This window comes from Bombina bombina, chromosome 2 (genome assembly GCF_027579735.1).
Source record: "Bombina bombina isolate aBomBom1 chromosome 2, aBomBom1.pri, whole genome shotgun sequence".
NCBI lineage: Eukaryota > Metazoa > Chordata > Amphibia > Anura > Bombinatoridae > Bombina > Bombina bombina.
In genome coordinates this window covers 100,624,620-100,768,798 of record NC_069500.1, presented here as the reverse complement: position 1 = coordinate 100,768,798, position 144,179 = coordinate 100,624,620, and the positions used below count along the sequence as shown (strand labels likewise).

General features: G+C 36.7%; 1 protein-coding gene across 1 annotated transcript; it reads left to right on the top strand.

Moving 5' to 3' along the window:
* Positions 1-32,726: 32,726 nt before the first annotated feature.
* Positions 32,727-98,776, top strand: PRLR (prolactin receptor). The gene is made up of 9 exons (XM_053701201.1): positions 32,727-32,933; positions 59,002-59,122; positions 69,008-69,140; positions 69,782-69,951; positions 77,199-77,359; positions 83,003-83,144; positions 92,848-92,947; positions 94,996-95,065; positions 95,178-98,776. Exons 2-9 carry the CDS (start codon positions 59,050-59,052, stop codon positions 96,177-96,179), a joined length of 1,851 nt encoding a protein of 616 aa, XP_053557176.1. The 5' UTR covers positions 32,727-32,933; positions 59,002-59,049; the 3' UTR covers positions 96,180-98,776.
* Positions 98,777-144,179: the final 45,403 nt, after the last annotated feature.

Genomic DNA, 144,179 nt, shown 5'->3' with positions numbered 1-144,179 from the left:
TGAATTGTCCATAGGAAACGTTTTGTTTCCATGGAATGTAATGATTGCTGGTATAGTCAAGGTAACTATTGCAATCTACTGATTTAAAATGAGTAGTACTAATCAACTTACCATCTAAAAACCTGAGGTCCAAGTCCAAAAAAGATATAGTTTTGGAATCTAAAGTACTGGTAAAACTGAGGCCTCTATCATTACAATTTAAGTGGTCAACAAAATGATTGGCCGAGATAATATCACTTGATGTCACCCTTCCATTGTTGAGTGACATCCCGGGCAGTGGAAAGTCTTTTCGCCCTCTGCCTGTCTGTAGCTTTGTTGTCCCCAATGTCTGCTGCTTAGCCTTGATCTTATTAATCGCCATCCCTATGTCATTAAAGCCAGAATTGAAACCCTTCTTTTCTTCACCGAAAACATTTATTTTCAACTCTTTTGGCATGGTCAATAGTATTTTTTTTTATTCCAATTACTTTTTAGGTACTACTAGCTCTTTTTTTGGCATCCAGTTTGTCCTATTGCAAGAGGTTAGTGATGACCACAGCAGTAGTATCTATAATGTAATGTAATGCTCTAAATAACAATATTTTGGGGGGAATTTATATTCTATTGTAGACTGTCCCTTTAAACCCATTTTTTTCTTTCATAATTCAGATAGAGCAAACAATTTTTATTCTCACATCAGATGAACCAATGAGACAAGGAATATATGAGCAACAACCAATCAGCAGCTAGCTCCCAGTAGTGCACTGCTGTTCTTAAGCCTACATATGTATGCTTTTTTAACTAAGAATATCAAAAGAACAAAGGAAATTAGATATTAGAAGTACATTGAAAAGTTGTTTAAAATTGTATGCTCTGTCTTTTTTTTTTACATATTTATTTATGGCCAACAATGTGAACAATATATAATAATAAAGGCAAAAAAAAAAAAATGTTAGGCATGCATGATTTACTAGAGGTATACAGAGCATATACAAATAAACCAGATACTGATTTGGTTAAACTAAAGTGTTTGTCTCTCCCCTTTTTGCTGCACATTGTTGGGATTTTAGATATTACCATAAAACACAATCACCTAGATTTAGTGTCCTGCGGTAGCCATCAAAAGCAGCGTTAAGGGCTCCTAACGCTGCTTTTGGCCGCCCGCTGGTATTTAGAGTCAGCCAGGAAAGGGTCTAACGCTCACTTCCAAGCCGCGACTTTTCCATACCGCAGATCCCCTTACGCCAATTGCGTATCCTATCTTTTCAATGGGATCTTCCTAACGCCGGTATTTAGAGTCTTGGCTGAAGTGAGCAGTAGACCCTCTACCGACAAGACTCCAGACGCAGAAAAAAAGTCAGTAGTTAAGAGCTTTCTGGGCTAACACCGGTTCATAAAGCTCTTAACTACTGTGCTCTAAAGTACACTAGCACCCATAAACTACCTATGTACCCCTAAACCGAGGCCCCCCCACATCGCCGCCACTATAATACATTTTTTTAACCCCTAATCTGTCGACCGCACATCGCCGCCACCTACATTATACCTATGTACCCCTAATATGCTGCCCCTAACATCGCCGACACCTACATAATATTTATTAACCCCTAATCTGCCCCCCCAACGTCGCTCCTACCTTACCTACACTTATTAACCCCTAATCTGATAGGATTCTATCAGCCAATCGGAATTAAGGTAGGAAACATCTGATTAGCTGATTGAATCAGCCAATCAGATTCAAGTTCAATTGGATTGGCTGATCCAATCAACATGCGTAGCTAACGCACCCCTTTGGCCGCAAAACTCTAAATCTAGGTGAATAAAAGTAAAGAGAAAAAAAAAAAAAAAAAGAAGAGAGAGAATACCATACTAGTTTGCATTAATATTAGACAGCCACTTTAACTTATAATATCTCATCAATATATTTAAAAAATCCAAATAGTATTGCCTGTATCTGAAAAATACATAAGAACATTATAGTAGGCGGAGAGGAGATTAGCCTTAGAAATATAAGACACTTTCTTGATGCATTTACTATACTGGGATGTTAATCTTAGATATAAAATCGGACAAATATGCAGTAGTAGGTAGGAAACTTGTAATTATAATTAATGAGGAAGTCAGATAAAAACCCAGTTATACTTGCTTCATGAAAGTTTATTTTGGCCTAGACTGTCCCTTTAAGAATACTAGTAGGTCATCTGCAAATAACATTAGTACGGATTTGACTTGGCCCACAAAGATCCCCGTCAACTCCTTACGCAATAAGATTGCGAAAGGTTCTAGGGCTAGGTTGAACAGCAAGGGTGACAGGGGACAACCTTGCTAAAATAATATTATCTGTTAATTCATAATTAATCAAGAGATTGGATGATGCTTTGTTATACAGGGTTCTTATTAAGTTGAGAAAATGTCCATGGTAACCGAATGCTTCCAGCAAGGTAAAGAGGTGGTCCCAGTTTATAAGGTCAAATGCCATTTCAGCGTCCACGGACAAAATGGCTAGATCAGGTCTATTTAAGGATTTATTCTCATTTTTCCTATTCCAAAAATAGTCTAGGATAGTCAGAACCTTACGTATTGTTTTGGCTATATTTCTACCATTCATAAAACCTGATTGGTCCTTGTGGATTAGTGGATCTAGATGCTTCTTGAGTCTATCTGCAATAATGGACATCAGGAACTTATAATCATTGTTAAGGAGTGATATAGGCCTATAGCAGCCCACATTTTGGGGATCTTTATCTTTTTTGAGAATTAAAGTGATTGTGGAATTAGTAAAATAAAGTGAGTTAATCTCATTTTTAATGAAATATAGATTATAAAGATCCACTAGATTTACTGAGATTTTATCTTTAAAGATTTTATACATTTCGTCAGGAAGATGATCTGGACCTTGGGCTTTGTTGAGTTTACTTTTCTTTATCTGTTTCAATACCTCCTCTAGTGTAATGGGCCTATTTAATTCCGCTAAATTTTGTTGTGTGACTTTGGGAGTTTTGATTGTGTATATTCGCTACATCTTTAGGGTATATATTTTTAAAATGATGAAAAAATAAATCACTAATTTCTTTAGGGTCTGTAACTATCCTATCATTATGTTTCAGGGATTTAACAGCATTATTGCTAGATCTATTCTTGATTAAAAATGAAAGCTATTTAGTGGATTTCCCATAGCTGCTAGAGAACCTGGCCTTTTGCTTCAGATCCTCCTAAATAGTTTTGTTTTTTAAGAATAGGTCTCTTTCATGTCTCTTCTTATTATTATCATCCCGGGTCCTTTTATTTGGTGTTGCTAAATAGGCTATATAACGATTGCGCACTTGATTCACCAGCTGGATCTCTTTTTCCACTTTCACATGTACGCCAAGATTTACCCCCTGATATAGGCTTTGAAAGCTTCTAAAAATCTCTCAGGTTTTGGTTTATAATCACTATTCTTAGCTGAATAAAAGTTCCATTTATCAATTAGCCAGTTTGAGAATTGTACATTGTTTATCAGATGTATGGGAAAGAAGAATCTTGAGAATCTCGCACCAGCGTGAACATCCAGAGATAACTGAAGGGAGATAACCGCATGGTCGGAGATTGCAAAATCTTTTATATCTGGCCTTATATTTTGCCTTAATAAAATATCTGAAACCAGGAATAAATCTATCCGTGAGAAGGTATCATAAGTTTTGGACTCAAAGGAGTAGACTCGTTGATCAGGATTTTGTAAACGCCAGATGTCATAAAGGTTTAAATCTGACATAAACTGTTTAAGGATCTTAGAGGATCTGTTATTCACTCTAGAGTGGGCAGGAGAAAATCTATCTAGGTGTGGTGATGCAGTCAAATTGAGGTCTCCTGCGATCACAAGCTTCTTACTATTATACTTTATTAACTTAGTCCTTAGTTTCTCCCAAAAGACTCCATCAATTTTGTTTGGCCCATATAAGTTACATAATATAAACTCTGTATCCTGGATTCTAACTTCTAAAATAAAAAATCTAAGCAAAAATAATGATTTGTTCCAGCCACCAATAATTAAAAGACCTTTATTTCTTCATTAATTGGGGTCTTAGACAAACATACAACGTTTCAGACCTGCTATAGGTCCTTAGACATGACTAAGGACCTATAGCAGGTCTGAAACGTTGTATGTTTGTCTAAGACCCCAATTAATGAAGAAATAAAGGTCTTTTAATTATTGGTGGCTGGAACAAATCATTATTTTTGCTTGGAGTGCTTGCAGGATAAGGCAGATCCTGGGTTCCGTGCCCCACAAGCCACATATTCTTTGGTGCTGTTTTTCCATACTTTTCTTTAAAAATAAAAAATCTACCCAGAGGGTCAGCATCTTGGGTTAGAATATCATAGGAGATATTTTTATGGAAGAGGATCGCAACTCCTCTTCTGCCCACAATAAGGAGTAGAAACAACGCCCCCAACCGATTTTGATTTTAGTTTTGCAGTTTCTAATGGATTTAGATGCATCTCTTGTAAGAAGACTATGTGGGGGGGTGGAAGGTGTTAAGATATTTTAGGATCTTTTTCCTTTTAATAGGAGAAGCTAAAGGATCATGATAAAAAAAATTAGTTTATCAATATTCATATTCTAGTTTGATTAAAAAGAAATAGCTCAGTAGTTCTGTTTCCCATATATGAGGAGCAATTTGGGGCATAATCTCTGGGGAAAGGAGAGGAACGGCAATATGAGAGAGAGAGAGTAACAAAAAATAAAATATAGAAATAAAATAAAATGGGGGGACTGGGACGTCAGATAGGATTATTTGTATTATATGGAAGCTTTTATAGCTTTTGCATTGCTATTCATGTTTCATCTCTACGTAAAGCTCTAGTGCCTCTTTAGGGTTGTTTAGGGTTCTTGTCTGGCCATTCAATTCAGCCAAAATTTTGACTGGATATACTAGCCTGGCGTGATAGTTCGCTTTAATTAGCTTAGTACAGTAGGGAGACATTTCTCTTCTTTTAGCAGCAGTCTCAACAGAAAAGTCTTGAAATAACAAGATTTTATTTTGTTCAATTCTGCATTCTTTCAACTTGCGGTAATGGTTTAATATATTGATTTTATCCTGGAAATGTAAATATCTTATCATTACTGTTCTTTTCATGTTTTTAGAGTCCCGGTCCTGTCTAGCTGGACCAATCCTGTGTGCTGTTTTGACTGCTAAAGGGGGGTTGGAAGATAATGCTAGAATTTTGTAAGTTGGACTGTGGCAAAGGATAGAAGCTCCCTGATTTCTGCTGATTCTGGTAAGCCTACCACTTTTTTATGTTATTTCGCTTGATCTGTCTTCAAGGTCTTCTAGCCTAGACCGCAGTGCAACAATGTCATTAATGAAAAGAGAGAAGCGCTCAACCTGGGAACGAACAATAGCATATTAGTTTGTTCTATGGCTAGATACCACCCAAGAAGCAGCCTCTTTTTGCTCAACATGTGCCTTTCACAGAGAAGAACTTTCCTGAAGCATATCAGTCTGATCCTGACTTAACAGTACAGTCCAGCCCCGAAATACCAGGCAATCCCTCTCTGAACGAGAGAAACAGCAAAACCCCAGACGTACGTTTCGGATTATTGTGGACCTCGTCAGTGAGGTGCAGCCATATCCCCCTAGTCACACTGAGCAATGGGTCCACGTCTGGATTCCCGTATCAAACTTAGGGAGACTTCCCTAAGTGTCATAATTTGCATAAATAAAAAGAGAGAAGCGCTCAACCTGGGAACGAACAATAGTATATTAGCTTGTTCTATGGCTAGTTACCACCCAAGAAGCAGCCTCTTTTTGATCAACATGTGACTTTCACAGAGGAGAACTTTCCTGAAGCTTATCAGTCTGATCCTGACTTAACAGTACAGTCCAGCTCTGAAATACCAGGCAATCCCGCTGAATGAGAGAAACAGCAAAACCCCAGACGCACGTTTCGGATTATTGTGGGCCTCGTCAGTGAGGTGCAACCATATCCCTCTAGGCACACTGAGCAATGAGTCCACATCTGGATTCCCGCATCACACTTAGGGAGATTTCCCTAAGTGTCATAATGTTCCCTCTAGGCACACTGAGCAACGGGTCCACGTCTTATGGACGTTATGGATGTCATTACCCTGAGTAGTAATAGTACCACCTATTGTGTTTATCTGATCTTCCACATTGGATATTCTGGTCTCTGATTCTGCTATTCTACTGGCATATTGTCTGATTTCCCCTGTGAGACCTGCTATTTCAGATTTAATCCCCTCAAATTGGGGGGAAAGTAAATCAGAGATTTGTTGTAGAAACATTTTGTTTTCTGAACAGGCTGAGGGTCTTCAGAGAGGGCCATACTCACATATATATTTTTAGATTAAATTAAAAAAAAAATCTCAATTTCAGAGGCATTGCCGGTGATTTATGTGCCATAAATTTATCCATTCAATAAAACACTCAGAAAAAAACAAAAGGTGAAATCTCAAGTGAGTGAGAGTGTGAAAAAGAAAAGTGAGGAGAAGAAAAAGAAAAAAAGAAAGAGAAGAAGGGTCTAAACCCCTAATAAAGTAGGTAAATCAGTGCTAAGTGGTACAAGTGTGGTTGTGGGAAAAAAAGAGGGGTGAAAGTGTTGAGGAGAAGAACTCCCATGCGGGGGATTACTGCAAATGCTCCTGTAGAACAAGAATGTTTATGTTAGACAAAGAAGAAAAAATAAAAAAAAGATATTTATAGGGATGTGTACGTATATGGTATTTCTTAAGAGGCCCTTTTTAGGCACAACAATGGCCTGTGACTCTAAAGTATAAACAGCAGAGTATTTTTAACCAGGTTGCTCTTTGATCTTAACGGCAATGTTATAAGAGGAACAAATGTAACCACCTAACACACAAGCTCATAATGTTGGAAATTTATGTTACAGGGTAATCCTGAAAGAGGTAAAAAGTGAACAAGCATAGGGGTTCAAGATCCGGCTTGAATAACAAATAATTCTAGGATAACCATAGAAAAGCTACTTGCACCCCTGAGGTGATCAGAATGGGGTGGCACAGGTAACACAAAAAGTCACAACCAATTTTAAACCAACCAGAGCTGGAAATATACAGTTAAATAGGTATATAGGTATTAGATATAAACTCTGCTGGCCTTGTATTCACCTGCCATGATAAACCAATAAGGGTGAAGATTCAGTCTAAGGTACAAGTAGAATGAAGAAAAAGCCAACATCTATTGGGGCAGAAATCTTGCTGCCTTTCCTGGAGATATAAATTCTTTTGTTTCAGCTTTTATGCTTCAGCCTTTATATCCTTTCCCAAACCGTTGAATAGCCTGAATGTGGCTTCCCACAGAGAAAGACACTTTTAGCCTTATTGGGCTCTCATTGACAACAGTGGGTTTGGTACTTAGTAGAGTATTACTTGAATGGGGGCAAAGCAGTGAAAGCCTAAAAAAGCCAAGTAGCCAAAGCCAAGTAGTTTTGAATTGCACTCTTATTCAGGCAGTTATATGGATCATTCAGCATATAATCTGCTTTATGTCACCAGATGAGAGAAAAGGTATGGGAAATACTTGCTGATTATATGTGGCTTTAATGAGGCTGGAGTAGGCAATGGCTCTGACCCTTATACTCTGAATATGAATGTATTTGACAGTGTTCCTTAGTTGAGTATGTGAGCATACAGGCACAGTACAACAAGCCTACACACCAGTAGGCAGAAAAGGGAGGTATGGAAGGTACTTGTGATTTGTGTGGAGAATTTCTGGAACTGGGCTAAGTGGTGGCTGCGTTTCTCGTGCTCTAGACGTCAAAGTGTTTGGCGGCATTCCTGGATTGTGCCTATGACACAGCACTGATTGAGGAAAACTGGACCAGCTATGCTCCTCAGTTCACAGGGTCACCAGCATCTAGTTGTAGCTCCAAGGAGGTGCCTCACCGGATCCTCGTCGCCATCCCCTAATCCTCCTTTCCTTGGGGAGCCAAAACGAAGCGGTAGGTCTTAGATAGAAGAGTAAACACGCCTGGGCCAGATAGTGTGACAGACTTGTCCACCTTGAGCCCGGGCAACTGGGCTAAAGATCGTCTGATGGTTGGAGGTTCTAAATTGCAGGAACTTCTCGCCGACTGCGAGGAAAAGCTTCCAAACATGCCGACTCTTGGCGGCTAAGGAACAGCTGTGTGTTTGGGACGTTCAAAAGGGCGCTCTCTCACTAGCGACTCACCAGCACCAACTGTGCTAGCTCCACCCACCAGAACCTCAAAGACCTCTGTATGCTCTGCCTAATCGCAAAATAAAAATGTTGAGTTTCATGTCCATTTAAAATATTTGAGTACAATAGTGTCGTATGATTAAAATAAAAGGGTATATCTTTGATAAAAATGTGCATGCACGTTCAATTGTGGCCCTGTGGCGCATGCGCAAGTACATGTGTGCTCAAAGGAGATTATGAAAGAGAAACATTCAGAATCCCAGTTGTGATTGGCTAGTGAAAATTAGCCTCATGGTGGGTTTGGTAAAATATCAGATTTTCATGACAGATAGAGGCGAAACACAAGAAAAATGAGAGCTCAAGGTATTGGAAGAGGTACTGCTTGTAGGTTTGACTATAGGATACTTTATTGATTATATCTGACTTTACTATCCCTTTAACACCTATAACAAGAAAGCAAGATGTAAACTGGATCAATTTCTGTGTTATCTGATGTGATAACATATATTCAGAACTGTAAGTATATAGTTTCATGCCACATGAGGACAGAAAGGACCACTCCCCCATTGCCATATATGCTGCCAATCTGCTAGGACTTTTGCACAAAGCTTAAAACAAGACCATTCCAGTCTCAGGTATTAGAAAAAAAGGGCTACAAAGGGCTTTAACATATATTTACATATATTGATGTATTTAAATGTGGATATATTTATTTATTTATATGTGTATATACGCATTTTATGTATTTTACTGCATAAGTACTGTACATATTTCACATTCCAATGTTCTTCACTTACAGAACAATGTACTTTTTATTGTAAATATATATATATATATATATATATATATATATATATATACACCTGTATATCTATCCCTATAGATATATAGGTATAGATATGTATTTTAGATTAACAGTATCATACATATATGGATTGTTTCTTTTCTATGCCAGATGATTTCCTATGTTCCGGCTGAAGCTAGTCTTGGAGGAGTACGGTCAGTAAAAATCACGCACAGCGTCTGACGTCATCACAGGAGGACACGGGCAGGAGGCACGCTATGCACCACGAACGGAGATCGGAGCCGCGCTTGGTGGCGTCCCTGAGGAGATAGGGATACAGCCGATCCGGTGACTGGGCGAACGAAGGCTTCAAAAGACAAGAAATAACGGACTTTGTGAAGGTGAGGCCACTGTCTTTACAGCCGCATTTATACACTGTCCGTATTGCTGAATTGGTCCGAACTGCCTGAGTGAGTGTCGCCTAAAGTAGAACCAAAGTGGTGCTAGTGATGCATAAGTTCCCAGAATAGGTCCTAGCATAATTTCTGTGATAGAGGATATTAAGGCTTGGAGCCCTCAAGCAGAGGACTGTTCTATTGTCTAAGTTTGATCCTAAATTGTGTTATTTATTCCCTGCGTGGGATCAGCCTGATTATCCTGAGAACTTTTTCGCACCCCTAAGTTACTTGGTTTAAGGGATTGACTAGTGTCTCTTAGACCCAGGTACATACACATCGACAACATGAGTTTTTTCTCACAAGAATCGTTAACGGACATTGACAAGTGCAGACTTACACTAGAAGATACTTTCATTAGACAACATGAGACTCTTGATATCAGTGACATTTTTCTACAGATGGAGAAAGTCCTTAAGAAGGAATACCATATTTGGTGGGACAAGAGATCACTTGAAAAGTATTTATTGCTTGAACTGATACCCAGGGGACTCAGATTAAATAAATTTCCCACTTTTCAAGTGGATGACTATGAAATAGTGAATGAATGGAATGGGGCACTCACAGAATGCTCAAAGGTTTTGATGGGCATTATTATCAGAATTAAGGATAAACAGCTTATTAAAGTTAGAGAGGAATTGGAGGTCATACAATCACAGCTCAATGAGTACATTGAGCACCCTAATTATGATGACCTAGATAAAATGTTGAAAGAGAGTGTTGATTTGTTTAGAACAGAATTAGACAACTTCAAGCTTAGAAAGTTTCATCGTGATAATGAGGATTACATGAATAATAGGGTATATGATTGGCAGATTTCTAAAAGGAAGAACAGACCAAAGAAGAAAGGGTCTAACTATACTAATAAAATTAAAACTGCAAGCACAGATAAGAGAGTTACCTTTTCTGATTCTGATGCTAGTGACCTGGAATCTAATCTATATTCAGCTAGGAGTGGTTCAAGTGACCAGTCAGAAGAGGAAACAACTAGAGAGATAGTCAAACATAAATCTAAGACACAAAAAACAATAACTGAACAGGCTCAACCTAGGTTTGAGCCTATTTCCACTAGGAACAGCAGTCAGAGAGATACACCACAAGCAGAAACCACAGTGAGATGTAGGGAGTTTTTCAACAATCAGGATAGTGACTTTCCTGTACTCAATTTTCCTAACAAGTCATGTCTTAAACCACACAGTACTAGCCAGCACCCTTTAGGTCAGGTGGGGATGGAAACAGAGGGAGGAGGAGGAAGAGGCGCAGGAAGACCACAAAGGGGCAGAAGAGGAAGGGGCCGTTACAACAAATACAAAATATAAAAATTGTGAATCTCTCTGAAACCATACTCAGTGAGGATGAAATTTCTCTCCTGGGCATGGGTTTAGGGTTTGTCCCCAGTGTTCCCTTTGATCTCTTTGAAACAATTACGGATGTTAATCGTTTAGTGAGAGACCTCACATTAAAAAAGTTTTTTTTGAGCAGGGGGAACACTGGAGATGATCAAGCCCCTTCTCTATATACACAAGATATATACACAGGTATACCCCCTATTATGGACACAATTGATTTTACAGAAGCGTGTGATTTCCAGCTCCTACAGGATCTTTTCTTTGAGTCAGGTGATTACAATTCCTTTGTAAAGACTGAACACATTGGTTATAAACCACGTTCAGTTTTCTATCCTACCAAAGAAAGAGGCCCTTTCCTTGAGGCCTTTCACAAGTTGGTAGAGGATGATCTTATACTTTTGTCCAGATACCACAGAGCTGCCCCCCCGAATCTGACACATCAGCAGAAATTAGCTCTGGATTCTCTTAAAGAGAAAGATGGAATAGTCATCAGACAGGCAGATAAGGGGGGCAGCATTGTGGTACTTGACAAAGTTAAATATATTCAGGAGGCTGAAAGACAGATTCTTGATATTATTATTATTATTATCATTTATTTGTATAGCGCCGCCAAATTCCGTAGATACAACAGTATATCAAACTCTCTCTAGAGACCCCACCTCGACCTTTAAATTGCAGTTGTTGGATCTTTTAGATGATGGTTTGCAGGAGGGTCTCATAGATCAGGATACTTTCGAATACTTGAATGTTAAGACACCATCTATCCCAATTTTCCATCACCTCCCCAAGGTGCATAAATCCTTGGAGGAGGTGAGGGGAAGGCCCATTGTTTCAGGTATTGGGTCTTTATTTGAGAGAATTTCTTCTTGGGTCGAGTCCCTCCTGCAACCTCTAGTACTGCAATTGCCCTCTTACTTGAGGGATACCACCCATCTATTGAACAGTCTGGAACAGGTTGTTTGGGATACAGACTGTTCATGGATTACGGTGGATGTGGTGGGCCTTTATTCGTGTATTCCTCACGAATTCGGCCTAGAATCTATCAAGTTTTCTCTCAATATGTACAGTAACTATGATGAAAACTTAAAGGCATATATATTAAGAGTGCTACAATTTCTCCTAAGTCATAATTATTTTAAATTTGAAGACTGTTTTTTTCTCCAAAGACGTGGGACCGCGATGGGTGCCAAATTTGCCCCAGCCTATGCAAATCTTTTCATGGGCTGGTGGGAAAGGTCCCACGTCTTTGGAGAACTTAACACGTTTAGAAGCAAGATTAAATCATACAAGAGGTATATAGACGACTTGCTTTTCATGTGGACTGGGTCTAATGATGAGGCAGTGGCATTTCACACATATTTAAATTCAAATAGTGTGAATTTGCAATTCATGTTTGCTTGGGAGAAGTTGACTGTACCATATTTGGATGTCGTTCTAACTGGCGATATTATCAACCAAAAAGTGATAACATCCTTATATAGGAAGCCTATTACATCTAACACAATTTTGCACGCCAGATCCAGTCATCCAAGACACACTGGGTTTGGGGTGGCAAAAGGACAGATGATAAGACTAAAGAGGAATTGCTTCCTGGATTCAGATTTCCAGAAGGAAGCTAATATCCTCAAGACACAACTACTAGAAAGAGGCTATCACCCAAAAATTGTAAACAGGGCGTATGTGGAAGTTAATAGAATGGAGCGATCCAGTATGCTCCAAAAGAAAGGTAAAAACCACAGTGATACTTTTGATTTAAATAAACCTATCTTTACTACTACCTTTAGCCCGCAGTTTAGAGAAATATGTGATATTATAGCAAAACATTTCTCAGTGTTAACGGGTGATGAAGGTTTAAAGTGTTTTGTAGAGGAAGGCTGCAACTTTGTCCCCAAAAGAGGACGAACAATAGATAATATCCTAGCCCCAAGTATGCTAAGGAAACCAAGCACGAGTGGGAGCAGCTGGCTTCTAATAAAAGGACACTTTAAATGCAACTTTACGGCTTGCATTGCTTGTAGCCATACAAATGTGACTAATCGCTTTCAGTCTAAAGTCACACAAAGAGTGTTTCTTCTAACTGCACAAACTGTAGAACCACGTACATCATATATGTAGCAGAGTTCACAGAGTGCAACAAACAGTATGTGGGTTGTACGACCCGTGAAGTGAGATTCAGGATCAGAGAGCACCTAAACAACATTGAAAAGGATATAGATGTCTCTGATCTGGTTCATCACTTCATTACGGTTCACAATAAAGCAGTTAAAACATTTAAATGGCAAGTGATAGAACAAATAAGAAATACTCCGCGAGGGGGAGACAGAACTGCCAAACTTTTACACAGGGAGGCATTCTGGATCTTCACCCTGCGGACAAGACGTCCGCAGGGATTTAATGCAACAGGAGACATAATCAATCATTGGCAATTCTGAATAAGGGTGCAACAAAGTCACTATTCCTAATTCTTATCACGACTTAATAACAGGGTTTGGCCACAAGTCTAAGTAAATATCACTTTATATAGTATAGATTCTTATCCTCTTATACCATCATAGTTTAGGGTCAATTCAGTAACATATAGTAGTTTGTGATCACTAGGGAATGTAATATAAGATTGCCCAATATGAGAACAAGGGTTGATCCCAAGAGGCTTTAAATTGGGCAACATAATGAATTATAAGTGGCATTTAAGGATGATTACTTTCCCTGAGGTTTAAACTTATGATGTTAACAATGTGACAGAAGGGATTAAAATGTAAATATTTTGATGTGTTTATATATTCTATTGCTTGAGATAGACATTATTTAACATTAACTTTGTTTTCTTTAGCTAAGTAGTAATGAACACAATAAGCATTTTATCATTTAAAGGATAGGTTACTTTAACTAATGGACAGTTTGTAAATACCCAGTATAATCAAGTCACTAATGTTCTTTTGGTGTATGCACTTTTGACATGTCCGTAACAGCTTATATTCCCAGACACAGCTGATGACCCTTGTGAGTAATTTATTTGGCTATTTAAGGGTTAAGGCCGGATGTAACCGCATGGTCTATGATTAAGGCAATTTTCAAGCCAAAACGCGTAAGACCGGCTACGGCTTAATCTGGTGGACTAAACTATATTTTACAATTTTATGTGGATGTGGTGTTTTTGTACCTGGAGTTATATTAAAGAAGTTGTTGGTTTCAAGACGGTTCGCTGGATTGTTTCTTTTCTATGCCATATATATATATATATATATATATATATATATATATATATATATATATATATATATATACTGTATATATATATATATATATATATAAATATGTAATAATAAAAAGTACATTATTTTCTGCAATTAGGGTGAGTAAGATCCTGCTCACCAGGAAAGGGATTAGAAAAATTACAACTGTAATAGAAACTGTAAACCCCCCTAAAACTACCTATATACACTATTAACCCCCTAACTGCTGCCCCCCCACATCGCAAAGTAATATGCTAACATCTAAACCCCTTAACCTAATACCGCCTAATTTAACCCAAAATAAACTATCCCAAACTTTACCAAAAAAACATACCTTAAAAAAAAATTATCTGTCAAATTAAATAAAAACCTAATCTTACCTTTAAAATTAAAAAAACTAGCATTACCACAAAAAAAAACATATTACTAAAAATAAAAAAAAATAACATTGCTAGCATTGCCCTAAAGTGATTCAGCTCTTTTTCAAATTAAAAAAAACATTAACCCCTCTAACATTAACCTCCCCTCAAAATAAAAAACTAATCTACAAAGTGCCCTGAAAATGACATTTGGCTGGGCAGTGCCCCTAAATGGGCATTCAGCTATTTAAAAAAAAACCTAACCTAACACTAACCCCCAAGATGGTACTCACTGAAGATGTTGGTGGGGGGGTCCTCCTTCTTATCATGACCCCTGGCGTCGGCAGTGATGGTGGCGAGAAATCGGTCTCCATCTTCAGATGTTCCACAGGGTGGTCCTCTGCATGCAGTCCCCAGACGCACACTGGATTGTGAATGTGAGGTACCCCTTTTATTTGGGGTTACCCTTGCATTCCTATTGGCTGATTTGAATCTTTAAATCAGCCAATAGAACGAAAGCTTTCCTTTCATTCTATTGGCTGATTTGAATTTGAAGATTCAAATCAGCCAATAGGAGTAATTTTTAAAGGCAAGATTAGGTTTTTATTTAGTTTGACAGGTAAGTTTTTTTTGTTTTTGTTTTTTAAAGTAATTAGGATTTTTTTTTTGGTAAAGTTTGGGGTAGTTTATTTTGGGTTAAGTTAGAGGGCGTTAGGATAGGGGGTTTAGATGTTAGTGGATTACTTTGTTATGTGGGGTGGAGGTTTGGGGGTTAATTGTATAGTTTAGACATAGCAATGAGAGGGGATGGCGGCTTATGGGTTAATAGTATAGTTTAGACATTGCGATATAGAGGGATGGTGGTTTAAGGGTTAAGAGTATAGTTTAGACATTGCGATATAGAGGGATGGTGGTTTAAGGATTAATAGTATAGTTTAGACATTGCGATATAGAGGGATGGTGGTTTAGGGGTTAAGAGTATAGTTTAGACATTGCAATGTTGGGGAACAGCGGTTTAGGAGTTAATAATGTACATAGGTAGTTTGCAATGTGGGGGGATGTCAGTTTAAGGGTTAATAGTGTAGTGGGGACTGTGCTGTGGGCTATGTGGCAGTTTAGAGGTGATTAGACTAGGGGCTTATGGTGATTCGGGTTAGTGCGAAAGTAGGGTGTTAGGGTTTTTTAAACTTTTTTGCGCCATTGACTTCTATGGAGCAGTAGGTTATCGCTCTAGAGGTAATTCTTTTGCACAAGTCGGGTTAGCGTTAGAGCAATAATTTTTTACTTTCAACTTTTAATACCAGCACAACCCGACTTGCGCAAAAGGTTTACTGCTAGCGCAATTAGCACTCTAGCAAAATCACTAGTTAATGTGCCACTTTTTATCTAGCCCTTACTATTTTAAATTAGCAGTAAAAATGTACTTACATTTGCAAGCCCCCTGTACCATGTGACAACACAATATTCCACAGCACCATGTATTAATTTCAGAATCTTTTATTGAAGCATATCAACAGCACAAGTATGCAACGTTTCGGGATCACAGCATGATTAAGGGACTGTGATCCCGAAACGTTGCATACTTGTGCTATTGATATGCTTCAATAAAATATTCTGAAACGAATACATGGTGCTGTGGAATATTGTGTTGCTGAATAGTGAGCTGGAGGTCTCCAGCTTATCCACTTTGCACCATTCTCTAGGAGGATATTTCCCTATTGCCAGTCTGGGACTGTTTGATTTGTACCATGTGACAGCGATCGTCCAATTGCAGACTCATATACGTTTACACTGTGAACTCTTGCACTTGCTCAATGGTAGCTGGTGTCTCAAAAAGTGTGAATATAAAAAGACTGCACAATTTGATAATGGAAGTCTCTTAAAACTGCCTTATAGTGAAGGTTTGCAGGGTGCAGTCAAATGTAGGATAAGTAAGAGCCATGTTACAATGAAGGTTAGCAGTGAGTAGTCAGGTGTCAGGTAAGGGGAAGCCCTGTTACAATGAAGGTTTGCAGTGTGTATTCAGGTGTCAGGGAGCCATGTTACAGTGAAAGTTAGCAGTGAGATATCGGGTAAGGGGTAGCCATTATGCAATGAAGGTTAGCATTATGCAGTAAGGTGTCAGCTAAGGGGGGAGCCATGTTACAGTGAAGGTTATCAGTGAGTAGTCAGATGTCAGGTAAGTGGGAGCCATGTTACAGTGAAGGTTATCGGTGAGTAGTCATTTGTCAGGTAACAGGGAGTCATGTTACAGTGAAGGTTAGCAGTGTGTAGTTAGTTGTCAGGTAAGAAGAAACCATGTTACAGTGAAGGTTAGCAGTGAGTAGTCAGGTGTCAGATAAGAGGGAGCCATGTTACAGTGAAGGTTAGCAGTGTGTAGTCAGGTGTCAGGTAAGAGGGAGCCATGTTACAGTGAAGGTTATCAGTGTGTAGTCAGGTGTCAGGTAAGAGGGAGCCATGTTACAGTGAAGGTTAGCAGTGAGTAGTCAGGTGTCAGGTAAGAGGGAGCCATGTTACAGTGAAGGTTATCAGTGTGTAGTCAGGTGTCAGGTAAGAGGGAGCCATGTTACAGTGAAGGTTATCAGTGTGTAGTCAGGTGTCAGGTAAGAGGGAGCCATGTTACAGTGAAGGTTAGCAGTGAGTAGTCAGGTGTCAGGTAAGAGGGAGCCATGTTACAGTGAAGGTTAGCAGTGTGTAGTCAGGTGTCAGGTAAGAGGGAGCCATGTTACAGTGAAGGTTATCAGTGTGTAGTCAGGTGTCAGGTAAGAGGGAGCCATGTTACAGTGAAGGTTAGCAGTGAGTAGTCAGGTGTCAGGTAAGAGGGAGCCATGTTACAGTGAAGGTTAGCAGTGAGTAGTCAGGTGTCAGGTAAGAGGGAGCCATGTTACAGTGAAGGTTAGCAGTGTGTAGTCAGGTGTCAGGTAAGAGGGAGCCATGTTACAGTGAAGGTTAGCAGTGAGAAGTCAGGTGTCAGATAAGAGGGAGCCATGTTATAGTGAAGGTTAGCAGTGTGTAGTCAGGTGTCAGGTAAGAGGAAGCCATGATACAGAGAAGGTTAGCAGTGTGTAGTCAGGTGTCAGGTAAGAGGGAGTCATGTTACAATGAAGGTTATCAGTGAGTAGTCAGGTAAGAGGGAGCCATGTTACAGTGAAGGTAAGCAGTGTGTAGTCAGGTGTCAGGTAAGAGGGAGCCATTTTACAATGAAGGTTATCAGTGAGTAGTCAGGTGTCAGGTAAGAGGGAGTCATTTTACAGTGAAGGTTATCAGTGAGTAGTCAGGTAAGAGGGGGCCATGTTACAATGAAGGTTATCAGTGAGTAGTCAGGTAAGAGGGAGCCATGTTACAGTGAGGGTTAGCAGTGTGTAGTAAGCTGTCAGGTAAGAGGGAGCCATGTTAAAGTGAAGGTTAGCAGTGAGTAGTCGGGTAATAGGGGGAACAATCAGTAACACTAAGGGTGTGTTACTACTAGGGGGCGCACAGGACCTTATATGATTATTATGTAAATAGGCTAAGAGAGAAGAGAACAAGATATTACATATAATAACTATAATAAAATATACTATACGGAATAATGTAAACAAAAGTGAAACAATTCTTATAAATATGGGACTATGAGAAACATAGGATACAACACAAATAATAACAAATACAGTAATAAGAAATTCCTGAAAGGTTTTTATCTGGAAATGCTGTCGTCTTCTGCAATGTTATATAGATGGTAAATGTCCCAATTGGGGTGGGTATAGTCCCAAATGATGAATGTGATCAAATACCAGGATGATCAATGATCAGGAACACAGATGATGACTGGAGTCAGCTGCTTTGTCAGGGAAATCAGGATCTAAGAGCAAGTTTTCTCTGTGAAAAAAATCACAAAAAGACAAAGGCGCCTCCTAGTGTAATACAGTTGGTGAAAGAGATTTGATAGGTAATCAAAAAGGTACTCACAAGTGGAGCAGCACCCAATTGTGCTAAATCAAACAGACTGGGATCTCACAGTGTCCCAGCTCACTGACACTGCAAGGAAACTGGTTTCTCCAATGTCTTGCCGGACTGACAGAGCTCAGACTCTCACAAAGAGGTTTACATAAAACCAAATTTTATTAATAAAATAAAAATCTCAGTGTCTCATGACACTAGATATTAAAAGAACAAGCAACGCGTTTCTCAGACTGCTGTCAGTGAGTAGTCAGGTGTCAAGTAAGAGGGGGCCATGTTACAGTGAAGTTAAGCAGTGTGTAGTCAGGTGTTAAGTAAGAGGGGGCCATGTTACAGTGAAGGTTAGCAGTGAGTAGTCAGGTGTCAAGTAAGAGGAAGCCATGTTACAGTGAAGGTTAGCAGTGAGTAGTCAGGTGTCAAGTAAGAGGGAGCCATGTTACAGTGAAGTTAAGCAGTGTGTAGTCACGTGTCAAGTAAGAGGGGGCCATTTTACAGTGAAGGTTAGCAGTGAGTAGTCAGGTGTCAAGTAAGAGGGAGCCATGTTACAGTGAAGTTAAGCAGTGTGTAGTCACGTGTCAAGTAAGAGGGGGCCATTTTACAGTGAAGGTTAGCAGTGAGTAGTCAGGTGTCAAGTAAGAGGGAGCCATGTTACAGTGAAGTTAAGCAGTATGTAGTCAGGTGTCAAGTAAGAGGGGGCCATGTTACAGTGAAGGTTAGCAGTGAGTAGTCAGGTGTCAAGTAAGAGGGGGCCATGTTACAGTGAAGTTAAGCAGTGTGTAGTCACCTGTCAAGTAAGAGGGGGCCATTTTACAGTGAAGGTTAGCAGTGTATAGTCAGGTGTCAGGTAAGTGGGAGACGTGATATGTAATATATAATACCAGGGAGGGTAGAAGGCAAGGGGTGAGTAAAGAAAGCATCTCAATAGTGTTGCACAATTTGGAACATATTTAATTGCATCCATGTATATCCTTTATTTAATGTTGGCAACTAAGAATTGTCTTGCATGACTTCTCAGAGGGTTAACAAATTTAAAGCCAATGTCTATTTGGTTTGAGAGAATTCAACAACTGTGTTCCAATCAATCACAAATAAATAATGAAGTGTTTCACATGTTAAATACATAATTAAAAAAAAAATGAAATTAAAAAAGAAAAATCTGCCTTATACTTATGCCCCATCTTAGTGAAACATCCGTCACTCTGACTGTATTTTTTTTATTTATTTATTTAATGTGCAGTAAGGGGCTCTGCCGAACCAAAGACAAACGCCTGCTCCTTGAGTGACAGAGCTTGTATTATATAAACTGCAAACTTTACGGGTTTTTACAGCCTATTGACTGGCATAACAATAATAGCAATACTGTATGCTAAGAAAACCCTCAAACAAAAAAGATGCATGAATAAATAATAACAGTGCCCACATAGAATAATTGATTATTGTATAAACATTTTACACTTGAGCCCCCATGAAATATAGACTTTCAAAAAAGCTTCTTATAATCTTAGGGGTTAAATGTGTTCCTGCTTCAGTAGCTGCAGAAAATGAAACTGCCGGCAATTAAAACAGTGAATCGCTATTCCATACACATAGAGATCCACTGTTTACACTCCAGTGTCCTGACCGGTCTATGATTTTCTCTGTTTTAAAAGCGTTTTCATAGGTTATTTTCTTTGAAGATTGACTTACTCTTTATGTAAACCTAATGTTGATTGTCCCTTTAAACAGCCATTGACCTCTTGCAAACCTCTTTTGTGTTTTTGGGCTGTATTTCTTGACTGATCACATCCTTTTTGGCTTTTTATTAATATTATTATTATTGGTTATTCGTAGAGCGCTATAAACGTAGGCGGTATACAAGGTAGCAATTTTTGGGATCAAATGGCTACCTAGAGTCACACTGTTGCAGTCAGCTCTTGTGAAGGGGATCTGCAAGCAGTTGGGCTCTTAGGCTTACATTCTAAGGGGGTACATGGTGGATAGCAATGGAGGAGAGGAACTGGTATTAGGAGAGGTTAGTCTGGGTTGTATGCATCCCTGAACAAATTCAATTTTACCCAATTATACTCCAAATGTAATTTTATGCATTTGAAAAAGCACTACCTAAACACGTTAAAATAATATTTTTGTATAAAAAGATTTAAGGTTTTTTAATTTGATGTTTAAACTAAGTATATAGTTGGTCTGGGTATGTGGGCGCACTGGTTAATGAGGATGGTTCCCAGAGGTCTATTTGAGGTCAGTAACAATCTACATAGGCATAAGAACAAAATATGTTAAATTTTCAGCACAGGAACAGATGATTTAAAAAAAAAAAGTTAATACCCTTTTTGATGAAACAAATAAAAATAAACTTTAATGCACTTTTTGTGTGTATTAAGTTCATGAAACCCAAAATCTCAGATAGCATGATTAAAGGGAGACTGAACCCAATTTTTTTCTTTTTGTGATTCAGATAGAGCAGGCAATTTTAAGTAACTTTCTAATTTACTCCTATTATCAAATATTTTTCTTCATTCTCTTGGTATCTTTATTTGAAAAGAAAGAATTTAAGTTTAGATGCCGGCCCATTTTTGGTGAACAACCTGGGTTGTTCTTGCTGATTGGTGGATTAATCTAACCGACCAATAAACAAGTGGAGTCCAGGTTCTGGACCAAAAAATAGCTTAGATGCCTTGTTTTTCAAATAAAGATAGCAAGAGAAAGAAGACAGATTGATAATAGCAGTAAATTAGAAAGTTGCTTATAATTGCATGCTCTATCTGAATCACAAAAGAAAAAATTTGGGTTCAGTGTCCCTTTAAGGACATGTAGTCCGAAACGTTTCTGCTGTTTTTTGTGCTTCTGGCTGCAATAAAGATTTGGTGATTATTACCTTTTGGAGTGCTGCTATTTTTGAATGTTTGGATATTGATACAGGGTTGTGCAGTGCCCTGTTATAGCTTGCAACTAATATTACCACAGTGTATGCTGGTCTTTCTGCTTTTCTTTTCGTGTTTGCCTCTTTCCATTGGCTCGCCCAATGTTTTCAGCTAGCCCACAGTAGTGCATTGATGCTCCTTCAACAAAGAATACCAAAAGAATGAAGCAAATTTTAAAATAGAAGTGTATTTGAACGTTGTTAAAAACTCTATGCTCTATATAAATTACAAAAGTAAACAAATTGTGTTTTATGTCCCTTTCATTTTTACCCAATTGGCAAATTTAGGGCCACACAAGTGGGAGGCTACAAGTAAATTTGACTACAAATGGCCAAATGAAAAAAAATCGAGAAATCGGCACAAACCACAGTTACCGTATTAGTACCATATTTTGTGCAAAGCATGTAAGCTCACCTGTTATTATCAATTATACTTTTCAGCATGCAATGCCTTTAAATTCAGTTACACACTAAACTAATAATACTGTAAACTAACATGCAGACAATACAATATACGTTTATGAATGTAGTGAAGAGTTTGAATGTTTATAAATTGCAAATTATGATTTTATTGGTTAAAGGGACAGTATACACTCATTTTCATATAACTGCATGTAATAGACACTACTATAAAGAATAAGATGTTCAGATACTGATATAAAAATCCAGTATAAAACTGTTTAACCCCTTAACGACCGAGAACGTGCAGGGTACGTCCTCAAAAAAAAGGCAGTTAACGCCTGAGGACGTACCCTGCACGTCCTCGGTGTGGAAAGCAGCTGTATTATGCCCCTTCACTGCTGGGCATAATACACGTGTGGTGCGCAGTGGCATTTAGTGGCCTTCTAATTACCAAAAAGCAACGCCAAAGCCATATATGTCTGCTATTTCTGAACAAAGGGGATCCCAGAGAAGCATTTACAACCATTTATGCCATCATTGCACAAGCTGTTTGTAAATAATTTCAGTGAGAAACCAAAAGTTTGTGAAAAAATTTGTGAAAAAGTAAACGATTTTTTGTATTTGATTGCATTTGCCGATCAAATGGTGGCATGAAATATACCAAAATGGGCCTAGATCAATACTTTGGGATGTCTTCTAAAAAAAAATATTTACATGTCAATGGATATTCAGAGATTCCTGAAAGATATTAGTGTTCTAATGTAACTAGCGCTAGTTTTGAAAAAAAAATAGTTTGGAAATATCAAAGTGCTACTTGTATTTATTGCCCTATAACTTACAAAAAAAGCAAAGAAGATGTAAACATTGGGTATTTCTAAACTCAGGACAAAATTTAGAAACTTTTTAGCATGGGTGTTTTTTGGTGGTAGTAGATATGTAACAGATTTTGGGGGTCAAAGGAAAAGGTGTGTTTTTTTCCATTTTTCCTCATATTTTATAAAATTTTTTATAGTAAATTATAAGATATGATGAAAATAATGGTATCTTTAGAAAGTCCATTTAATGGCGAGAAAAACAGTATATAATATGTATGGGTACAGTAAATGAGTAAGAGGAAAATTACAGCTAAACACAAACACAGCAAAAATTTAAAAATAGCCTTGGTCCCAAACGGTCAGAAAATGGAAAAGTGCTGTGGTCATTAAAGGGTTAAAAACTTACTTAGAAGCTGTCAGTTTGGCTCTGTTGAAAAGGTAGCTGGAAAGCCCACTGCAAGTGGCAAGTGAAAGAACCTGCTTTTCAACACAGCAATAGTCGTTATCATAATTGAATTAACCAGCCGCTATATTTTACTTTCACTTTTTTTAGCGTACAATTTGTGGTCTGTGATCCCTTCTCTGTAAAACTACACTTTATTATTATTATCAGTTATTTTTAGAGCACCAACAAATTCCGCAGCGCTAATTATTATTTTTGCATCTAGGGGATTCTCCTGTTGTAATGTATACACAAAGTAAAGCAGGTATGTTTACCAAATCAAATGAATGCTCCATTGGACTGAGTGACTTAAAAAAATACAAGTACAAATTCCCAAATACGGAATTCTAAAATCCAAACGTATTCTGAAATCTACAGAACCCCGTCGGTGTCACTTAGAAAAAAAAGTAAATTACCACACTTTACTACATCGTAAGCACAACATATTAATGTACCCTTTCTCTCCCAAAGAATGTATCTACATTGTGCACACAAATGAACTATTTCGTACTCACGATGTAACTTTATAATATGGGTCCCACTCTCCTCCTTTGTTAGGCATGGTGTTGCGTCTTTTCTGGCACATTAATAGTGACTGCATGCTTTTACAGGCCTCATTGCCTTTCTGCTTGTGCTTTTTTGGGGGGATTAAGATTTACAGGAAAATGTATTTCTTGTTGCTATTAAACTTTTATGGCTGAGACTATAACGGAGAATATATTACATCATGAGCACGTATTACAGCGTAGGGACACCTCTCTGTAGAAATCCAAATTTTTGAATTAATATTTTTATAAAAATTAAAATGATTAAACATTACTATTTTCCCTGCCTATAAGTCACAATCTTCTCTGCCTGTGTCTTTTGGTTTGGTTTTTGTGTTCCAAAATGCAAATAATAGTCTATTTATTTAAACCAACAAATATTACGTTCTGATTACAGTACTGTACTACCTTTATAATGGTACTATGTATACAAAAGTATTAAATATGATATAAAACTACATTTAGCTTACAAGTAAAAGCTGTATTGTGACTTGTAAATATCGCCTAATGACATGTGATATGGTTTACACTCGGTTCCATCCCCTCTCCAAACTGTTCCATTTTATAGATGCAAATATTCAAAAATTCTAACTTTTTCTGGTCCCAAACAGTTTAGATAAAGGTTTTTTTGCCTTTACTAATTTGAGCTGCAATACAATGGTTTTCACACTGCATTTCTGAGGTACATATGCTGATGGGAAGCAGGTCTGTGTTACTGAAGGTCTCTCTATTTTATTATTTATTTATTGTTTATAGAGAATAAATTATTTAGTTACACATAAATTAGTTCTGTTTTTTGTTTTTGTTTTGTTTTTTCACTTGAAAGAAGTGTGGCTCTTTCTAATGTAATGTAAGGAAACCCATTGGAGGAAGTACGGTATTAAATTGATTTTGTGTTTAAAAGGAAGGTTTGAGGAGCTTTTGAAAATGTTACATTCCTGCTAGTTATTTATGCTTTGTCCCTACCCACCTTATAGATCTTTGGGAGTTTGTTTCAACACTGATTTTCATTACCTCTTTTTTTTTTTCTTTTTCTATATTTGGGCTTGAAGACACAAAACACATTTGTGCAATTTTTTTCTTTTCTGCAATCTAAATGAACATACTAGTCAGATGTGGAAATACTATGATTACTTTAACACATTCATTGCTGCAATTGTTTTTCAGTACCCCACTGCTTGCCTCTTTTGGGGGGAACCCAATCTGGACTTATTACTGGAGCAGATAAAGCTTATGAATGTCATTTGTTTTGTTAAACTTTAACTGTTTTGAAGTATATTATCTCACCACCTCTAAGGGACTAATTAGGAAGAGATATGTTGCAGGGTTAGTCTGCAGTGAGCACTTCTAATCCTCTGAATTGGAAATCCCAAAATGTTCTGAGTTAAATTACAGGAAAAAGAGGCAACATTATTAATAAAAGTATAATACACTGTTTAAGTGGGCATAACTAAAAAAACTAACATTACAATTTCAATGTTTTCATATCCCTTTACTATATTAAAGGGATAGTCAACACCAGAATTATTGTTGTTTAAAACGAAAGATAATCCCTGTATTACCCATTCCCCAGTTTTGCATATCCAACACAGTTATAATAATACACGTTTTACCTCTGTAATATCTTGTATCTAAGCCTCAGCAGACTGCCCCCTTATTTCAGTTCTTTTGACAGACTTGCAGTTTAGCCAATCAGTGCTCACTCCTAGGTCACTTTACGTGCATGAGCTCAATGTTATCTATATGAAACATGTGAACTAATGCCCTCTAGTGGTCAAAATGCATTCAGATTAGAGGCATTCTTCAAGGTCTAAGAAATTAGCATATGAACCTCCTAGGTTTAGCTTTCAACTAAGAATACCAAGAGAACAAAGCAAAATTGGTGATAAAAGTAAATTGGGAAGTTGTTTAAAATTGCATGCCCTATTTAAATCATGAAAGTTTTTTTTTACTTGACTGTCCCTTTAATTTAGTTTATGGCTTGACTTGATTTATTTTGTATAGCACCAAACAACTATTATTTGTAATTCACGTATTTTAGTTTCTTTTGACTTGTATATGTGGTTATTTAGTGTATATATGGTTATTTAGTGTATATGTGGTTATTTAGTGTGTATATGTTTATTTAGTGTATATATGGTTATTTAGTGTGTATGTGGTTATTTAGTGTGTATGTGGTTATTTAGTGTGTATATGGTTATTTAGTGTATATATGGTTATTTAGTGTGTATATGGTTATTTAGTGTATATATGGTTATTTAGTGTGTATATGGTTATTTAGTGTATATATGGTTATTTAATGTGTATGCGGTTATTTAGTGTGTATATGGTTATTTAGTGTATATATGGTTATTTAATGTGTATGCGGTTATTTAGTGTGTATATGGTTATTTAGTGTATATGTGGTTATTTAATGTGTATGCAGTTATTTAGTGTGTATATGGTTATTTAGTGTATATATGGTTATTTAGTGTGTATGCGGTTATTTAGTGTGCATATGGTTATTTAGTGTGTATGTGGTAATTTAGTGTGTATATGGTTATTTAGTGTGTATATGGTTATGTCATAAGTAACACCTAATACATTATTTTTAAAGCTTTGAAATGAAGACTTTAAATGCTAAACAACATTATAAACCTAATAAAATAATCACACAACACAGAATATATAATTAAACTAAGTTAAATGAAGAAAAACATTTGCTAAACAGCATTATAAACCTAATAAAATCACACAACACAGACTTCACTTGCATTTTTCTGCAAACAGTTCTTTCTATGCATTCCAATCTGAACTGATTTATAGACAGGAAGATCCTGTTCCTTTGAGATCTGCTCGATAGCTCAGGTCTGGTTAAACTGATTAATTTCAGCTTGCTTGGCTTTGCTGCAACACAAGCGGACAGCTCCACCTACTGGCTATTTTAATAAATGCACTGCTTCTCAATGTTTTTCAATAGGAGTCACATGACTGGAAAAAAAGGTTGTTATTCTGAAACGGTGTAAATTGAACCGATGTAAAATGAGGGCAACCTGTATATGGTTATTTAGTGTGTATATGGTTATTTAGTGTGTATGTGGTTATTTAGTGTGTATATGGTTATTTAGTGTGTATATGGTTATTTAGTGTGTATATGGTTATTTAGTGTGTATGTGGTTATTTAGTGTGTATATGGTTATTTAGTGTATATGTGGTTATTTAGTGTATATGTGGTTATTTAGTGTGTATGTGGTTATTTAATGTGTATGTGGTTATTTAGTGTATTTGTGGTTATTTAGTGTATATGTGGTTATTTAGTGTGTATGTGGTTATTTAGTGTATATATGGTTATTTAGTGTATATGTGGTTATTTAGTGTATATATGGTTATTTAGTGTGTGTATATATGGTTATTTAGTGTGTATGTGGTTATTTAGTGTGTATGTGGTTATTTAGTGTATATGTGGTTATTTAGTGTATATGTGGTTATTTAGTGTGTATGTGGTTATTTAGTGTATATATGGTTATTTAGTGTGTATGTGGTTATTTAGTGTGTATGCGGTTATTTAGTGTGTATATGGTTATTTAGTGTGTATGTGGTTATTTAGTGTGTATGTGGTTATTTAGTGTGTATATGGTTATTTAGTGTGTATATGGTTATTTAGTGTGTATGTGGTTATTTAGTGTATATATGGTTATTTAGTGTGTATGTGGTTATTTAGTGTATATATGGTTATTTAGTGTGTATGTGGTTATTTAGTGTGTATATGGTTATTTAGTGTGTATATGGTTATTTAGTGTATATGTGGTTATTTAGTGTGTATATGGTTATTTAGTGTGTATATGGTTATTTAGTGTGTATATGTGGTTATTTAGTGTATATGTGGTTATTTAGTGTATATGTGGTTATTTAGTGTGTATGTGGTTATTTAGTGTGTATATGGTTATTTAGTGTGTATGTGGTTATTTAGTGTGTATGTGGTTATTTAGTGTGTATATGGTTATTTAGTGTGTATGTGGTTATTTAGTGTGTATATGGTTATTTAGTGTGTATATGGTTATTTAGTGTGTATATGGTTATTTAGTGTGTATGTGGTTATTTAGTGTGTATGTGGTTATTTAGTGTGTATATGGTTATTTAGTGTGTATATGGTTATTTAGGGTATATATGGTTATTTAGTGTGTATATGGTTATTTAGTGTGTATGTGGTTATTTAGTGTGTATATGGTTATTTAGTGTGTATGTGGTTATTTAGTGTGTATATGGTTATTTAGTGTGTATGTGGTTATTTAGTGTATATATGGTTATTTAGTGTGTATATGGTTATTTAGTGTGTATGCGGTTATTTAGTGTGTATATGGTTATTTAGTGTGTATATGGATATTTAGTGTATATATGGTTATTTAGTATATAAGTGGTTATTTAGTGTATATGTGGTTATTTAGTGTGTATATGGTTATTTAGTGTATATATGGTTATTTAGTGTGTATATGGTTATTTAGTGTGTATATGGTTATTTAGTGTGTATGCGGTTATTTAGTGTGTATATGGTTATTTAGTGTATATATGGTTATTTAGTGTGTATGTGGTTATTTAGTGTGTATATGGTTATTTAGTGTATACTATATATGGTTATTTAGTGTGTATGCGGTTATTTAGTGTGTATGCGGTTATTTAGTGTGTATGCGGTTATTTAGTGTGTATGCGGTTATTTAGTGTGTATATGGTTATTTAGTGTGTATATGGTTATTTAGGGTATATATGGTTATTTAGTGTGTATATGGTTATTTAGTGTGTATGTGGTTATTTAGTGTGTATATGGTTATTTAGTGTATATATGGTTATTTAGTGTGTATATATGGTTATGTAGTGTGTATGTGGTTATTTAGTGTGTATATGGTTATTTAGTGTGTATGTGGTTATTTAGTGTATATATGGTTATTTAGTGTGTATATATGGTTATTTAGTGTATATATGGTTATTTAGTGTGTGTATATATGGTTATTTAGTGTGTATGTGGTTATTTAGTGTGTATGTGGTTATTTAGTGTATATATGGTTATTTAGTGTGTATATGGTTATTTAGTGTGTGTATATATGGTTATTTAGTGTGTATGTGGTTATTTAGTGTGTATGTGGTTATTTAGTGTATATGTGGTTATTTAGTGTGTATGTGGTTATTTAGTGTATATATGGTTATTTAGTGTGTATGTGGTTATTTAGTGTATATATGGTTATTTAGTGTGTATGTGGTTATTTAGTGTATATATGGTTATTTAGTGTGTATGTGGTTATTTAGTGTGTACAGGTAGCCCTCAGTTTACGCCGGGGTTAGGTTCCAGAAGGAATGGTTGTAAATCGAAACCGTTGTAAATTGAAACCCAGTTTATAATGTAAGTCAATGGGAAGTGAATGAGAGAGGTTCCAGGCCCCTCTCAAAATTGTCATAAGTAACACCTAATACATTATTTTTAAAGCTTTGAAATAAAGACTTTAAATGCTAAACAACATTATAAACCTAATAAAATAATCACACAACACAGAATATATAATTAAACTAAGTTAAATGAAGAAAAACATTTGCTAAACAGCATTATAAACCTAATAAAATCACACAACACAGACTTCACTTGCATTTTTCTGCAAACAGTTCTTTCTATGCATTCCAATCTGAACTGATTTATAGACAGGAAGATCCTGTTCCTTTGAGATCTGCTCGATAGCTCAGGTCTGGTTAAACTGATTAATTTCAGCTTGCTTGGCTTTGCTGCAACACAAGCGGACAGCTCCACCTACTGGCTATTTTAATAAATGCACTGCTTCTCAATGTTTTTCAATAGGAGTCACATGACTGGAAAAAAAAGGTTGTTATTCTGAAACGGTGTAAATTGAACCGATGTAAAATGAGGGCCACCTGTATATGGTTATTTAGTGTGTATATGGTTATTTAGTGTGTATGTGGTTATTTAGTGTGTATATGGTTATTTAGTGTGTATATGGTTATTTAGTGTGTATATGGTTATTTAGTGTGTATGTGGTTATTTAGTGTGTATATGGTTATTTAGTGTATATGTGGTTATTTAGTGTATATGTGGTTATTTGGTGTGTATGTGGTTATTTAATGTGTATGTGGTTATTTAGTGTATTTGTGGTTATTTAGTGTATATGTGGTTATTTAGTGTGTATGTGGTTATTTAGTGTATATATGGTTATTTAGTGTATATGTGGTTATTTAGTGTATATATGGTTATTTAGTGTGTGTATATATGGTTATTTAGTGTGTATGTGGTTATTTAGTGTGTATGTGGTTATTTAGTGTGTATGTGGTTATTTAGTGTGTATGTGGTTATTTAGTGTGTATATGGTTATTTAGTGTGTATATGGTTATTTAGTGTATATGTGGTTATTTAGTGTGTATATGGTTATTTAATGTGTATATGGTTATTTAGTGTGTATATGGATATTTAGTGTATATATGGTTATTTAGTATATAAGTGGTTATTTAGTGTATATGTGGTTATTTAGTGTGTATATGGTTATTTAGTGTATATATGGTTATTTAGTGTATATATGGTTATTTAGTGTATATGTGGTTATTTAGTGTGTATATGGTTATTTAGTGTGTATATGGTTATTTAGTGTATATTTGGTTATTTAGTGTGTATATGGTTATTTAGTGATATGGTTATTTAGTGTGTATATGGTTATTTAGTGTATATGTGGTTATTTAGTGTATATGTGGTTATTTAGTGTATATATGGTTATTTAGTGTATATGTGGTTATTTAGTGTATATGTGGTTATTTAGTGTGTATGTGGTTATTTAGTGTATATGTGGTTATTTAGTGTGTATGTGGTTATTTAGTGTGTATATGGTTATTTAGTGTGTATGTGGTTATTTAGTGTATATGTGGTTATTTAGTGATATGGTTATTTAGTGTATATATGGTTATTTAGTGTATATGTGGTTATTTAGTGTGTATGTGGTTATTTAGTGTATATGTGGTTATTTAGTGTATATATGGTTATTTAGTGTATATGTGGTTATTTAGTGTATATGTGGTTATTTAGTGTATATATGGTTATTTAGTGTATATGTGGTTATTTAGTGTATATGTGGTTATTTAGTGTGTATGTGGTTATTTAGTGTGTATGTGGTTATTTAGTGTATATATGGTTATTTAGTGTGTATGTGGTTATTTAGTGTATATATGGTTATTTAGTGTATATGTGGTTATTTAGTGTATATATGGTTATTTAGTGTATATGTGGTTATTTAGTGTATATGTGGTTATTTAGTGTATATATGGTTATTTAGTGTATATGTGGTTATTTAGTGTGTATGTGGTTATTTAGTGTATATGTGGTTATTTAGTGTATATGTGGTTATTTAGTGTATATGTGGTTATTTAGTGTATATATGGTTATTTAGTGTATATATGGTTATTTAGTGTATATGTGGTTATTTAGTGTGTATGTGGTTATTTAGTGTATATGTGGTTATTTAGTGTGTATATGGTTATTTAGTGTATATATGGTTATTTAGTGTATATGTGGTTATTTAGTGTGTATGTGGTTATTTAGTGTATATGTGGTTATTTAGTGTGTATGTGGTTATTTAGTGTATATGTGGTTATTTAGTGTATATGTGGTTATTTAGTGTGTATGTGGTTATTTAGTGTATATGTGGTTATTTAGTGTATATGTGGTTATTTAGTGTATATATGGTTATTTAGTGTGTATATGGTTATTTAGTGTATATGTGGTTATTTAGTGTATATATGGTTATTTAGTGTGTATATGGTTATTTAGTGTATATATGGTTATTTAGTGTGTATGTGGTTATTTAGTGTATATGTGGTTATTTAGTGTGTATATGGTTATTTAGTGTATATATGGTTATTTAGTGTGTATGTGGTTATTTAGTGTATATGTGGTTATTTAGTGTGTATGTGGTTATTTAGTGTATATGTGGTTATTTAGTGTGTATATGGTTATTTAGTGTATATATGGTTATTTAGTGTATATGTGGTTATTTAGTGTGTATGTGGTTATTTAGTGTATATGTGGTTATTTAGTGTGTATGTGGTTATTTAGTGTATATGTGGTTATTTAGTGTATATGTGGTTATTTAGTGTGTATGTGGTTATTTAGTGTATATGTGGTTATTTAGTGTATATGTGGTTATTTAGTGTATATATGGTTATTTAGTGTGTATATGGTTATTTAGTGTATATATGGTTATTTAGTGTATATATGGTTATTTAGTGTGTATATGGTTATTTAGTGTATATGTGGTTATTTAGTGTATATATGGTTATTTAGTGTGTATATGGTTATTTAGTGTATATATGGTTATTTAGTGTATATATGGTTATTTAGTGTATATATGGTTATTTAGTGTGTATGCGGTTATTTAGTGTATATATGGTTATTTAGTGTGTATATGGTTATTTAGTGTATATATGGTTATTTAGTGTGTATATGGTTATTTAGTGTATATATGGTTATTTAGTGTATATATGGTTATTTAGTGTGTATGCGGTTATTTAGTGTATATATGGTTATTTAGTGTGTATATGGTTATTTAGTGTATATATGATTTATTTAGTGTATATATGGTTATTTAGTGTGTATATGGTTATTTAGTGTATATATGGTTATTTAGTGTGTATATGGTTATTTAGTGTGTATATGGTTATTTAGTGTATATATGGTTATTTAGTGTGTATATGGTTATTTAGTGTATATATGGTTATTTAGTGTGTATATGGTTATTTAGTGTATATATGGTTATTTAGTGTATATATGGTTATTTAGTGTGTATATGGTTATTTAGTGTATATATGGTTATTTAGTGTGTATATGGTTATTTAGTGTATATATGGTTATTTAGTGTATATATGGTTATTTAGTGTATATATGGTTATTTAGTGTGTGTATATGGTTATTTAGTGTGTATATGGTTATTTAGTGTATATGTGGTTATTTAGTGATATGGTTATTTAGTGTGTATATGGTTATTTAGTGTATATATGGTTATTTAGTGTATATATGGTTATTTAGTGTGTATATGGTTATTTAGTGTATATGTGGTTATTTAGTGATATGGTTATTTAGTGTATATGTGGTTATTTAGTGATATGGTTATTTAGTGTATATATGGTTATTTAGTGTGTATGTGTTTATTTAGTTCCCACAAACTGAGCACCAGTTCTGCCTGATCCACCTTAAGAGCAGCCAGTGAGGTAGGCAGGCAGTAAGCAGGCTGGGCGTGGTCGGAGCAGGCTGTAAGCAGGCTGGGCGTGGTCGGAGCAGGCTGAAGCTGCTTCATGAGCCTTAGGATACAGAGCTGCTGTGACTGGGAGAAGCGAGGAGGCAGCTGGCTCTTGTTACAGACACTGGCTCTTCCATAGATCACAGTCACACGCAGTGCTGGAACTTGCTGACTGCGAATCAGTGCGCAGAGCGCAGCAATATGGGGATCATTATTAACCTGGATAAACCATGGGATTATTGCATTGCACGTAGGGGACGTTGTGTTCCGCAGTCCTGCACAGGTAATTTGTCTAAGCCCCCAGCTGTGCGTACTGCTCAGGGGCAGTTATACCCTGATTGATCACCTGAAACCACTTTATAGGATGGGGCACTGGTTCTGCTCTGGTTTTATTCTGATTATCCCCAAGCTTAAAGTGACTGCGTTTTCCCGATTATGGCCCCATCTTTTCCTATATGCTGAATGCTGATGATGTATAGTGGGCACTTTAAGGTTTGGCTTTCTATTCTGCCTTTCTGTCTAGCTATTCAAAGCTTAGCAGCACTTTCCCAAAGGAAGTCAAAGTGATTACATGAAATCCTTATCTGGTAATGGATCTAAAAAATATTTTGTCAACAAATATACATTCAATAAATAGAGTGATTTAGCCTATTCTAGGGAATTGCTAGGATTTAGCATCTAGAGAATTGCTAGGATATTGGCCTGATATTTTAATTAACATGTTATGGCTGAATGGTGCTTTGTTTTAATTGCTAAAAAAAATAATCATAAATTTACATTCAACTGCATAATTCAGCTTATTACTTATCCTGATTTTATTTGACCTTAAAGTCTTTGGTAGAAGAGTTTTATTTCTGACTCTGGATAAACTGCACGTACTGAGAGATATTTAATTAGCTGCTGTATATTTTAAGACTGATCTTACACTACTGCTGTAATGAGAGATGTTTTGAGTGAAATGACATTGCTTTTGTACATCATTTCTGCATTTGCTGTTACTTGGTTTAATTGCTTTATATACCCTACAGAAATGTATACATTTTGCACTTTCTTCAAATATATCTGTAATCTATAATACTGTAGTCTAATTATTTGTTGTTCTTGTTTATTTTTTGGCTCTAAACTTTTGAGGGCCATATATAATTTTCTCTAAGTCATCATATGTTAAGTTATTGTATTTTGTGTCTGTATAGTAGAGGGGGGTGTGTGCACCAAGCGAAACCATAACAAACTCACTGTTGATTTTTTTTTTTTTATCCCCCCCCCCCATGTAATATACTGAGCCATATAATGACAGGGATATATATATATATATATATATATTATTCCACATATCAGCTAGTTTATTTGAGATCTATCTTGAACCATATTGATTTGAAGTACTTTGTTTTGTTTTTAATTTTATTTAAATGATTTCATTAAACTACATTGTAATACATCCATATGAAATGTGCCCTATTTGCCTTGGGCACAACTCCTAATTATGTGATAGAAATCTCTATTTTGAGAACACAGTGGTACACCCTGTAATTATTTATTGGCACAATGTTCTCTACAAGTGGCGTAGATTTATTAATGTTTATGCCAATATCACTATGGAAAAATTAATGGTGGGGGGATCATTAATGAAGCTTATGTTCATTTCTATAATGAAAAAAATAAAAGCTTAAAAGATCTAAAATACTGAAGATTCTCATTACACATCTTCTGGACTGCAAAAAGTACAAAGTTAGGCTTGAAAACTGTCTGCATTATATCACATGTATGTACATTAAATGCTATTGTTGTATTATTTTGTATGATATTAAGTGACATTGTGACACTTGCCATCAATTCTTTTAGTGCATTTAACCATTTTCCCCTTCATCTCTTGGTTTTCCTAATACACTGATATTTTTATGATCCTTAAACCCGTTTCTTGTAACAAGTCTAGTAAAGCTGACATCTAAGAGGTTATTATTTACTGAAAGGGCAAAAGCCTGCATTAAGAAGGCAGTGTTTTCTTCAATGCGTGTTCTGTCAAAATAGAACTTTAAACTCCTAACCTAAGTGGCACAGAACTTTGGGAATTTAAAACTAGGATCAGCTGTTCCTTGTGGTATCTAGTCCGTTTGCCACTCCACTGGACATCCGAAGGGCACACACTCATGCTGGATAATGTTGCTGTTTTTAACTCTTATCTGCTTCTCTGTATTATTATAAGATCAGGTGGAAATGTATAGTTACTAGACCTGTCCACTAATTTATTTAACAGCTGGTGCTTTGCTTGATAGTACGGTGTCCAAATAAGCTGTATAAAACATGACCCACAGTTCAAGCATGCACTAATCACTAAGGCAGATTGAACATAGATTAAAAATTAACCTTTGTTTTTAAGAACCCAGCCAAATGAATAGGGAGAGTGGCATATTCTAACTTGATATCAGTAGTAGTGGTCTAGTTGTAGAATTTGTGTAAATCTGCATGATCTGTATTTTAGATATTTGCTTTTTGTCATAACTAGATGCTATTTAATAATAATACAAAGTGTTAAACCTGTTTTTCTGCTTCAATGTGTATGGCAAGTCAAATTGAGTTTTTTTAATATTTGTTTGCCTCCTATATGTATTATAGCATGGACTAGTACTTGTGACTTATTGTCAGGAATAAAAATATTTCTATATGTTATAAAGGTTCACCTTAGTTGTACTATTTTGGAGATCATATTTGCATTCAGCAAGTGTTTTGACTGACACAGTCATAAACTTATTTTCTGTATAATACGTTTCTTTGTCATATCTGTGGCTGCTAAATTACATGATGGATGGATAAAATATATATGTATATGTACACTGTAGTATATGTACACTGTATACTTTTCTATAAACTTTAGCATAATGTCCCAGTGAATTTTTTTTTTAAGTATTTAAATGTGTCCACACCACTTTTCTTAAATGGTTCTTTATCATAAAACTTCAAAATGTTTGCATGCTTCTATTTTTGTAACCTTTTAGTGTAAGAAAAGTGAATGGGTATATCTGGTAATACCTTTCCCCAGGTGGATTAATGGGGATTAAGAAAATAATCTTTCCAAAGTTTCAAGAGTAGTTGAACTTGTTTTCTATTTAATGTTGAGTATTGAATATATGTGGAATCACAGTGCCCTCTAGTGGTGTTATGTTACATACTACGCTTTTAAAATATAGGGAACAAGCGGGTTTTAAGTTATTGTTACATCTTGCATGAAAAGTTGCTAACATTTTTAACATATGGAACAGAACCTGCAATAATTTGACTATAAGAGGTGTCAAATTGTCTATTTATTATAGAAGGTATTTTAAAATCAGAACAGATATTTATTATTAAAACAGAAATCTGGGTGTTTATAATAAAAATACATTGTTTTTTATATATATATAAAAAATTTGAGTTATAATGGATCTAAATATAGTTTCTGTTTAAAATACATAATAATCTAAGGTTATTCATCATGAATTATAGATTAGTTTTTAATTATATAGCAAGATGCTTTGTTTGGTAAATTAATTCCATTAATGCGTTCAGAATGTCATGTTCTCCTAGAGGTTTATTTAAGTATTTTTTTCTATCTTGAAGATATTATCACATATTATTGGTATTGTATTTTTTAAAACTGCAAATTTGTGGCTGCAGACATAACGTGCCCCATCACAGCAAAAATGTTAAGTTGAGAAATTGACCTTTAAAGGGACATAATCATCAAAAAAATGTGTGGGTTTCAGATAGAGCATATTTAATTCTAATATAATTTGCTTAATTCTCTTGGCATCCTTTGTTGAAAGAGAACAATGCTCTACTGGGGCATAGCTCAACACATTGGGTGAGACAGTGACAAGCAGCTAGCTCACACTACTGCATTGCTTCTGTGCCTACCTTGGTTACGCTTTTCAACAATGGATTACGAGAACATAGCAAATTAGATAAGAGAAGTAAATTGGAAATTTATTAAATTGCATGTTCATTCTGAATCATGAAAGTGGAATTTTTGACTGTACTGTCCCTAATGCCATTGCTCCCCTGCAAATCTATGTACACAGGATCAACTATCATATCATACTAAGTTTCAAGAAACTAAATTAATAAGGTGGTTTGGAGTGGGATAAATCTGCACAAGGACCTAAGTGTGAGGAGGGACGGGCAAGTATTATAAAGGAAATATTATCTTATTGTTTTAGTTAAAACAATTTAAATTGTTGTTATTAAGGAAATTATTTTTCTCCTTCCAATAAAGTTCAGCTGAAAAGTTGATCAAATATGATCAACCTAATAAACTGATAATTGAATTCATTTCAATTATCTATCTATGTATAATGATATATAACCAAATCAGTAGTTATCTAATATAACTGGAAAAATCTGAAAATTTATTATTCTAGAAATAAAAATCATGATTTATATTGGTCTTACTGATTTGTGATTTAAATCAAATCCACCCTGACAGGAATACTATAATCAAAGAATGTGGCTTAAAGATATTTTTTATTGGGCGCACCATCCGGCTAAAACGCTAGCCAATATAAAAAGGGACAGTAAAGTCACCATTAAAGGGACAGTAAAGTCACCATTAAAGGGACAGTAAAGTCACCATTAAAAGGGACAGTAAAGTCACCATTAAAAGGGACAGTAAAGTCACCATTAAAAGGGACAGTAAAGTCACAATTTAAGCTTACATGGGTTGGATAGAGCATGAAATTTAAAACATTTTTACAGTCAACTTGTATTATCAGTTTTGCTTAGGTCTTTTGGTGTTCTTTGTTAAACAGTAAATCTAGGTGGGCTGATAGGAGCTTGCACGTGTCTTCTACCATCTGGCAACAGTGTTTGAAACTATGTATAACAGGGCTGTAAACATTATTGCAAACACTGCTAAAGATACGTGCACGCTCCTGAAATCCTATCAGCCGACCTAGTTTTACTCTTTAAGAGAACAAAGGAAATTTGATAACAGAAGTTGAACATTTGTTAAAAATTGCATGCTCTATCTGAATCCTGATGTTTCATATTACTTGACTGTCCCTTTTGAAATAAAATTAGCTTAATTTTTTTTATGTATGTAAATTTATTTAAAAGAAAAAAAAATGGTGAATGGAGAGGAACCCTTTACAGCTATTGGTTGACAGAACATGGGTATTTTTTTTTATACATCCATCAAAAATGAATCCCTGCTTTGCATAATCTGCACACAATAAATGTTCTGAAATCATTTAATGTTCTCAACATCTCCATTATTTTGCCGTCCAGGAGTACATTTCTTGAAAAATCTTGAGTGTTTTTCCTTATCTCCTTTTTTGCTCTGATCAGTTAAGGATAGTTATAAAAGAGCACATGCATATACCAAGCAGTCACTGTGTACCATGTAGGAATCTCATGGTTCTGAATTTCATGCAAAGCACTCTAGCCTTTGTTCCCATGTGTTGAGATACCTAGGTAGGCATCTGGAACGCTGCATGGCAGGAAATAGTGCGGCCATCTAGTGCTTTTGCAAAAGGATAATATTCTTGCAAAACTGCTACCATATAGTACTCCAGAAATTAACCGGCTTCTAAGCATATGTCGCTGCTTTTCAACTAAAGATACCAAGACAACGAATAAACATTCATAATAGAAGTGAATTAGAAAGTTGTTTAAAACTGCTTGCTCTATCGGAATTATGAAATAAAAACTTACTTTTTAATTATTGCCTATTAAAGGGGCATTACAGGTTTATATATATATATATATATATATATATATATATATATATATATAGATCATTTTATTATTGCATTACAGCATTTCTACATGTAGTTTTATGTCTCTTTAACGTGAAAAGCAATGCACATAAAATGTTTGAGGAAAATTAAAAACGCAATGAAAGCCTGCGACTGATAAACGTATAGCAAGATAAAATGTTTGACTTCTTTATGCTTTTAACAAGGCTGATACATTTAGCAAGCTGTGTTTAATGGTATACGCAGTTCTTATCATATACCAGTTTGACTTGCTTTATCTATCTTTTATTTTGTTTCCTATATTGGTTTGCTGCTCATTGAAAGGGCATATCTAAGTAGCCGATTTAGCATGGTCAGTTATATTTTTGTTAACCAAGGGAAAAGCATCCAGGGTAGCTAGCAAGTCTTCAAGTAGTTTATCATGTGAAGGCAAGTCAAGAACGTTTTCAGCTGGAATTTTACTAATGTGTGTTATGAACATTTCCAGGGCCCCTGGGCTCCACAAACACGTAGAATACCTATAGTGTTTATTATCTATCTATCATTATTGAATCCAGTCTTAATATCTGCACATAGATATTAAAGAGAACAGAAAAACAGGTGGTTTGCGGTCCTAAATTTTATATATATATATATATATATATATATATATATATATATATATATATATATATATATATATATATTATTATTATTATTATTATTATTATTATTATTATTATTATTATTATTTATATATAGCTTTTGGGCGACCTTGTTGGGAAACAATAGTTTTCCTGTCCAAAAGTGCACTGCAGTATAATATACACACTAAAAAGACGTTGGGTGGAAAAAAGAAAAATGCTTTTTAGCACATAAGTAATATATAATAAAACTTAACATTTTATTAATGCCTGTTAAGAAAGACAGCAAGATATCAGTGGAAAAAAACTGCTGCCACTGAAATATTTAAAAGCATTTTATTTATGTGTGACTGAGAAAACTAATCGCTATACTTCCACGCATGCATTTGTGTGAGGTATTCCAGAACAGAATTATGTAATCAATAAGGTACACTATACCCTTGTAACATTCTCTCTAATATACAAAAAAAAAAACAACAATGGTCGATAGGTGAAAAAAGGAAAAAAATGCTGTTTAGCACATAAGTAATATATAATAAAGCTTAATGTTTTATTAATGCTTGTTAAGGAAGACGGCAAGATATCAGTGGAAAAAACTACTGCCTCCGAAATAATTAAAAGCACATCTCTGCTGGATTAGTTTGGAGAATAGTTACATTTTCCCTTGAATATTATAGTATTCTGCGGAGTACCCGCTGTTGGCTAGGGGTGAGTTTGGGATTAATGCTGTGTAAGTGTATAAATAATTTAAAGAACAATATATACACAAATCCCTCCCAAGGTTTCCACCCCCCTCGCTGTTATTCCTTGTTGACAGACAAAACATATAACTTATCACGGGCGGAGAACTGATTAAAACCTAAAAGACCCCTTACTCCCTGTCTGTTTTTGTTTTGTCCGTGACAAGTTATATGGGATAACAGCGAAGGGGGTGGATACCTTGGGAGGGATTTCTTCCCTTAATTTGTTTGCAGAGTAATGATTTGTGTATATATCATTATTTAACCTATATCCAATATACCTACACTTGAGCATTAATCCCAAACTCACCCCTAGCCATCAGAGGTACTCCGCAGAATACTGTTATAGTCACAGGCTAAATTTAACTATTTATTCTCAAAAATAATCAGAGATGTGCTTTTAATTATTTCAGTGGCAGTAGTTTTTCCACTGATAATGTGCTGTCTTTCTTAACAAGCATTAATAAACGTTGTTTTATTATATATTACTTATGTGCTAAACAATTTTTTTTTTATTTATTTTTTTCACCTATCGACCATAGTTGTTTTTTTGTGTGTGTATATTAGAGAGAACGTTACAAGTGTATAGTGTACATGATTGATTACATAACTCTGGAATACCTCACACAAATGCATACGTGGAAGCATAGTGATTAGTTTTCTCAGTCATACATAAATAAGATCAATTGCTGGATCAAAAATGCAATTACAGGTGTGTGGGTAGCTTTTCAGGGAGTACTGATTTAAAAAGATTGTGTGTGTATATATGTATATGTATATGTATATGTGTATATGTGTGTGTGTGTGTATATATATATATATATATATATATATATATATATATATATATATATATATATATATATATTCTCTATCAGACATATTCTTGTTGCCAAAAAAGGCAATATTGTGCTTATTAACAAAGATTAAAGGGACAGTCAACACCAGAATTTTTGTTGTTTTAAAAAATAGATAATCCCTTAATTACCAATTCCCCAGTTTTGCATAACCAACATAGTTATAATTATACATGTTTTACCTCTATAATTACCTTGTATCTAAGCCCCCTTATTTCAGTTCTTTGGACAGATTTGCATTTTAGCCAATCAGAGCTGACTCTATGGTAAATTCACGTGCATGAGCTCAATGTTATCTATATGAAACACGTTAAATAATGCCCTCTAGTGGTGGAAAAACAATCAAAATGCATTTAGATTAAAGGTGGCCGTCAAGGTCTAAGAAATTAGCATATGAACCTCCTAGGTTTAGCTTTAAACTAAGAATACCAAGAAAACAAAGCAAAATTGGTGATAAAAGTAAATTGGAAACCTGTTTAAAGGGACACTAAACCCTCAAAAAAAAGTTGGCACTCGCAAAATTAATAAATATTATTGAATTTTGTATTATACATTTAAAATTTTACCGTTTAGTAGTAATCTTCTTCTGAAAATTGAACCTTTTCCAAACCCTCCACCGGGTATACATTTTCATAGCCCAATCCTGGTAGATAACCCAGGTTCGAATATGGCGGAACATTGCAGCAATCCGCATGCGCGAGCTTCTGCAGAGTCATCGTTTATGTCACTCACGGTGTATCTCTATACAAACCAGCAGACCCACTGTAACAGGGACGGGATATGCACATGCGCAAGTTTCACAATCAGTCTACGCATGCGCAGGGTGACGAAATCGTCACATAGTGATATGCAGAAAATCTGCAACAGATTGGAGATTTCTATTCATCTTGACCGGCCCATATTTGAGGGTTGGATTGGGTGACTTAATCGGAGAAAATAAAAAGTATATTTTAAAATGTAGAGAAGCTTCGTTAGAGTGTAAAAGTAGGTGATCTCTTTTATATTACTGATTGTTATATGAAATGTGTGGTTTGGTAGTGCACACAATAAAGTTTTGGAATCCTTTAAAATGACTTGCCCTATTTAAATCATGAAAGTTTTTTTTTTTGGACTTGACTGTCCCTTTAAACGAGGAACTACAGACTGTGTTTTTCAAGAGACATCCAACTAATGCCCATTGGGTCATCAGCATGCTAGAATAAAAAAATAAACAAAAGTGTAATTAAAGTAAACAAACAGTCAAGGACTGGATTTAATATATAATTATATAATTGATTGCTGTAGTCCAGTCACTATATCCTCATTCAGGATTCTTCTATATCTGGCGTTGGAATTTTCCACTGCCTTCTATCGGCTGTTGAGGTTAAAAAAATGACCACCTGCTTTATGCAGGGAGTCTTGTATTAGCTCTTGTTAGGTTATGTATCCATAGCATATGAATGCCAGTATAGAAGTAATAATAGGCAGTAGGAATATGCATTCAGCTACGAAAATATCCAGAGGGCACAAGCCGCTGCTTACGTCAACATTCATATCCTCACAAAATATCCGAATGTGCGTCCCTAATATGCAGCAGACCGCATCTAAAAATGATTGGACTTGTAATCGTCACTTCATGGATTAGCAGAACTATAAAGGCACAATTCTGGTTAACAGTGCCTGACAAATATGTTTAAAAATTAGGAGCCAGTAAGAATATTTAGGAGCCAGACAGTTGGATTTGTATATAGATATATGGAGAATAACCCAAAAAGTTAGTAGCCAAGGGTAAAATTTAATTTAGCCAATGGCTCCTGGGTTTGTCACGCCCTGTGTTAATCTATTTTGTCACATTTGTAGAGGGCCAGGACTGGACGGAGACCAAAAATAGGCCCGGGCATTTAAACACGGAGCAACCTCTGTAAGCTAAGTAGCCATTATAGACCAGATCTCCCGTCCTGCAGCCAGACAGTCAACTAAAAAAAAAAAGTATTGTTTTAAAAGATAATCCCTTTTAATAACCATTCCCCAGTGTTGCACAGAAAACACGGTTATATTAATATACTTCTTACCTTTTTTTATTACCTTGTTTCTAAGCATTTTCTGATGGCCCCCTGATCACATGACTTTATCTTTTGACTTGCATTTAAGCTATTTAGTGCTGTGTTGTTAGAATCCACGGGCGTCAGCACAATGTGATCTATATGGGTCACATGAACTATCTTGCCCTGATGTCAAAAGCAAATACAAAAGCATGTGATCATGGGGCTGTCTTTAGGGACTTAGAAACAGACAGAAATGTTGAGGTCTAAAGGTTATAAAGTATGTTAATATAACCATGTTGGTTGTGCAAAGATGGGGAATGGGTAATAAAGGTATTATCTATCTTTTTAAACAACAAATTTTGTATGGACTGTCCCTTTAAAAATAGGCAGATTGTAACAGCTATCCTAGTGTTGTTGCCCATATTGAGAGGGTGGGGCTTCTATATAGCAGCAAGGCCCACATAAGAGCCCGGCCCATTGTGCATTTGCTCTGTATGCCCTATGGCCGGTCCGGCTTGGCCAGAGCTGTACTTCTAGATCCCCTCCCATGCGATTGGGGTTAATGCATTTATTTGTTACATGCTCTCCACTTGGTGAGTTGTAAGCAAGAGGTTGCTTATCTTCCTAGGTCAAATTCCCCATTTAATTGGTGCTGAATGTGATTTGAGGATGCAAAATAAGTGCATTATCCCTTGGTGATCTCAGTAGATAAAACGTGATATAAAGATACTCTCACAACTTGCCATTTGTGTGAACAGAATTTTCAACCTTCTCATTAACAGCCACTTCATTGCTCCCCTCTGGTTAAGCTTCTTCCACCTCTGCATGAATGTTTGTTAGTTATTTAACCTTCTCATTGTTTGCGTTTAGGGCAATACAGGTTTAAAGGGACAGTCAACACCAGAATTTTTCTTCTTTAAAAAGAAAGATAATCCCTTTATTACCCATTCCCCAGTTTTGCATAACCAACACTGTTAAAGAAATACACTTTTTTTTTAAATGATTTTTGAGGGTTTTTCAAAATGACAACATAAAACCATGACATATACATATTACAAAACATAGCAGTGATTGTCTTAACAACAATATGACAGGAAAAGAAAACATAACATGAATGTCAAAATATATCTGAAATCCTCCTTTTATGTTTTTTATAGGATACTGTGAGTAGCTATTATTCCAGGCCATAGTGGTAAAAGACGCTCTAAAAGAGCATTGTAGCTACTAGATAGACCCAATTTATTATGAACTAATTCGTCATATAATTGAATATTTCTCATTGTTAAGGGCAGGGTCATAATATCAAGAGCAAAATAAAGAGCAAGAGGGAAATTAGGGAAATGTCAGCGGGTAAGCACCGCTTATACAAATAATTTTTCTATGTAATCATATTATTACGTACTTAAGATATTTGAGGAAAATGATAGGGATAGCAATGTAACTAGCTATGGCCAACAACAATGGGGGGGGGCGGAAGACCATAGAGATGTTAATTGACTGTCAATTATTTATTATAATATAAAACGTGGCGTGCAAGACTAAGCTATACGGTAGTTAAGTGTAAGTCGTAATGCGCATCAAGAAAGAGCAGGTATAGCTCCATCCTGGTTAGGATGAGGCCTATATTACATTATTAGAGCATTAATGCAGTATCTCCCCTCAGGGATAATGTCACCACTGGACAGAGACGGTTGAGGGATGGTGGATATGACCCGCTCACAGATACAGAGCGGGAAAGGAGGAGGGGAGATACAGTCGGTAGAGTGATGTCATGGGAACTAGTGGCTCTGTAAAACAGAAACCTGGGAATAGTATAGTAGTTAAAAAGTAAAAATATATAGGAGATAATAAACCTGTAAGTATGGGCCATACTATACGGTATTAGAGATACATGTTGGGTACAATTGTATATTTATCTTTTAACATCTGGGGTATACTATATATCTAGCAAAGATAAGTATAATGAATTCATACTAGATAATAGGAATATGTAGAGCATCCCCTTTCCATCATAGTAGCATGAGGTGTAGGTGTATAGTTGTAGTACAATAGGAGAATGTCTCTAGAAGTACAACTTAAATTGTGGTACGGAGGCACATTTCAAAGCCTATAAGCAGCTATAGTAGTCTATGAAATACCTATAACGATAGCAGATAATAGCACACATTGGGATCTTAGCGGTAAGGTTTCAAGGGAGGTAGGGCATTAAAGATGTATAGGCATAATTAAGACGCAATATAACATGCTCTATAATCATACGTTTATGAAGCTTCTAGGACCATTTTAAACATACTAACCAGTGCATTATATCACAGGCCCTGTTAGTATTATTTTACCTTTAATGTATGTTCTGGCTTAGAAAGGCTGGCTAGTAAAGTACAAAATCAGCGTCCCAATAACTACACACAGATAACATAGAACTATAGCAGATTGTCAGTTTAAAATGGATATATGCAAAAACTTATTTAGTAAGCTGATGGTACTATTGTAAGAAGGCGTAGAGTGAGATGCGAACCCACATATAGTGTGAGTACAAGGCAATAAACTAACCCTAGTAAAGAATACCTGCGTCTTACAGATTATATTAATGAGGGTTGAGTCGCTGCCGTAGGCACCTTTCCAGAGCCGTATTGTATACAGTTATTGATAGATTATGTATATCTGTTTTAGGATTGGCTTTGTGTCTAAGGATGTTATTATGAGATACTATATATTCAGTATTATTCATAAAGTGTAGAAAGCTGAGATAGACGCAGTATTTAAAAGCTGGACAACTAACACAATAGAAATGAGTCAATGTGCTTCAATGAGGTTATCTAACAGCTCATATTCAGTGCGTGCAAATTTTCTCATACCTAGTCTGAAGATTTATAGGCATAGTATATACACAGAGAGATACCCCTATAATAAAAGCATGCTGAGTAGAACATTACAAACGCACACTTTGATATGGCAGGTAAACCTAGATGGAGAAGATATTAGACTTTCAATCTATTCCTATAGTCACATTCAAGACAAGCAATATTAACATCGATATCTGGATCTCTATGTTATAACTGCTATCTTACATAATAGCTGCAGACCATTACCCTATGCATATCAAACTTCACATTGGTCATTTTAATCCTGTCGCAATTAAAATTATTCCGATAAGCTGTAGAATGACTAAAAGTTCAAGGTGTATATTAGTAATAAAATATATAGTGCCAGGTATAACAAATTGGGCACTCTCCTCAAACCTGCCAGCTTTCATTAGAATGCCCAGACATTGAATACCCAGCAATGGGTTCAGGCTGTAAAACCAAAGATATCAGCCTATGCCAGTTTTCATAAGAATCACTTTCAAACCTGATGATACTGCGAGGCATAACTTGGGCCCAGACCATTGTCGGATCTCCAGTCTCTGCAGGAACAGTTCCGACATTTCTGCTATTTTCGGCATAGAAGACTCTTCATAATAGCCGGTGAGCTCCCGCTGAGCTAGGATCAATCTATACCGGCTGAGAGCTGTATGAGCCAAGTGCGCCCGTCCCGGGAGAGAGTGATGCCGCCTTTGCCGCAGTAGCGCTGTGTTTAGTCTCATAGTAGCTGATCTATGCGGCATGGCTGGGGGATCAAGAGAGGTGTCGACCATCTCAGCAGCAGGTAACCTCCAGCCATAGTCAGGGCTGCGTGACTGTGCTCTTCCTCTCGCCTCATCCCAACCTCCTTGGGCTACTACTAGCCAGACGAGTCGGCCTCTGCTCTGTGTTATTGCACCCGATTGACAGCCACCGGGAGGACTCAATTTCACAGGTAAATCAGTGTACTGCGACTCCCAAGACTGAGCAGGACAGGAGTTTAGAATAGGTGACACGGCCGGAAAGCAGTCCATTGCATGAGGTAACAGCTCCTCCGAGGAGCCCACGTAACCAATCGGACCAATATTTGCTGAACAGAGCTCCGGGTCTGGAGGAGAGCAAGCTGATGAAGCAAACTCTGAGCGCAGAGAGGCTAGCAAGTCCTCCATTTTGCTGCAGTATGCTGCTTCAAATTTTTCCAGCGCCATTTTAATATCACTGTAAGATTCGTCCATTGTTAGCTGCGGTCTCCTTAGTAATGTGGTCAGGTAGTTGACCCGGTTTCTCCGGGAGGAGTAAAATGTTCTTTAATCCGATTCCAGTGGTTAGTAGTTATGTATCGTCCGTACAGATATACTTATGACAGTATATGTAGGCCTCTCACCGGCTGGCGAGACTGTTTCTTGAAATTAAATTTACAGAGCAAATCTTTTATTACTCTTAGTGACCCAATAAATAGCTTAGGATCTTTGTGTGCTAGAGGTGCAATTTATAGTAGAAATCTTTGAAATAACCCCTATTAATAGAGTTTAGCCGAGGGAGCTCTCATGATACACGTCTGTTAGCTTCGGCAGTTGGCTCCGCCCCCTCAGAAATACACTTTTTACTTTTGTAATTACCTTGTATCTAAGCCTCTGCAGACACCCTCCCCCTTGTTTTAGTTGTTTTGACAAACTTGCATTTTAGCCAATCGGTGCTCACTCCAGGGTAACTTCACTTGCATGAACTCAATGTTATCTATATGAAACACATGAACTAATGCCCTCTAGTGGTCAATATGCATTCAGATTAGAGGCATTCTTCAAGGTCTAAGAAATTACCATATGAACCTCCTAGGTTTAGCTTTCAACTTAGAATACCAAGAGAACAAAGCAAAATTGGTGATAAAAGTAAATTGGAAAGTTGTTTAAAATTACATTCCCTATTTAAATCAGGAGTTTTTTGGGGGGGCTTGATTGTCCCTTTAAATCATGGGATTGCTAGGGTTAATCACACATTCACTGATTTAACTAAGTTATTATCGAGACAGTAGTAAAAATTAAACAATCATGATTCAAATAGTGTGACATTTTAATTTACTTCTATTATCAATTTTGCTTTGTTCTTTGGTAACCTTTGTTGAAGAGTAAACCTAGGTAGGCTCAAGAGCAGCAATACTGTACTGGAAGCTAGATGGTGATTATATGCCTCATAGGGGCCGATTTATTATAATGTGAGCGGACATTATCCGCTGTAGCTGATCATGTCCGCTGCACATCGATAACTGCCGACAGCTATTGCACAAGCATTTCACTAGACCACTTAACTCCTGTTTCCGGAGCTTGATGAATCGTCCCCATAGGCTCATCCGATGTGCTCAGCTAGCTCCCAAATGTGAATTGCTAGAGAACTTTTATACATAGAATACTTAAGAATCAAAGCAAATGTAGAAGTAATTGGAATGTTATATAAAATTGCATGCTCTAAACTGACTCAAGTTTAAAGGGTCTGTTACATTGTTGTAGTAAATAAAAACACTAAGCAGTAGGTTATACTTAAAGGTACATGAAACACAAAATAAATTATTTTATGATTGATAGAACATGCAATTTGAATCAACTTTCCAATTTACTTCCATTATCAAATTGTATTCATTTTCTTGTTATCCTTTGTTAAAAAGCAGGAAGGTAAGTGCAGGAGTGTGCACGTGTCTGCAGCACTATTTGGCAGCAGTTTTGCAACAATGTTATGCAGCATTCATGATCCCATCGATTTGGACAATATCGCCAACACCACTTGCAGAAATACAGTCCCAAACCAGGAAAGGTCATCCCCCCACGTTTCACTGAAGGCCTCATTCTTCCATCTCTCTCCAACTCTTCTTCTCACATATTGTCGACAATTGGACCCACAAATGTCAATCTTTGTGAGCTTTAGCATATCTTAGCCGTTTCACCCTGTTCCCTCTCTGAAAAAGTGGATACTTGGCTGCTACCCTTCCACAAAGACAATTCCTGATCAAGCTTCTTCAGACTGTAGAAGGGTCAACTTGGCATCCTGATGAAGCTGCCAGGTCCTTGCTGGACTTCTTCCGTTCTCTCAAAGAAGAAACTCTGAGAAACTTCTCGTCAGATTTTAAAAGTTTTCTTGGCCTTACAGTTCTTTTTTTGTCCTTGACCTCTCCTGATTCTTCAAATTTCTTTATAACCGCTTGAATACCACATCTTGACTATCCAGTTTGTTTGCTCATTTCACTTTGAGAGTGGCCTTGCTAATGCAAAAGTATGATTTTATAGCTGTCAAATTCTGTGATCTTTGGCATTTTGAGTGGAATGATGTGATTGAATGTTGGTCTTATTAGCAAGCTTCCAATTTAATTAAACTCATACCATATGTGTATGTAATGTTCAAGCATGTCTTGCACAAACCTAATGTAATAGACCTTTTTCACAGCAGTCATTTTGACATGAAATAGGACAATTATAGGTGTTGGCATTGACATTAATTATGGTTCCATTTAGGTTTATGAGAACCAAGTTCCTGCTATTGCTAAAGTGTAAGGGGAGATCACACCTGCCACTTTAGCCTATATAAACAGTTTTTTCTGTTTGTTTGTTTCAGGTTTTTTGTGTTTTTTTAATACTGCATACAAATATTGTGTATTTTCTGGTTGTAGTCTAATAAAGAGACTGAGAAATAATTATATATGGTCATTATACCATTGCTAAAACAACAAATCTAACGGTGGCCTAAGACTTTTGCACAGTACTGTATATCACACAGCTGCTGTTTGCACACTTGAGATTGTATGTATATGTGTGTAATAAATAAATAAATATATATATATATATATATATATATATATATATATATATTACATACACACATATATACTGTACGTTGATTGTAGTAGCCGTGTTAGTCCAGAAATTTAGATATCAAAATAGTAATAGTATTGCATCATCTTTTAAATGTATAGTTAGTCCAATAAAAAAGTATCATTGCTCAATGCAATATTATTTATTATTATTATTATTATTATTATTATTATTATTATTATTATTATTATATTTAAGCAACACATTTTTAAATATTCATCTACATATTCTTCTTAGTCTAGTCTTTGCTTTGACTACATTATTATATCTAGCAGTTATTTTGTTTTTAGTGTCCCTTAAGTCTACTAAAAAAAATATAACGGGGAGATTAAAAGGTGTTTGTCATTGGTGCATCCTGATGGATGTTGTAGAGCAGGGCTAGGAAAATACCAAGAAACAATGAGGTATTTCTCCTAAAATTCTAGTTTTGGTTCCTATGTCATATAGATACATTTGGCAACCTCTGTTTTAGAGAAAAGATATCCATAAAGATCAAGTTTCAGATTTAACATTCCCCCCCCCCCCCCCCCCAAATTTGTTCTATTTGGAGACTATTATCTGGCAGTGGGGAGAGGCATGCTTGTCGCATCAAGTCATCCTACAAGTGTCACAACATTTTGTAACTTCTAAATTCTCTTTTTTTTTTTTGCTGACCTTTTATACGTATTGCTATGATATTGTTAATAAAAAAAATATATATATATATATATATATCTTATTTAATTTTTAATGGGATAGTCTACTCCAGAATGTTTGTTTAAAAAGATAGATAACCCATTCCCCAGTTCTGCATAACTAACACTGTTATATTAATATACGTTTTACCTCTGTAAGGCTCACTAGTTGGATTTAACAGATTTTCAATGCTCTTTAGCAGAGTGCCTAGCTGTATCCCAGACTGTGATGTCATCACTGGGCGGAGTTTGGCAGCCATTTCAAAGTGGCCAGAAACTGTTCATTTTAAAATAACTTATTTACTGTTCCTGGTGCATGATATAGAAAGGGCACAGGAGGCTATTTGCAGCTTAATCTAAGGTAAAACTTCAAGATGACTATGGTGTAGATAATCCCTTTAAGCCTCTGCAGACTTCCCCTTCAGTTATTTTTACAAACTTGCCTTTTAGCCCATCAGTGCTGACTCTGTTATTTATATGGCACACATGAACTAGCGCTGTCTAGCTGTTAAAAACTGTCAACATGCACTGAGATAAGAGGCGTCCTTCAAAGGCTTAGAAATTGATTTATGAGCCTACCTAGGTTTAGCTTTCAACAAAGAATACCAAGAGAACAAAGCAAATTTGATGATAAAAGTAAATTGGAAAGTTGTTTAAAATGACATGCCCTATCTGAATCATGAGTTACATTTTGACTAGACCGTCCCTTTTTAATATACTCCAAATTATTTTGTGAGATTATAATCCCTAAATCTCTCTGCAATCCAATAATTTTAAATACCTTTTTTTGCAAGTTGTCTTCTTGCAATTGAACTGCTTCTTGATTACAAAGTAAATTTTGGTGATTTATTGACCCATATCTACTATACGAGAACAATCTGCAAGGTGTGCGTTCATAAACATTAGTGGGTGATACCATAAAAAATATAAATCGAACTCTGTATAATAAACATTAGACTTTGGCAAACTTTGTTTGCAAATTGTATAGTCTATGCTTATTTTTTTTTTTTTTTTAAATGGTGTGTACTTTTTCTAATTTGTTTAAAGGAGCATTTCCGATACAAGATATATACTCAAATTTTCCTATATGTTGTATAATTGAATTCTCTATTAATTAGGACTAAATCCAGCACCATAAAAAGGTACTGATCAGTACACTACTTCCCCCTGCTGGTGCTATGTAGAACTGCTTTATAAAAAGCCAAATTAGGAACAGAGTAATTTGTGGAACCCATGTTGCCATATGGCGGAAGGATTTCAGATATCAGAGGTATAGGTATATTCTAATGCTATAGAAAAGTTTTAATGATTTATCTACAAAAATAGTCTATATAATTCTGAAGCACATAAAAGCTTTATAAGCTTTTCTAAAGCAGAAGAATATAACTCATTTGGAACACTTAGTTTGAGTGCATTGTGTTTTGGCTCTATAGAATTAAAAATTGTGATTAGCACCAGCTGTATTAAGTAATCTTTTACTTCATAGTATTTGTCATTTACATTTATTTCTAAAGTACAATCACATTGCACAGTGCTGCTTACATGAGTAAGGGTACCCAGTGATATGGATTTATTGTAAAAAGTATGGATACATAAAATAAACTACACAATACAAAATGAGAGCGCTGCTTACAATCTACAAATTCAAACGTATCATGATGTATTCGGCTATGCAATTATTTTGTGGTGTTCATAAATAAAATCTACTGTTGGAAATCATAAAATGGACCTGGAAGTCGATGTTAAACTTTCATGCTTTAAATAAAAGTTGATTTAAAAAAAAAAAAAAAAACTATTCTCGTTTGCTGAAACATTCCTTAAGAGCATACAGTGGTTTTACTTGAGACTCGTGAACGCTCTTGAACCTACTTCAATATGCTGTCATGGGAAGGAAATTATTTTTCAACAAAGGAGAACAAGGGGACAAGATACATTTAAAAAAAAGTTTTTATCGAATTCTTTGAAGGTATATTATAATACTTATATATTGTCTTCCTTTTCTGTAAAATACCTCTGATAGTGTACTTGGTTTTAATCATTGCCGCGAGGCTAGAATGTCTGCTTTATAAATATGGGTACATTTACCTGAGCCTGCAATATTCTATTTATTGAGTTGTTACAAAACTTACATCTGCGTCTAATTGGCCACAGCATATGAGATCAGGAATGTAGGATCCACCAAGTTTTCCAATAGGTCTTTACCTAAACTGCTCTTTACTTTCAAAACCTAACAGGAGCAAGCAGGAATCTGTAGACTTAAAGGGACATGAAAGCCAAAAATGTTCTTTCATGATTCAGATAGAGAATATAATTTTAAACCACTTTCCAATTTACTTCTATTATTTAATTTGCTTCCTTCTCTTGTTATCCTTTGCTGAGAGGTTTATCTTGGCAAGCTCAGGAGCAGCAAATCTCCTAGGTTCTAGCTGCTGTTTGGTGGCTGCAGATATATACCGCTTGTCATTGGCTCACCCATGTGTTTAGTCAGCAACCAGTAGTGCATTGCTGCTTCTTCAACAAATGATACCAAGAGAATTAAACAAATTATATAATAGAAGTAAATTAGAAAGTTGTTTAAAATTGTATTCTCTCTGAATCATGAAAGAAAATGTTTGTGTTTCATGTCCCTTTAAGCCTACATCTGATAATTTAGGGCTTGGTGAGAAGTCTGAAAATCAGCCCAATTTTAATTTAAAAAAAAAATTAAAAAAAATGTGTACAATGTTTCTTTAAATGGAGCCCAGTTTCTCATCTCGTCAGCCTTCAAACTGTCTCCTCAGGCTTCCAATTGGAAATTTAAATCCTTGCTATATCCTAATGTTTAAGTGATTCACATACCTTTTTTTTTTTTTTTTTTTCTACCTCTAAGGTTATTTAGCTCTTTCAAATGTACATGATTTACTATTTACACTGAATGTACCTGATATGGTCAAATATAAAAAAAAAAACCTGGGGATTAAGAAATTCCTTTGGCTTAAATATACGGTATATGTGCTCCTCAAGAATAGGACAAAAACAAACCCGGAAATCAAAGAAAGGAAAATTAATTTATGTTATGAATCACAAAAAAAGTGAAAGATGAACTCCTAGTATGAAAGTATAAATATATTCTCTCCAAAAGTGTTTTTATATTAAAATCCAAATATTCCCATCACACACAGACATTTTTTTTTCCTCAAAGTTCAGTATTTAACAGGATAGCCATAGTGTCTGTAAACCCATTGCAGATTTCCTTACATTTGTCCATGCGGTTTTGGGGAAGATAAGACAGCTATGCCAGCTCACCCTGACATTTCCTGAGGGGAAGGTCAGACTGTATCACTCAGAAAATAGTTTTATTAAAGTGTGTTGCTTCCACAGTCAGTGAAGGGACATAATTATGCAAAAGAAAAATGCTCTAATGTGTTAACATTTTATTATGGCACTATTGCCTGCGTATAACTGGTTAAGCACATTGTTAAATCCAGCTTCAGAGCTATAATGCACTATTGAGACCTTTCGTATTTATTATTATATTTTTGTTATTTTTTTTTTAAAAAACCTTATTTGCGTAATCTTTGTTTTCCATTAAAAAAAATACAATATTTTATTTATAGTGGAAAACTTTTTTTGCCATCATTATTCAACTGCTTGACAGTTTAGCATTTCCACCCCTGTGCTTAACTTTTTTTTTTTTTTTTTTTTTTTTTTTTTTTAATTTTGTTCACATTTTATAAGTATACTGTAATTGCAGACTATAAAATCTATGATAAATTACTCCTTTGTGTTTATTTTTGTATATAAAAGTCAATTGTAGCACATTTTTCTGTACATTCAAAATCTTCCTTTATATCAGTCTCTATATAAATTCCCAATACTTAGCAAGAACAGCTGGGAATGAACATTGTATTACTTAGCTCTCCTAATGTCTGTCATTTCTTCTGCTGGCAGTCTTTACACAGCTTTTCTATAGTATAGAAACTATACTTTTTCTATAGAAACTTTCAGTATAGCTAAGGATGTCAATATAAAAGTAAATTGGCTATTTTGTATGCTCCAGCAGGTAAAATGGATAATTTGGCTCCTAAGCTTACATTCTTGCTTTTTTCAAATAAAGATACCAAGAGAACAAGGATAATAGAAGTAAATTAGAGCATGTCATTTTCTATCTGAATCATGAAAGTTCTTAATTTTGACTTGACTATCCCTTTTAAATCTAAAAAAGTAAAACCCATTTTTTTTTTTTTTTTTTTTTTTTTTTAAAATTAAGGTAGAAAGCAAACCTACAACAAACGTACAGAAGTCTGAAAGATATGAACATAAAAATGCATTAGCCGTGAATGTAGGAACTCTGCTGAGTGCATGCATTAGAAAATATAGGCAAGCGGTCAAGGGTTGTCAGACAATACAGAAAGCTATTTTTATAGCAATAATATTAATGTTGTACAATCCCTAAAAGATATTTTTTTTTTCTCTCCGTAAGTTAGATATAACTAAGTACAGAAGTTCACATTAATTCTGAAAGAATCACAAGTATGTTAGTACAATACCGTTTAAGCCGTTCCGTTTCCATGAGTTCCGTTTGGCCCTGTCAAGGCGACACAGACCCAAGAGTGGCTTTCGATCTTGAAGTTTCCAGACTGATTGTATCAAACATAATAGAAAGGTGGGAATGTAAGAAAGGAAAGGGGAGAGGTAGCTAAAGAGGAAGGGAAGGGGGAGAGAAGACATATACATTATTCTCCTATTATATGTGAGCTTACTGGTTCGGTTATGTGTGGAGCCTAACGGTTAAAGGGACACTGAACCCATTTTTTTTCTTTCATGATTAAGATAGAGCATTAAATTTTAAGCAACTTTCTAATTTACTCGTATTATCAATTTTTCTTCAGTCTCTTGCTATCTTTATTTTAAAAGCAGGAATGTAAATCTTAGCAGCCAGTCCATTTTAGGTTCAGCACCATGGATAGTGCTTGCTTATTAGAGGCTCGCATTCCTGCTTTTTAAATAAAGATAGCAAGAGAACAAAGACAAATTGATAATAGGAGTAAATTAGAGCATGCAATTTCTGAATCCTGAAAGAACAAATTTGGGTTTAGTGTCCCTTTAAGGCTAAGCAGTGGACTGGGATATAACTGGCTGACTAGGCGAGTGTAGGGATTCTTCCTATAGGAACTTTACTTCTAGGAAAGTAATACATTTGTAAAGCTTTGTGTTCAAGTTCCTCAATGCTTAAAAGTTCTGTGACTCTATACTTCTACATAACTTTGGACGGTGTTGGTAGAGTCTTCCAATGGCGAGATATTCGAGACTTGGCTGTTTTTAGCCCCATTTATAACCAAATTAATCCTAAACCTACAGGGAAATTTTGGGATATCATTTCGGTGCTGGTTTTTAGGGTTAGAGAGAAGTTTTTGAATAATATGGAACGGAAATGAGTGGCTACAATTTGCCACAATATTTAAATTATGAATAATACATATTGCAATAATTTATATTAGCTTTAACCCACTACTTAGTGCTTTTTTATTACAACAATGAAACAGAATTTTTTAATATCCCTTTTTTTAAAGAGGGCCCTCTGGGATTCAAAACAAGGTGTCTTAGAGGTTTTTAGCACTTTTTAATGGCCTGCTCATATCCTAGAGACTCCTCATTTAGAGTTGTTTGAAAGTGCAGGCGATTGCCTTGGAAGTGGTGGGTAGAGGGGTGCTCACATGGCTTAAAGGAGCTGAGATTGAGAGGTTTGAATATTTACTACTCCATCCAGCTCCCTGCAGTAGCCCTGCATTTCCAGGTTTCACCAGCATCCATGGATTCCCTTGTCGCTGCCAATACCCTCAGCCACTTCGTTACTGGGCATGGGGGGTGGGCTCCTATAATCTGCTCTTAAATCATGGTCATCCCCAGGGATAGGCACAGACCAAGGCTGTGGCAGACATTTTCCAAAGTACAGACCTTAGTGAAGGACACCAAGGTACATTTAAAAACATCAAAAAACACTCTCTTTACAGAGAGGGTAGTGGATACATGGTGGAATAGCCATCCAGCAGAAGTGGTAGAGAACAGTGAAGGAGTTTAAAAAATGCATGGGATAGGCATAAGGCTATGCTAGGTATAAGATAAGGCCAGGAACTAATAAAAGTATTCAGATTTTTTTTCTTTTTCCTCTCTCCTATCCCTCCTCTTTCCTTTTCCCCCGTTTCCATCTCTTTGTCCCCTTCTCACTTGATTGCTAGACTTAGTTAAATGAATAGTTAAACAATGTTGTAAGGTTTATGTTAATTTTGTATACAGAAAATGTAATGTGGTATTTGGGTGATCATATGGACTATTTCTCTCACTTGCCAACGTATTATGGACTCATATTCCACATTTGGAAAGGGCCACACACTCAAAGTCTTCTAACTTTTGATAATTATGTTTATGTGAGACTCCTGTGCGAGCCTGTATCCACGATATGTATCTGTAATTGCCATGTTTTATATATGCTTGTGAACGCAAATAATAAAAAGAATTGGGAAAAAAAAAAAAGTATTCAGAAAATTGGGCAGACTAGATGGGCCGAATGGTTCCTATCTGCCAACACATTCTAGGTTTCTATAAGTCAGGAGAGCGGCACTTTGCTGTCAAATAGGCTTCTTGTTGGTTGCCCTTGGTCTAGTTCCACAAGTACAAATTAGTCATCTAATCAAACAAGTTTAAAATAACATTTATATAAAGACTGCTTGTGGTATACTAGTATAAAATATTTTAAAAATTCTAACCTTTCTCTGTGTGCAACTCCTAACCAAACTCACCCACCTTGATGTTAATTGTATGATTATCATGGTTTGTTATCTATTTGGTTAGGTAAGGTTTATCAGAGTAGGCGGCGGTCTTCTAGACACAGACACCAGCACCAGGCTGCCGCACAGATCAAGGAATCGGGACGGGTCACGGCTCACGGGTGGTTGACGCAGGCTGCACTGCAGGCAGCTTGCTTCTTCCCTCTCATTCATTTTCCCACTACTAGGCGGCGGCCCGTGGGTGCGGCGCCAACCCAGCAAAACGTGGTGCCGCCTGCGTCAAGGAGGAGTGAGGACCAGCATTCATCTGTCCTACTCCTCCCTCCTCACCGCAAAACAGGTGGCGGGCACTGCAAGGGCCAGTCACAGATACCAGTGTCCATGTACGGACACCTTGCCTATCACTGGTCATCCCCAATTAAGAAGTTACAATGGCATGCTTTAGAAAACGTTCCTTCTGAACCTTTTTATTCATACTAACACCCCAGCTGTAAGCACTGTTAAAAAGGATATTACAAGTAAAATAAAGAACTACTCTGTATAGCAAAAAGTGTTTTCGACCAACACCCCCTGCCATGTTTTTGCAAAGACATCTAAATAATGTATTAAACAGGGCTTGAAAAACATTTTTGAAATCTAAGAGGTAATGCAAAAATACAGAAGCTAGAAAATCTTTGGCTTCTATATCATAGGATCAGAGGCGGAACTACAATTGGCGCAGCAGGTTCAGTAGCCCATAGCAGCCAGTCTATGCATAGGCTTGTGTAGTATGAGTACAATCCTAATGCAGCAGCAAGTTTATTATTCCTATTGCTTGCTACTGAGTTACTTGGGGGGGCACCTTCTGTTGAGTAGGTCCACTACTGCATAGGATTATATATTTAGACCTACGTACACCACATATAACGTTTATATCCACAGGTGTCTCCCCACACTTTCTGACCTGTGACTGGATAAGTGGCACTATAAGTGCCTTCTCTCCCTCTTGTCTCGTATCCACAGAACCAATGGCAGGTACACATGCAGCTTTTTGCAATGCTGCTGCCACCATGCTGTTTAGTTGGTTTAGCAGCAGTGGTCTGGAGCTGCAAGTAGATTTCCAATTTTTTTTCTGAGCAGTATGGTCAGTGTACATGAGAAGTGCCATACTGTGTGCGCTGTACGTTGTTTGTGCTGTGAGGGTTCTCTTTAAAGGATCGTTAACCTTGCAGTAATTCTCATGCCTGCTATATAAAATATAGTTGTGCAGCGCATGAATACACCTGTTAACATTTCACAGAGCCTAGAAACCTTAGCAACTGATTTTTTTTTTTTTTTGAGCTGCTATTGACACTTTGAGTTAGGGGCTTGATTGGCTGATTCATCTGTTGCCTTTTCTGGAGGTGGCAGGAGGATTATGCCAGGCTTGCTTTTTAAAGGGACATAATTAAACCATAAACGTTTTAAGGTTTATTGTGTCCTTTAAAGAAACATAGAATACGTTTTTGTTGTTTTTTTTTTCTTTTGCGATTTAGACACGGCATTCAAATTTTATTTATTTTTAAGTTTTTCCAATTTATTTCTGTTATGAAATTTGCTTTGTTCTTATGGTATGCTGAAGAGCGTACCTAGGTAGGTAGCTTGCCGTTGTCTGGAGATTTAACCCCTTAAGGACCAGCGACGTACCCTGTATGTCGTTGGCCTTTTTTTGGGACTTGATTGTTTTATAGCGCGGTCTTGCCACCAGCGTTGAGACTGCTCTATTCCACAAAGCCTGCTGGAGGGAGTGCATTAATAGTGTGTTCTTGCTAGACTTGTGCTATTATGTCCTGAAAAAACCCTTAACGACCAGTGATATACAGGGTACATTGTGGTCATTAAGGGGTTAATAACGGCAAACACTGCAGCCTTCTAATGATCTTCCATATGTATAATACTGTTAAAAGTATTCTTGAAAAACCGCTGTCATATAATGCTCCAAACACCTGAGCCTACTTACCTGCATTTCAACAAAGGATACCAAAGTAAATTTGATAAGATAAATAAATTGAAAACCTTTTTAAATGCTGCCGAATCAAGAGGAGCTGTTTATTAAAAATATAATGCTTTACAGCTATAGAACCTTTTTTGTTTTGTTAAGCCTTGTTTACCCATCGGCATGCTGGGCCTTATAAACATCTTCTGACCAACTAGCATGTTGTGTTTGTGATAATGTAAACTGTCACTAATATCCTCAATATATCTTTATTTTTATTTTCTAGTGATCCCATAAACTCCACTTTGTATTGGAACTGAAATAGGCTTTCAGCATGCAGAAGAGACGTGCAACCGCATCACTTCCTTTCCTTTTATTGGTTATTTTCAATACAACGTTTTTGGATGGTAAGCGCAGCATACCTTACTCATTCATATGTGTTAGAATTTTCTCAATGTATAATATTAATTTATAAAATTTTTTTTTTTTTTTTTTTTTATTTTATTTTTTTAGTTCACTTACAAAAGTAGAGAAAGACCCCCAAGGTTTAGAGGGGGGACATAACACAAGCATGTTTTCATGATTAAGATAGAGCGTGCATTTTTAAACTGTACTCAGAAGGAAACTAATATCTAAGATGGAGGCCACCAGCAACATTTGGCTATTTTAGGAACTGGATTTCTTCTTGAGAAAGTTGAACACATTAAAGTGAAGGTCAATTTGGATGAATTATTGCCCGGTTTATAAAAAACCTATTAAAAACAAGGGCACTTTAATTCATCAAAATTTGCATTTCACTTCTTTTCTTCAAAAACTTAACTTTTTAATCCTGACAGCCGCTCCAGCGATTCCCCCGGCCGTCGGAAGCCTCTTCTTACGTCAGAAATGACAAATCTGACTTCCTCCAATCACGGCTTTCCCCCCAGGGGGGATCATAGCCTGATGCAACGTCATGATTGAAGAAAGCCAGATTCGTCATTTTGGACCCGCGAAGACGGCTTACGACGGGCGGAGGAAGTGCTGCAGTGGCTGTCAGGATTAATTTTTGAAGAAAATGAGTGAAATGTCAATTTTGATGAATTAAAGATCTGAATTTGCACAGATCATAGTTTTACATTTTCACGAAATAAATCTGTCTCCGATAACAGCCAAATGCTGCTGGCGGCCTCAATCTTTGGCATCAGTTTCCTTCTGAATGCACCTGCCCACAACTTTCCAATTTATTTCTATGAAATTTGCTTCATTCTCTGGTATCCTTTGTTGAATGAGCAACAAACACTATTGGGAGCTAGCTGAACACATTGGGTTAGCCAATGATAAGAGGCATAAATGTGCATCTACCAAACAGCCACTAGCTCCCAGTAGTGGATTGCTGCTCCTGAGCCTTCCTAGGCAATCAACAAAGGATATCAAACGAACAAAGCCCAATACCCCTTTAAAGAGGGGCATTGGGCTCTAAAATTATGTTTGTGTTTTTTTAAAACCTATATTATGACAAAGGATGATAAAGTCAGAAGCTTTTTAAGTGCTGACATTTGTTTGCTCGTTGCCAAAGGGTGAATGCTCCTTTCTCAAGCAGTGTGGGAGATGGCTTTTATTTAGAGAGACAGTAAACTTTCTTTTATAGTACTGTATAGTTACAACAGCACACGTGTGGGGAGGGGGGGTTTAAAATAATCTTTACTATTTTCCAACACAGTGAGTACCTGGATAGTTGTGTACTGCCCATTAGATGGAAACATTTTTTTAACTGACTATAGTTGATCACTTACACAGAGTGTTTATCAGAATTCCTGACCAAGAGACAATCCGTGTCCTGAAAGCTTTCAACTGTATCCACTATTGGTAAACTGTAAAATTGTTTTCCCTTAATGTATTTCCGCGGACTTGTTATACCAGTATAAAATGTATGATAAATTGCATTCAGGTTTATTTGTGTATATGAAATTGCTGTTTTTGTGCTTTGAAACCACAACCTATTACCATGGGTTGAGCTTGCAGGTAAAATTATATTTCATTATGTTATCACTCTGTGTACACACACACATGCTTCCTTATCTTATATCTGTTTGTAAACCAATGCCCAATACTTAGAACATGATCATGTCATTAGTTCTCTTCTACACCCCACCAGGAGTGTAATTTCTTCTGCTAGCTGTGTATACATAGCCTGCCAAAAGCTTTCAGTATAGGTGGGGATACCACAGGCTAAATCAGCTATTCCAAATGTTGAAATAAGGGTAAAGGAACTACTTGTAAACATTGTAATACACTCTAGCAGGTAAAATAGATCATTGGGAACTAATTAAAGGGGAGAACAATATTGGGGAAATGGTCTCTTTTTAAAGGCATCGCCTGTAAATCACTTTAGTTATTCTCTTTATAAAATGAATTTCTTTCTTTAAATACACTGACTAACAGGGTATTGCCCTTTTTCTGTCACTTTAAGTAAATACATGGGCGATGCAGCAAACCAGAACCTGTATAGCATGAAACAAGAAGCAAATTATGGGGATGATTTCCTCACTAAGAATCATTAAACACCTCTTGCTGTGTGGAAAAATAATGCTTGTCCCACGCTGCATAAAGAGGACAATATACAAAATCTATAACCGTCATTTAAAGGGAAATAAAAACCAACATTTATCTTCTGTGAATCAGAGCATATAATTTAAAAAAAAAAAAAGTTTCTAATTTAGTTCTATTATTAAATTTGCTTCATTCTCGTGGTATTCTTTGTTGAAGAGAAAACTAGGTAGGTAGCGTGCACATGGCAGGAAAAAGTGCTGCTATCTAGTGCTCTTGCAAATGTATAACATTCTTGCAAAGCTGTTGCCTTTATAGTGCTGCAGGCATGTACACGCTCCTTGGCTTACTTGATAATAGAAGTAGTTGACCTTGTATATAAGACAACTGCCCCTTATCTCTGTTCTTTTTACATTCTTGCATGTTAGCCAATCGGTTCTTGCATACCCACAGTAGAGAGCACAATGTCATCTATATGGCACGCATGAACAAGCACTGTCTGACTGTTGGGCAAGATTTAAAAAGCACTGAGATAAGGGCAAGCCTGCAGGGGCGTAGAAACAGGCAATCTTAAAGGTTATAAAATATTGTAATATAACAATGTTGGTTGTGCAAAGCTGGAGAATGGGTAGTAAAGGTGTTATCTATCTTTTTAAACCATAAAAAAGTAGACAGCAGTGTATTATGGACAAGGTTAACTATATTTACATCTGTGCCCCAACTCTTTAATTTCCCGTATATCTATATACAAATAAGCGTCTGTGATGCCAAAAAAGTCTGTCTCCTAAATATTTATATCTGGATCCTAAACTTTAAACAGATTTGCCAACCCCTATAGTGTAGGGGAATTGCAGAGATTTCCAAACTACAAAGATCTCGTATTCCATCTATAAATAATTTTTCAGAAAGAATGATTGTGACAACAAAACTGCCCCCGCCCCCCCCTGGACTAATGAAATAATTAGTTTAAACCTACTTCAGAGCTGATACTTTTTGATTCTCTGCTCATTTCATAATGCACTAAATACATTTGTTGTTTGGTATTTAAAGTGGGCCCCTGAATGTGGGACGCAGTTAAGTAGAAAGGGACCTTTCACCTGAGGAGGAAGAGGCCCTGGTTGGAGGGGAATTTCCCATTGCAATCAGTGAGTTGGCCAGAAACACAGCATGGATCATACCATTTTGACAATATATAGGGTCAAGTATGGCAATATTCCTCCATTACACCTTATGTAATTGTCGCCTTTTAACGGTGGAGTGTGCAGCAAAGTGATTCTTATAATGCCTGGGAGATGTTATGGGATAATAGATCTTCTTGTGTGTTGTCTCTTGAATCATCTACACCTGTGAAATTGTTTGTTTCTTGTTGTTGTTTTATTCTAAATGCAAAGTGTGATTTCAATTCGAGTTGAGACCTGCTGTGCCGAATGCTTCATATTCCAGATAATCACTGTACATTCTGTACAACGCACCAAAAGGACAAATTGTGTCTGTAGGCAGAGCTGATTGCAACCCAGAATTTATTTCATGTAGTAGTAATGCAAGTGGCTTCACATTTAGTTTAATATAAAATAAATTTGCAGCATCAAACACTCTCTGCTGATCTAGTACAGTGAAGGAGATGTTTAACAAAAAAAATGCAATACATATAAAAATTATCTTAAGCACAAAAGAAATGCACATTTCTAGGGATGGGATTTAAAGACATTAGTCAGTTTTTTGTTTTTTTTTGTTTTTTCCCTTTCCTAAGGTTCATGTTAACACTTAAAGGGACAATAACATAAAATGCTAGATTATGCACACAGTAAAACTGTTTTTGCAGTATAGTTGTAATTATTTATTTTCCACCATGTTCTGTGATTTAAGTCAGAAAATTGTGGTTTTTCTAGCCCTGGAAACTTTTATATATAAAAAAAAAAAAAAAAAAAAACGCGCTTCACAAGCCTAACCTTGCTACGTTCCTTTCCCTAATTTACTGTCTGTTTTGGCTTTGGCAGAAATAAGATAACAAAAACGTTATCACAAAAACATGGAAAGCCTTGTCTTCACCGGGCACAAGGCTGCTCCAAATAAGGAAAATGTGATTGGCTGAGGCTGTCACATGATGCAGGGTAAAGGAAAATAGAACTAACTTTGAAATTTGTCAGTCAGAATTTCAAATGAGTAACAGATGTGTTTCTAAGTGCTTTTGCATTGTATTTTTACTTTACATCTGTTGATTATACAATTTTACTGAATTTAATAGTCTTAAAAAAAGAGAGAGATTTAAACTAAAGGAACACAATGGGCAATATTTATTATGATGCCTTAATATTTATGAAGCTGCAGTTTAAACAGCTGCTTCTTAAACCTTCTTTGCCAAACTGAAGTTTCAGGGTCTTTATTTCAAAAATTATTTATCTATGTTGAGCTGAACCTTAAAGGGACAGTCTACACCAAAAAAAATCCCTTTTATTACCCATTCCCCAGTTTTGCACAACTTTTTACCTCCTGTGATTATCTTGTATCTAAGCCTCTGAAGACTGCCCCCTTATCTCTGTGCCATTTACAGACTTGAATTTTAGCTAATAAGTGCTGACTCATGAGTAACTCCACGGGGGTGATCAAAATTGTATCTTTAGAGCACACATGAATGAGCAGTGTCTTGCTGGGAAAAGTTATTTAACTGCAATAAGAGGTGGCTTGTAGTGGCTTAGAAACGGGCACAGGCAGAAATGTAGAGGTTTAAAGGTTATAAAGTATATTAATATAACAATGTTGGTTGGACAAAGCTGGGTAATGGGTAGTAAAGGCGTTATCTATCTTTTTAAACAATAAAAAATTTGCAGTAGACTGTCCCTTTTAAAATGACTGGCCACACAGAGTGGCAACCCAACCTCTAGCAACTAGCATGCTGTACTCAATGAGGGCCGCAGTAACTCATGAACTTTCATGTGCAGCCGGAACTGCTCACAACCGCCTTCCTTGTATGAGGTTTTTATATTAATACTCTGAGAATTCTATTGGTTTCATTTTATTTCCTTGCTTATATACTGCTTTACAAGGCTTACCCAGCCACAAACTTTTGCCTAATTGGCCTCAACAGAGGTCAACATATAAGGAACTACAAAATCGTGCAGTTTTGCTACAATTACAAACTGGGAACAAAGTTTGTCCACTCCAGTAAGTAACTCTGCATTGGCTAGTCATTATAAGGCAAGTGGTGATTGGTGTTTGGCTACTGGAAAAAAAACAATGGCGGCTAACGCATGTTTATGTATTCAGAAAGTTTTTACACTCAGGTATTATGTTATTTTATTATAAGAAGGCAGAAATCTCTTGTAATTACAAGGCTGTATATACTTTTAAAGGGACACTAAACCCAATTTTTTTTTATTTCAGGATTTAGATAGAGCATGCAGTTTTAAGCAACTTTCAAATTTACTCCCATTTATCAATTTTTCTTTGTTCTCTTTGACAAAGCAGGAAAAAAAGCTTTGGAGCCGGCCCATTTTAGGTTCAGCACCTGGGTTGCACTTGCTGATTGGATGGCTAAATGTAGCCACAAATCAGCAAGCGCTATGCAGGGTTTAGTATCCCCTTTTAAGTTGTAGTCAAAGTATAAAATTGATTTGCTGTTTTAGTCATGAGCCTTAAAGGGACATGAAACCCCAAAAAAAAATTTTCATGATTTAGAAAGAGCATACAATTATAAACAACTTTCTAATTTACTTCTATTATCTATTTTGCTTCATTCTCTTGATATTCTTTGCTGAAAAGCATATCTTGATATGCTTGGCAGCTGCTGATTGGTAGCTGCACATAGATGCCTCCTGTGATTGGTTCACTGTGTGCATTGCTATTTCTTCATTAAAGTATATCTAAAGAATAAAGCAAATTAGGTAAAATAAATAAATTGGAATGTTGTTTAAAATTATATTCTCTACCTTAATCATGAAAGAAAATGTTTGGGTATAGTGTCCCTTTAAAGGGATACTAAACCAAAAAAAAAAAAACTTTCATGATTCAGATAGAGCATGCAATTTTAAGCAACTTTCTAATTTATTCCTACTATCAATGTTTCTTCATTCTCTTGCTATCTTTATTTGAAAAAGAAGGCATCTAAGCTAAGGAGCCAGACAATTTTTAGTATAGAACCCTGGAAAACACTTGTTTATTGGTGGGTGCATTTAGCCACCAATCAGCAAGCACAACCATGGTTGTGAACCAAAAATGGGCCGGCTTCTAAACTTACATTCTTGCTTTTCAAGTAAAGATAGCAAGAGACTGAAGAAAAATTGATAATAGGAATAAATTAGAAAGTGGCTTACAATTGCATGCTCTATCTGAATCATGAAAGAAAATATTTGGATTCAGTGTCCCTTTTAAACGTTTTCAAACTCTGTATATTTTTGCTATGTAATTCTAAGTGCTCGTTAAGGCTAATTTTATGTACAGTGCTGCAGACAAGGTTACAATGATTTCAGTTAGTGATTGGCAAACAAAATATGGCTGTGCTTTTGTGAAAAAATCACTTAAAGGGACACTGAACCCAAATTTTTTTCTTTCGTGATTCAGATATAGCATGAAATTTTAAACAACTTTCTCATTTACTTCTATTATCAAATTTTCTTCATTCTCTTGGTATCTTTATTTGAAATGCAAGAATGTAAGTTTAGATGCCGGCCCATTTTTGGTGAACAACCTGGGTTATTCTTGCTGATGATTGGATATATTCATCCACCAATATAAAAGTGCTGTCCAGAGTTCTGAATCAATAAAAAAGCTTAAATGCCTTCTTTTTCAAATAAAGATAGCAAGAGAACGTAAAAAAATAATAGGAGTAGATTAGAAAGTTGCTTAAAAATGCATGCTCTATCTGTATCACAAAAGAAAAAATGTGGGTTCAGTGTCCCTTTTAAGTTTAAAAACATCTTTTCAACATAGTGCGTTTAAGGTGACGTTGTGAGTGAAATAAACTTATATCCTGCATGTTAAAAGGGTTGCAGTTTTTAGGCTATGGTTGTTTGACAGGTTTTATTTGATATTTATTCTAAATACTACAAAACAAATACAGCCTAAGGGAAAAACACACCTGCAAAACAGTGACCTTATATTAGACAAGAAATCAAGAATACAGATTATGTTAAAGGGACACTGTACTGTAATTTTGTTTTCCACTTGAATTCTTAAAGGGACAGTATACACTCATTTTCATATAACTGCATGTATTAGACACTACTATAAAGAATAAGATGCACAGATACTGATATAAAAATCCAGTATAAAACTGTTTAAAAACTTACTTAGAAGCTGTCAGTTTAGCTCTGTTGAAAAGACAGTTGGAAAGCCCACTGCAAGTGGGAAATAAGACACTCCCCCCCTCCCCCTTCTTTTGCATATGAAAAGACCCTTTACACAAACAGGAGCAAGCTGGAGTAGGAAGCTGACGGTATTCACATAAAACTTTGGGGCTTGGTTAGGAGTCTGAAAATCAGAGCAATGTTATTAAAAATAAGCAAAACTATACATTTATTTTTTTAAAAAAAAACTTTATGGGGTATATAAATAGATCATCTACAAAACATTTATGCAAAGAAAAAAATGAGTGTATAATGTCCCTTTTAAGGACCTTTTAGACCAACTGCATAGTATTAAATATATTAGAAACTGATCCTTTAGGTTAAGTAATAGCTGTTTTTGCTCATTAAAACCACCACCTGTAATGAAAATGTCAGTACCTGTTCATGTATATAGAGCAATAGGCATTTCATGCAGTCTCAGCCCATTTAAGTGCGTCAGTTCTTGAGGGGGGGAAAAGCAGCTACTTCAAATGGAAAAAAAATATTTATACATTTTAACTGCAATTTGGCTGTTTAAGTTGGGAAAGGCCTGTAGTGTAAACCCTATAAATTTGAACTACATTGAATTTGTTCTTTTTGAGTTAGAGATCTAAAACCAAACATTTTTCTTTCATGTTTTACATAGAGCATACAATTTAAAACAACTTTACAATTTATATGCATTATCTAATTTGCTTGGTTCTCTTCATATACTTGGTTGTAAAGCATAGCATACCTAGATATCCTTGAGGAGTAGCAATGCACTTCTGGGAGCTAGCTGCTGATTGGTGGCTGCACCTAGCCTCGTCATTGAAAAGTCGATCGTAATTGGAGACACTAAACTTACCAAAATATACACCAAAATATACACGCAATAGGTGGGCAGAGTTTGGCAGCCATTTTCGGCTCCTAACAATCTGATTATTTAAAATTTTCATGTACTTCTTACAAGCTTATAGATGTGGGACCAATTGCAGGGTGATTCTATTGTATGTAACAATAAGTAAAAAGACAAATATGTATTGGGTCTAGACTGTCCCTTTAAAGTGACAGTAATTCTTTGAGCAGATGCTGCATTCACAGTTACATATTTTTTTTTTAACCTGTATGTCAGATTTTCAAGTTATGTAGCTCTGAAGTTGTCAATTTTTACTGATGATGGCTTTGTATATTGGATTCAAATTCCAGACCAGCTTAGCTTGGACAGATAAGCCTGACCATGTGATATCAAAGATCAGCCTAGATATAAAGTACATTTATATACACTGGAAAGAGCCTGATGCATTTTTTTAAACTTCAAAAATCTCTTCTACATAGTTCTCAAAATGTCTACACTCCCTATTTTTGAAATATTGAAATTTGGGGGGGTTTTGTGTGTTTTTAGAAGATATTTTGCATAGAGAACTTGTTTAACAGATATCACCCGTGTCAATGATGCACCTAGATTCTCTGAATGTCTTTTATAAGCTGGAATTTGCTGAATGGCAGAATAATGTCAAGGTCGCCAGGGCTGACAGGGCCATAAAACTATAGAACCAGGAAACCATTCATCAAACTTCAAAAAAAGGTTTTCATTATTTGTGAAGCAGATTATATTGTAGAATTGTTATTCAGCTAATGAGCTAAACCATAAACTGTTCAACAGTCCTTTTCATACTGAGGAGGTAACTGTTGCAGAAACTGTGTTAATAAAAAATGTCTCTTTGTTGCATATTGCTTAGGATCTATATAGTAGTCAGTAGTAAAGATACAAAGTGCTACTTTACATTGTATTTTAGCAAGTATACAAATGCCTCCCAAGATCACTTTTTAAGGAACCCTAAAAAACAAAAACGCTAAATAGAACCGTGCGCTCAAAGCAGCTTAGACTGAGAATCGTATGCAGATGTACTGTTTAGTGTTCTCCCCAGTGCCCTTTTAGTGGGGGCTTCAATTGTATCTGGATATTCAGTTAAATCCGATACTTTTACGCTAAAATTAGCTAATATTACATTTATTTAATGTTTATTGCATAAATTATTATTAAATAAATTAATACTAAATGATGCAATTATTTTGTGCATTGGATACCAGAAAATATTATATTAAAGTATTACACTGCTGCCACCCAGCTACTGTAGAATGCTACCTGGCTGGCATAATTTTCTGTGGAGAACACTGTTGTTTAAATATTGAACAATATTGCAATGTATCACACCATGTTGTAACCTAGCAGGGTATCTTCACTGCTAAGGCCAATCAGGGACTGTTAAAATTAAGTTGCTAGAGCCTGCAACCAATGAATCTGTAGAACGTGAACATGGAAACAATTTAGTTGTGTTTTTTTTTTTTTGTTTTTTTGTTTTTTTTTAACTGCACATAATTGAATACAGGATTATATATTACAGCCTCAAAGTTATTAATATCGATTTAAATGCTGTCTGCTCTTTTACTGTCTTCCCACAGCACAATCGCCACCGGGTAAACCAGGAGAAATAAAATGCCGCTCTCATTCGAAAGAATCTTTTTATTGCAAGTGGAAGCCAGGTTCCAATGGAGGACTACCGACCAAACACAACCTGCTGTACACGAAGGAAACGTAAGTCCTTTATCAGCCTCTATATTTCTATATGCTCTAAAACATTACATTTAAATAACTGACCATGCTTCACACCCTATTGCTTCTCCCGCCATAGGTCTCTCCCTCTTCTCTCCCTATAAGATCTAATTATATGAAAACAAAATGTGAAAATATAGTATAACTCTGTACCCAAGTTAAAAGGATATGAAACCCAGATTTTTTTATTTTTTTATTTCATGATTCAGATAGAGCATGCAATATTAAGCAACTAATTTACTCCTATTATAATTTTATTTTTTCTACGTTCTCTTGGTATCTTTATCTGGAAAGGAGGAATGTAAAGCTTAGGAGCCATTCCAGGTGCTGAACAAAATGGTCTGGCTCCTAAGCTTACATTCCTGCTTTCCAAATAAAGATACCAAGAGAACCAATATATTGATAATAGGAGTAAATTAGAAAGTTGCTTAAAATTGCATGCTCTGTCTGAATCATGAATTAATATCCCTTTAAAACTTTTAGGACATTATGTTTCTTCATATGCAGAAAGGGGGGTGGGGTGGAGGTTGAAGTGTTTTTCCAGCTATACTTTAACTGTTCCCTGAAAGTTAATATTGAATACAATTAACTAACCTTCACTTGTCTCACTCATTTAACACCAGTGATACCACCGTTCATGAATGTCCGGACTACAGCACAGCAGGCCCGAACTCTTGTTTTTTTGCTAAAAATCATACGTCAATTTGGGTTTATTATCACTTTACGGTAAAGGCTACGAATGCTCTGGGCAGCAACGTGTCAGATGTGCACAGTGTGGATGTGGCTGAGATAGGTAAGAAGAATTGAATTCTAATTATATTTGAACAGTAATCCTAGTCTCTGTATTTCATGCTACACTTATGCTGTATGGCAGTGTTTCTCACCCATTTTGTTTCAAGTACCCCTGTAAGCTAACAATTGTTACCTATGCACCCCCAGATGCAATACACTATTATAATTACTCATATATGATAAAAAATGTAATTTGTACATATATCACATGATTTCACAAATTTCTATCAGATCTATTAGCCAAAGAAAAGATTTAGGCATTGGATATATCATCTATTTTTTTTCTGCTTTTGTGAATTTATTTTAAAATCCAATTTTACGAAATATAGATGCAGTAAATCATAGGAAATAGTTGCTCAGCAAAGATTAAAGTGCCACTGTACACTCAATTGTTCTTTGCATAGATGTTTTGTTTATGATCCATTTATATAGCCCATCTGAAAGTGTTTTTGTAAAAACATATAGAGTTGCTTATTTTTTAATAACATTGTGCTGATTTTCAGACTCCTAGCCAAGCCCCACAGTGTTAAATGTATACACGAGTTTGCAGACTCCTGCTCGCTCCTGTTTATCTGTCTCTTCATATGCAGAAAGGGGGGTGGGGTGGAGGTTGAAGTGTTTTTCCAGCCCCTTTCAGTTCCATGATTGTGAAGGTATTTCTTTTTAAAGATACGATGAGTCCACGGATATCACCCTTACTTGTGGGATATCGCCTCCTGGTCAGCAGGAGGAGGCAAAGAGCACCACAGCAGAGCTGTATATATAGCTCCTACCTTCCCTCCCACTCCAGTCATTCTCCTTGCCTGTGTTAGTGATAGGAAGAGGTAAAGTGAGGTGTTAGTTTAGATTCTTCAATCAAGAGTTTATTATTTTTAAAATAGTACAAGCGAGTGCTATTTTATTATAGGGTGTAGCCGTATTCCTTGTCAGCCTCTAGAGTAGAGCTACAGGTGGCTTTAAAGCAATGGGAACTGGTGGGACTTAACTTTCACTGCGCCTCCCATACTAGTGCTGCCCTAATGATGATGGTCTTAGCAGATATTAACTAAGGTCCTTTCTGTGTCCACAGAGCTGCAGGAGCGAAAAGACCTCTTGATCCTGTGAGACTTGTCATGCTGTCGCTCAGCATAGAGGTAAGTGCAGTCTTTTATTTTCTGGGCCACTTGCTATCTCAGAAATGACTGTACACTTCTAATCTGTTGGGGAACATGGGCTCTCTGGGTAGGGCTTTCCTGTATAACAGTGTGTGGGGTTCTCATGTGGCCATGTCAACCGACACGAGGACGTTACTTATCAGATGTTAGAGCTATACTTTATTAGGCCTAAAAGACTGATAAAATGACTGTGTTTATAACTGAGGGGCTTTCCTACAGGTTACTGTTTAGTGTACTTGGGGCAGATGCTGGGGGTATGTTGCCAGAGCCTTGCAATGAGACTCCGGTTTATGGCTCTGTGTTTTCTGTATTAACTGTCTGGCTTTTTTCGGACTGATTTCGGCTATGGCTGATGCGATGCCCACGATGGGCAGGGCTTACTTTGGTACGCTTGGGTTTCGTTGCCGCGCAGCATTCATTCATTTATTCATTTACGGAAGTCCCGCCTGCTTGTAGAGACGACCGCATGGTTGAGAGCTAAGCAAGTGGTCTTAGGCGTTGTGGGCTATGTTCCGGATTAGTGCTCAATTGTGGTCGGAGGACCTTGCGGGCAGGTAGGCGCCTCAGCAGAGCTGTTGAGGCGAGGTGCTGCTTGTGTTATTGTTGAATTCTCTTGGTGCTGATATCATTTAACTTTTTACAGTAACAAAGAAAAATTGTTAAACATTTTATTTTTTAAAGGCACAGTATCTTGTCAGGATCATATATACTGGCGAGTATTTAGTCTGTGCTGATATTTCTGTACTATTTGGCCATAAATTGGGAAACTATAATTTAAAGACCAAATTTTTTTTCTTGCTTTCTGTTGTCATGGATTCAGATGATATCCAGACATGTTCTATTCTATGTGTTTGGATGCCACTGTTGAACCTCCTGTTCCTTTTTGTCCCTCATGTATTGACCAAATTTTTTTTTGATCTTTGCCTAAGGCTGATGCTTCTCAAGAGTCTACAGATGAGATGCAGAGTATGCCGCAGCTTTCTCCACAAGCGTCACAGCCCTTAATGCCCGCTCAAGTGGTGCCATGTATTTCACCAGTTTCTGCAGCATTTACGTTAAAAGACATAGCTGCAGTGATGTCCTCTACACTTTCTGATGCGTTATCTACTTTTCCCATATCGCACGGCAAGCGTACAAGAAAGGACAACTATGTAGTCAATACAGCCTCTGATACTATGATGGTGATTGCGGAAGTATCCTCCCGGGGTTCTGAGTTGGAGAGTACAGAGGTCCTATCCAAAGGTGAACTTTCTGAATCGGGGAGTTCTTTGCCCCTGACTGATTCTGAAGTGGTTTCTTTCAGGTTTAAGCTTGAGCACCTCCATTTATTACTGAGGGAGGTGTTGGTTACTCTGGATGATTGTGACTAAATAGTGGTTCCTCCAGAGAAATTGAGTAAGTTGGACAGATACTTGGAAGTTCCTTCTTATTCAGATGTCTTTCCAGTTCCAAAGAGGACTTCAGAGATTATTGCGAAAGAATGGGAGAGACCAGGTATTCCCTTCTCTCCTTCTCAATTTTTTTAAAAAAAAAAAATGTACCCTATAGCCGATGCTATTAGAGATTCTTGGCAGACGGTCCCTAAAGTAGATTGAGTTGTTTCTACTCTGGCCAAGCGTACTACTGTTCCTATCGAGGATAGTTGTGCTTTCAAGGACCCTATGGATAAGAAGTTAGAGGGTCTCCTTAAGAAAATTTACGTTCACCAGAGATTCCTATTGCAACCAGCAGCTTGCATTGTTACAGTCACCAGTGCGGCCGCTTATTGGTTTGATGCTCTGGAAGAATCTCTTAAGACTGAAACTCCTTTGGAAGAGATACAGGATCGGATTAAAGCTCTTAAATTAGCTAATTTGTTTATTATGGATGCTTCTCTGCAGATTACTAAATTGGCGGTTAAGAGTTCAGGCTTTGCTATCTTAGCATGCAGCGCTTTATGGTTAAAGTTTTGGTCTGCGGATGTGTCATCCAAGTCTAAGCTTTTGGCTATTCCTTACAAGGGGAAGATCCTGTTCAGGCCTGACTTGAAGGAAATTATTTCCGACATATCCAAGAAACCTGCTGCTGCTTCCAATTTAGCATGAAGGGTCGACTCCCGATCCGGGACTGGATCTAGTAGGGGGCAGACTTTCTCTCTTCATGTTCAGGATCCCTGGACACTAGAAATTGTGTCTCGGGGATATCAGTTGGAGTTCAGAAATTCTTCCCCCAGAGGAAGGTTTCTTCTTTCTCTATTATCTGCAGACCAGATAAAGAGAGGCATTCTTACGTTGTGTAATATGTCCCATTCCAATACAGGGACAGGGGTTTTATTCAAATCTGTTTGTAGTTCACAAAAAGGAGGGAACGTTTCGACCTATTTTGGACCTCAAAAGTCTGAACACGTTTCTCAGAGTTCCATCCTTCGAGATGGAAACTATTTGTACCATTCTTCCATTGATCCAGGAGGGTCAATTTATGACTACCGTGGATCTAAAGGTTGCATATATTCATGTTCCTATCCACAGAGATCATCACAAGTTCCTGAGGTTTGCTTTTCTGGACAAACATTTTCAGTTTGTGGCTCTTCCTTTCGGTCTAACTACGGCACCCAGAATTTTCACATAGGTTCTGGGGTCTCTGCTGGCAGTTTTAAGACCGTGGGACATTGCGGTGGCGCCATATCTGGATGATATTCTGATCCAGGCGTCATCTTATCAGCTAGCAAAGTCTCATACTGACATTGTCCTATCCTTCCTGAGGACTCACGGGTGGAAGGTAAATCTGGGAAAGAGTTAGCTAATTCCGCAGACAAGGGTGCCCTTCTTGGGAACTCTAATCAACTCTCTATCCATGAAAATTTTTCTGAAAGAGGTCAGAAGGTTAAAGATCATGGATACATGTCGAACCCTTCAGTCCAATCCTCAGCCGTCAGTGGCTCAGTGCATTGAGGTAATTGAATTGATGGTAGCGGCAATGGACATCATTCCGTTGGCTTGGTTTTATCTCAGGCCTCTGCAACTGAGCATGCTCAGACAGTGGAATGGAGATTATACAGATTTATCTCCTCGAATAAATCTAGATCAGGAGACAAGGGACTCTCTTCTATGGTGGTTGTCGCTGGATCATCTATCCCAAGGGACATACTTCCGCAGACCCTCATGGGTGATAGTGACAACGGATGCCAGCCTGATAGGATGGGGAGCAGTCTGGAAGTCCCTGAGGGCTCAGGGTGTATGGACTCAGAGTCTCTCCTTCCCATCAATATCCTAGAGTTGAGAGCAATATTCAATGCGCTTCGGGCTTGGCCTCAGTTGGCTTCGGCCCAATTCATCAGATTCCAGTCGGACAACATAATTGACTAATTGACGGTAGCTTACATCAATCATCGGGAGGAACAAGGAGTTCCTTAGCGATGACAGAAGTAGCCAAGATAATACAGTGGGCGGAGTCTCACTCTTGCCATCTGTCAGCGATCCACATCCCAGGGGTAGAAAACTGGGAAGCAGATTTTCTGAGCAGACATATTTTTCATCCGGGAGAGTGGGAACTTCATCCAGAGGTATTTTCCAACCTGATTCTCAGATGGGGCAGGCCGGAGTTGGATCTCATGGCATCTCGTCAGAATGCCAAGCTTCTGAGATATGGGTCCAGGGATCCCCGGGCCGAGCTGATAGATGCCTGGCAGTGCCTTGGTCTTTCAGCCTAGCTTATGTATTCCCTCCGTTTGCTCTCCTTCCCCGAGTGATTGCTCGAATCAAACAGGAGAGGGCATCGGTTATTCTCATCGCACCTGCGTGGCCTCGCAGGATTTGGTATGCCGATCTGGTGAACATGTCATCTCAACCACCATGGAAGCTCCCATTGAGGAAAGACCTTCCCATTCAGGGTCCCTTCCATCATCCGAAACTAGTTTCTGACTGCTTGGAGATTGAACGCTTAATTTTATCTAAGCAAGGGTTTTCTGATTCGGTCATAGCTACATTGATCCAGGCACGTAAGCTTGTTACTAGGAAAATTAACCACAAGATATGGCGTAAATATCTTTATTGTTGTGAATTTAAGGGCTACTCATGGAGTAGGTTTAGGATTCCCAGGATTTTGTCTTTTCTCCAAGAAGGATTGGAGAAGTGGTTGTCTGCAAGCTCTTTAAAAGGACAGATTTCTGCTTTATCTATATTGTTACACAAGCATCTGGCAGATGTCCCAGATGTACAATCTTTTTGTCAGGCCTGTATTTCGTCCAATTGCTCCTCCTTGGAGTATGAATTTAGTTCTTAGAATTCTTCAAGGGGTTCCTTTTGAACCTATGCATTCCATAGATATTAAGTTATTATCTTGGAAAGTTTTTTTATTTTTGGTTGCTATTTCTTCTGCTCGAAGAATATCTGAGCTTTCGGCATTGCAATGTGATTCTCCTTATCTTATTTTCCATTTGGATAAGGTGGTGTTATGAACCTTTCTTCCTAAGGTTGTTTCGAATAAGAATATTAATCACGAAATTGTTGTTCCTTCCTTGTGTCCTAATCCTTCTAAGAAGGAGAGTCTGTTACATAATTTGGACGTGGTCCGTGCTTTGAAGTTCTACTTACAGACGACTAAGGATTTTTGTCAGTCGTCTTCCTTGTTTGTTGTTTTTCTGGGAAACGTAGGGGTCAGAAAGCTACGGCTATGTCTCCTTTTTTTTTTTTTTCATCCGTTTTGCGTTTTGAGTATCATCCGTTTTGCATATGTGACTGCTGGACAGCAGCCTCCTGAACGAATTATGGCTCATTCCACTAAGGCTGTGACTTCCTCATGGGCATTCAAAAATTATGCTTCGGTTGAACAGATTTGCAAGGTTGCAACTTGGTCGTCTCTTCACACTTTTTCAAAATTTTACAAATTTGATACCTTTGCTTCATCTGAAGCTGTTTTTGGGAGGAAGGTTCTTCAAACAGTGGTGCCTTCCGTTTAGGTTCCCTGTCTTGTCCCTCCCTTTTCATCCGTGTACTATAGCTTTGGTATTGTATCCCACAAGTAAGGATGAAATCCGTGGACTCATCGTATCTTTAAAAAGAAAAGGAAATTCATTCTTACCTGATAAATTTGTTTCTTTTTAGATACGATGAGTCCACGGCCCACCCTGTTTTATGAGACAGGTCTTTGTTTTTGTTAAACTTTAGTCACCTCTGCACCTTGGCTTTTCCTTTCTCTTCCTAACTTCGGTCTAATGACTGGAGTGGGAGCGAAGGGAGGAGCTATATATACAGCTCTGCTGTGGTGCTCTTTGCCTCCTCCTGCTGACCAGGAGGCGATATCCCGCAAGTATGGATGAAATCTGTGGATTCATTGTATCTAAAAAGAAACACATTTATCAGGTAAGAATAAATTTCCTTTTTTGTACATAGCAGTTTAATCATTTATGCAGTGGTGGAGCCAAATAACCCTAAAATACTTTTAAGCATAATGTCCCTTTTATGGATTTGTATTTAGGTGAAGGTTCAACAAAATGGTGGTGGAAATTAACACTTGGAATAGTAGTTACTATGTTTAGTACTTTATAGGTTAAATTCCAGCTTGTCATCCTGGTACAAAAAAAGTGTTTTCTGAAACCTAACCCAGCTGGAGCTAGTGACATTTCTATAGGCATTAGATATACTCTAAGCACATGTCACGAGGTCACTAAAATCATACAGCATCTGTTAGACACAGAAAGATTTATGCCTTGGAATATCATTGCATGCTTTGTGTAAGAATTATCCAATATGATTAATTAGTTGTAATTTAATGCTTTTGTTAACCCACCTTGAATTATTGCGAATTTAGAATTGTTTTACCCAAATTATAGAGATTTTTATTTTTTTTATTTTATTTTTTTATAAATTGGACATAACATTTTGTTTAAGATTATTACATTTGCTTTCCATACTAAGCTCTATGTTTATAAATTACTCTGGAGCTAATGTTGATGTTTAAAATTCAAGTCCTGTATAATTACGCATAAACTTGCAGGCAGTAAGGTAAAACTATATTGCATACATAATAATATTGTACATTTTGTCAGCAAATTAATACTTAGTATTTTCTTTTTTTTGTCATCACCATTTAAAAAAAATTTTTTTTAAATCTATAGTTGAACCTTTCCCACCTATGAATGTGTCACTCTCTCTCGATGTAAACAAATCGAGTGTTATAGTAACATGGCTTCCACCTGCAATGGCCGATGTCAAGAGCGGTTGGTTAACATTAAAATACGTTGTACGAATAAAAGAAGAGAAAGAGCAGACATGGGAGGTATGTGAGGTCTTCCGAACCATTTTAACACTGTTTAATTATTTATTTCCTCTTGCTGGATGTCTTTTTATAGTAAGACGTTTTAAAGAAATACCCTTTACAATATTGACTATGGAGTCTTTCAAATGGAAAATACTATTCTACCCCTCTTTCGATATCTGCTAATTCTATCTTAGGCATTCTTATCCATATATTGTTTCCATACAGTAGATCTAGACTCGGAGAGCACTATTAAAGGATAATTCTACCAACACTGACCTTAGGAGAGACTCATGTTAGTGAAGGCGATGCATAATATTTCAGATGATCCTTCCTCATTGGTTAGTTCCCTTGTTTTCCTTTTTGGTGTCAACAATTTCTTCTAAAAAAAAATCATCCATTTTCTGTTTGCTCCAGGTATGAGTGGGGTCCCAACTGCAAGAAAAAGCATATCCATATTAATAGTATCTGTTTACAGTCTGTATCTGCACACGGTCATTTATTAGGAGGAATAAGTGATCTTTTGCTTTTTTGTTGTAATAATGGCCCTTGTAATTTTATTTATTTTTTTTTTTTTTTTATTCTGAATCCTTACTCTAAGTTACAGTGTTCAGGTTTTATCAGCTTTTTATTCATTCATTGGCAAACACATGTTTTGCCTGCTTATAAGGCTTTGTATTTTCAAAAGACTCGGTGAGTCCTGCAAATAAGCATCAGTATTCTTAACCACACTCTGAAGATGTGAGTCAATGTAGATGGCTATGTTGGTAAGTACAGACCCCCGGGCAGATAAAATAGGCCTGCCCGGTGGGTTCACCAAGGTCTTATGGACCTTTGGGAGAAGGTATAATGTGGGCACAACCGGATAGTCAGTGGTGAGAAATGCATATTCCTTTTCACTCAAATGGCCAGTGAAAAGGAATATGCATTTCTCACCACTGACTATCCGATTGTGCCCACATTATACCTTCTCCCACCGAGTCTTTTGAAAATCCTGAAAGATTACTCTGATCTTCGACATGATGACATCCTGGTCACCATGGATGTTGACAGCCTCTACACGGTGATTCCCCACGCGGGTGGGGTGGAGGCTGTCAGGTCCATGGTGACAGGTAATGTTAATTACCTTTGACCACCTATTGAATTCCTTTGCACATTGTTATCATTTTGTCTGGACAAAAATTACTTTAAGTTTGAGGAAAGTTATTATTTACAGATTTCAGGGACTGCCATGGGTTCGAATGTGGCACCCACTTACGCTAATATCTTTATGGCATGGTATGAGCGTGAACTCATGAAGCCTTTTGAGAACCCCAAGGTGAAATACTATACACGCTACATTGAGGACGTGTTTCTCATCTGGAGGGGTAGTGAAGCATCCCTGCGTGAGTGGGTGTCACATTTGAACCTCATGGAGTCTCCTATACGTTTCAAGCTTGAATATGATTTAAGTTGCGTAGATTTTCTTGATTTGAATGTGTTCAAGGTGGATGAATCAGGCAAGTTGCGGTTCGGTACATCCTTGTACACTAAACCCACGGACCGCTACTCCTTATTAGATGCCAGAAGCTTCCACCCTGCACACCAAAAACAAGGTGTCATCACTTCCCAGCTCACCAGAGTCTTGAGAAACAACAGTGAGCTATCATTACGGACCACTCGGTTGGAGGAAATGGGCAAGAAATTGAGTAACAGAGGGTATGCCAGAACTGAAATTATTAAGACACAAGAGAGGCTGTGTATGGATGGCCATAAAGAACAGAGCAAAGCCAAACGCGAACAGCTTAACCTGATTACCACCTACACACCTGGTAATGAAAAGTTGACAGGAGCAGTGCGTAAACACTGGCCGGTCATGGAGACTGATCCAACACTACCTTTTCGGAACATGCCACCTCCGAGATTGGTCTATCGCAGAGCCAAAAACCTCAGGGACCACCTAGTAAAATCGGATCCTGTTAAACACTACCATAAGGAATCCTGGCTTAAAACCTCCAAAATGGGTTGTTTTCCTTGTGGCAATTGCACCACATGCAATAGCATGAATCGGGGTAATTCGTTTCAGCACCCACATTCAAACAAGAGGTACAAGATAAACCATCGCTTGAGTTGCATGAGTAACTATGTAATATACATATTGATTTGCCCTTGTTCCAGTGTATATGTGGATAAGACGATCACCCCCTTCCGTGATAGGATGGCAAACCACCGGTGTGCAATTCGTGCTGCATTGAAGTCCGGCGAATCAGATCAGCCAGTGGCACGCCACTGCGTGGCTTTGAAACACTCCTTGTCAAGTATTAGGTCCATGTTAATTGACCACGTTCCCCCCATGCCAAGAGGGGGTGATAGGGCCAATAGACTGCTCCAGCTTGAAAGCAGATGGATTCACAAGTTGGACACGTTGGTCCCTAAAGGCCTCAACACCTCACTGGACTTTAGCCCATTCTATTAATACCACACTGAAGAGTCATTGCCCTGGACATACCTAAATGATAGCTCACTATTCACTAATAAAGTTTCTATCTTTACCCCAGGGTGGCATGATGCTACAATATATATGCAATTGTTCATATATTTATATGATTATGTTTCTTAATACATCTACTAATGTCTTGCACCAGGGGTTACAAATTTAATAGTGACAAAATTAATAGTGATAGTTTTCGCTTGTCTTCATCTGTATTATGTATGTAATGGCAAGGTGCTATGTTTTTCTTGTGCTGATACCTTTTACTGTCTATTCTGGCACTTTGTGCCTATTCTCTAAGGATGGCCCATTGATTGGCCTCCTTTTTTTTTTTTTTAGTTTGACAGTTTTTCGCATATAGAAATCACACATTAGATCTAATCATCTATCAGATTATGTTCCAATATGCCATTTAATAATATGTTTCTAACATTATCAATGGTTTTGTCTATAACCGCTATGTCCAAACATTAAACACGCTATACACATTGTGGATTGTTTTGGTTGCTGTTAGCAACAATTATACACAGACGTCCCTGATAGTGATTTGTATGCGTGATTAAGTCACTCCCCACTCTGACGCGTGTGGCTATCCGACGTCGCTATGGCAAAGCCGTGCCATGCGTCATCACGCTAGGCACGTAGCGTGCGTACGTGACGTCATTGCCATGGATGGGAAGACGCGAGTGGCGGCATGGCGGTAATAGCTTGCTCACATCTTTAAAAGGGGTATGTTTTTAATTGTGTGTCATATTAATTTTAAGTGTGCTGCATATTCTTTTGGTTACATGCTGACATTTGACAAAGGCACATACTGGTGCCGAAACGTTATGTCATTTTAATGATTTCTAAATAAAATTGTTATATTTTACTAAGACCAGTGAGTGCCTGCATTCTGTGGACGTTTTGGATTATTTACAGCAGAGCACCGTGGCACTTAACAAGTGGTGAGATTGTGCTTTCCCTATAAGGAGATATATATATATATATATATATATATATATATATATATATATATATATATATATATATATATATATATATATATATATATATATATATATATATATATATATATATATATATATATATATATATATATATATATATATATATATATATATATATATATATATATATATATATATATATATATATGATCAGACTGATATACTTCAGGAAAGTTTTCTTCTGTGAAAAGCACACTGGTCTAAGAGGCTGCTTCCGGGTGGTAAATCGCCATAGAACAAGCCACTGAGCTGTTGTTCGTTCCTGGTAGAGCGCTTCTCTCTTTGTATGCAAATATATATATATTTATTACATATATACACACACACACACACACATATACACATACACACACACAATGTGTCTTTGTGGTTTGTGTTTTGAACAAGTCTATTCACGTTTGGCAAATTCTGATACCCTAGAGATTAATGGTCCAATCTCTCCTCTTTACTGACATCTTTAAATCTAGTGAAAACTACTGCAAAATGGGGGGGGGGGGACTGAATGATTACGGAAGACTTTACCACAAGTGAAAAATCTGCACAAACAATTGCCCAGGATTTTTATGAAATAAAGTATCATGTTCTAATAGTTTGTCTTCCCAACTTTGACATATACTGCTTTTCTCAGTAAATGCTTGTTGTGTGTGTTTGTATGTATGTATGTATGTATGTATGTATATATATATATATATATATATATATATATATATATATATATATATATATATATATATAATGTGAAGAAAGGAGTCTTGTCTCAGATGTTCAGGCATAATCTCTGTCAGCCTTCAAACATTTTCTGTGCTGTATTGGCAGATAGTCTCTTATGTGTAAAATAGAGGGGGGTGCATTTTGTTTAGATTTTGTTGTTTTGGATATTCCCTATCTAGTATAGGGAATTAGGTATTTAGCAGAGCTTTTTGCATATGGTTGTGTTGTCTAGATTAGCTTACACTAGAATTTGCATTGGTCCTGAGCTAGTTAACAGTAAAATATAATTTAAAGAACCAGCAAATACAGTAGATTTGCATAATCAACAAATGCATGAAAAAACAATGCAATAGCACTTTCTGAAATTAAAATTAATACTAGATTTTTTTTTCTGACAAATTTCAAAATGTCTATCTACACTCATGTATTGAATCCCAATTCCCCCTGTATTTGTTTAAATTTTGTCTGGTGTCTCATTGTACTGTCTTTTTATCTTTGTTACCCATGGACAGTGCTGCAGAATCTGGCGCTTTATAAATAAAGAATAATAATGTGACAGCCATCAGCCAATCACAAATGCATATACGTATATTCTGTGAATCCTTGCCACATACTCAGTAGGAGTTGGTGACTCCAAAAAGTGTAAATATAAAAATACTGTGCACATTTTGTAAATGGAACTAAATTGGAAAGTTATTTAAAATTGCATGACATAAGTGTCCCTTTAAGAAGAATTAGAATTAATTGGCTATAAAAGAAATTAGAAAAGGCATATCTTTCAAGTGGACTAGTAATTTTTTATTTTTTGTTTGTTTTGTAAATTGCATCCCTGTAAAAAACATAATCATTACCCCAATAAAGGTACAAAACCCTTTATCCAAACTGCTTGGTTTGGATTTTGGAACATTTGTATATTTACATCTGTAAAATGGGACATCTTGAAGACGGGATTAGCGCCAAGTTCAAACAACAATATTTTATGTAATTTAGGCAATATTCACATCATAATACAGCTTGTACATGCAATCTAAATGTAGTTTTATATAAATAAATATATAGTTCCATCAGAAAGAAAGATAGTGATGTAAATAGTAATCATTGTTTTAATAAAAAAAATACATTACTAGCATTTGCATTTTAGAACACACAAACCAAACTATAAGGCGTAGGTAGAGAAGAATGTGACTTGAAAATGGTAATTTTATTTTTAAAAAATTGATGAAAAAGTGGATTTCTGAATAATTATGGATTTAGAGATTTGTAACTGTAAAACCCTTTAGTACACAAATTGAGTAAAATCAATTTAAGAATAACATTAACCAAATATATAGTTGAGTTAGAAACCCAAGAAGAGTTAGAAACTTGCAGTTTGAAAATCCAATTAAATTTTTTGGGGTAAGAAAAGTATGGGGTGTTTTTGTTTTGTTTTCCTGATATAAACCATTATTACAAATCCTGTACCTCCTACTTTAGGACTATCCAGTTGAAGGCAAAACCACACTGACATTGTTTAGCTTACAACGTGGGGGAAACTATGCCGTCCAGGTTCGATGCAGGCCAGATCATAATGGATTCTGGAGTGATTGGACACCTGAAAGTTACATCCAAATTCCTGGTATGTAGATTTTTACCATTATTTTTCTTTCATGTAATTGGCAAGGGTCCATGAGCTAGTGAAAAAAAAAAAAGCAAAGAACATGTAAACGTTGGGCATTTCTAAACTCAGGACAAAATTTAGAAACTATTTAGCATGGGTGTTTATGGTGGTTGTAGATGTGTAAGAGATTTTGGGGGTCAAAGTTAGAAAAACATAATTTATGTAAGAATTTACCTGATAAATTCATTTTTCATATTGGTAAGAGCCCATGAGCTAGTGACGTATGGGATATACAATCCTACCAGGAGGGGGCAAAGTTTCCCAAACCTCAAAATGCCTATAAATACACCCCTCACCACACCCACAATTCAGTTTTACAAACTTTGCCTCCTATGGAGGTGGTGAAGTAAGTTTGTGCTAAGATTTCTACGTTGATATGCGCTTCTCAGCATTGTTGAAGCCCGATTCCTCTCAGAGTACAGCGAATGTCAGAGGGACGTGAAGGGAGTATCACTTATTTGAATACAATGATTTCCCTAACGGGGGTCTATTTCATAGGTTCTCTGTTATCGGTTGTAGTGATTCATCTCCTACCTCCCTTTTCAGATCGACGATATACTCTCAATTTACCATTACCTCCACTAATAACTATTTTAGTACTGGTTTGGCTATCTGCTATATGTGGATGGGTGTCTTTTGGTAAGTATGTTTTTATTTTCTTAAGACACCTCAGCTATGGTTTGGCACTTTATGCATTTATATAAAGATCTAAATATATGTATTGTACTTATATTTGCCATGAGTCGGGTTCATGTATTTCCTTCTGCAGATTGTCAGTTTCATATTTGGGGAATATAAACATCTTTTAAATATGAAATTTATTTCTTACCTGGGGTTTAGTCTTTTTTTTTTCAATTGACTACTTCTTACAAATTGCGGGCGGTATTAGGCCCGCGGGTGCGACAAATGCTAAACTTTATTGCGTCATTTTTGACGCGAAAAAGTATGTCTGACGCAAGTTTGGCACTTCCGGCGTCATACTTGACGCCGAGACCTTTCACTCTGTTGCGTCATTAGTGACGCGAGTGTGTCATTTACGGTTATTTTTTTGGCGCCAAAAAAGTTTAGTTACGTTGTGCGTCATACTTGGCGCCAAACTTTTTTATTATTTCAATACCCCATTGATGTTTGCCTCATCAGAGGGCTATGCTATTTGCATGTTTTCCCATTCCTGAAACTGTCATATAAGGAAATAATTTTGTTTTATATGTTGTTTTTTATCTTACATTTTGCAAGATGTCTCAACATGATCCTGCCTCAGAAGCTTCTACTGGAACATTGCTGCCTGACATCGGTTCAACCAAAGCTAAGTGCATTTGTTGTAAAATTGTAGAAATTATCTCACCGAATGTCATTTGTAATAGTTATCATGATAAAACTTTTACATGCAGATAGTGTATCCATTAGTAATAGTACATTGCCAGTTGCAGTTCCTTCAACTTCTAATGTGCATGATATACCTGTAAATTTTAAAGAATTTGTTTCTGATTCTATTCTGAAGGCTTTGTCTGCATTTCCACCTTTAAATAAACGTAAAAGGTCTTTTAAAACTTCTCATTTAGTTTATGAAATTTCAGATGACCAACATCATAATAATTTATCCTCTTCTAATGAGGATCTATCTGATTCAGAAGATCCTTCCTCAGACATTGACACTAACAAATCTACTTATTTATTTAAAATTGAGTATATGTGTTCTTTATTAAAAGAAGTGTTAATTACTTTGGATATTGAGGTAACCAGTCCTCTTGACGTTCAGTCTAATTAACGTTTAAATGCTGTTTTTAAACCTCCTGTGGTTTTTCCAGGGGTTTTTCCTATTCCTAAGGATATTTCTGATATGATTTCTAAAGGAATGGAATAAGCCAGGTACTTCTTTTATTCCTTCTTCAAGGTTTAAAAAATTGTATCCTTTAGCAGAAAAATCTATAGAGTTTTGGGAAAAGATCCCCAAAGTTGAAGGGGCTATTTATACTCTTTTTAAACATACCACTATTCCTATGGGAGATAGTACGTCCTTTAAGGATCCTATAGATAGGAAGCTTGAATCTTACCTAAGGAAGGCCTATTTATATTCAGGTCATCTTCTTAGACCTGCAATTTCTTTGGCTGATGTTGCGGCTGCATCAACTTTCTGGTTGTAGAATTTAGCGCAACAGGAATTGGATTCTGACTTATCTAGCATTATTCGCTTACTGCAATATGCTAATCATTTTATTTATGATGCTATTTTTGATATTATCAAAATTGATGTTAGATCCATGTCTTTAGCTATTTTAGCTAGAAGAGCTTTGTGGCTTAAATCCTGGAATGCTGATATGACATCTAATTCTAGATTACTATCTCTTTCTTTCCAAGGTAATAATTTATTTGGGTCCCAGTTGGATTCTATTATTTCAACTGTTACTGGGGGAAAGGGAGTTTTCCTGCCTCAGGATAAAAAAACCTAAGGGTAAATCTAAGGCTTCTAACTGTTTTCGTTCCTTTCGTCGGGGGAAGGATTGAATTTTTTTTGTTCTTTATTCTAAGGAATCTGCCTCCAATTGGAAGCCTTCCTCAAATTGGAATAAATCCAAGCCTTTCAGAAAACCAAAGTCAGCCCCTAAGTCCGCATGAAGGTGCGGCCCTCATTCCAGCTCAGCTGGTAGGGGCAGATTAAGGTTTTTAAAGGATATTTGGATAAAATCTGTTCAAAATCAATGGATTCAGAGCATTGTCTCTCAAGGGTATCGAATAGGATTCAGAGTAAGACCTCCTGTGAGAAGATTTTTTTTTCTTTCACGTATCTCAGTAAATCCAGTAAAAGCTCAGGCTTTCCTGAAGTGTGTTTCAGACCTGGAGTCTTCAGGGGTAATCATGCCAGTTCCTCTTCTGAAACAAGGTTTGGGGTTTTATTCAAATCTATTCATTGTCCCAAAGAAGGAAAATTTATTCAGACCAGTTCTGGATCTGAAAATTTTGAATAGTTATGTAAGAGTACCAACTTTCAAGATGGTGACTATAAGGACTATTCTGCCTTTTGTTCAGCAAGGACATTATATGTCCACAATAGACTTGAAGGATGCATACCTTCATATTCCGATTCATAGAACATTTTCAGTTTCTGAGATTCTTTTTTCTAGACAAGCATTACCAATTTGTTGCTCTTCCATTTGGCCTAGAAACAGCTCCAAGAATCTTTTCAAAGGTTCTGGGTGCCCTACTCTCTGTAATCAGAGAACAGGGTATTGCAGCGTTTCCTTATTTGGACGATATCTTGGTACTAGCTCAGTCTTTACGTTCTGCAGAATCTCACACAAATCAACTAGTGTTGTTTCTTCGGAAACATGGTTGGAGGATCAATTTACCAAAGAGTTTCTTGATTCCTCAGACAAGATCCAGATAGATTGTGTCCATGACTCTGTCTCTAACAGACAAGAGACATTTAAAATTGGTTGCAGCCTGCCGGCACCTTCAGTCTGTCATTCCCTTCAGTGGCTATTTGCATGGAAGTTTTAGGTCTCATGACTGCAGCATCGGACGCGATCCCCTTTGCTCATTTTCACATGAGACCTCTTCAGCTTTGTTTGCTGAATCAATGGTGCAGGGATTATACAAAGATATCACAATTAATATCCTTAAATCCCAATGTACGACACTCTCTGACATGGTGGATAGATCACCATCGTTTAGTTCAAGGGGCTTCTTTTGTTCGGCCAACCTGGACTGTGATCACAATAGATGAGTCTCTCAGGTTGGGGAGCTGTTTGGGGATCTCTGACAGCACAAGGGGTTTGGAAATCTCAAGAGGGAGATTACCAATAAATATTTTAGAACTCAGTGCAATTCTCAGAGCTCTTCAGTTTTGGCCTTTGTTAAAGAGAGAACCGTTCATTTTTTTCAGACAGACAATATCACAACAGTGGCATATGTCAATCATCAGGGTGAAACTCACAGTCCCCAAGCTATGAAAGAAGTATCTTGAATACTTGGCGGAATCCAGCTCCTGTCTAATCTCTGCGGTGCATATCCCAGGTGTAGACAATTGGGAAGCGGATTATCTCAGCCGCCAGACTTTACATCCAGGGGAGTGGTCTCTCCATCCAGATGTGTTTTCTCAGATTGTTCAGATGTGGGGTCTTCCAGAGATAGATCTCATGGCCTCTCATCTAAACAAGAAACTTCCCAGATACCTGTCCAGGTCCAGGGATGTTCAGGCGGAAGCAGTGGATACACTGACACTTCCTTGGTGTTATCATCCTGCTTATATCTTCCCGCCTCTAGTTCTCCTTCCAAGAGTGATCTCCAAAATCATCATGGAACAGTCTTTTGTGTTGCTGGTGGCTCCAGCATGGCCACACAGGTTTTGGTATGCAGATCTGGTTCGGATGTCCAGTTGCCCGCCTTGGCCACTTCCGTTACGGCCGGACCTAATATGTCAAGGTCCGTTTTTCCATCAGGATCTCAAATCATTAAATTTTAAGGTATGGAAATTGAACGCTTAGTTCTAAGTCAGAGGTTTCTCTGACTCAATGATTAATACTATGTTACAAGCTCGTAAATCTGTCTCTAGAAAGATTTATTATAGAGTTTGGAAGACTTACATTTCATGGTGTTCTTCTCATAAATTCTCCTGGCATTCTTTTAGAATTCCTAGAATTTTACAGTTCCTTCACGTTGGTTTGGATAAGGGTTTGTCTGCAAGTTCCTTGAAAGGTCAAATCTTCGCTCTTTCTGTTTTATTTCACAGAAATATTGCTATACTTTCTGATATTCACTGTTTTGTACAGGCTTTAGTTCATATTAAGCCTGTCATTAAATCAATTTCTCCTCCTTGGAGTCTTAATTTGGTTCTGAAGGCTTTACAGGCTCCTCCATTTGAGCCTATGCATTCTTTAGACATTAAACTACTTTCTTGGAAAGTGTTGTTCCTTTTGGCTATCTCTTCTGCTAGAAGAGTTTCTGAGCTATCTGCTCTTTCTTGTGAGTCTCCTTTTCTGATTTTTCATCAGGATAAGGCAGTTATGCGGACTTCTTTTCAATTTTTACCTAAGGTTGTGAATTCTAACAACATTAGTAGAGAAATTGTTGTCCCTTCCTTATGTCCTAATCTTAAGAATTCTTTGGAGAGATCCTTACATTCTTTGGATGTGGTAAGAGCTTTGAAATATTATGTAGAAGCTACAAAATATTTCAGGAAGACTTCCAGTCTATTTGTTTTATTTTCTGGTCCTAGAAAAGGTCAGAAGGCTTCTGCTATTTTCTTGGCTTCTTGGTTGAAACTTTTGATTCATCAAGCTTATTTGGAGTCAGGTCAGGCCCCGCCTCAAAGAATTACAGCTCATTCTACTAGATCAGTCTCCACTTCGTGGGCCTTTAAGAATGAAGCTTCAGTTGATCAGATTTGCAAAGCGGCGACTTGGTCCTCTTTGCATACATTTACTAAATTCTACCGTTTTGATGTATTTGCTTCTTCGGAAACAGTTTTTGGTAGAAAAGTTCTTCAGGCAGCTGTTTCAGTTTGATTCTTCTGCTTTGATTTAAGTTTTTTTTTTTTTTTTTTTCTTTCAAAAATGAAAATAAACTTATTTTTTTGGGTTGTGGATTAATTTTTCAGCGAAATATTTCTGTTTTTATTTTTATTCCCTCCCCCTCTAGTGACTCTTGAGTGAAAGACTCCACATCTTGGGTATTGATGTCCCATATGTCACTAGCTCATGGTCTCTTGCCAATTACATGAAAGAAAACATAATTTATGTAAGATCCTACCTGATAAATTCATTTCTTTCATATTGGCAAGAGTCCATGAGGCCCACCCTTTTTATGGTGGTTATGATTTTTTGTATAAAGCACAATTATTTCCAAATTTCCTTTGTGGGGTTTTTTTTTTTTTTTTTTTTTTTTTTTATTTTATTTTATTTATCACCAATACAAGGTACATTCGTAAAACAAATATCCGTAACACACCACGCAGGGTGTGTTAGGGGATTACAAAATTGATAAAGCATGAGAAAGAAATGTAACAATATACATTCCCAGATACATGAAAATGTAATAAACACGTTTATAGTAAGAAATGCAAGGAACGTCTTCGGATTTGAGTGTCATCTAGGTTATATGCATATGCACCTCAATGTTGGGGTTTTGTTATTTTATGAACTAATACAACTAAACACCTATAAACCTAAAAACAAAACTAAAATTAACAGAGAACAAAGGAAGAAAAAATAAAGAGAGAAAAGAACAAGCAAACAAAAAAAAAAAAGGCATGTCTTAAAGAAAATAAGAGGCTGAAAGGTATGTATAGTGGTAGACTAATTCACTGGCCACTCTAGAACATCCCCAATATTGTTAACAAGATAGTCCAAAATGATCAATAAACAGTCAGGGACCGCCAGTTTACCATATCAGCTAGTACACCCACTATCAAATGTTGGCCCCAAATGCAAATCACTCAGCCAGCAATGATATAAAATAAATGGGCTGGAAGTGTACATTGAAGCCAGATTGCGACATTAGAAGCATTTCTGCCACACCGCTTTATGCAATACGGTAGTATTCCACAGAAGTGGGAAGACGTGACAGCCGCAGTTTAAAATAATATGGCGTATGATAGGCTAGTCTAGTAGTTAGTTTTTAGAGGTTATAAACAATTAAGTGGTATAATGTAAGTGTATGCATTATATTAGATGGACTTCGCTTACTATTTTGAGTCTGTAAAAAGACACAAACAAGCAGGAAACAGCATGACAGAAAACCCAAGACAACGATAAACAGTATAGCATGATAGCATGCCATAGGGGATAAATATCGATCCCAATTGGGAGAAGACAAGATTGCTTTCTGATAGCCTATATTAAAATTAGAATTTACCACTAACTAAGTAAAAATACTGGGAGTAGATTAACGGTCAGGTAGGAGTGGGATATGATATTAAGAAGGTGTTAGGTGCTTGTGTAATTCACCTTGGTTAAGAGTGCTGGCAGACTACTTGTAGGTTATATTGCCTAAAATGTGAGATCCTCTGCTGCACCGAGCATACACTTTACATTTATACAGTCATCCCAGATTAAATTATAAGAATAGTAATCAACTGCAATCTGCTGGCATTTAGAGTGAAAGGTACATAAAGAAAGAAATTTAAGTAAGTTACAATGAAACATTTATACACACCGTATTCAATCCTTGAGCATAATGAGTGGTAGATTTAGAATTAAAGTTTTACGACGTAAATTATTTGTGCACTAACTAAAACTTCAGCTGCCTTAAAAATGACAACACAAGCTGTCATAATGCACAAGGGCTCCCAGAAATAATATAGGAGTACTGAGTGAAATGTCCGCTTCTATACAAGATGGCGTGTATCAAGGCGATTCAAAGATCAAATATGTTCTGTTTCATACAGATTACTAGTCCGGTGTACCCACAGTGCCAGTATCAAAGTCCACCAGAGACAAAAGAAGTGTCCTTTAGAGCAGAAAGATCAATAGCGATCGATAACACAAGTGAGTTATAATTCAGCCAACCCCAGTAGGTAGACGCATCTCATTCAATTGTAAAGGCACATCCTCCGTTTTCATACCGGTTCTCCCCCCTTCAAATAAGCCAGCAGTGAATGTCGTGATAAATAAAACAAAGCAGTGATCATGGGTATTCTTAGTGTGGTTTGTAGGGCTGCAGATGTAATAGGCAATACCTCCCTTACTGCTCAATCCATCTAGGTTACACGCCAGAGAGGGTGAGGAGGACAACAGCAAGTCCCATTGTGATTTGCAGTGTGGATCTGCAGCAGATTTCAGCGTCTGCAGATGTAAGGGAATCGTGGCTGTCATTGGCATCTCAGTCGCTGCTTTCAGTTGCGTGAAGGTTAGGTCTGGTAGACCGCTCGCTGCCTCATATGTATAGGATGCAGGGATGCTAGTTGTAGTATACCAGATATGACCCGGGTGATTTGACGTGTTTCTCTCCAGCAAGGGGGGGGGGGGGGGATTTCCGATATTCTCATTGCTGCACAGAGACTCATACAGGAGGATAGAAGTAGATCTAGCCTGGGCATGAAAAAGGCTTTTATTTCAGCCAATACTTGCATGGTTGCATCCGATTTACCAGAAGTGAGAGTGTCCATTGTACATGTACCCCACGTGGCGGTAGAATGCTTGTCACTGCGTTAAATATCCTTTTCTACTTTAATTTGCTTCTCGGCGGCCAAGGGGTGGTATGCCTCGATCCAAGATAGTTCCCGGGCACAAGATATTGCCAAGGGATGTAAGGATGGCTACGTGTAAGGTCACTTCTTCCACAAGCTATGCAGAGCTCCAAGAATCTGTGGCCATCTTCAAACGCCGCCCACCGGAAGTCCAAATTTCCTTTGTTGATGCTTTCTACTACTTTCTTTATCACCCCACTGCCTGGCTATTCGTTAAACTGGATTGTGGGTGTGGTGAGGGGTGTATTTATAGGCATTTTGAGGTTTGGGAAACTTTGCCCCTCCTGGTAGGATTGTATATCCCATACGTCACTAGCTCATGGACTCTTGCCAATATGAAAGAAATGAATTTATCAGGTAAGTTCTTACATAAATTATGTTTTTTAAGCAAATATAACTCTCTAGACATAGGAATTATCTTGTTGAATCATTTGCTACAATCCAATGATAAACTATTATTGAAAAAAATGGCTCTAGCTCCAAAGATTTACAAATAATTTTGGATGTGTTAACTTTACCATAGGATCCTGTTTGCTTTTACTTATCTGCTCACCTAATTGTGTTAATGTGAAGAAAAAAAAAATTAGTAAATCTAAAATGAATTTGGTATATAAGCATTCCCCATGACTAACACTGTTACATTGCCCCGCAAAAAAAATAATTCCTATCCACTTTGGTAAATCTCACTTTTTTGTCTATTAAAGGTAACTATAATTTTAACAGGCTGTCCTAAAATTAAAATATTGTATAAAAGCATGCACTTGATAAATAACAAAAACAAGATTTATGCTTAAGATCTGTTTATTCCTTTCCTGTACAGTCGGGACATAAATTTCCCAGAAGCCTCCTATCTATCTTTCTTTTCTTTTCTCGTCTCTTTTTTATTTTCTTTCTTTCCTCCCTCCCACCCTCTAGGACATTTTAGAAAGCTCATGGAACAACCTAGGTTAGATTCAAATTTAAAGGGTCTGCTAGGGGGGGGGGGGTACCATTGGTCAAAACTGTGGTCTAATATTAAAAGGACACTTTGTTTGTTTTTTTTGTTTTTTTTATTCTGTGCATAAAAAGCCATTTCAAAATATTCAGACTTATTCTGAGCAATCTTGAAATCTCACACAGGGTGGACCTTTATAGTATGAAAAAAAACTTTTCTTTTTTTGTTTTGTTGGCAAAATATCATATTCATGGTCTTATTTTGCTATGGGCAGTTAGTGACAGATTGAGTGTGTGCTCTGAGCTTACCAATCACTGTGTATAATGTTATATTAGTATAAATATGTGTTTAGTGTATCCAAGTTATCACTATTTTTTTTTAACTTTTTACAACACTTTTTTTCAATTCTTTTTAATTCCATTTTGTCAAAGTAGTATGTGAATGCCTTGATATTTTCACTATTAAGACTTTTGTTATTTAATAAAATATTTTATATTACATTACTTGTAAAAACATGTCATGAATTTTTTTTTTTTTTTCAGGTGTGAACAGCAAACAGCTGACCTTGTGGGTATCTGTAGGTGTAGTATCGTTCATCCTTTGTTTGACGGTAATCTGGACAATTGCAATAAAAGGATGCAGGTAATGTCTTAAAGGTGTAATCATCTTTTGTTGTGTCGCAAAGTTACAGAAACTCTGGGGGGTATTTTTACTTTCAAAACATGAGGGGGAAAAACTAGCGCAGTAGATAACTATGCAAAATTCATAATGAAAAGACAATACTATAATATATATATATATATATATATATATATATATATATATATATATATATATATATATATTCTCTCACACACACACACACACACACACACGTTTTAAAAAAAAAAAAAAAAAAAAAAAAAAAAAAAACAGGTGCATTTTCCCAAATCTGGAATTCCAAAACCCAAACTTATTCTGAAATCCAACACACTGCAGATATAAGCCAAACAGTGGAAAGTCTCAGTAATTCAGTAATTTGAAGTATTCCGGAATCCAAACAAAAAGCCAAATTCCATTCTATGGTTAATCCTTTAGCACGTTAGAATGTAAGCTAAAAATATTGTATTTTTTATTTCATAGCCTATAACTGTCTTTAACTTGTTGTTGTGAAATTTGTGGTTTGTAAACTGAAGTAGATGTTCAGATGAGATAGGAAGTTTACACGCACCTTTTATAATCAGATTGGACGTTTATATGCATCACATTACGTACTTTTCGACTGATATAATGTTTACATTCCTACACTGTTCAAGGGATATGTAATTCAACATACATCCTGTAACTGATATTACCTGGAAGATTCTTCTTAATATCATATGTTTCTCCAGTAAGTTGATCTAAAATAATGTAGTGCAGCTTAGGGATTGGGGCCACAAGTAAACATAAAAACATAGATTTTGACGGCAAATAAGAGCCATTGGCCCAGCAAGCCGGCCTAATATTTCCTGAAAGTATCAACTTATCTAGTTGGTAGGATAGTCCTATGCTTATCCCAGGCATTCTTAAAGTCCTCCACTGTGTTTATTACCTTCTCTTGTGGTAGTTTATTCCGTGAATCACTCACCTTTCCTGAATATACTAAACTTCAGCTTGAGATCATGACCCATTGTCTGCTTCTCCCACCGCCATACACTTCCGCCTCTTGATTTGCAATATGGAGGTGTTTACTTCAATGTAAATGTTTCATTCTTTTCGCTCTTTTACGTGTATCGTAATTAGAAACATTTCCATGTCTGACTAAACTCTTTTTTTTTTTTTTTTTTTTTTTTTTTTTTTTTTTTGGTGCTAAACAATTTTAATGTTGTATGAGAAATGTTCCTTAACGGTTTGCTATTTGCCTCCCAGATGAAAATGTACATCTATTCTATAACCAATGCAATATTTTTATATTTTTTTATATGTAACATTTGCGAATAAGATTTAATAATGCTACAGAGAATTGAGGAGTCTGCCAAATCCTCTTTTCAACAGAATTACTATGCTAAGTTTTAGGTCTCTTAATACTGTTCAAAACAAATTGGAAAAGATTTCATTAAGCTAATGACCACTAGATAAAAAAAAAAGATTTGGTCCCTTTAAAATATAAATGTCTAGTGGGGCTGAATTAGTTTCTATGGTTTGTCATAAGACACCATTATCTCAAATATGTTCTATTTCTTGAGCACTACTAGAAAAGTATGTTACTTTTTATTTTTTGCTGTTCAAAAATATGTTTAAAATGTGTACTTAATGTTGTAAATTAATACAGATGATCAATTTAGAGCACATATCGCTATTGTTTAGTAAAACAAGAGTTATATAAAATAAATATAGCCTTGTGGATTTAGTACTAAAAGACTAAAAAGAGAAAAAAACTTTTGTCACGGACGCCATATCACATTCAGCTTGCAGTCGTCCGATTCCTTTTCAGGAAAGGATATGTAACAATTAGATAGAAAAGCCAAAGCATATAAGCAAGTTTAGCAACAGGATAGACAATACTCATTGCCTGATTTAGATTTTGGTCTAATTTTTTTTTTTTTTTTTAAAGTTAAATGGAACCTACTTGGGTCTTTGAGCAAAGTGGGTATTAAAAAAAACCCCAGGATTTGTGTTTTTTTTGTTTTTTATATTTTTTTCTTATATTTATATATTTTTTCTTCCTGTAGCTTGATGTCCTGTCTTTTGCCACCAGTCCCTGGGCCCAAGATTATGGGATTTGATACCAAGCTTCTTGAGGTATTTTTTTCTTGTTTTAATGTGCTTAAATTTTGTGGGGACAGTGGGTTAGCTCTCGTTTGCATATATATTTAGTTTCGGTGTTAAAGTACTTTTATTGTTTATCTAACAGAGTGGGAAAACTGCAGATTTCTTAAGTGCTCTTGATTGCCATGGCTTTCCACCAACTTCTGACTGTGAAGAGCTGCTAGTGGAATTCCTAGAAGTGGATGACAGCAAGGAGCATCTGATTGCAAGCCAGGAGGATGACCAAAAACGCACTAAAGCCTCCCCTGCTGATACAGACAATGATTCTGGAAGAGGGAGCTGTGACAGCCCTTTTGCCTTTTCTGAAGGCATTAAGGATCTTAGAAACCCCCTCCCAAGTTTTGAAAGTGCAGACAACAACGTTCATGAACACACTTTAAGAAACAGCACATGGCCTTCTCAGAATGTTGCCTCAGAAGGGTCATTTTCAAATTTCAATGATAATAAGTCGTATGTCTGGCCTGATGGGTCAGTGTTTGGAAATGAGTCACAACTGTCCTACAACAATATTACAGATGTTTGTAAGCAGATTGTTGGAGCACCGAATCTTAACTTTGGTGCGTTTTTAATGCCATCTGTAGAAAGGAATCAGCCAAGATACTTTAAAACAATAGAAACAATTGAAGAAGAAAAACTAAGTAAGGAAAATGATCTAGAATACTTGAGCTCCAAAGGTATTGAGCAAGACACCATGCACTTATTATCTAATGAAAAGGCACCTTTTAAATCTGCTAGAACAATGGATTATGTTGAAGTCCATAAGGTCAACCAAAACAATGCACTAGCACTCATACCAAAACACAAAGACCACAACGTCCGAACTGACCAATATTCTGCTATTCCAAACAAGGAATACACAAAAGTAGAGCGAGTGGAGGCAAATAATGTTTTAGTGTTAATGCAGGACATGGTAATTCAGGCCAATCAATTAAGCAATGAACAATCAAAGGACTACTGTAAATCTCTCCAACCATGCCAAGCTGAAAAGCACAAGGGCATCTCCATGCCAGCTCGAAATGAAGGCAAGATTCAGGGGGGAGGAATGGGTTATATGGATCCATCCAGCTTTTTACCTTCATTTAGTTAAATGACTATTTTCATATTTGCTTCTTTAAGTAACTTCATAAAGTAAACTAAGTGCAATGAATGCTAGGATTCCTAGCTTAACAGATTAATATAATTATTGTTCTTTATTTTGCTCAAAAATGTTATATGCTTATCTTCAATCAGTTTCACATATTTAAGATCACAACGCAGAACAAATTATTTAACTTTTTTTTTTTTTTCTCTCACTGGCTTTATATACAGTACTTGTGTAATTTTTAACTTTCAAAGCAAAAACAGACTTGTTCTTTTAGATAAAGGGATCTTGTAGTTTCTTAGACAAGGAAGAAGAAATATGTTTATTTACTTTATTGAATCAGTTTTCATACAACTGGTTGATTACTTAAAATGTGCAATCAAAATAGCATGAGCAGTGCAGGTGTTCATTCCTATAGAGTTGTCTAACTGTTCTCCTCTGGGGCCCACAAACCTCTATTTCCTTATATATATTTTCTTGAATATTAAATAACAAGCTGATCACTTTCAGTCGTTTTAAATAAACAGAAATGTTATACAATCCTGCCTTGTAGAGGGCCCTTCCACTGTAGTTTGACGACTCAGCTAGGTTAAACCTAGTTTTTGGACCTTAGAATGTGAATAATGTAACAGACATAGTGTTGCATCATACACTAAATGGAAAAACAATATATTTTCACGGTTGGTTTTCCAGTTCCTAATAGTTGATAAAGCCATATAAAAAAAAGTCAAGTTCATTTCAGGATTTTGAATGTTTTTTTACATTTTTGTTCCCTACAAAAACGAAGAACAGTTGCTGAATAAAAAGACTACTTTGTACGTTTGCATGTATACATAACCTGGACGTTACCATAAGTTAGGATTTTGTGAAAATACATACAATTCTGGATAATTTGGATTCCAGTTGTTGCATGTGCAAATGAATAACATAAATATGAATATCATACAGGTTTGCATGTGATTGCTTGAGAGAACAGATGTACACTAGTTGAAAATATTGTGACATGTTCCCTCTATTTTAGGAACCTATCAAAAATCTTAAAATTTAAATGCAAACATTTTGGGAGTTATGAAAAAGTATATTTTTGTGATTTAGTAGAGATTAGTCCCCTTTTTTAAAAAAAAATATAAATGTAATTACGGTTATAAGAGTAATTTATAGTTCACAAATGTATTACAAATTTAAGAATTTACAGATAAGCACTTGCTTATGGTTTCAGGTTATTGCAATTTCAGATATTTTGTTGCCAAATTCTTGAATTTACCATTTTAAAGCCTCCAACCTTTTTGAGTATTTTATGGTTTTGGGAGCTTTTTTCCATTTTCCTTAGTTTGCCCAAAACTGTGTTGTCTGAAAAACTCCTTTTGATCTGCCTTACCCATCTATCCTGATTTCCCTTCACAGTCCTGTTTTGTTGATAAAATTACTATTTTTAGAGGTATTGTATTTACAAGATGTTTCTATATATGAATCTGTAAAATGTATGAAAGAGTGTAAAAAAATAATAATGTATAAGTATATACTTTAATGGTTAACTTAAAAAATACACTTTAAATAGACTGTACATACCCATGTGTGCAGTAAAATACTTAAGTCACATTTGTTTTTCTCAGTTAACTTTATCTGTTTGGTATATGGATTATTCCACCAACTTAAACGATTATTCATTTTGATTTGAAAAAAGTGTCTACATAAAAAAAAAAAAAAATCCATCCATAATCTCTACAAAGAGAGGAATAATGAGAAGTGGAGTGCAAGTTTGCAAACTGCTGTATAAAGAAATTGAGATCACTCATCCTAAATTAGGAGAGAATCTGGCTCTACGCCATATGCATGCAGTGTATGGTGATTGAACAGCTGTGCGCTGCTAAGATTCTTACCAAGCTGATATTTTACCTGACAGTTTATATTTATGTAGATAATATAAATTAAATACAAAAATAAAGTTCTGACATACCTCCTAAAATTTTAAAGGGATGTTAAACAGTAAATACATGCTAGAAACAATTATGTATTCTAAGCAAAGATTAGTCTAAGAATATGTAGTTTGAATTTTTACAATTATATTGGTTTTAATATTGAAAGGCTTAAGTTCTATTAAGTAATGGGTGCTGCCATGTTTTGTACTAGTTTTCTATTTATTTCTGCTGGTGCAAACAAAGCTGTGTGGAATCCGTTCTTTTATTACCTTCTTTTCGATCTGTCCCTAATAGTTTTCAGCAGGGAAAACTGATAAGGGGCAACTTAAGTTCAAACATGGCGATGTCCATTACGTTATAGAAACTCAAACTTTAGAAAACCAACAAAGTTTTGAAGTCTAAGTGCAAAATCACATGGGTTAGGGACACTGTGTGGAACAGTAAGCACTGTTCCAGCCAGTAGTTAAGAAGGTCGGACCTGAAACCAAGGTGGAACTGGGGGATAAAAATCGTTGTTTGGAAATGTTGCTCAGGATTCAATAAACACCTGATATATAGCTTAAAACAATGTTTGTTGAAATTGTGTTAACAGTAATCATGCTGACTTGCAGTGATTGGTTTGTTTCTAAAGGGATATTCAACTCAAAATATAAGCCTTAGTATAATAAAGTATTGCCATAAGCATTCTGTATTCTGCTGTAAGATTTCTGAATACTGTACTTGCTTCACTTCCATCAGAGAGGCTGGAGTGATTCCATTTTACTTAGGTATGATGACCCTGCAACATTCTGCATGGCAATTTAAATATTTCACTAATTGGCTAAAGCGAAGGAAACCAGGAACATTGTCTACCACTCTTTTCATGGGTATAATCCTGAGCTGATCTTGATTTTCATAACTGTGCAAGAAATAGTTTTAAACAATTTTGACATATATATTTTATTTACAGATCTTTTTAATGCTTAATTGCATTTACATAATATACATATAAATGAATTTCATGTCCCTTTAAAAAAATGGCACTATATTAGAAGTACACAGACGCATTGAGTCAGTTTTTTTTTTATTAGTTTTTTTTATTTTTTATTCTTGTTTGGAAAAGTCAGATATAGTAATGGTTGATACATTTTTATGTTGGTAAAAGTGTCCACTAAAATGAATAGTGTTTTCATATCTTGGCAGTTGGTAAGGGGCACATGTTTTGGTAAAAAAGAATTGTTTTCTGCATTAAAGTTCTTGGGGGGGGGGGATTCAAATATAATATTCAGATGTTGCTTTTGAATACCTTATGTTGCGTAGACTATTTTGAATTTACCTATTCAGTGGATTAATTTACGCTTATTCATAAAAGTAATAAGAAAATGTGACTTTTTAGGTAGAAAACATTAAATATATATTTATGTGTGTTAAAAAAAAAAAATATATATATATATATATATATATATATATATATATATATATATATATATATATATATATATATATATATATATATAATAAAGTACATTAAATGTGTATAGATTCTATTTCATAAAATATATAAATTATAGAGTATATCTGTTTCCCCGTTTATGTATTATAGAAGTGAACACTTACTTTATTCTGGCAATATGATAAAGCTTGTTATATATATTAAAGGGGAACATAAATTTGGATATATTTCCGTGAATTTTTTTTTCGTTTTGTTTTTAAATATTGAAAGTAGTTATGTAAAATCTATTTTTTTTTTTTTTTTTTTTTTTTTTTTACCCTATTAATGTTGCCATCTTATTTGCAAATTAGAACATTAAAAATACTCCTAATTTTTAAACACTGCCAGATACCTTTATAAAATATTGCCTTACTGTACATAAAATAATCCCAACTTATATAGTGAAGAAAATATCTTTATTAAAAAAGTATTTTTCTATAAGTCTTTTTCTATCATCCTCCAATCAGGGTTCTTAATTGTTTACCAGGATTAATGACTCCATACGGCTAAAGCAGATATTGTAGTCTCATCAGCTTCAGGGAAATATTGTGAATGTAACACTTTATTTTTAATTAAAGTGCATTTAAAAGAATTATATTCTCGTGTTGTAACACAAATAGCATGTAAAAAAAAAAAAAATGTTCAGACACTACATACATTTTACAGCAATGACACTGCTCACTAATATAGAATTTTTTTTATTTATTTTTTGTGAGGTGATAGATGTCACCAATCAAAATGAAATCTCTTAAAGGTTTGAAAACACTCAAACTATCGTCACTTTATCAATACTTTGCTGGAATTAAATATGATGCTAATTATATCCAAAATAAATGTAGAAATGAACACTTGTCACCGGTATTCTTTCTCTCTAGGGAATTTTAGTTAAAGGGATAGTATAGTCAGAATTAAACTTTCATGATTCAGACAGAGCATACAATTTTAAGCAACTTTCTAATTTACTCCTAGTATCAATAATTTCTTCGTTCTTTTTGTATCTATTTTAAAAAGCTAAAATATAAGCTTAGAAGCCGGCCCATTTTTAAATCGGCACCTGGGTAGCCCTTGCTGATTGGTGTCTTAATGTAGCCATCCAATTAGCAAGCGCTACCCAGGTGCTAAACAAAATATGCACTCCTGAACTTACTTTCCAGCTTTTTTAAATAAAGATACCAAGAGAACAAAGAAAAAATGATAGGTGTAAATCAAAAAGTTGCTTTAAATTGCATGCTCTCTCTGAATTATAAAAGTTTATTTTTGACTAGACTATCCCTTTAACTAACAAATTTGGATCTTATTCCAGTTGCAAAATTAACCAGAGATAGCTGCTGCTATTACTGGAATAGGGTCTGGCCATTAGTGTAAACTGTTGCTGAACAAGGTCGTCTGGTTTTTTGTTTTTTTTCTCCCCTTAGGGTTTTCCATATATGAATAATATTTTAAGTCTGAATGGACATAAATGTTTTGTAATACATCTAAAATTAGTGTATTTTAAAAGTTGCTAAATATATAGAGTTCTTAAAGGGACAGTCTAGGCCAAAATAAACTTTCATGATTCAGATAGGGCATGTAATTTTAAACAATTTCCCAATTTACTTTTATCACCAATTTTGCTTTGTTCTCTTGGTATTCTTAGTTGAAAGCTTAACCTAGGAGGTTCATATGCCACCTCTCTTCAAAATGCATTTTAACAGTTTTCCACCACTAAAGGGTGTTAGTTCATGTGCTTCATATAGATAACACTGTGCTTGTGCACGTGAAGTTATCTGGGAGCAGTTACTGATTGGCTAAACTGTAAGTCGGTCAAAAGAACTGAAATAAAGGGGCAGTTTGCAGAGGCTTAGATACAAGGTAATCAGAGAGATAAAAAGTATATTAATATAATTGTGTTGGTTATGCAAAACTGGGGAATGGGTAATCAAGGGATTATCTATCTTTTAAAACAATAACTATTCTGGTGTAGACTGTCCCTTTAATATGTGCTCTTTAGCACATAGAGTTTAGCTCTCTATCCTGATAAGTTTCATCTTATGCAGTCAATCAGAAAGCAGAACAGTTGTGTACTATGCATTGTGTTCTATTTGCAAAAAATATATATATATTTTAATTTTTTTTATTTTGCCTACAAAATATACTGCATTCTTTGTGCTCTGAGATTAACATTGGGGAATGCAGAAGTTGCCTCAAAGCTTAATAATATATATATTTGCTCCCCCATACCATTTAAATGGGCATCATAGTGTAACAATAAAACGCTGTATTTTTAATTCGGATTCTCAGTGTAGCACTTTTTCATCTGCAGGTATGCTGATTTGGAGCTGGGTGCTTCATTTTAACTATGTATTTTACCTCTTTCCAAGGGTTAACACGTAATAAAAATGTATATTTTTAAGTAAAACTATGCTTGATCAAAATATAATTTATCAACTATTTGTTGTTTTAGATTTAGACAGATCAATTATCCTTAAAGGATCATGAGTCAACTTTTCAATGTAGTTCTGTTTTCCAATTTACTTTCTCTGTAGCCTTTTGTTGAACAACATTCTTATGTAGTCCTGGGCAATGAACGCACGGTTGAGAGCTAGCTGATGATTGGTGGCTACCCGTATAAGCCTCTTTTCATTGGCTCGTCAGATATATTCAGCTGTGTCCCAATAGTGTATTGCTGCTCTGGAGCTGAATTTTTAACTATGTTTTACCACTTTGCTGGGGTTTAACACACAGTTGTAGGAAAGCTATAGTCCAATAATGTTGGCGCCACAGAGTGGGGTTTGAATACTTTTACTCAATACTGCTGATAATCACTGTGCACTCATTTTCTCTTGCCAGCAACATTTGCCTCATATTAGTTGTATTTTAACAATATATTGAAAAATATAATATATGAATTTAAATATATATTCTATATAACTCATTTTGAACTAATAAAATATTTAGCAATATTTATTTAAGTGGCTTGTTAAACATGGAGAATTAAGACAAGAGACTCTTCCTTAATTATATAACTTAAAAATCTATTTGTCTATAAAAGTTTTCAAATGGGGATTTTCTGTTGAAAATTATTAGATTTGCTTATCCCACATGCACGGTGAGAGGGGAAAAAGCTAACTCCAAATGCTGAAAATTTCTTTAAAGGGATAGTATAGTCAAAATTAAACTTTCATAATTCAGATAGAGTATGCAAATCTAAGAAACTTTCTAATTTACTTCTATTATCAAATTTTCTTTGTTCTCTTGGTATCTTTATTTGAATGTAAAGCTTAGGAGCCGGCCCATTTTTGGTTCAGCACCTGGGTTTATTGGATTTATCCATCCAATTAGCAAGCTTCCCAGGTGCTGAACCAAAAATGGGCCGGCTACTAAGCTTATGTTCTAGCTTTTTAAAATAAAGGTACCAAGAGAACGAAGAAAAATTGATAATAGGAGTAAATTAGAAAGTTGCTTAAAATTGCATGCTCTATCTGAATCGTGAAAGTTTATTTTTGACTAAACTGTCCCTTTAAATAACTATTTGATTTGTAGTATTTTGAAAACCTTGGTTACAAAATTAGCTTTTTGGCCTCCCTAGGAAGCATGGCACAAGCACAATTACTCTACACAATAGCAAGAGGTGTTTAATGGGGTGTCTTATTAGTGATATTTTCCCGTCACCATGTGTTTTGTCAACATCACCAGCAGTGAAAGGGTTTTGTAAAATGTTTCCAGAAAGATTCCACTGCCCATGGACTGAAAGTGCAACTGGAGTCATTCTCCTATAGCGACACTTATTTGTGTTGCCATATGACAGTGTCCTCTGTAATTTTTGGATCATGGCCAATTTTAACCTCTTAAGGACATATGACGGAATGTTTCCGTCATAAAACAATTGAACAAACAGAAAGCTGTGTCCTTAAAGGGTTAAACAAGTGTATCTTAGGGACAGTTTTTTGGTAACACTTATTAACCCCTTAATTATTGAATGGGACAAGGCATCATTTCATATGGTAAATTTACTATTGAGCTTTTTTTTTTTTGCTTTTTTTCAAACCAGAATGCCATTAAAATGTGCTTTCTTGTTGGAAACTTTGGGTTTTAAAATGTTACCAGTTGTTATAAGATTTTTCGTGAGGATCCGAATGTGTAAGTAAGGAGCCGCTCATTCCCCTTGGATATTTTCATAGCAGGATTAATTCCTGTAAAATATCCCCACTCTAAGATCTGTGCAAATCCAGATCTTAGAGTAGGGATCTTTTACAGGAATCATTTTGGCTACTAAAATATCCGAAGGGAATGTGTGGCTCATTACTTCCACATTCAAATCATCACCAAGGATCCAAATGCACACATCTAGTTGTAATATATCATTTTAATTATAAATGTGGTGGGGGTTTGTTTTTGTGGGGTTTTTTTTTGTTTTGTTGTTTTATTTGGACCAATGTTTGTAGATTCATTTTAAACCCACAATTTATTAACTTTAATACGTAAAATAAAAAATCTACCAATTAAAAATGTAAAATACTCTAAGCATGTTGCTATTTAGTATTTTATGTTACCAGGTTCTGTCGTTTTACAGCAGGGAAAGTGTAAATAAAGGTTATGACTGCAGGGACACATTAAATGTCGTCATAAGAGAGCAATGTGATTGGTCAGGTTTTATGAGCGAGTAGCTAATTAAAAGCCTTGCTTTGTCCAATTCATTGCAAAAATATTTTATTTTTCAGAAAACTTTACTTGCCAAAATATTATTCACTACAAAGAATAGTTGGATATGGATTTATTTGTTATATACAAATGTGCCTATTAATACAATTTTAATTTTGTTTGTTTTTTTGAGCTGTTGTATCAATACGCATATTCAATGTTTTTTTTTGTTGTTTTTTTATGGGGGGGGGGGCAAATCTTTTTTTTTTTTTTTTTTTTTTGCCAGTAATCCATATCCGGTGTTGACCAAAGAAAAACGCTAATCACTGTTTTTGTGAAATCATGTCCAATAATGTGCATGAAGGTTTTTGAACTTTTGTTAACGTTATGTGAGATGTCAATGGGCGAACAAGCTCCAGTTTGGCCATTTTTACTGTGATTTAAATGTTTTTTTTTTTTTTTTAAATATAATAAAACGTATTAAATAAAACGTTTTTTTTCATCACTGCCTCTGTCTCTCGAATATTTGTTATAAGTTGTTTGGATTTTTTCATGATTTTTGAATGTTTGTGTTGTGCTATAGACAATATATTTGGTGTATGGGGGGCACGTGGGAATCATTGTTACAATTTGAGGATATAATAAACTCAGAGGAATATCCCATTTGACATGTTCTATTCAGTTAACATTGCTCCAATTGGAGCATATCTAATATTTTGAAAATTACATTCATTTTTTGGATATACGCAAAAGAATATTCTTTTGACAGATCTTTATGTAAAATCTACGGATGGAAATATTTTGAAATTTGATAGTTTTTTTCATTCAGAAAATGAGTTCACGTTTATACTTAAACAATTGCTACCTACTAGTAGGATAGTGCATAAGAAAGAGAGGCATCCACAAATATTAAAAGAGATGGGTATGAAATTTCTGGATAAAGTTTACCTTGGTAATCAGATTAATAAAGCTATCAATGAGGTATTTCAAAATATTGATAGGGTAATTTTCTCTACTAAACATAACCATAAAAGTAGAGATTTCTTCTAGCTCAATACAATCCAGGTATTGAAGTGTTTTATGTGGCTGCACATATATGCCTTTTGTCATTGGCTTACTGATGTGTTCAGTTAGCCCCTGGTAGTGCATTGCTCCTCCAACAAAGGATACAAAGAGAAAGAAGCAAAGTAAATTTGAAAGTTGTTAAAAAAATTTGTTTTATCTGATTAATTAAAGAAAAATCTGGGGTTTCGGGTCACATTAAAATGAAATCCCCATAAAATGCTTAATTTGGCATGAGGAAAACAAATGCATATTAAACTTCCCTGTTTGCTATAACTTCCATTTACAAATGTTATACTTTTTCAACTCTCCATGCCTTGGTCAGGGTGAAGTTTATATATATATATATATATATATATATATCTTTTTAATAAAATAGCCCCCCTCCCCCATGTGGCTTCAAAGATGGCGATACCCAGTGCATCATGGGGCTTCTGGGGGTATCTCTAGCCTGCCTCATCATATGGGGCAGGCTGGGGTCATCCAATCTGAGCTTGCTCTATAATTTAATTTATAATAATAAAATATCCCATTTGTCTGATCATGTCAATATTAGTAAATATTGACACTGATCAGTGTGGATCTCCCTCCCTCTCCTCACTTGCATTTTTGTTGGAGAGAAAGATTTATTTAGTTTTATTAGTTTAAAAATTGAAAGACCCAAAGGCTCTCTTCAGAGCCCTTAAACCTTAGCTTGCCAGTGATCACTATAAATCACTGGTTCTTGCACAAAAGCACTTTTTTACTCTCTGCATTTTTTTAGGGGTACTTTTTTAGTAATTTTTTGTGACACCCAAAGGCACTTTTCAGAGCCATTTAGTTAATTTAAATTTAAAATTTGTGGGGGGAAATTTTAGTAAAAAAAATTTCTTTGTGACAGATAAAATAATAAATCATGTCACAGAGAACATATACTGCTGAGGAGGCATATGCCATCCTTGCGTCAATCAGACGCCTCTATGTCGGACTCAGACCCCAATTTTGACCCTGCCATATGCTCAGATACAGTCTCAACTGATAGTGATGTATCTGTGGCTGCTAGCCCCCCTGTCAGAAGGAGACGTATTGCTCCAGCTGCCATTGCTGCTGAAGGGTGGGTAATGCCTCATCTCCAGAGGCCAGATACCCCACCCTTCACAGCAAATCCTGGCATCAATGTGGATGTGGCAGGATTTAGACCCCAGCGGTTTATGGAGGTGTTTCTGGGCGATGATGTATTGGGGAACATTGTCGCCCAAACTAATTTATATGCCCATCAGTTCCATGCTGCAAAGTCTGACAGTTTTTTGGCAAAGCAGCAATGGGCCCCGTCGATGTGCCAGAGTTGAAAAAAATCTTGGCATTGACTATGCTGATGGGCATCATAAAGAAACCCTCCATCCGCTCCTACTGGAGCAGTAGCCCCATTTGCTCTACCCCCATTTTCTCCCAAAGTATGTAGCATCCCCAGTTTGATAGGCTGTATAAAATCTGCCCACTGATTACCCACTTTGCTGCCAGGTTTGCAGAGGAACAAAGGTTACCACTTGTATTTAGATAATTTTTATACAAGTGTCCTTTTGTTCAAGCTACTGTACTGCTTTGATACAGTAGCTTGCGGTACAATTAAAAAAAACCGTGCAGGTTTCCCAGGACAACTTGAACGCACCCAGCTACAAAGGGGGGAGACCACAGCTCTGCGCCAAGAGGAGCTGTTGGCACTTAAGTGCAGAGACAAGAAGGATGTGTACCTTCTTACCACCATCCACAATGAGAGGACTGTGGAGGTCTCTGTACTTGGCAGAGCTGAGAGCATAAGGAAGCCAGTGTGCATCAAGGCTTATAACCGGCATATCGGTGGGGTTGATCTGGCAGATCAGCTGCTGCAGCCCTACCTAATTATGTGGAGGACAAGGGCCTGGTACAAAAAGGTTGCAATTTGCTTAATGCAGATTGCAACCCACAACTCTTTTTTTTGTTGTTCAAAAAAGCAAACCCCAGAATGAAACTGACATTTTTTTACAGTTTCAAATCCAGATCATTTCAGGGATTTTGTACCAAGAAGCACATGCTCCCCGGGCGATGATGGGATAGAGCAGAGTTGGGGCTACTCATTTTATTTTTAAAATACCCCCCTCCTTCCGCAAAGCAGAAACCTAGAAAAAATGCAGAGTCTGTACCAAGAAGGGGCAGAGAAGGGACACCAGCTTTTACTGTCCTGATTGCCCAGGACAGCCTGGACTCTGCATTGAGGACTATACAGTCTTGATTTGAGGCATAGTACTGCAGTGTTGGAATTCTATTTTGGTATATTAGAATTGAATGATTCAGCCCAGCAAGGCTTAAACTTTATAGTGTTAGGACTAGTCTATCTTGGGACACCTTGTAAGTGGTGACTGGCTGAGCAAATTATGGCCATATTGTGCAACTAAGATCCCAATTTTATTTAAAAATGTAAAAAAAAAAATTAGCAGGCAAGTTTTTGCTGCATTTAGAATATGTGGTCTTATTTGGATGTGCGCCACTACTGTTGTTTGTCTTGTATTTACTGGTCATTTTGGCAGCACTCCCACAATATGTGTGCTAATATATTGAATGTTTTTGATAGGTGTGCTTAACCAAACCCCCGTGTTGCATTTCTTATAGTCAAGGGAGACTGACCAAATCCCTTTGGTTAATGCACCCCACCCTGCTCAGGTGTGATCCAGACAATGCAATTGAGTTATATATATAAAGCCAGGGAGTCTCATTCTATACAGTCTTGATTTGAGGCATAGTACTGCAGTGTTGGCATTATATTTTGGTATATTAGAATTGAATGATTCAGCTCAGCAAGGCTTACATTCTATAGTGTTAGGACCAGTCTATCTTGGGACACCTTGTAAGTAGTGACTGGCTGAGCAAAATATGGCCATATTGTGTGACTAAAATCCCAATTTTATGGGGAGCGGAGCCTAGCCACGGACTTAGATGGCTGCACAGTATTAGAGCTCTGTAGTCCCTGTTGTTTTCAATCTAAAATTAGCGTTTTCCCAATGTTCTAAAAAGATCGCAGAAGCTTCATTCAGGAGCTGGAAGAGCTGGGGGACAACAATAACGAAATCTTTTTAGCAACGGACCACATAATCGGCACGTAATTGTGCCAGAAGTAGAGAGCCCATTCTGAGGCGGTAAGATAAGAGCGGGGAACTAACAGACACACAGACTTACAAGCAGGAGCAGGCATATACATTACACCACCGGATGCCTGGATGTGTGGTCAGCGGCCTCCCACGGTCTCGCACACGCTAAACACTGAGCACTAACATCAGATTGCGCGGGCCGTGTATAGGCCGCAATTAAGTTTCCGGACTGAGGCCTGTGAGATCAGAGCTGGGAGTGAGCAGGCGAGCAGACTTACAAACAGGTATATAAACTATACCACCGGGCGCCTAGACCTGTAGCCAGCAACTTCTCACGGCTGCATACGCGTTAACTGCTGAGACTTAATATTGAATTGTATGGGCTGCGTATAGGCCACGACCATGTGACCAGACTGAGGCCTGTAATATGTATAAAGCAGAGGCACGGGTCACATCAAACCTAAAGAGGCAATAGGAGCAGGGATAACATCTTGCTCGGACTGGGGGCTGAATAGCGCATTTAAACTAACATTAGCAAGGTAAAAATCAGAGAGAGCAGGCAGCACACTGAAAAAGACAGAACAAACAAGTTAAAAGCCAGTGCATTTAACAAACAACATCCCCACCTTGATAAGCAGTCTAGGGGTGTGAGAGAGACATCAAGGAAGAGAGCTGTATTAAACTGGCCACACTTCACTGCTAAAAGAAAGTACCAAGCATTACTTATTGAACTCCATCATAACAGCCATACAACTTTTATCGCACAGCGTGCGGTTCGCGGCTCATGGTTAGAGCGCTGATAATTACAACATGCTCCCCAATAGATTTAGTGTCAACACAGGCTGAACAGGGGGAGACGGTAATATATGGAAAAAGAAGCTGCTGTAGATGATGGCTACTAAGAGAAATGCTAAACCGCTCTGAAACACACATACTACAGCTTTGGAGAGCTACTTAATCCCAGCAGAACCAGTCATGCCTACAACAGATAATACCCGCAGTTTGCCTGCACAAACAACCTCAGCACAGGTACATGGTACCGGACCACATATCCTGACTCAAAGCTATTTAACAAGAGAAGACATAAAACATCTATCCTCAAAGGAGGACATCAAGGAGGCTATGCAAGATTTCAAGACCATGTTTGGGGAGCTGAAAAGAGACATCATGGTCATGGACCGTCGTGTCACCCAAATAGAGGAAAGACAAGAAACCCTTAGCTCTGACCTACAACACCAAACCAGCCACATGCAGGCTCAGGAGGGCACAGTCCAAACACTTATGGACCGCATAGAAGATTTAGAGAACAGGAGTAGGAGGAACAATCTTCGGCTGCGGGGCATCACTTAGGCAGTTGACCCTCCTGCACTACAAAAATATATACAAGACTTTATCAAACACCTTTAAAATGATGACACTGCTCCGGACACACTGATAGAAAGAGCTCATAGGGCCCTATGCCCCAAGCCACCAAGCAGAGCACCACCCAGAGATATAATAATGAAGTTGCTGTCCTTTAAAGACAAGGAAGAAATTCTGTGACTTGTCAGAACACAGCACCCACTGGAGTTTAGGGGCTCTGAAATACAAGTATACTCAGACTTATGTCCCACGACATTGCAGAAACGGAGAGACTTAAGATATGTCACAGCAGTGCTGAAGGAGAAAAGACTACCCTACAGGTGGGGGTTCCCCACTTGTTTGATTGTCACAAAGAACAACACCTCACATGTTTTGAAGTCTATTGAAGATCTCCCCAACTTCAATCAAGCACTGGGCATCAACATACGCCCACCACAGGGCACAAATGAGATCCCACGGGACCCTCATGGACGAAATCCAGAAGTAAACCAACAGCCCCCTGCCTGATGGGACATAAATAAGAAATGACTGTGTGTGCAGGTTTTTCCATTAAAGGAGACATACTGTCCAATCCCAAAGGATCCTTCTTTGGGGTTCTGAATAACTTTACAGGTCGTATATTAGTAAAGAATCAGATGTTTAAGTACCAAAAACTGTCACTGATTTATATACATTTTGCATGCCATGTTTTACCATTGAATATGATCATCTTGAGAAATATCAGTATTGTTTACAATGGTTGTGTTTTAGCTTTTTAAAGTTGTGCCCTGGATGTGTATCTGTTGACAGATGTTGAGCCTAGATGTTTATCTTAGAGACTGACAACACACTAGAGACTACAAGCCAACAGATGACATAAGTATTTAATTCCAAACCAGCCCCCTCCCCATACACAGAAGTATTTATCACTGACACAAATTCTGAATGATATTCCGGGGGGCACACACAGGGACAGACATAAAGCACTCCTCATGATAATATTCACAAGGATTAGCATAATACAATCACTACACTCAAATCTAGGTAGACCAACACACACCTAGTATATAACTGACTTATCTGATGGGATGGGGGCATGGCACCATAGGAAGAAACACACTATTAAGTAACAGATACAGAATCTCACTCAAACAAATGTATAAGACATCGACCTGGAACGACCACTGCACACCAAGTATAAAAGATTTAGTTAAGAAAAAAGTTTCTATTTGGAAAACGTTGATTTAATAAGAATATGTTAAAAGTTTATACAAAGATTGAAAACACGGGGACAACTACCCCTATTTTGTATTAGTAGTTGTTAATTACTGTATTTATATAGAATCTACTGTTCTGGATTTCTTGCATTGTAACTCTGCACAATAGAACAGTGGATAAGAAAAGTGGAAAAAAGAAAAGGAAAAAGATTCAATCATCTCTTTAGAGGAGTTTTGATCTCATCTTCTACTACTGATCTTCACTTCCTTCTACCTCTCTAATTCTCTTCCCGCTTTCCCCTGACTTTCACTCTCTCCATCTCACTTTTATTTCTTTTCTCCCCCAACCCCCCCCCTTTTTTTTTTTCTCCCTCCCTACATATACATAAATACCCCCCCCCCCCTCACTGAGGAGCTAAACTATCGTGGCACACAAACAGAAACAACATAGAGCTCACCCAATAGAGCTTATATCAATAAATGTCAAAGGACTAAATAGCCCCAATAAACGATCAATAGCGCAAAGAGATTTACAGAGAATGGGTGGGGACATCATCTTCCTGCAAGAAACTCACTTCGCAATAGCACATGAGCCAAAATGACATAGTCATCATTACCCAAACGCATTCTTTGCCTCAGGACCTACAAAAAAAAACGGGGTGGGGATCATCATGCACGCAAAAATACCTTTTCAGATATTACAAATCTACAAAGACCCAGACGGTAGATATTTGGTGATGACTGGCTCACTATACGGCAGGCCCATCACACTTGCGAACATTTATTGCCATAATCACTCACAGCACCTTTTCCTTTCAAAAGTCATCCGCAAAATACTAGAAATGTGGGTGGGAATACTGTACCTGGGAGGGGACTTTAATGCATCCTTTGACCCTTCTTTGGATACATCCAATGGTGTCTCCAGCGCCCCCCATAGGATTCTTAAACGCATGACGACCCTGTTGACGGAACTAGCGTTACATGATATATGGCGCACACACCACCCGAAGGTTAAAAATTATACTTTTTACTCCCACCCACACAGAAAATATTCCAGGATTGGTTATCTGTTCAGAGACACCACAGGCCTCACAATAACAAAAAGCAGTAACATTAACACGATCACATGGTCGGACCATGCACCTGTCAGCTGCTCTATCCTGTGGCCCAATATTCCAATCACACCTTTTGTATGGCGATTAGACGTCACACTATTAGAAGACCCAGTTTTCAAAGCTGACATTCATAGAGCAATAACAGAATACTTTCAGCTTAATGCAGATGACACTATTGACAATACTATTTGGGAAGTGCCACATGAGAGATTAATGCACAAAATTAGGAGACTGGGAATAGCTGAAAATGTTAGTTTGTGGATAAATAACTGGATAAAAGATAGGGAGCAACGAGTAGTAGTAAATGGATCATACTCAGATTGGACAAAGGTAATCAGTGGAGTACCCCAGGGATCAGTGCTAGGCCCTATTCTTTTTAATATTTTTATAAATGACTTGGAGCTAGGATTAAATAGCGACATCTCTATTTTTGCAGATGATACCAAGTTAAGTAAGGTTATTAGGTCAGAGCAGCATGAACTTTTGTTACAAAGGGACCTGCAAAAATTAGAAGTATGGGCAGGTAAATGGAAAATGAGATTTAATATGGGAAAATGCAAGGTTCTACATTTTGGAAGTAAAAATAAGCAGGCAACGTATTATTTAAATGGGACAAGACTTAGCCAACACAGGAGGAAAGGGATTTGGGGGTAGTAATAGATAACAAGCTAAAGATGGGTGCACAATGCAGGGCAGCAGCTTCAAAGGCTAATAAGATACTAGCATGTATTAAAAGAGGCATTGACTCAAGGGAGGAAAGCATAATTCTGTCACTATATAAAGCCCTGGTAAGACCTCACCTTGAGTATTGAGTACAGTTCTGGGGACCAATCGCAAAAAAAGATATTGCAGAACTAGAAATAGTCCAGAGAAGGGCCACAAAGCTAATAAGGGGATTGGAGAATTTAACCTATGAGGAGAGGCTAGCCAAACTTGGTCTGTTTTCTTTAGAAAAAAGGGGCTTAAGAGGTGACATGATTACTTTATATAAATATATTCAAGGCCCATATACAGAGATGGCAGAAGCTCTGTTTATTCCAAGAAAATTGTTTGTGACCAGAGGTCACAATTTAAGGTTGGAGGAAAGGAGATTTAATCTCCTGCAACGGAAACGTTTTTTCACTGTAAGAGCAATAAAAGTGTGGAACTCATTACCAAAGGAGGTAGTGAATGCCAATATCCTAGATACATTTAAAAATTATTTGAATACATTTCTGTCTATAAACAAAATTCATGGATATGATTGCTAGTTTTAAATGAGTCACCTTTTAGTGGGATTATTTAAGATTAACTGGAGCTTTTTGTATATATTTTAGATTTGTATAGGTTGAACTCGATGGACTTCGGTCTTTATTCAACCTCATCTACTATGTTACATAAATGCACAATTAGGGGCCTCCTGATTAAGAGGAGATCTGACCTGAATAAAACTAAAAGAGAACATTACCGGGTGTTGTTGTCTCGGGTGGCGCAGGCGGAACAAAATCATAAGTCACAACCAAACGATGAGGCTAAAGCAAAAATATTAGCTGAGACTAGAGAGAATCTTCTACAGTACTTACAAGAAGAATATCAAAAAAAGGCGTTGATGCTGAGACAACTTTATTTCGAACATGGGGATAAAGCGGGAAAACTTCTAGCCAGGGCGATCGCAAGGAAGAAACTGAAGGCGTACGTACATCACATAATAGATAGAGAGGGGGGGTGAGAGCGATGGCAGAGTCAATTGCTGACACTTTCAGAGCGTACTATGAATCTCTATATAACATACCAAACAATTTTCGAGAAGGTGAGGAGCACCCACAACCGTCACAGGATGACGAAATTATATCAGATTACCTTGGGGAAACTGAGCTCACCAGGCTCACAGATCAAAAAAGGGAATCACTGGATGCCCCAATTGCGATTGGGGAAATCAAAAAAGCAATTAAGGACCTCCCGTTGGGGAAAAGCCCTGGGCCTGATGGCTTAAATATTATAAGTTATACGCGGATATACTAGCCCCCACACTGATAAATCTATTTAACACTTATCCCAATCTCCCAAACTTCCAAATTCTAAACGCAGGACAAACCCAAAAACTTCAGGCCTATATCCCTCTTGAATTTGGATGTTAAGATTCTCGCCAAAGTGTTAGCTAACAGAATGAATAAACTGCTCCCTAGCCTGGTCTCAACCGACCAGGAAGGCTTTATCACGCGAGGCTAGGGATAACACTCTGAAGGTCTTGCAAATGATCACATACGCTCAAATACATGATGCCCCTCTCTCCCTGGTCACAACAGATGCTGAAAAAGCATTTGACCGGGTGCAGTGATCATTTATGCGACTTACATTACAGAAATTCGGCTTTGGAACTAAATTTATAAACATGGTTATGTCCCTCTATTCCACCCCAAATGCAAGAATTAGGGTAAATGGTACGCTGTCTAGCTCTTTCAATATCAAAAACGGCACCAGATAGGGCTGCCCCTTCTCGCCGCTCTTATTTGCGCTCACGATCGAAGTGTTCGCAAGTAAAATTAGGAGCAACCCACTTATTAGGGGGTTTCAAATAGGCGGTAAAGAACATAAACTTCAATGTACGCCAACGACGTCTTAATGACTATAACAGACTCGCCTAACTCATTAAAAGAAGCCTTGGCAGAGTTCTCGGCATTTGGAAAGGTTTCAAACTTTTTACTTAACCCACAGAAATCGGAGGTTCTGATTATCAATGAACAACCCGATCTAGTCAGCACAGTTAAGGGCAACTGCCCGGTCAAATTAGCACAACATTCCATAAAATATTTGGGGATAAAAATGACCCCCAACATAAACGAAACAATAGATTTAAATTATAAAAATATCAGGGACGAGATCCTAAAAGATTTAGCTAACTGGAAAAACAAGACCATCTCATGGATGGGACGAATCGGGGTGGTTAAGATGAATATCTTGCCGAGAGTATTATATGTGATGCAAACCATACCGGTTTCACCGGAAACACAGTATGTACAGCAAATCCAGAAAGCAATAGAAGCCTATATATGGAATGGCCTAAAACCTAGGATCAGAAAACACACCACCTACATGCCCAGAGACAGAGGTGGACTGGGGGCACCTCTGCTGAGGAAATATCAGAGAGCCATCTCCTTACAAAGGCTGGTGGAGTGGAGTCAGAATGTTCGAAACAAGGCCTGGGTACAAATTGATAACGACATCCTGGAGCGCGGAAATGTGGGGGCTCTGGCTTGGATCTCCGCTAAAAACCGTCCGGCCGATATCGCACAGTACCCCATAATACTAGAGGTATTTAAGGAATGGGACAAACTAATTAACAAAGATTCACATTTATCCTCCCTCTATTCACCGAATACCCCAATTCGGGAAAATCCAGATTTAGGTATGGAATATAAGGCACATGTCACAGGAGAATTCTATACTCTAGCAGAAACCTCAATAACCAACATTTTGCAGCAGGGCAAGCTCAAAACACAAGTCGAGCTGTCCGAGTGGGCACCTGAGATTTTCTCATCCTGGTTCAGGGTAGCTCAGATACAACACTACATTAATACACACAAAGAAAAACCTGCTTTGACCAGACTTAGAACACTTTTTGAGATTCTTTGCACAATGACGCAGACCCCGACCCATCTAATATCACAATTACACAAGGCTTTAATGACAAAGGGAGGTACTACCCTTCCGACTTACACTGTAACATGGCAAGCCGAACTCGATCAGGAAATAGAACTAAAGGACTGGATTAAGATTTTTGAGAAAGCCAAAAGGGCTTCAGTATCAATGAAAATACAAGAAACACATTACAAATTGCTAAGCAGATGGTACATGACACCCCAACGACTACATAAAATTTACCCACATGTAAATGGGGGGTGCTGGAGGAACTGTGGAGAGGAGGGAACACTTTTACACATTTGGTGGGCTTTCCCTCATATACAGCCTTATTGGGAGAAGGTGCTGGGAGAAATGAGCAAAAAACTAGGGATCATAATTCCACCAAAACCTTCTTATCTGATCTACCACGACCTACCCAAAGTCGTGGGGGAAGATAAATATCTACTCCTCTTGCTGATGCTAAATGGAGCGAAGGGATTAATACCCGTTCACTGGAAAAAAGTTCAGGCCCCAACCTTACAGGACTGGAAGGCCAGGGTAGGGGAATTACTTAGACTAGAGAGATACCACTATCTTAAAATGGGCAAACTAGCCACGCATAAAATGATGACATTGATCTGGACGGGTAAGGGGCTATAATACAATCGAACACACCAGAATATAGCAAAACAAAAAAACAAAGCACAAACTGAATTTAGTCCCACTCTTCTGGGAAGCAGCCACCCCCTCAACTCCACCCCCCCCCCCCCAAAAAGAGGGAAAGAGAGAGAAAATATATTTATTTATTTTTTACCTCCTCCCTTTCCTCACCTACACTCTCCTTACTGTTCTTTATTCTTTACAACACTTTTTGCTCTTGCTATCTTACCCTACATTTGTTTAATGAGTAGGGTAGTAACATCAGGAATCATACTAACCTCGGCGGTATGCGAGGAGAAAAAAAAAAAGCCAATTTTTTTTAAAGTACAAAGGCACTCAAGACCCTCATGTTAAGTTCCAAAGTTTATGTTTGTTTATTGATACGAAGTATATAGCATTGCGAGCAGCTTGGCTCGCCGAGACAAGCTCAAGTAAAATGAATCGACCACAAGCAATGTATACAGCGAAGAGGAAAAGACTCTATAGTGATAGGAATTAATAGGAAAGCAACTCTAAAGGTTTCAGAAGTTCTACTATACGCAATTTATTGTAAACATTGAAATGATTGACTACTTGAACTGTGAAATGTATTAATGGATAACATTGCTTTTATTTCTCTTCAATAAAGCTTGTTTGAAAACTTAAAAAAAAAAAAAAATCCCAATTTTATTTAAAAATTTTAAAGTAAAAAGTTTTTTTGGCAGGCAAGTTTTTGCTGCATTTATAATATGTGGTCTTATTTGGATGTGCGCCAATACTGTTGTTATTGTATTTACTGGTAATTTTGGCAGCACTCCCACAATATGTGCGTTAATATATTGAATGTTTTTGATAGGTGTGCTTAACCAAACCCCCATGTTGCAACACTGGTAAATTTAAAAAAAAATGACATTTGCTTTTGTGTCTTTTTTTGGGGGGGGAGGTTGCTTATGTTTATTGTTACTAAGTGAGTTTGTTTTTTACTGTTACTGTGCCAGAGTGTTACATTTCACTGTTCTATTTTTTATAAGTTCTAAAATTGGTGCTGTATTTTACCAAAACCCCTGCATGGAGGGCATGGGTGTACTCTGGGGGTCTTGCAGAAAACAACCTGGAGTGTTTTCTTGCAATAACTTACAACAAGCTCACCTAAATCATAGTCTAAAAGCAATGTGTGTGTAAAAATGTAAATTGAAAAATTACCACCATACAATTTCTCCAATTATCTTAGCTAAAATGGTTGCATCAAAGGCATCAAAGCACTCCATATACAATACCTTGTGGTGTCAACGTTTCAAATATATAGACTTTCATGGCAATAAATAAAACTGGGGTATGCAATAGGCCCCAAACTAAAGATAGGCCTATCAGAAGAAATACTCTCACTTTCAACTCAATTTACAAGTCATACAATAGTAACTGAACCTTCCTGGCAAACCTATGCATGGGGGGCATGGGTGTATTCAGGGGGTCTTACAGAAAACAACCTGGAGTGTTTTCTTGCAATAACTTACAACAAGCTCTCCTAAATCATAGTCAAAAAGCAATGTGTGTGTAAAACTGAAAATGGAAAAATTATCCCCATACACTTTCTCCAATTTTTTTTTCTAAAACGGTTGCATCAAAGGCATCAAAACACTCCATATAAAATACCTTGGGGTGTCAACTTTTCAAATATATGCACATTCATGGCAAGCAAATAAATTAGCGTATGTAAAAAGGCCCCTAAAAAGACGATAGGCAAAGAAGATATGTTAAATGTGAAAAAAAATCACAAACACCTCAGACATTTGGCATTGCACCCCCGAAACAAGCCAATAAACCTATGTATATGTGGTATCACTGTACTCAGGAGATGTTGGTGAACACATATCAAGGTTTTCTTTGGCAGTAATACATAACATGAGCTGACAATCCATGCCTAACGTACAATATGTGAAAAATAACACAAAAAATGACTGCCCAATAGTTTGCAAAGACTGCTGGTTGAATTAGTGCATGGAAAGTGTTAAAATATCATCATTTCAAATACCATAGGGTGTCTACTTTTCAAACATATATAGTTTGATGGGGGTAAATTACATTGACCGGCATGGGATGTGAACATTCCAAGATGAAAAACTGGAATGCGCCCCCTAAAAATAAGGCCTTTTAGCCTCCAGAGATATGTTGTTGAACACACATTGATATGTTTTTTGGCACATAACACAAACTTAAAAAATAACACAAATAAATGAATATCCAAAAGTTTGACAAAGACTGGTGGTTGAATTAGTGCATGGAAAGTGTTAAAATACCAGCATATACCCTATGCTGTCTTCTTTTCAAAAATATATGGTTTGATGGGGGTAAATTACATTGGCCAGCTTCAGAAATGTCCCAAATAGGACATGGGTGCATGATGACAGATTTTAAAATTCCAAGTCGAAAAACTTAAATGCGCCCCCTAAAAATAAGGCCTTTTAGCCCCCAGAGAACCCGACACACCTATACATGGGTGGTATCACTGTACTCAGGAGATGTTGTTGAACACATATTAAGGTGTTTTTTTTTGCAGTAACACTTAACAGGAACTGAGAATCCATGCCTAAAGTACAACTTGTGTGAAAAATAACACACAAAAATTACTACCCAAAAGTTTGACAAAAACTGGTGGTTGAATTAGTGCATGGAAAGTGTTAAAATACCAGCATTTCAAATACCCTATGGTGTCTTATTTTCAAAAATATATTTTTTGTTGGGTGTAAATTACATTGGCCAGCTTCAGAAATGTCCCAAGTAGGACAGGGGTGCATGATGACAGCTGTGAAAATTCCAAGTTGAAAAACTGGAATGCGCCTCCTAAAATTAAGGCCTTTTAGCCCCCATAGAACCCGACACACCTATACATAGGTGGTATCACTGTACTCAGGAGATGTTGTTGAATACATATTGAGGTGTTTTTTGGCAGTTACATATAACAGGAATTGAGAATACATCCTAAAGTACAATGTGTGTGAAAAATAACACAAAAAAATTACTACCCAAAAGTTTGACAAAGACTGGTGGTTGAATAAGTGCATGGAAAAGTGTTAAAATACCAGCTTTTAAAATACCTTGGGGTGTCTACTTTTCAAAAATATATGGTTTGATGGGGGTAAATTACATTGGCCGGATTTAGAAATGTCCCAAATAGGACATGGGTGCATGATGACAGATGTTAAAATTCCAAGTTGGAAAACTGGAAATGCGTCCCCTAAAAATAAGGCCTTTTAGCCACCAGAGAACCCAACACACCTATACATGGGTGGTATCACTGTACTCAGGAAATGTTGTTGAACACATATTGAGGTGTTTTTTTGGCAGTAACACATAACAGGAACTGATAATCCATGCCCAAAGTACGTGTGTGAAAAACAACACACAAAAAATGACTATTCAGAAGTTTGACAAAGACTGGTGGTTGAATTAGTGCATGGAAAGTGTTAAAATACCAGCCTTTCAAATACCCTAGGGTGTCTACTTTTCAAAAATATATGGTTTGATGGGGGTAAATTACATTGGCCGGCTTTAGAAATGTCCCAAATAGGACATGGGTGCATGATGACAGATGTTAAAATTCCAAGTTGGAAAACTGGAATGTGTCCCCTAAAAATAAGGCCTTTTAGCCCCCAGAGAACCCAACACACCTATACATGGTTGGTATCACTGTACTCAGGAGATGTTGTTGAACACATATTGAGGTGTTTTTTTGGCAGTAACACGTAACAAGAACTGAGAATCCATGCCTAAATTACAATGTGTGTGAAAAATAACACCAAAAAATTACTACCCAAAAGTTTTACAAAGACTGGTGGTTAAATTAGTGCATGGAAAGTGTTAAAATACCAGCTTTTCAAATACCCTAGGGTGTCTACATTTCAAAAATATATGGTTTGATGCGGCTAAATTACATTGGCCGGGTTCAGAAATGTCCCAAATAGGACATGGGTGCATGATGACAGATATGAAAATTCCAAGTTTGAAAACTGGAATGCGTCCCCTAAAAATATGGCCTTTTAGCCCCCAGAGAACCCAACACACCTACACATGGGTGGTATCACTGTACTCAGGAGATGCTGCTGAAGACATATTGGGGTGTTATTTAGCAGTAATCGTAATGTTCTCAGTAAATATATTCTTAAATTACTATTTTGTCAAAAAATCACCACTTTTTGTTCTTCTTCTTCACACTTTGGCATAGATTGGTGGTAAAATGGTTGCATGAAAAGAGTCAAAATATCCCATGTTTAATACCTTAGGTTGTCTTTTAAAAAATATATACATGTGAAGGGTTATTCAGGGATTCCTGACAGATATCAGTGTTACAATGTAACTATTGCTAATTTTGAAAAAAATGGTTTGGAAATAGTAAAGTGCTACTTGTACTTATTGCCCTATAACTTGCAAAAAAAGCAAAGAACATGTAAACATTGGGCATTTCTAAACTCAGGACAAAATTTAGAAACTATTTAGCATTGGTGTTTTATGGTGGTTGTAGATGTGTAAGAGATTTTGGGGGTCAAAGTTAGAAAAACATAATTTATGTAAGAATTTACCTGATAAATTCATTTCTTTCATATTGGCAAGAGTCCATGAGCTAGTGACGTATGGGATATACAATCCTACCAGGAGGGGCAAAGTTTCCCAAACCTCAAAATGCCTATAAATACACCCCTCATCACACCCACAATTCAGTTTAACGAATAGCCAAGTAGTGGGGTGATAAAGAAAGGAGTAAAAAGCATCAACAAAGGAATTTGGAAAAATTGTGCTTTATACAAAAAAATCATAACCACCATAAAAAGGGTGGGCCTCATGGACTCTTGCCAATATGAAAGAAATTAATTTATCAGGTAAATTCTTACATAAATTGTTTTCTTTCATGTAATTGGCAAGAGTCCATGAGCTAGTCACGTATGGGATATCAATACCCAAGATGTGGAACTCCACTCAAGAGTCACTAGAGAGGGAGGGATAAAAATAAACAGCCATTTTCCGCTGAAAAAATAATCCACAACCCAAAATATAAGTTTATTCTTAAAATGACAAGAAAAATTTAAAACATCAGCAGAAGAATCAAACTGAAACAGCTGCCTGAAGAACTCTTCTACCAAAAACTGCTTCTGAAAAAGCAAATACATCAAAAGGGTAGAATTTAGTAAATGTATGTAAAGAAGACCAAGTTGCCACTTTGCAAATTTTATCAACTGAAGCTTCATTTTTAAAAGTCCATGAAGTGGAGACTGATCTAGTAGAATGAGCTGTAATTCTCTGAGGCGGAGCCCAACCCGACTCCAATAAGCTTGAAGAATCAAAAGCTTTAACCAAGAAGCCAAGGAAATAGCAGAAGCCTTCTGACCTTTCTTAGGACCAGAAAAAAATAACAAATAGACTAGAAGTCTTCCTGAAATCTTAGTAGCTTCAATATAATATTTCAAAGCTCTCACCACATCCAAAGAATGCAAGGATCTTTCCAAAGAATTCTTAGGATTAGGACACAAGGAAGGGACAACAATTTCTCTACTAATGTTGTTGGAATTCACAACCTTGGGAAAAAAATGAAATGAAATCACAAGAAAGAGCAGATAGCTCAGAAACTCTTCTAGCAGAAGAGATGGCCAAAAGGAACAACACTTTCCAAGAAAGTAGTTTAAAGGGACAGTCTACACCAGAATTTTTATTGTTTTAAAAGATAGATAATCCCTTTATTACCCATTCCCCAGTTTTGCATAACCAACACAGTTATAATAATATACTTTTAACCTCTGTGATTTTCTTGTATCTAAGCCTCTGCAAACTGCCCCTTTATTTCAGTTCTTTTGACAGACTTGCAGTTTAGCCAATCAGTGCCTGCTCCCAGATAACTTCACGTGCACGAGCACAGTGTTATCTATATGAAATACGTGACCTAACACCCTCTAGTGGTGAAAAACTGTTAAAATGCATTCTGAAAAGAGGTGGCCTTCAAGGTCTAAGAAATTATCATATGAACCTCCTAGGTTAAAGGGATACTAACCCCACATTTTTTCTTTCATGATTCAGATAGAGCATTCAATTTTAAGCAACTTTCCAATTTACTCCTATTATCAATTTTTCTTTGTTCTCATGTTATCTTGATTTGAAAAAGCAGTAATAAAAGGTTAGGAGCCGGCCCATTTTTAGTCCAGCACCTTGGTAGAGCTTGCTGATTGGTTTGCTACATTTAGTCACAAATCAGCAAGTGCTACCCAGGTGCTGAACAAAAAATGGTCTGGCTCTAAAGCTTACAAAACTGCTTTTTCAAATCAAGATAACATGAGAACAAAGAAAAATTGATAATAGGAGTAAATTAGAAAGGTGCTTAAAATCTCATGCTCTATCTGAATCATGAAAGAAATAAAAAATGGGTTTAGTATCCCTTTAAGCTTCAAACTAAGTATACCAAGAGAACAAAGCAAAATTGGTGATAAAAGTAAATTGGAAAATTGTTTAAAATTACATGCTCTATCTGAATCATGAAAGTGTATTTTGGCCTAGACTGTCCCTTTAATGTCCAAAGAATGCATAGGCTCAAATGAAGGAGCCTGTAAAGCCATCAAAACCAAATTAAAACTCCAAAGAGGAGAGATTGATTTAATGACAGGCTTAATACAAACTAAAGCCTGTACAAAACAGTGAATATCAGGAAGTTTAGCAACCTTTCTGTGAAATAAAACAGAAAGAGCAAAGATTTGTCCCTTCAAGGAACTTGCAGACAAAACCTTATCCAAACCATACTGAAGAAACTGTAAAATTCTAGGAATTCTAAAAGAATGCCAAGAGAATTTATGAAAAGAACACCATAAAATGTAAGTCTTCCAAACTGGATAATAAATCTTCCTAGAGACAGATTTATGAGCCTGTAACATAGTATTAATCACTGAGTCAGAGAAACCTTTATGACTTAGCACTAAGCGATCAATTTCCATACCTTCAAATTTAATTATTTGAGATCCTGATGGAAAACGGACCTTGAGACAGTAGGTCCGGCCTTAACAGAAGTGGCCAAGGTTAGCAACTGGACATCCGAACAAGATCTGCATACCAAAACCTGTGAGGCCATGCTGGAGCCACCAGCAACACAAACAATTGTTCCATGATGATTTTGGAGATCACTCTTGGAAGAAGAACTAGAGGCAGGAAAATATAAGCAGGTTGATAACACCAAGGAAGTGTCAGCACACCCACTGCTTCCGCTTGAAAATCCCTGGACCTGAACAGGCACCTGGGAAGTCTCTTGTTTAGATGAGAGGCCATCAGATCTAACTCTGGAAGACCCCATATCTGAACAATCTGAGAAAACACATCTGGATGGAGGGACCACTCCCCTGGATGTAAAGTCTGACGGCTGAGATAATCCGCCTCCCAATGTCTACACCTGGGATATGCACCACAGAAATTAGACAGGAGCTGGATTCCGCCCAAGCAAGTATCCAAGATACTTCTTTCATAGCTTGTGGACTGTGAGTCCCACCCTGCTGATTGACAAATGCCACTGTTTGTGATATTGTCTGTCTGAAAACAAATGAACAGTTCTCTCTTCAACAGAGGCCAAAACTGAAGAGCTGAGAATTGCACAGAGTTCTAAAATATTGATTGGTAATCTCGCCTCTTGAGATTTCCAAACCCCTTGTGCTGTCAAAGATCCCCAAACAGCTCCCCAACCTGAAAGACTTGCATCTGTAGTGATCACAGTCCAGGTTGGCCGAACAAAAGAAGCCCCTTGAACTAAACGCTGGTGATTTAACCACCACGTCAGAGAGTGTCAAACATTGGGATTTAAGGATATTAATTGTAATATATTTGTATAATCCCTGCACCATGGATTCAGCAAACAAAGCTGGAGTGGTCTCATGTGAAAACGAGCAAAGGGAATCACGTCCGATGCTGCAGTCATGAGACCTAAAATTTCTATGCACATAGCCACTGAAGGGAATGACTGAGACTGAAGGTGCCGACAGGCTGCAACCAATTTCAAACGTCTCTTGTCTGTTAGAGTCATGGACACTGAATCTATCTGGAAACCTAAAAAAGGTGACCCTTGTCTGAGGAATCAAGAAACTTTTTGGTAAATTGATCCTCCAACCATGTTTCGAAGAAACAACACTATTTGATTCGTGTGAGATTCTGCAGAACATAAAGACTGAGCTAGTACCAAGATATCGTCCAAATAAGGAAACACCGCAATACCCTGCTCTCTGGTTTCCATAAAGCAGGGCACCTAGAAACTTTAAAAAGATTCTTTGAGCGGTTGCTAGTCCAAAAGGAAGAGCAACAAATTGGTAATACTTGTCTAGAAAAGAGAATCTCAGGAACTGATAATAACCTGAATGAATCGGAATATGAAGGTATACATCCTGCAAGTCCATTGTGGACATAAAATGTCCTTGCTGAACAAAAGGCAGAATAGTCCTTATAGTCACCATTTGAAAGTTGGTACTCTTACATAACGATTCAAAATTTTCAGATCCAGAATTGGTCTGAATGAAATTTTCTTCTTTGGGACAATGAATAGATTTGAATAAAACCCCAGACCCTGTCCCTGAAAAGGAACTGGCATGACTACCCCTGAAACTCCAGGTCTGAAACACACTTCAGGAAAGCCTGAGCTTTAACTGGATTTGCTGGGATACGTGAGAGGAGAAAAAAAAAAATCTTCTCACAGGAGGACTTACTCAGAATCCTATTCGCTCCTGAGAGACAATACTCTGAAACCATTGATTTTGGACAGGATTTATCCAAACATCCTTGAAAAAAACCTTAATCTGCCCCCTACCAGCTGAGCTGGAATGAGAGTCGCACCTTCATGCGAACTTAGGGGCTGGCTTTTGGTTTCTTAAATGGCTTGGATTTAATCCATTTAATGAAGGTTTCCAATTGGAAACAGATTCCATAGGAAAGGATTAGGTTTTTGTTCCTTATTTGACAAAAAGAACGAAAACTATTAAAAGCTTTAGATTTACCCTTAGGTCTCTTATTACCTTGGAAAGAAAGAGATAGCAATCTAGACTTAAAAAGTCATATCAGCATTTCAAGATTTAAGCCACAAAGCTCTTCTAGCTAAAAATAGCTAAAGACATATATCTAACATCCATCTTGATGATATCAAAAAATGGCATCAGAAATTATTAGTATGTTGCAGTAAGCGAACAATGCTAGATAAATCAGAATCCAATTCTTCTCACGCTAATTCTCTAATAAAAATGTTGATGCAGCTACAACATCAGCCAAAGCATCTGCAGGCCTGAAATGACCTGAATATAAATAAGCTTTCCTTAGATAAGATTCAAGTTACCTATCTAAAGGAACTTAAGTACTATCTTCCATAGGAATAAAGGTAAGTTCAGCAAGAGTAGAAATAGCCCCATCAACTTTGAGGATCTTTTTCCAAATCTCTATAGAAATTGCTGGTAAAGGATACAAGTTTTTTTTTTTTAAATAAATTTTTTATTGAGGTTATTGACAGAACAATATCAAATGACCATGTTACATAAACATTCAGAAACATTCTTTCAAACCATGACAATATTTTGGAATTCAAAATTGTACCATAATTACACATAGGTAAAAACTGTTCATGAGAGAACCCAAAGTAATCTTTCTATATCCATATGCAACAGGCAAAACTGAAACCTCATTTTCTGCTTTATAGTATTTTCCTCTCTTAATAAAAGAAGCCACTTTTGGACTACTGTCTTCTAAAATGATGTCTAGAGGAAATAGGATGATAAGACTAGTTTCTCTAGGATATATGTCTAATTAGAATAACTTTTTCAACTGATTTAAAGAAGGTAGTTAGGGTGTGAAACAATAAGGGTTATTATGAAGTAAAGACATATGGTGCTATTGGAAAAGAACTATGATGGAAATGCGGCATAGAAAAGATAAGCCGCGTAGGTAGCCCTCCTGTAAAAGGAGGTTCTTTATGGTGGTGGTGGGGGGGGGGGGGGGAGGTGGTAATGACAGTGAGATGAAGGAAATAAATAGCTTAAGGACTTAGAGGTTTGTTGTGAATGAAAAGGAGGGTAGGCAAACACATATAATAGACAACAGGTGCTTAACATATTGAGTAGACTGGCTTCGGTATTACAGGGTACATGTATATATTCATAGGAACATAGAGACCACTGGATGTATACCAAAATTACAACTCACATCAAATGCCATGCAGGGCCAGCCTTCATAGGCAGACATGTGAAATGCATAGATGAAAGGCTATATGAAGCAGTATGCAGGCCCTAATGAGGGACAAAAGTTTGAAGCTATCTGTGAGGATTGAGGTATCTAATGGGGAGTACTAGTACTTCCCATCTAATTAATTGGACTACTTTACATATATATGATGGTCATGTCACCTGTAATGATACAGATGGAGAAGGCTCAGGAGTCTCGGCCGCAAACCCCCAAGCCTTAGGAACATTACAATATGTTATACTGTCCTCTGATATTTTGATTTCAATCCACAGTGTCGATTAGTTATATAGGGTGTGCGTGGGAGTATAAATGGGCATATATGAACTAGAACTATAGGCGGTCAGCTGGATCCTAGCCAACAGCCCTTGTATGAAACCAAGGTATCTATAAACAAGGCATGGTAAATACAATTGTCTAACACTTTAGGAACAAGACCTCACCTAAAACTCCTGTAACCCATCGAGCTAGAATGTTGTAAAAATTGTGTAGAACTGTAGCCCTCCTATATTTATACAGGAATGCATTTGTCCCTCTTGTGCATAATCAGTTTGGAAGAGAAGAGACACACTTAATCCGTAGCCTGCTGCTGTCAGCTATTATGCAAAGGGGTAGGGTGAATATAGCTATGGTGCTACAATACAGGCTTACTTAATATAACGTAGCATATATGGCAATAGCCTAACACACAAGGTATCTGCTCACATACTATCCCGCAGAGCTAAAAGTACGTCATGCACACAGGTGCTCACAGCCAACCTTACAGTACTATAAATCAATTAGTTAAATTGACAACACACAAGCTGGCGTTTTTAAGGCATGTATAAAAGTGCATCAGTATATCCCACATCACCTGAACTACTAACACTTACATGTGGCTCATTAATACGGTCAGGGAAACAGTGAAAAATAAGCATATTTTTAGCATGATGAACTGCAGGGCAGTAAGACAACCGGTTCTTTAGAGGTATAACAATAAAACCTTAAAGGTATAACTATCCGTAAATAAACATAAAAAGCGGTCATTAAGGAGCAGCGGCGGCCTCTATGCTGCACTCATATATATATGTCCGACAGGTATCACAAAAAGAATGTGTCTTTGTGGAAAGTCAGTCCGTTCCGCTCTGTAGGGGAAAGTGTCTCTTTATTTACTGTGACCGGGAGTGTTTCTTCTGTCGGGGGGAGTGTGGTAATGGCCGGGTTAACCAATGCCTTTGCTAAGGCTAGGGGAAGCATGTTGCGCACATAGAGTCTCAATGTCCATGTAGTACAGACGAAACAAGTCAACCTTTGTAGGCGCAGAACTGACACCAACCCCTGCCTCAAAGTGGACACTGCGCAACAGGCTCTGTGAACCCCAGGACCATTGCGGCGGCTCATAAGGCAAGTCTACCGGTGAAAGTGAGTAGAGGAGTTTCACCTTGCTAGTGATGTGCCTGGGCTCAATAGATGTTACAACCCGGGTATATGGATAAGTTGTCTGCAGGGTATTCTTTAGCGTAAATTCTGAGGCCACTCTCGGGCCACCACTAAAAGAGGAGGGTTCGGGAGTAGGGTACAGACTTAGATGTTGTCGGGCTATCACTCCCCATCTTTGCGCAGGGCTCTGCTGACTCGGCTCTGTGATCTGCTGTGTGACCATTGTCACGTCGTGAATCTTGGCAGCGATTATTGCTAACGAGTGCTTTCCCTCTTGAAAAATTCCATAATGTTGCAAGATTTGGCCTGTGGCCATAACATTGTAGGTGTCCTCCCTTCTTGAGCCATCACTCCGTTCCTCCATAGATATTCTACAGGCGGGGGGTAAACACCGGGGCACCGCAGTACCACCCCCAACCCGTTCTAAAGAAAGAGGCTCAATGAGGTTATGCTGCCGGGACTGATAGTCGCCATTACTACCAGGAGCTGCGTACAGCATGTCTGCCAAGCTAGCGTGGTGGGTGTCGAGTAAGTGCCTCAGCTCCTCAAGGAAGTGGGACGAGGTCTGCATAATGCAAGCTGGGTAGGGCAACCTTGAGGAGAAATGGGTTTCCAGCTTCCTCAGAGTTAATTAGACGGTAAGAGGCCTGCGAATAAAATGTAGCGTCCTCAAGATGGCGGTTCTCTCTCCCTGCTCTATACCATTAGAGAGTAGTGGCGGGCTAGTACAGACTCACCGGGCCCCTAACAGTCCATAACATTAACGTACCAGCTCTTGGGTCTATCCACTTCAGTTTTGATTATAAAAGAGTTACTGTAGAATGTGGAAAAAACCCCTAGATTAGGATCCTGGGCCCGGGAGCTGCACCAGAACACGTCCGACCAGCTCTGCAGTTGGCTCCGCCCCCCCAAGGATACAAGTTTTAAACCTTGAAGAAGGAATAAAAGAAATACCCGGCTTATTCCATTCCTTAGAAATCTTATCAGAAATAGCATCAGGAACAGGAAAAAAAACCTCTGGCGTAACCACAGGAGGTTTAAAAACAGAATTTACTAGTTCTAATATCAAGAAGACTAGTTTCCACGATATAGAAAATAATTAACACTTCTTTAACAAAGAACGAAAATACTTAGTTTTAAATAAATAAGTAGATTTGTTAGTGTCAATATCTGAGGAAGGATATTCTGAATCAGATAGATCCTCATCAGAGGAGGATAATTCATTATGTTGTCGGTCATTTGAAATTTCATCAACCTTATGAGAAGTTTCAAAAGACCTTTATATTAATTAGAAGGCAGAATAGCAGACAAAGCCTTCTGAATAGAATCAGTAACAAATTCTATAAATTTCATAGGTATAAAGACTCTACTGTTCAGGGACGCATACAACCTACGCTAACCTTTCCTAATACCAGTTCCTCTCCTCCAATGCAATCCCCTGAACCCTCTTAGCATGTAAGCCTAAAAGTCCAGCTGTTTGTAGATCACCTTCTTAAGAGCTGACTACAACAGTGCAACTCTTGGCAGGGCCCTCTACCCTATAATTGTTTTGTTGTACTCCCCCTTTGTTTATAGCGCTGCGGAATCTGTTGGCGCTCTACAAATAACCAATAATAATAATAATATAACATGTACATTAAAAGTTGAAGGAACAACAACAGGCAATGTACAATTTACTGATGGACACAATATCTGTATGTAAAAGTTTATCATGATAACCATTACAAATGACATTTGGAAATATAATGCACTTAGCTTTAGTAGAACCGACATCAGGCAGCAAAGTTCCAACAGATACTTCTGAGACAGGATCAGATTGAGACATCTTGCAAAATGTAAAATAAAAAACAACATATAAAGCAAAATTTGTCAATTTCCTTATAAGACAGTTTCAGGAATGGGAAAAAATGCAAATATCATAGCCCTCTGATATAAAAAAAAAGGCATGAGGCTATACAAAAAGCGTTCAGTGATTTTATGTGGAGTAGAAAATCACTGAGAATTAATGCCAACATTATGCAAACACCTAAACTACAAGGAGGACTGGGTATCCCCAATATATCCTTATACCGACAAGCAATTTTCTTACAGAGAAATGTTGATTGGCATATACACTACAACCATAAAAGATGGGTGCATAAAAGATGGGTGCAACATATTAGTATGTTGCAGTAAGCGAACAATGCTAGATAAATCAGAATCCAATTCTTCTCACGCTAATTCTCTAATAAAAATGTTGATGCAGCTACAACATCAGCCAAAGCATCTGCAGGCCTGAAATGACCTGAATATAAATAAGCTTTCCTTAGATAAGATTCAAGTTACCTATCTAAAGGAACTTAAGTACTATCTTCCATAGGAATAAAGGTAAGTTCAGCAAGAGTAGAAATAGCCCCATCAACTTTGAGGATCTTTTTCCAAATCTCTATAGAAATTGCTGGTAAAGGATACAAGTTTTAAACCTTGAAGAAGGAATAAAAGAAATACCCGGCTTATTCCATTCCTTAGAAATCTTATCAGAAATAGCATCAGGAACAGGAAAAAAAAACCTCTGGCGTAACCACAGGAGGTTTAAAAACAGAATTTACTAGTTCTAATATCAAGAAGACTAGTTTCCACGATATAGAAAATAATTAACACTTCTTTAACAAAGAACGAAAATACTTAGTTTTAAATAAATAAGTAGATTTGTTAGTGTCAATATCTGAGGAAGGATATTCTGAATCAGATAGATCCTCATCAGAGGAGGATAATTCATTATGTTGTCGGTCATTTGAAATTTCATCAACCTTATGAGAAGTTTCAAAAGACCTTTATATTAATTAGAAGGCAGAATAGCAGACAAAGCCTTCTGAATAGAATCAGTAACAAATTCTATAAATTTCATAGGTATAACATCTACATTAAAAGTTGAAGGAACAACAACAGGCAATGTACAATTTACTGATGGACACAATATCTGTATGTAAAAGTTTATCATGATAACCATTACAAATGACATTTGGAAATATAATGCACTTAGCTTTAGTAGAACCGACATCAGGCAGCAAAGTTCCAACAGATACTTCTGAGACAGGATCAGATTGAGACATCTTGCAAAATGTAAAATAAAACACAACATATAAAGCAAAATTTGTCAATTTCCTTATAAGACAGTTTCAGGAATGGGAAAAAATGCAAATATCATAGCCCTCTGATATAAAAAAAGGCATGAGGCTATACAAAAAGCGTTCAGTGATTTTATGTGGAGTAGAAAATCACTGAGAATTAATGCCAACATTATGCAAACACCTAAACTACAAGGAGGACTGGGTATCCCCAATATATCCTTATACCGACAAGCAATTTTCTTACAGAGAATTGTTGATTGGCATATACACTACAACCATAAAAGATGGGTGCAATTGGAACACGCAATTGCAAATATCACACACTTAGGCAGGCTGTGTTGGAGCTCAGAAAGACTAACACATAGATTAACAAATAGTTATCCACTGACAACTGAGACGTTTGCGGTATGGGATCATATACTCCCTAAATTCATGATGGTGTCATCGAAACCATCCCCTCTTATGTCCCTTATAGAGAATGGTCAATTTACAATTGGAGACAGTCCCTTAATAAACACAGTAGACACAAATATCAAAATATCAGAGACCTAACAATTCATATGCTGACTTCTGGGGAGCAACTCTTATCTCAAGCAGATCTTTTGGACAGAGGCTATTCTCACTTTCACAACTGGTTCAATTACCACAGAGTTTATAGATTTATCTCACAACATCCACAACGTAGAAACATGATCAGACCCCTAACAAACTTTGAGTCTCTATGCACACGCACTCCGCCAATCACACATACTCTATCAATGATTTATAAAATCTTATCTACCGCCTGGATATGTTCCAGAAAACTTTGAAAAATGGGAAACTGACTTGGGAGTTATTATTCTCCCCCAAACATGCATAGATATTTGCCAGAACATTCTTAGAACATCAATAGCATTATCAATGGTCGAAATTAATTTAAAAATTCTACACAGATGGTATCTAACACCTAAGAAAATACATAGTTTATTTCAGCATTGATCTGAACATTGTTGGAGAATGGAGATGTGGACATAGGGGTAGTGGTCTAGCTCACATGTTATGGTGGTGTAATTCTATCCAAACTCTCTGGAGAGAAATCATAGCAGAAATAGAATCAATCCTAGAAATTCAATTTCCTTTAGACCCCTTGATTTGGCTGTTGTGTAAAACCCCCAAAATAAGACATAAACCTCACAAACATTTATTCAATATACTGTCAAATAGTGTTAAGTTCTTAATTGTAAAGAATTGGAAAAGAAAAATGGCTCCAACTCTCGACATGTGGTCACGCAAAGTTTCAGGATTTCTGGAACTGGAAGAATATTTTTATATTAAAAATAATAAAATGGATGTGTATGCGGAAATGATGGCCACTTGGGAATCTTATATTAAGCGAGACAACCCATAACCTAGCTAATCCATCACTATAGTATTTAGGTATAGGTTTGATCCCGACGGTTGGATGCGTCATGAACTGAATTAGGCATTGGAGCAAACCCTTATACTCTCTTTCTTCCTCTACTCTCCGCTCACAAACTCTTTTCCTTCTCTTTTTCTTCTTACCCTCATAGATACTTCATATTATATGTAAAAAGACAAAAAAAAAAAGGGTATTCTTAATATATTCTTTGTTTTTGGAAAAATTGTACTGGCTTTGTTGTTTCATAAAGGAGATGCATCTCCCAACTATATTATAAATTATTCTTTGCTTTTTCAAATAAAGTTGGTATTTAAAAAAAAAAAAAAAAAAAGAAAGGCATGAGGCAAATAGCAATGGGGTATTAAAAAATTTAGCGCCAAGTATGACGGACAACGTGACTGAAAATTTTTTTCCGCCAACAACATCCAGAATGACACACTCGCGTCACTAACGACGCAACCCTGTGTAAGGAACTCAGCGTCAATGACGACGCCGGAAATGACGAACTTGCGTCAATGGACGTACTTTCGCACCAAAAAATTCTCGCGCCATGAATGACGCAATAAAGTCTAGCATTTGGCGCACCCTCGGGCCTAATCCTGCCCGCAATTTGCAAGAAAAATTTAGTCAATTTGAAAAAAGACTAAACCCCAGGTAAGAAAAAATATTTCTTAATATGATAAATTTCCCCAAATATGAAACTGACAGTCTGCAAAAGGAAATACATGAACCTGACTCATGGCAAATATAAGTACAATACATATATTTAAAACTTTATATTAATGCATAAAGTGCAAAACCATAGCTGAGGTGTCTTAAGAAATAAAAATATACTTACCGAAAGACACCCATCCACATATAGCAGATAGCCAAACCAGTACTGAAACAGTTATCACTAGAGGTAATGGTATATGAGAGTATATCATCGATCTGTAAAGGGAGGTAGGAGATTCATCTCTACGACCGATAACAGAGAACCTATGAAACAGATCTCCCATGAGGAAAAGCCATTGCATTCAATAGGTGATACTCCCTTCACATCCCTCTGACATTCGCTGTACTCTGAGAGGAATCGGGCTTCAAAATGCTGAGAAGCGCATGTCAACGTAGAAATCTTAGCACAAACTTACTTCACTACCTCCATAGGAGGCAAAGTTTGTAAAACTGAATTGTGGGTGTGGTGAGGGGTGTATTTATAGGCATTTTGAGGTTTGGGAAACTTTGACCCTCCTGGTAGGATTGTATATCCCATATGTCACTAGCTCATGGACTCTTGCCAATTACATGAAAGAAAAGTGTGTTTTTTTCCATTTTTTCATCATATTTTATTATTTTCTTTTATAGTAAATTATAAGATTTGATGAAAATAATGGTATTTTTAGAAAGTCCATTTAATGGCAAGAAAAACAGTATATAATATGTTTGGGTACAGTAAAGGAGTAAGAGGAAAATTAACACTGCAGAAATGCAAAAATAGCCTTGGTCCCAGACGGTCAACAAATGGAAAAGTGCTCTGGTCACGAAGGGGTTAAACAACTTCCAATTTACTTCTATTATCAATTTTTCTACATTGTCTTGGTATCTTTTATTAAGAAGCAGCAATGCACTCCTGAAAATTCTGCACTTTCTGAATATTCCTGAGGTGCAAACTTGACACAAAAACAAAATTATCTTCACCATGTAATCTGTACTATGATGCTAGTGTCACTTGAGGAAATAAATCCTTTTTTCAGTGTACAGACACAGGGTTGGAACTACCAATGGTGCAGCGGTACCAGGACCCAAGTGCTGCGAGGGGCCCGTAGCGCCTATTCTACACATAGGTGTGTGTGGGCCTATGTATAGATACATATTTATACAGAGCAGTGTGCTCATCAGGGTAAAGTGTACAGACAGCTCAGATACTAATGTGTTCCTATGGGATCAATCTTATAGCTATACTTGTAAAAAATAAAAATAAATAAAAAGCTCATTTTCACTAAACACGTTTAATAGAAATATTCCAATGGTCACTTCCTAATGCAAACTGTAAAAAACAATCTAACCTATTTCATGTAAGAAACTGCTTCCCCCATATTTTCTATTGTGGTACAAGCAAAACAATCAAGAAAAGGCTTTGGTCTAGTGCCTAGTCTTTGTCTTAATAAGGACACTCCTATGTAGCCTTTGATTGGTGTATAATATGCCACACCCTAGCCCTCCCCCTTCTTCACTAAATTTAGGGCCAGATTACAAGCGTAGCGCTATTTAACGATCCCACGTGTATTATAAATTAAAAGTAAACTGTTTATGTCCTTGCACTAATCTGACTAGTGCAAAAGCCGAACTTAGAATAGTGCGTGCATGTTCACATATTCCCCAAAAGAGAATGGAGAGAAAAAAAACTAACACCCTACTCACGTGCAAACCAGATCACATATTCTCATGTGCGCTAACCCGACATGAAAATATGAATATTTCCCATTCCAATGTTTACAGGCTAATGCTGAAAATTCGCCTGGCTTGGGAGTAGCACAGAAAGGAGAACACCTGGGTAGTGCTTGCTGATTGGTGGCTACATTTAGCCACCAATCAGTAAGCCCAACTAGGTGCTGAACCAAAAAAATGAGCCGGCTTCTAAGCTTACATTCCTGAAAATGAAAAATTGATAATTGGAGAAAGTTACTTAAAATTACATGCCCTATCTGAATAATAAAATAAAATGTTTGGGTTTAATATCCCTTAATAGAAAGTTGAAAATATAAGTAAAATTTTACTATGGGGGGGGGGGGGGAGTCAAATATTACTTGGGTTAGTTAAGAATTAATGTGCACTAGGGTGCAATTTTATGGGAAGAGTAGCAAATTTGTGGTTTGAAGATTGTATAGATGTGGGAATCTAATTGTGAGGGAAATGTATTCAGCTTGGGGGTGTACTGTATTGGCCCTCAAGGCAGTTCTATATATGTTTGAGTGGGAATAAGGGCTCACTGAAGTGTAGGAAAGTTAGAGTGAAGTGGGAGAGTAGAGGCCTCTACCACAAGTTCTATTGATTAATATGCAGGGAGAGGAGCTATTGTATTGGAGAAATAGGAAGAACCTAGTAGCTTAAGTGTGGAGACAAAATACAGAGTGAGGTAGTTGCCAAGTAAGTTGTGTATTAGAAAAGAAAGAGAAAAAGATTAAGGGTTTACATTTGGAAATTGGTGAAAGGAGAAATTTGTTATGATATATGTAGGGATGATCATCCTGATCTTGCAAGGTGCCCAGGAGCTCCTTAAATAGGTCTAATAAAAATCATGGTAAGTTTGTTGCCCATATATCCTCTGGTATACCTCTTACTCAGATGTTGTTCCGACGAGACCTGTCCAAGAGATCTGCAAGTTTGGTCTCCAAGTCAGATATCATCTCAGCTAAAATTTGAGTATAATATGAGGTTTGAGTGGTCCACTGCAAGGTCCTCATGGTTCATTTCTAAGGCCTCAGTACACATAAGGTAGAAATCTCCCTTTTAAGTTCAGACACAGAGATCTTTAGTTCCTGTTTTAGATATGAATGATTGTCCATTTTATCTGAGACCTGTTTGATGGAGGCTACTATGGAGACATGTCCCAGAGGCGGTCTCTCTGTGGTCTTAGAATCTCCAGGAACTGTGGACTTGAGGGAATCCAGGGAGTCGTCCTCAGAAAGTTTGTTATCATATTGTATTTTGCTGTTGAAATGATCCACCACTGTGTGTTTGGGGAGATCGGCATGTTTTTTTATTTTTTCTAACCCTGCTACAGCCCCAGACAACTATAGGCATCAAAGGAGGCCAGGATCAATCCTGAATGTCTTCTCAATGTTAGGATGGGAGGGAGGGTTTTGAATCTTCCAGGCAAGCAGCAGGGAAAGATGTGGGACATCCTGCTGCAGGAAACTTTAAGGTAAGTATATCTGCCCATTCCCTAACCTACCATAAATCTCCCCAGACCAGAGCTGCTAATCCTAAGGGACCTTAACCCTTAGTGGCATTCCAGGCTAGGGGCTTACACTTTCATAATTAATTAAATGCCCTATCATCTAGCAGCTAAATTACATTAACAGAATATGATCACAACCACAGATATGGTTAAAAAAAACAGGAGGTGAAACATTTTATTGAAACAAAGATGACAAAAAAATGTATCATAGGCAGCAAAATACTCATAAGTTAAGGCAATTGGATACTATTTAACCCAGGCCTAGATAATCATAGCCCAGACTTGCTGACAGAGCTGTGCCCAGCTACAATGCTCTCAGCCATGGACAGCAACTAGGAGGTGTTCAGCCCATTGCAACCCAAAAGTGAGGCACACTGGGGAACATCATCCCCCCTATTTTACTGGCCATCACTTGACTCACCTATCTGCTTTCTGGGCCATGACCAACTGACACAAGAGACTAGCATGAACTACAGTGCAGGCTATTGCCACTACAAAACAGAATTGAAGTAATAGGCGTAAGGAGTTTCTTCGATTAGCCAAAGATTTGTCCAGACCAACATTGGTCAAATAAACCCCATTGGGTCTATATTATTTTTTACACCATTCTGAAATGTTCTCATGTCTGACCACAAAACCTCCTACTAGATCTCTCACTACCTTGGCCATCTTTCTGTTGAGCTTCTTACAGACTTTGAAGGCTGCACTTATGGCAAACAATGTGCTTCCAACTAAGCCTGCAGATTACCAACCAATCTTAACCCCTGGCAGCCATGTTCTTAACCAGCGTAAATTTGATGCCATCTTTTTAACTAGGTCTAAAGTGGGAACTGACCCAAAATCATTCCCCCTGAGGGGAACAAGGACTACATCAGGTCTCCACCATCCCTGATGAGCCTCCTGCAATAATACAGGTAAGTCAGGTCGCCTCTCCAACCAGCGTATCCCCATCATGGTTTGGGAATCCCTAATTGACCACCCTCTTGAGATGCACCGGCCCTGGTGGACACCCAATGGATGAAGGAGTGTCCCACTATCCAGACCTAAAGTAAATGTTTTCCTGAAACACAAATACATGTTAGGACCCAACCCAAAATGTGACCATCTTTATATTGATGAATACACACTGACACACAATTGACCAACATCAAGATTGACAATGGAGACTAACAAAGGGACTCACATAAATTCTGTATCTATCAGACCTTTAATGACGCAGAGACCAAGTGCAGAGTAATTTTGGCTGAGTCAAGGCCCACCTTTCATGTCACCCAACCTAGCATCTTGTGAAATTTAAACCTTTATCAGATGCTTCCTATTTGCATGTACCAGTAATTGGCAAAAAAATATTGAGGTGAATACTCAAGAACCTTTCCAACTCTCTTACCAAGCAGATGGCAACCCCAGGCATTGACACACAATGCAGCCATATTAACTTTATTGATCTGTTTTTTAATGTGGCCAAACAGCAACACTGCATTAGCAGAAAGACTATCATGCTCACACTGAACTCCCCAGTCCACCACTATTTTAGAAGCCACCAACTCTCCTATTCTCCGGGCAGCATAAAAGGCAAGAGCAAATGTCGCCCTAAACAAAATCACCTCGTACTCTAATGAACACATCACATAAGAGCTGCAGCCACTCCATTGTTACAGGCTCCCTTACATCACTCCTCCTCAGCTCTATTCAGCTCTATTCTACCCCAACCACGCAAAACTTGCTGAACCAAAAACAAACGGCTAAGATCAGGAAGTTAATAAAGTTTGTTAAAGAAAGAAAATACTGTCAAATGTTTTTGCACAGTACCCTTTCACACCTTTACCATGTAGAGTTGCCAGCCACTCCAGCAGAGTCATCATCTCAATTCTGCTCACCTCTAACTTTGATCTACAAAATTGTGTCCACTTCCTCCAATGCCATACATACGAATTCTAGGTTGCAGTGACTAGAGATTCTTGAACTAATTCACAGATGGACATCCAGCTTCAGCTAACTGACTATAGAAAGATGGGCAAGGCAAGCCAATGCTCGCAGCCCCAGGGGCGAAACTCCTAATATCCTCCAACCTAAACCTAGACAAGGCATTCGTTATCTCATATTTTACACCTGGGTCATGCTGCGCCTTAAAGTAAATGTTGTGTTGCCGGCATCTTAATACCATATGGCAAAGTAAACACACCATCAGGGTAGAAGATGCAGACAATCTGTTAACTACGTACACCACACTCATGTTCTCTGACCAAAAAATGACTGAATTGTCAGTATATTTATAAAAATCTTATTAGTACTCTCCAAATAATGTGTGAGTATATAGCAGGGTTATAACTGATATATTTAACAATCTTTCTTTAAACTAAACCCATAATCAAACATACATTTGCTAAGACAATAAAATGAATCTAAATATCTGAATTCTTTATTATTAGTAAATAACTATGGACACATTGATATATATATATATATATATATATATATATTTGTAAGGTTCAAAATAGGAGTCAATATGATATGCGTTAAAACAAAAACTATTTAAAATATGCTATGCAAAGCTCATGCAAATTTATCTTTAAAACCAGCCTTACTCACAATTGAATTTCATTCAATTAACACAATGAGGCTAAAATATAAACCACTAAACATTCAGACTGGCACAATTCTAAACAGTGCTTAAATCAAACAATAGGTCAATATATGTATGCTCAGCTATTTAGCTAAAATTTGATTCTAATACAATTCTAACTTGGATACTAAAGTACATACATTCTTAATATGAACAGTTATTTAAATGTCTATTTATTTAGATTGGAGCAATTCTTATTTGCTTATAATTAAAACCAATTCTAAGATAACTATATATATATATATATATATATATATATATATCCTATATTCTGCATAGATTAATTATTTAACATGCAAGATACAAACTTACGGCTAGATTTAAAGTTTTGTCGGTAACAACCCGAAAAGCTAATGCTGGCTTTTTTCTGGCCGCACCATAAAAATAACTCTGGTATTGAGAGTCCACATAAAGGCTGCGTTAGGCTCCAAAAAAGGAGCGTAGAGCATATTTAACGCAGCTTCAACTCTCGATACCAGAGTTGCTTACGCAAGCAGCCAGCCTCAAAAACGTGCTCGTGCACGATTCCCCCATAGGAAACAATGGGGCTGTTTGAGCTGAAAAAAAACCTAACACCTGCAAAAAAGCCGCGTTCAGCTCCTAACGCAGCACCATTGTTTCCTATGGGGAAACACTTCCTACGTCTGCACCTAACACTCTAACATGTACCCCGAGTCTAAACACCCCTAACCTTACACTTATTAACCCCTAATCTGCTGCCCCCGCTATCGCTGACCCCTGCATATTATTATTAACCCCTAATCTGCCGCTTTGTAAACCGCCGCTACTTACATTATCCCTATGTACCCCTAATCTGCTGCCCTAACATCGCCAACCCCTATATTATATTTATTAACCCCTAATCTGCCCCCCACAATGTCGCCTCCACCTGCCTACACTTATTAACTCCTAATCTGCCGAGCGGACCGCACCGCTATTATTATAAAGTTATTAACCCCTAATCCGCCTCACTAACCCTATAATAAATAGTATTAACCCCTAATCTGCCCTCCCTAACATCGCCGACACCCAACTTCAATTATTAACCCCTAATCTGCCGACTTGAGCTCACCGCTATTCTAATAAATGTATTAACCCCTAAAGCTAAGTCTAACCCTAACACTAACACCCCCCTAAATTAAATATAATTTTAATCTAACGAAATTAATTAACTCTTATTAAATAAATTATTCCTATTTAAAGCTAAATACTTACCTGTAAAATAAATCCTAATATAGGTACAATATAAATTATAATTATATTATAGCTATTTTAGGATTAATATTTATTTTACAGGTAACTTTGTATTTATTTTAACCAGGTACAATAGCTATTAAATAGTTAAGAACTATTTAATAGCTAAAATAGTTAAAATAATTACAAATTTACCTGTAAAATAAATCCTAACCTAAGTTACAATTAAACCTAACACTACACTATCAATAAATTAATTAAATACAATACCTACAAATAACTACAATGAAATAAACTAACTAAAGTACAAAAAATAAAAAAGAACTAAGTTACAAAAAATAAAAAAATATTTACAAACATAAGAAAAATATTACAACAATTTTAAACTAATTACACCTACTCTAAGCCCCCTAATAAAATAACAAAGCCCCCCAAAATAAAAAAATACCCTACCCTATTCTAAATTACTAAAGTTCAAAGCTCTTTTACCTTACCAGCCCTGAACAGGGCCCTTTGCGGGGCATGCCCCAAGAAGTTCAGCTCTTTTGCCTGTAAAAAAAAACATACAATGCCCCCCCCCCCCAACATTACAACCCACCACCCACATACCCCTAATCTAACCCAAACCGCCCTTAAATAAACCTAACACTAAGCCCCTGAAGATCTCCCTACCTTGTCTTCACCTCACCGGGTTCAGCGATCGGTCCAGAAGAGGGTCCGAAGTCTTGATCCAAGCGGAGCAAGAAGAGGTCCTCCATCCGGTAGAAGTCTTCATCCAAGCGGGGCAGAAGAGGTCTTCCATCCGATTGAAGTCTTCATCCAAGCGGGATTTTCTATCGTCATCCATCCGGAGCGGAGCGGCAGGATCCTGAAGACCTCCGATGCGGAACATCCATCCTGGCCGACGACTGAACGACTAATGACGGTTCCTTTAAATGACGTCATCCAAGATGGCGTCCCTCGAATTCCGATTGGCTGATAGGATTCTATCAGCCAATCGGAATTAAGGTAGGAATATTCTGATTGGCTGATGGAATCAGCCAATCAGAATCAAGTTCAATCCGATTGGCTGATTGGATCAGCCAATCGGATTGAACTTGATTCTGATTGGCTGATTCCATCAGCCAATCAGAATATTCCTACCTTAATTCCGATTGGCTGATAGAATCCTATCAGCCAATCGGAATTCGAGGGACGCCATCTTGGATGACGTCCCTTAAAGGAACCGTCATTCTTCAGTTGGACGTCGCCGGATGAAGATGGGTCCGCGGTGGAGGTCTTCAGGATGGAGCCGGTCCTCATCGGATGAAGATAGAAGATGCCGCTTGGAAGAAGATGGTTGCCGGTCCGGATCTACTCTTCTTCCCGGATAGGATGAAGACTTTGGACCCTCCTCTAGACTTCTTCAGCCATCGGATGATGGATGTCTAGCCCCCTCTTGGGTTGGATGAAGATATCGGAGCCAGGACGGATCGGTGAACCTGGTATGGTGAAGACAAGGTAGGATGATCTTCAGGGGCTTAGTGTTAGGTTTATTTAAGGGGGGTTTGGGTTAGATTAGGGGTATGTGGGTGGTGGGTTGTAATGTTGTGGGGGGTATTGTATGGTTTTTTTTTTAAAGGCAAAAGAGCTGAACTTCTTGGGGCATGCCCCGCAAAGGGCCCTGTTCAGGGCTGGTAAGGTAAAAGAGCTTTGAACTTTAGTAATTTAGAATAGGGGTAGGGCATTTTTTTTATTTTGGGGGGCTTTGTTATTTTATTAGGGGGCTTAGAGTAGGTGTAATTAGTTTAAAATTGTTGTAATATTTTTCTTATGTTTGTAAATATTTTTTTATTTTTTGTAACTTAGTTCTTTTTTATTTTTTGTTAGTTAGTTTATTTCATTGTAGTTATTTGTAGGTATTGTATTTAATTTATTTATTGATAGTGTAGTGTTAGGTTTAATTGTAGGTAATTGTAGGTATTTTATTTAATTAATTTATTGATAGTGTAGTGTTAGGTTTAATTGTAACTTAGGTTAGGATTTATTTTACAGGTAAATTTGTAATTATTTTAACTAATTTAGCTATTAAATAGTTCTTAACTATTTAATAGCTATTGTACCTGGTTAAAATAAATACAAAGTTACCTGTAAAATAAATATTAATCCTAAAATAGCTATAATATAATTATAATTTATGTTGTAGCTATATTAGGATTTATTTTACAGGTAAGTATTTAGCTTTAAATAGGAATAATTTATTTAATAAGAGATAATTAATTTCGTTAGATGTAAATTATATTTAACTTAGGGGGGTGTTAGTGTTAGGGTTAGACTTAGCTTTAGGGGTTAATACATTTATTAGAATAGCGGCGAGATTCGGTCGGCAGATTAGGGGTTAATAATTGAAGTTAGGTGTCGGCGATGTTAGGGAGGGCAGGTTAGGGTTTAATAAATATAATATAGGGGTCGGCGGTGTTAGGGGCAGCAGATTAGGGGTACATAGCTATAATGTAGCTGGCGGCTCTTTGCGGTCGGCAGATTAGGGGTTAATTATTGTAGGTAGGTGGCGGCGACGTTGTGGGGGGCAGGTTAGGGGTTAATAAATATAATATAGGGGTCGGCGATGTTAGGGCAGCAGATTAGGGGTACATAGGGATAATGTAGCTGGCGGCGGCGTGCGGACGGCAGATTAGGGGTTAATAAATATAATATAGGGGTCGGCGGTGTTAGGGGCAGCAGATTAGGGGTACATAAGGATAACGTAGGTGGCGGTCGGCAGGTTAGGGGTTAAAAAAATTTAATCGAGTTGCGGCGATGTGGGGGGACCTCGGTTTAGGTAGTTTATGGGTGTTAGTGTACTTTAGAGTACAGTAGTTAAGAGCTTTATGAACCGGCGTTAGCCCAGAAAGCTCTTAACTACTGACTTTTTTCTGCGGCTGGAGTTTTGTCGTTAGATTTCTAACGCTCACTTCAGACACGACTCTAAATACCGGAGTTAGAAAAATCCCATTGAAAAGATAGGATACGCAATTGACGTAAGGGGATCTGCGGTATGGAAAAGTCGCGGCTGAAAAGTGAGCGTTAGACCCTATTTTGAGTGACTCCAAATACCGGAGGTAGCCTAAAACCAGCGTTAGGAGCCTCTAACGCTGGTTTTCATGGCTACCGCCAAACTCCAAATCTAGGCCTTAGCCTTATATCAGATTATGAGCACAGTTAAAATACTGAGTGCTCTTTAAATTTTTTTGCTATAGCAATTTCTTAATACATTACCAAGATGACATTCAGCTTCAAGATTTGTCCCACCTCATATGAAATAAGTGTAATTGCAATGGATAAGGAGAAGTATGGCCCACTTTGCTTTATAGTTTGACTGTCTCCCACGCAACAGTTCAGTCAGTTACAAACTCAGCAGCCAGTCTTTTTCCTTTCCTGCATGCAACTTTTTTTTTTTTTTTTTTTTTTTAAACAATTTTTATTTGAGGATTGAAATTAGGCATACAAGTAATATGAAGCGATATAACATAACAGCGATGGAAAACAAATTTCATATTGATGACATTTTGACACATAGTATGTTCCTAAAAGTAAAATTAACAGGTATAGTAGATAACTGTAATGCCTACTGTTCTTTACCCTCCTGAGTGGCACATGAGGTCACTTTTGGACCCTATAAATATATATTAAAATTATAGGAGGCTTTTACCAACAAAAAGACCACTTGTGGGTCTTAAATAATATCCTCATTTTATATCTTTAACAAAAGCTGTAATAACAAAGTGCGTATACATTAGTAACAACTTAAGATATTTCACATTACAGTTATGTGGAGTCGTATATTATACATAGAAAAATCAAGAATTTTGCCATATATACCTAGGACATTTCAATGTGGGAGAAAGTACAAAGAAGGGTATGATTCATAGCCCAGGATATTTAAAGAGCTGAATGGGGGCCTAATGTAGCTTAGTAATAACTCAAAGGACCTGTTTTTAAGATATAAGGGTAACAAAGCAGATTTAGA

What these genes read in the sequence shown, in the direction of transcription:
- PRLR (XM_053701201.1), top strand. Translation starts at nt 59,050, where the DNA reads ATGCAGAAGAGACGTGCAACCGCATCACTTCCTTTCCTTTTATTGGTT. An exon ending in TGTGGATGTGGCTGAGATAG is followed by an intron (nt 69,952 to 77,198) that starts GTAAGAAGAATT and finishes TTAAATCTATAG; the next exon opens with TTGAACCTTTCCCACCTATG. An exon ending in ATTGCAATAAAAGGATGCAG is followed by an intron (nt 92,948 to 94,995) that starts GTAATGTCTTAA and finishes TTCTTCCTGTAG; the next exon opens with CTTGATGTCCTGTCTTTTGC.